Source organism: Canis lupus, chromosome 21, assembly GCF_048164855.1.
Source record: "Canis lupus baileyi chromosome 21, mCanLup2.hap1, whole genome shotgun sequence".
Taxonomy (NCBI): domain Eukaryota; kingdom Metazoa; phylum Chordata; class Mammalia; order Carnivora; family Canidae; genus Canis; species Canis lupus.
In genome coordinates this window covers 24,703,096-24,847,274 of record NC_132858.1, presented here as the reverse complement: position 1 = coordinate 24,847,274, position 144,179 = coordinate 24,703,096, and the positions used below count along the sequence as shown (strand labels likewise).

At 43.5% G+C, this 144,179-nt stretch overlaps 3 protein-coding genes and 2 long non-coding RNA genes across 12 annotated transcripts in view; 1 reads left to right on the top strand and 4 right to left on the bottom strand.

The window, feature by feature from the left end:
- The window catches only part of LOC140612923 (uncharacterized), a 13,009-nt gene extending 1,827 nt beyond the window's left edge, over positions 1-11,182 (bottom strand). Inside the window, exons 1-3 of the long non-coding RNA XR_012014047.1 lie at positions 9,187-11,182; positions 8,273-9,069; positions 1-7,333 (exon numbers count right to left, since the gene is read on the bottom strand). The exon at positions 1-7,333 is cut by the window's left edge and continues 1,827 nt beyond it. This is a non-coding gene — a long non-coding RNA (uncharacterized lncRNA). The remainder of the gene's footprint in view (positions 7,334-8,272; positions 9,070-9,186) is intronic.
- A 25,494-nt stretch (positions 11,183-36,676) lies between these two features.
- On the bottom strand, positions 36,677-48,687 carry LOC140613483 (uncharacterized). Its single transcript, XR_012014491.1, has 6 exons — positions 48,383-48,687; positions 47,040-47,143; positions 40,713-42,354; positions 40,423-40,613; positions 39,889-39,999; positions 36,677-37,092 (listed from the first exon to the last, which is right to left on the bottom strand). It is a non-coding gene; the product is annotated as an uncharacterized lncRNA (long non-coding RNA).
- A 3,554-nt stretch (positions 48,688-52,241) lies between these two features.
- On the bottom strand, positions 52,242-116,189 carry IFTAP (intraflagellar transport associated protein). Of its 8 annotated transcripts, XM_072791160.1 has the most exons (9): positions 116,030-116,150; positions 114,601-114,685; positions 102,176-102,278; positions 99,167-99,322; positions 78,863-79,020; positions 77,378-77,449; positions 75,914-75,980; positions 64,242-64,381; positions 52,242-54,544 (listed from the first exon to the last, which is right to left on the bottom strand). In XM_072791160.1, exons 4-9 carry the CDS (start codon positions 99,297-99,299, stop codon positions 54,380-54,382), a joined length of 735 nt encoding a protein of 244 aa, XP_072647261.1. In that variant the 5' UTR covers positions 99,300-99,322; positions 102,176-102,278; positions 114,601-114,685; positions 116,030-116,150; the 3' UTR covers positions 52,242-54,379. The 8 variants fall into 8 exon arrangements, with proteins under 8 accessions (XP_072647261.1, XP_072647259.1, XP_072647263.1 ...); XM_072791158.1 differs by lacking the exon at positions 114,601-114,685 and having other exon boundaries at positions 116,030-116,159; XM_072791162.1 differs by lacking the exons at positions 102,176-102,278; positions 116,030-116,150 and adding an exon at positions 115,455-115,606.
- RAG2 (recombination activating 2) lies at positions 115,975-119,518 on the top strand. The gene is made up of 2 exons (XM_072791156.1): positions 115,975-116,199; positions 116,483-119,518. The coding sequence occupies exon 2, from the start codon at positions 116,511-116,513 to the stop codon at positions 118,092-118,094; it is 1,584 nt and encodes a 527-aa protein (XP_072647257.1). The 5' UTR covers positions 115,975-116,199; positions 116,483-116,510; the 3' UTR covers positions 118,095-119,518.
- Positions 119,519-129,883: 10,365 nt separating this feature from the next.
- RAG1 (recombination activating 1) lies at positions 129,884-133,016 on the bottom strand. The gene has a single exon (XM_072791989.1). The coding sequence runs from the start codon at positions 133,014-133,016 to the stop codon at positions 129,885-129,887; it is 3,132 nt and encodes a 1,043-aa protein (XP_072648090.1). The 3' UTR covers position 129,884.
- Positions 133,017-144,179: the final 11,163 nt, after the last annotated feature.

The window sequence follows — 144,179 nt, the reverse complement described above, 5'->3', positions numbered from 1 at the left end:
CTGTGAGACCTCAGTCCTAAAGAGGCACCCACCTCCAGGCCTGAAGACAGAGACTGGATTTTGCACACGTGCATTGTCTGAGACTTCGGTGTCTACTCTGTTCTACGCTGTAATGTTCGATCTGTGATATATATGATCTTCTGAGTCTAGATCAGGGTCCTGTTCCAGCTACCTATTACCTCGTGACATACCAGCCCAAAACGAAATAGTAAAATAGCCACCATTTTATGAAGCTCACAATTTTGCAGGTTAGGACCTTGTGCACACAGACCTGGAATCGCTTTGGGGTGGCCTGAATAACTGGAGACGGCCGGGACGACTTGCCTGGGGCCACATGTCTGAGGTCACGGTTCTGGATTCCAGTTGAATTCCTAGGTTCTTTTCCACACTGTACAAGCTGGGGTTAAAAACCCAAAGACAGCTTCTTCACTCAGCTATTGGCACTTGGCAGGATGGCTGAAGGGTCAGGGCTCACTGGACAGCTCTCTCCCCAGGGCCTGTGTGGGCCTGGGCTTCTTCATTAAGGCCTGGGTGAGGCATCACGTCTACCGTATTGCATGGTCAACAGAGCCTCAGAACCAAGCCAGATTCAAGGGGAGATAGACACTTCCTCTCAATGGGCAAGAGAGTACAAGGATTTGTGGACAAACTTACTCCATCACAGCATCTTTCTTACATTGTACTTGCCTCACCACAACATGCCAACTAAATTGAAACTGCCCAACCTTAGCATTACAACCCCAGGGGCCAGCACAACACCCTCACTGAAGTTCTCCTGAATGAATGAATGAAAATTAAGAAGGCTTGCTTTATATTGTAGATACCCCAAGGGTTCTGAGAAAAAAAAAAAGACCAAGAAACATTATTTGAATGAAATCACTAACATTTTACCAAAGAAGGGGCCATAGAAATGTGTATTTATACTTCTACATGTATAATAGACACATTCTGTCCATATGAATACGGTGGTTTTGTAGCTGCCTGAGAAAACAAAAATAATTGTACTATAATAGAATAACTCATTGTTTATATAATGCTCACCATGTGCCCAACATTATCCTAAGCCCTTCACAAGAATTACCTCAGTACGGGAAGCAGAGCTCTGTTATGGGTTGAACTGTACTCCTTGCCCCCAAATTCACATGTTGAAGTCCTATTGAAGTCCTAATCCCAGAATGTGACCCTATCTGGAGATGGGTTCTTCAGAGAGGTAATGGAGTTAAGAGGAGGTCATCACGTGGGCCCTGATCCAATATGACCGGTGAAAAGGAAACTATGACATAGATGGATACAGAGGGAAGACCATGTGAAGACACAGGAAGAAGCCGCCCATCTACAAGCCACGGGAGAGACCTCAGAAGAAACCAACCCTGCCAACCCCTTGAGCTCAGACTTCTACCCTCCAGGTCTGTGAGAAAATAAATTTCCAGTGGTGAAACCACTCAGTCTGTGGCACTTCATTAAGGCAGCCCTACCAGACTAATCCAAGGTCCCAGAGGCAATGGGCAGTAATAGCACCCAGCAGGATGGGACCTTACTTCATTCTCTGCCAAATACCTTGGGAATTAAGGGAGAGTTGTGGTTCTTGCCTAAAAGCAGAAGAGGAGACCATGGCCTGCATAAGGAGATATGGTAAAAAGAATCTCATCTAAGCAGTCAGAGCAGAAGGAAACAAGAAACCACCCCCAAAATGTCAGAAGGCACCAAGTCCTGTGAGGATTAGAAGACTGGAGGGCTTGATTAAATGTGGAACAGGGAGGTTTCTTCCAGTATAGTGGGGAATGCTGCCAGTAAGACTTGCTTCTATGAATGAAGTAAGTTCACGGTTCCACCTCGGCGTAGGAAGTGCCAGAAAGCCAACATTGCCTTGATACGGGCTCAGGGATTGACCTCCTCCCCCGCCACCATCTGCCCCACAACTGACCACAGTAGGCAAGTGGTTCCACTCCAAAGGGAAGACGGAGGGCAGCTGACCCTGGAAAAGGAATAATGTATCAGTTTCCCGTGGCTGCTCTAAATTACAGCAAATTTGGTGGCTGAAAAACAGAATTGTATTCTCTCACTGGACTGGAGGCCAGAAGCCCTCGGTATCCCTGGGCTGAAATCAAGGTGTAGGACCTCTAGAGCCTCTGGAGAATCCGTCCCTTGACTCCTCGGCTAATGGTGGCTGCCGGCATCCTTGGATTTATGGCTGCATCACTCCAATCTCCGCCGCTCGTTCATATCGCCTCCTCTCCTTCTGTCTCTGGGTCAAATCTCTCCCTGCCTCCCCCTTACCGGGACACTTACGATGGCGTTTAAGACCTACCCAATAATCCAGGATGACCTCCCCATCTCAAAGTCCTTAACCTTATCACATCAGCAAAGACCCTTTTTCCATTTGTAATGTATTCTACAAATATCAACAACGACATATTGCATAACACAATCCATTTGTAACCACAAGACAACATTTACAAGTTCCCGTGGGAACCTGGTATCTTTGGGGGCCGGTATGCAGCCTACCCCAGGCATCCTCCACTTTTATCTGGCAAACAGCACTCCACCAGCCCCAGAAAAGCCATTGTTGAGGCTGGCTGGGATGCCCTTCATGAGAGCTACCTGACATATGTTTCTCTGTCTGCATATATTCTTGGCTGAACACCAAAATGCTAATTTTCCTAAGGATAAGATTCTAAATATCTTTCACTCATGTTACCTCTACCACCTTCTAATTGTTTACCTCTGGCAGGTAGGCTCTAGGATGCAGTTCACTGTGTGTATACCAAGTACACTCAGGTTTGCAAGGAGTTGCAACTTCTAATAAAGGTTTGCAGAGTTGCAACTTCTTCTCCTGTTCGAATTCTCTCCAGGGTGCTCCTGAACTACACAGAAACCCTAAAGTGAGAGTGACCGTGAGTCTGGCACTCTGAGGCCTGAAGCCGCAGGATGGAGAGGGCACCGCAGGTGTGACTTTTAGGGCATCAAGATGTGTCAGAGTGTGCTATGTCCATCGTACCAAAGCTAGCAACTGTGTTCTCAAGTAGCTGCCTCCCCGCGGGGACCAGCATGAGAGCTGTTCAGAAGAGGAACTTGCAGGAGAGAGGAAGAAGCCATTCTCAGGACACCGTGCACAGACTTGGTGACAGATACAGGCAGAGGTAACTGGCAACCTCCTCTTTCTCACGCTGGCCTCCTCCAATGAGAGCAGCCCCCAGCCAACCTCCAGAGGCAGCAGCTCCCCCCAGATTTTTCTATAGCCCTTCTTTGCGAGTTGACTTCAGCAGCCAACACACACAGGCTGTGCGAGGTCCTGCAGGCTGTGACCTGCTCACCTGTCTCCATCATGTTCCGTGAGTGCCTCTCTGGTTCCCCGACACCCCCTCCCCACTTTCACTTCCTCACTCCTCCCACACTGCATCAGCTCCAACTGCTGCGGTCAACCCCTGGTTCCCACAACACTTTTGGTGGCCCAACTGATGCACGGGAGATGGCTTTTCCCAAGCACAACTCAGCTTCTAAGGTGACGAACCAAGCATTATTTCCCAAAGTTTAGTCCAAGACCCTCCTACATCAGGAATACTTGAAATTTTAAACATTTATTTACTTATTTTAGAGAGAAAGAGAGCATGGTGGGAATGGGGCAGAGAGAGACAGGGAGAGAGGCACTCAAGCAGACCCTGTGCTGAGCATGGAGCCAGACATGGGGCTCGATCTCACGACCCTGAGATCACGACCTGAGCCAAAACCAAGAGTTGGATGCTTAACTGACTGCGCCACCCAGGTGCCCCTACCTGAAGAGTTTTTTAAAAATACAATTCTAGAAAGAAAGAAAGAAAGAAAGAAAGAAAGAAAGAAAGAAAGAAAGAAAGAAAGAAAGAAAGAAAGAAAGAAAAAACAAACAAGTTTTTGGGGTCCCTGGGTGGCTCAGTCAGCCTAACATCTGACTCTTGATTTCAGCTCAAGTCAAGATCTTAGGGTTGTGAAATTAAGCCCTGAGTCAGGCTGCAAGCTTAGGGTGAAGTCTGAGATTCTTTCTCTACCTCTAGCCTTCCCCCCTGTCTCTCTGTCTTTCTGTCTCTCTCTCTCTCCACCTCTCAAATAAATAAATCTTTATAAAAATACAAATTCCCCTTTAGACCTAAGATTCAAAATCTCAATAATGGGGCCCAGGATTCTGCATATGGACAAGTATACCAGGTGGCTCTTGGGCACCTACAAGTTAAAACAATTACATTATTGCTCAGATTAAAAACATTCGAGATCACTGAAAACAGTAGTTCAGTGTACATATACTAGCAGTATATGCAAAGAAACATTAATTTGTACTAAAATTTTAGATTGTCTTTTCACAACTTACAATATATTTCGCAAGGCATGTTATCGTCATTAATGAGAGGTCCCTGAATCTCCATCTTTTCATAGGGAGCTAAGGGACGGGTGTGGCCTGATGTGGTCCAGATAAGTGCAATAGTCTATCTCCTTATTCACTGAATTATCATTGGCCACTTGTCATGTGCTACAGCCTATACGAAGATCTGGAGATAATTAAGGGCATCTCTTGTCCTCGTACAGTGTATGCTCCAGTCTGGGAAATATAAATATGATAACATCTCACATGTATTGGGTGTGGACATTTACAGGCATGGTTTCACTAAGAACTCTTTATTTTTATTTTTTTAAGAACCCTTTAATAAGACAAATTCTTAGTAAAGTCATTCCCTAAGCAAAAAAAGTTGATGCTTACAAGCTGAAGCCCCAGTGTCAATAACCCAAGACTCCGCATCTCTGTGCCATACTGCATCCTGCAGAATAATGTAAGCTGGTCACGATTTACAGGCAACTTGGGTGTGAGGGCTGAAGAGTAAATCAGAATGGCAGAAACCATAAAGTGAGTAAGAACAATTTAAACCATAAAGTGATTTTGGAACAATCTTGAAATCATCCATATCTCTTCCGCTGCTTGGGATTTGGTAGTCAGAAGACAGAATTATTTCAATGCCTTACAAATCTGCAGATAAACGCCTGGCTCCTTTTATTTTTGGCAGAGATAGCTCTGTTAAGACATCCTGACAACCCTCCATGATCCCCTATGGTATGTAAAAGTTAGACAATTTGGATATTTGGAAATCTGATGCAGGCCTTGACTGCAGAAGGCCTCAGGCAGTAGGAATCTGGAGGAACTGTTTGCCTGTTATCTAAGTTTTGATATCAAAAGTCTTCCCTCCTATTAGAGAAGAAAGATTTCTCCTGGGGACAACATCCTTCTGTGATTGCTGTAAGCCTGGATCCAAAGCTCGAGACATTACACGGCTCTTTCCCCTGGAGGCTCCTGACATTCTGATAATGAAGATTGCCAGTTATTATGAAATGACTTTTTCTTTGTATTTCTGAGGTGACTCTGGAAACTCCAGTTGGCCATGACTATGAGGAGACTCTTGAGATTATAGGAATAATCATGAGGCGTTAACTAAGGTTTCCAATTCTGGGATCCAGGATCCAGTCACAGCTGCTACACTCCCTTGGAGCCACCTAAAACTCTCATACTGCCAAATTCCCAGGAGTGTCCTCAGAACCATGACACACCCCCTGGGCCCTCCCTATAGGGCTGAGCTTCTCTTCTCCCCCATTACCAAACCAAGTACCTTTGGGACAAATTATTTGGTACAAAAGACCCAGATTCTGTTTCCCTGCTAAACACCTTCATGTAAGGTTGGCTACACCATCCTGATCTCCACCTGGTTCCATCCTCTGAGACTTGGATCTTACCCTTCCTTGTAGATCTCCAGTGCTGGTCTTGTTCATTCTTTTTTTTTTTTTTTTTTTTTAATTGATGGCATCCTGGAATATTTTTTATCTAGACTGGTCTTCCCAGTATCAAACACTGTCTGAAACATGCCAAAGATGTCTACAGCCTTCCACCCTGAGCATTATCCTCACTCAGTGTGACCATGGTGGAGAGTCTGTAAGACTCCAGCATGGCAGCAGGCACATAGTCCCAGAATCAGTCCTTTTTCTCTGGTGGGTTCCTAATAATTCAGCTTCTTCTTTCTTTCCCATTTCATTCTCATATGCCTTTGCTGGAAATATATTAGTCCCTATTTGGTGGATGTGTGACATTTTAACTAACAGAATTCAAAGTAGGGCCATTGCTGTGAATGGAATTGTGCCCATCCCCCAATAAAGTCCATATGCTAAACTCCAATGTGACTCTATTTAGAGATAAGGCTTTTAGGAGGTTAAAGTTTAAACTTCCTAAGGTTTAAGGTTAAAATTCCTAAGATTTAAGGTTAAAATTCCTAAGGTTAAATAAGGCCATACGGTGGGATCCTAGTCCAATAAGATTGGTGGCCTTATAACAAGAAGACGTGTCTCTCTCTGTCTCTCCACGCACAGGAAAGGCCATGCGAGTGCACAGAGAGAGGGCAGCCAACTGCAAGCCAGGAAGACAGCTCTCACCAGAACTCAACCATCCTGGCACCCTGATCTCAGACTTCCAGCCTGCAGAAGTATGCAAAGTAAATTTCTGTGGTTTAAGCCACCCAATCATGATATTTTGTTACGGTAGCCCAAGCCGACCAAAACAGTCTTATTCTAAATCATAATAAATTAGGCTAGCAAAATACACCATGATGAGTGCTATGATGTAAGTCTAATGCAAATTATGCAATGTTGGACTAACTCGGCCCTCAGGGTAGATAATCTTTCCAGAAGAAATGAGGTCTAAAGCTGAATCCTCAAGGATGAGAGGGGTAGGAAGTGTCCTCAAAGGAGAAACGGCCATGTGCAAAACTCAGAAGATGACAAAGGCCGTGGCTTCACTGGGCCCTGCAAATACTTCAATATGGCAGAGGAGTAGACTAGAAAGAATTGAGTGGCCCAAAGTGGGACTGACAATGTCATCAGGGAGAGGTTGAGAAGGCCTTCCGGGCCATGTAAAGAAATCTGAAATTTATTTTGAAAGCAAAGAGAAACTACCTGAGGATTTTTAAACAAAGGACTAACAAAAGGAAGCATATTTTAGAAAGATCATGGGAATAAGCAACATGTCCATGTCAGGGATCCCTTCAACAACAGCAACCATACTAATTCAACTAATATTTATTAAGGACTTATTAGAAGCCAGGAACTTTTCTAGATACCAGGGATACAGAAGTGAACAAAAGATACAAAAATAAAATAATAAAAAATAATTTAAAAAAAAAAAAAAACCCTGCTCTTATAGTACCTGTATCCTAGTGTGAAGATACAATCCACAAAAATGTGTCAGATGGCAACTGCAGTCCTGGATGAGTGTAGGTTTGCAAGTTATACGCAGAAAAACTTGCTAGTAAAATGACATTTGACCAATGACCTAAAAGAAGTGAGGAATAGACCGGTAGAATCTGAAGTCCGACCACCCCAGGAAAAAAAAGAACAGCAAGGGCAAAGGTCCTGAGGTAGGGGCAGGCCTGTCCCAGAAATAGGGGACAGTGCGGCGGGGGGGAGGTGCAGAGCTGATGCCAGAGAGGCCTCTCCCGTGGCTTCTTGGGATATACCCAAAACCCTCAATTCTTGAGCGGCCAGAGAGCACTGCTATGGCCCAGGAAGAGGTGCACAGAATATAAACCCCGCCCCATCTCTCTGCCACACTTGGCACCACCTCAAAGAAGCTCTTCTTAGATCCAGAGTTTCTCTTGAACAGTTCTACTAGCTGCTGACCACCATCCCTCCACCAGTTTTCTCACAACAAACAGGTCAGTCTTCATCCCCGCTCCACTGACCAGAGGAATTCAAACCCAACCCAACGGGTCCAAAGGAGACTGGCACTAAACCATCGCTCCATTTCCCACGCTCCCCTTCCTGCCCCAGCCACAATTCCTCCCTCCTTCCCCACAGCCTGGAGCCCATCCATGTCTGGGAATACCAACAGGTACTCAGGACTAAGGGTGGAATCCTCTACACCAGTGGGTGTTCACACATCTCCCACCAGCTGGGCCAGGAGGTGAATTTTCTCTAAATCCTTAGTGACATAAGAAGGGGAAGAAGAAGAAGGAGAAGGAGAAGGAGAAGGAGAAGGAGAAGAAGAAGAAGAAGAAGAAGAAGAAGAAGAAGAAGAAGAGAAGGAGAAGGAGGAGAAGGAGAAGAAGAAGGAGAAGAAGAAGAAAGAAGAAGGAGGAGGAGGAGGAAGAGGAGGAGGAGGAGGAGGAAGAGAGAAATAGAATGAGTTTTCGTGAAATTAAACGTATTGCATTGAAATGGAGTGTGGGGACCCGTTTGGATCGGCTATTGCCACACACGCCAAGAATCTCACCTGTGAAGGACTCTGCTAAGGAGGCCACTGTCTTTCTTCTCAAAACTCCAGCTCTCCACACTGGGCCTTAGGATGCTGGGCTGGACACCACCAGTCGTGGCCGTGGGGCAGCTGGAAATGTAGTCCAGCTGTGTTGCAAGTGCACCGATCCCTGCAGCAGTGGCCTTCCTGCACTCCCTGCACTCGGTGTGAAAACTTCCCGTGAATTAGGGTGATAGTAGGGAGGCCCGGGTGGCTCAGTGGTCGAGTGTCTGCCTTCAGCTCAGAGTGTGACCCCGGGGTACTGGGTTCGAGTTCTGCATCGGGCTCTTTGCGTGCAGCCTGCTTCTCCCTCTGCCTGTGTGTCTGCCTCTCTCTGTGTGTCTCTCATGAATAAATAAATAAAATCTTAAAAAAAAAAAAAAGAATTAGGGCCGTAGTAGATGATAGGTTTTCACATCGACAGAATAAAATGTTACTGGTCTCCCAAGCCCCAGTGCTCAGCAGGTCCGTGAAATCCTAAGGCTTGAGAACCACCGTGCGGTGATAACACCTGCTCTCAGATGCCTTCTCTGTGCTCACACAGAGGATCTGTTCTCCAAAGTTTCCAAGTTTTACTTTCCTTCCTCCCGAACACAGTGATGCATGAAACTTCTCTCCCACTACGGGATGGAACATCTTGCATCATATGTCTTCCCTGATTTCTAATATCAGGGTTATGACTGTTCCTTAGTGAACTAGTATCTCAGAAGCTCACGATGAGTGTGGAAACTGAGACCGCGCAGGCCCAATTCGTTGAGCTCCCCAGAAGAAATTTTCTGTTTAAAAACAGCTGAAGAGGAATACAGAGTTTAGAACAGGCTCCAAGTTGGTTTTGTACTCGTTTCTACCTTTTGTTAAACTTGCTTTCCAACTGGTTAAGTTAGTGTACTTACACTTGGCTCGTTCATTAATCTTTGCAGACTATGGAATGTTTTGCATGAGTCTACCCATAATTCCTGTTGAATCCGTATCAGGTAAGACCACGGTAAAGATATGGGTCATCTGACCTTTACTAGGGGACACTGATTATGAGGCCCTCAGGATATCATCCTCTTGCCTGCAAAATGAAAACAAATTTCATCTCCAGCGCTATTTCAATTTTTTTTTTAAATAATTGAACCAGAAGTTTTCAGGGTAAACAGACAGAACCCTTAATTAATGCAGGAAGAATGTTTTAAACCCAAGCCAGGACTGTGGGAGGTAAAGAGGCAATTAATAGTCTGTCTCTCTTTCTTTCTGTCTCTCTCTCTCTCCCCCCGCCCTCTTTATATTCATAACAAAAACATTTAAAAGGAAAATCATTATGCCAGCAGGGTTTTTTAAAGACAACTACTGTTTTTTTTTCTTTTTCTGTAACTCTTGCACATCCAGGATGAGCTAGACTGTGACTGACTATTGCTGGAAAATCTGAAGTTGCAACCGCCTTGTGAACATCGAAACCAATGCATGCAAGACCTCCAGAACCCTACTCTTCTTCCATTTTCCCTCTCTTATTCAAGAACACATCAGCTGTGTTCTCCAAGTCACTGGAGCTAAAAATAAAAATAAAAATAAATTAGAATTGTTGGCAGCCTCTCGTGCACAATTTCAGTGCACATACCATTGCACACATGGCTTTGCACTGTGTGTATTTATTATGACCCTTGCCACTCCTCCCAGCTACTTAAGCACAGGCGCCCCCACCCCCTACTTGTTTTTGGATCTCTAGTGCTTAGTGTGGTGCTCACACAGAGTAAGCATCAAGTAAGTGAATTGTAGTTCTTCCTCTTCCCTAGCCTCATCAAGCTCCCAGAGACACGGACACGGCCTCCTCACTTGGTCACCAAGTCCTCCTCACTTTATCTCTGAAATGTCCCTTGCATCCATCTATCCTCCAGCTTCGGCACCCTGTCACCCTCCCCTGGACTATCCAAATTCTTCCATTGACTATTTTCTCTGACTCCAGGTTCACCCCCTTCTCCATCCACCTCCCATGAAAGTGCCAAGTTACCATTCTCAAACACAAGTCTAACCTAGTAATCCTTTTATCTAATGCCTTCAATTAGCACTTGGTATAGGGTCCAAACTTCTTAGCATAATTCTCAACACAGCGTCTCTGCCCAAGTTCATTTCCAGAGACTTGCCCCTGTGTGTCCTAAGCTCGAGCCGTTCCAAACAACTAACCATTTAATCAAGAAATACTCCTCCAGGGCTCTGTGTTTTGTTCTTTTTCCTTTTCCATTGAAATGCCTCATCTACCCTCCTCAGAAAGCTCTTACTCATCCATCAGCGCTTAGAGAGCCTTTTCTTCCACTAACCATTGTGCCTCTCTAAGGTAGGGACCATGTCTCATTTATTAGCATTCTCCTGGTGCCTAATAGTTTCTGACACCATTGCCATCAACAAATCTTTGTGATCCAACCAGTATCTAGGATTCTTTAGTATTCTGAAATCCTAATTGGTATCTTCACTTCTATAAAGACTGTATTCCCGCTCTTAAGGACAACTCCCCAAACGTGTTATTTTGGTACGAATTGGAAACCCTCCAGAACCTCTGCTAAAAGTCACAGGCATGATAGCATCCCTTTTTAAGTAGCTGAAGAAAGTGAATTTACTTACTCAAAAAAAAAAAAATAGTTGGTGTGATAAATCTGAGACAAAGTTAGCACATAGTCCTTTTTTGCTGAAGACGATTATGATAATCTCATCTTGACTAAATTTTCAAATCACTTCTGTATACATTATCTTACATGATAACATATTGACATAGCTGGATAATAGTCAAACTCATTAGCAAGGAGTCATTTGGACTTTGGCATCCAAATGATAAAATCCAGACCCAGCACCTCCTCCTACTAAAAATATCTGGCCTTGGGAACATTATTTAATCTCTTTAAGCCTCCTTAAAGCCATGTCTCTTCACCAGCAAAAATAGAGATAATGACAGTAAGAATAATTATTGTTTCTTCAAGGAAGTTTTTTGTTGTTGTTGTTTTTTGACAAAATTGCATTTATATAAAGTGTACAACTTGATGTTTTATTTTTTTTTGATGTTTTAATATACATATACACTGTGAAATAATCACCACAATCAAGCTAATTACCATGTCCATTACTTCACATGGTTACCGTGTGTGTGTGCGCGCGCGAGCGCTGAGAACACTTAAGGTCTAACTACTCAGCAAATTTCAAGTACACAACACAGTATTGTTGACTCTAGTCACCGTGCTACACATCACTTCTCCAGAATTTACTCATCTTGTATAACTGAAACTTACCCTTTGGCTGACATGTCCCCATTTCTCCCTACCCCCAACCCCAGATAATCATCATTCTCTCTGCTCCTAGGAATTTGACCTTTTTTGGTCAAAGGATTGTTTTTTAATTTGTAACTTTTTAAAATTGAGGTATAGTTGACACACAATGTCATATTAGTTTCAGATTTTAGGGGCTTTTAGATTATACAGGTAAGTGCGCTCAGCCAGTGTTTGTCTTTCTGTGTCTGGCCTATCTCACTTTGCATAATGTCCCCCAGGTTCATCCCTGGTGTCACAAAAGGTGGCTTTCCTTCTCTTTTAAGGCTGAATAATATCCCATTGTATATGTACCACATTTTCTTTATCCATTCATCCATCAGTGGACGCTTAGATTGTTCCCATGCCTTTGCCACCATGAACAATGCTGCAGTGAATGTGAGATTGCAAGTATCTCTTCAAGATCCTGATTTTATTGCCTTTGGGTGTATACCTGGAAGTGGGATTGGATTGCTGGATCAGATGGCCGTTCTGTTTTAAATATTTTGAGGAACTTCCATTCTGTTTCCATCCTGGCTGTACCAATCTACGTTCCCACCAACAGTGTTTAAGGGGTTCCTTTGCTCCACAACTTCACCAACACTTACCTTTTGTCTTTTTGAGACATGTGAAGTGGTATCTCATGTTTCTTACATGCAAACTCTATTTTAAGTGATTTCCACATAATTCATTTCACCCAATAAGAAGTGAAGTAAATACCACGAACGGCCTCTAGTTAGGAAACTGAGGCACAGCTAGTAAACGGTAAGGCCAGCATGGAGACCTCCACTCTTACCCACCATGGAAACTACCCAGACTTTGTGTGTGAAGTACTGAAAGAGGTCAAGCATATGCAGGCCTCCGTCCAAATCCTGGCACACAGTAAATCCTTAATAACCAATGGCTGTTTCTACTCCTATAACCATTAGCTAGGAGGACAACAGCAATCATTCAGTTGAACTATAATGTAATCTAATCACCTGCCTACACCAAGCACCAAAATAGAATTATCCACTTCTCCACAGCTTCAGTAGAAAAACAAAGTGGGGAGGGGAAGTAGCAACAAAATAAGAATATAGATATGAAGACCACTTACAAGTAAAAGGTACTCCAGAAATGAATGAGTGGAGGTGCCGTGACAGAGGTAGGAATTTTTGGAAGGGTGTCACATCCCTGGCACTTACTTGTCCTGTTCCAGGTATGGAGACTGCTTACTCTCCTCCTTAACTATCAGCTCAATCCTATGGAAAAGTGAAAAAGGCCCTAGATTGTGTTTTCCTGTGGACACAAATCATGTGATAATCTTGTCTGTGTCCTGAGGGAGCCAGCATGATACAGCCTTCCTCCCTCCAAGCTCCTGGGACCCCTCAACTGGACTCCCTCTGCAAATTTCAACCACCTTCCGTGTGTTACTCTGACCTACTTTCTTCCCTCCAGGTCACATGAATTCACTTCCTTTCCTCATGGTTTCACTAAAAGCCAATTAACAACTGTCACTTAAAATAACAGATTAATTACTTTTAATTGAAAGAAAACATGTTGCTATAAGCATATTATATATGTCAATAGAAGATCCCCTTTCAGAAGGGAGAAGAAATGGGTAGGAAATATCAGAAAGGGAGACAGAACATGGAAGACTCCTAACTCTGGGAAACGAACTAGGGGTGGTGGAAGGGGAGGAGGGCAGGGGGTGGGGGTGAATGGGTGATGGGCACTGAGGGGGGCACTTGACGGGATGAGCACTGGGTGTTATTCTGTATGTTGGTAAATTGAACACCAATAAAAAATAAATTTATTCAAAAAAATAAATAAATAAAAATTTAAAAATTAAAAAAAAAAAAGAAGATCTCCTTTCTGGAAAGCTCTATGGCATGCTGTCCAACAGAACTTTCCACAAGGATATTATCTTCACTGCCCAATATGACAGCCACTAGCCACATGTGCATGTTGGGCTTTTGAAACATGCCTACTGTAGCTAAAGAAAGAGTTTTTATTTCATTTACTTTTAGTAAATTTAAATAGTCAGGGGGCAGCCCGGGTGGCTCAGTGGTTTAGTGCTGCCTTCAGCCCAGGGCGTGATCCTGGAAACCCGGGATCGAGTCCCACTTCAGGCTTCCTGCATGGAGCCTGCTTCTCCCTCTGCCTGTGTCTCTGCCTCTCACTCTCTCTGTATCTCTCATGAATAAATAAATAAAATAGTTTTAAAAATAAAAATGAATACATTTAAATAGTCATATTTAGGAAGTGACTACCATGCTGAACAGAGCAACTGCATAGACGATTATCCACTTCTACTAATCAGTGTGGCGTGGGCACCACTCAAAATTCAGGATCTGACCTCCTAAGACCAAAAAGTCACCTCGGCAGAGGCTGGTCCTCTGAAAGCATAATTGACATATAGAGCCATAGCCCAAAACCAAATATTTCTAGAATTTGCTTTCAGAAGAACTAGGAAGTCCCCACTCTCAAATTGGCCCTGTGCCACTTTATCACTCTTCAGTTCAAGCATGTAAAACAATTACTCTTCTATCAGTTTTACAGAAAGATGAACATTTCAGTGTCAGGAAAAGTCCAGACTTGACTGCTGCAATCACAGCAAGTCCCGAAAGAAGAAATTAAAAATCAAGTATTGCTCAAGGAAAAGCAAAATAATTTGACTCTATTCTTTCTCCCTCACAGAAACATATCCCCAGCCATGCGTTGGCCCGGGAACTGGAGTGATTTGCTTGCCTATGAAGGTCAATTTGCTAAGGAAGAGAGGAGGGTGACAAGCGACACAAGGCATGTAAAAAGCAAATGCCAAGGCTCTGCGAAAAGGCAAGTGTGTGCAAAGGAATGTGGGCCTGGTATCTTGAGAACAATAGGAAGCCATGGGACTATCTGGAGCCGGGAGGAGACGGGATCCGTTCTGGGCTGTGGGTGGCTGATGCGAGACAGAGAGATCCAAGTGGGCCAAGGGGCTATGAGAGACCAGGGAGGAGCCCTTTGCCATTGTTATGGCCAGAAGGTGACAGAAATTGAAAAAAATAAACACATAGATAAGTAATAGAACTGAGGACTCTGGGCAGCAAAGCCAAAGAGAAGGGGACACAGTCAACAGCTCTTTGGGAGTAAAATCACCAGGCCTTCGTAACGATTGGCAAGGGGTGAAAAGGAAGCAGGTAGTGAGCAAGAGGTTCCCGGTTTTCGGTTTTCACAGCTGGAAGGAGGGAGAGGCTATTCCCCGCAGGAGACAGCAGAAAGGACAGGATTTGAGGGAGCACAGACATTTCATTTGGGGCAGGATCTTTGACATAATTGGGATGGCGAGGGGACAGTTGGACGGGGGACTTGAGAGCTCAAAGGAGTGGTTTGGTCAATATCACGGATTCCACTTTTTTAAGAAGTAAGCTGGTCGTTTGCTGAAATGTCTCATTTTTCAGCCTATAAAAAACGATGCCCGGAAATCGCATGAGTAGACCAAGGAGGACTCTCAGCGCCACCTCCATAGAACTTCCGGCTGCCTACCCTTCCAGAAAAATCTATTCTGGACTCAAAATCTGCACTCAAAATCTATTCTGGAAATGCTGTGAACCCGGTCAAGTCCTCACACACTCTGCCAAATGACCGTTGGCATTTGTCCTGGGCGATGTACTGCAAAGTCCACAGGACTCAGGCACGAGCTGAATGCTCCACTGCCCAGCTCCACCTCGTTCTTAAGCGGGAATGATTAGTATTACTGGAATTTACAACTTTTTAAGAGATGCTGAAAATGTGAGGGTTTTGTTCTTTTAATTAAATCTCAACTTTTAAAAGTTTCACTCGTCTATATATAGTTTTTTTTAGATCATCTGGGCAAAACAAAACCTGCCACAGTCTGCACTTGTCCCTTGGGCCACCAATCTGTGACTATCTCAGGGGTGGCACAGTTATAACATTCACATATTAATGCATTAATCGTTCCTAACTAATGGCCTTTTCTACGGAGTCTGAACATACCCTCAGAATCCATCTCAACACAATCCTCCAAGGGAGATGATGTTCCAAAATATTCAGAGCTGCATGAGGTAAAACTTATCCGCCAGGTGCATTCGAGCCGTAACCAATGCTGCTGCACAGAAACGTGGAGACATCACAAAACGCCCCCCCCCCCAAAGACCCTCTCCTCTCTTCCAGGGAAATTGCCCTGGGGCACGCACACACAAATGCCAGAATTCGTTTGGCGCCTGTTTCTATTAGCGCTTATCATGTTCCCTGGGCCTACAAACTCTGTGTTCCCATTTCTTTTGCAGCCTGTCTCTACTCATGACCTTTTCAACGCCACTGTAGCTCAGCTAAGTCAACATCTTTTTCTTTTTCTATTCACTCTTGGCCTTCGTCTCTCCTGGAAACTTTTTTTTTTTTTTTTTTTTGAAATCTCTACAGCATTTCCCTAAATACCTCGCCCTAATTAAAAGCAAGACCTGGACACTTTTCTCCGCATAATTCTCTAATGTGATGATCATTGATGGAAGAGCCTTTTCATACACTGACCTGGGAACTCAAGTGCAGTGAGAAGAATCTGCAAGACCTTGTACTTCCTGCAAAGCAACTCGCTTTGTTTTCACCTGCATTCCAATAAATGGAAGCAAGGGGTCCCATTCATTCCAATTAGTTAAAAAAATAATCATTTTCTCATGTAAAATTAAAGCTTAGCAGGTACTTCTCTTTGGGAAGACATGAGGCCGAATACTTTTAATTTAAGCCAAACAGGAGCATTAAGGAGATGTATTTCTCTTGAGCTGTACTCCTTCAGGGTCCTCGAATGCCAGTTATTGGCTTACGTTTTAGCCTCCGTAAAAGATCTTTTTGCGGCTGTCTTTAAGGATCGCCATTAAGAAAAGCAGCAGCAGTTAGTGCATTATTGAGTTTTCTCTGTCAGGGGAAGAGGGAGCAGGAGTTATAGTCTCACACCTTGGATTGCGGTTGTTATTGGCGCACTGGGGCCTCCATGACAAACTACCAACAGGCTGAGTGGCTTAAACAACAGAAGTTTGTCTTCTCACAATTCTGGAGTCTAGAGGTTCAAGATCAAAATATCAGGAGATCTGGATTCTCCTCTGGGTCTTTCCCTTCGGCTTGTAGATGGTTGCCTTCCCCCTGTGTCTTCACATGGGCTCCCTCTGACTACGTCTGTGTCCCGATCCCATCCACTTACAAGGACACCAGACATAGGGGAGCACGGCCTACCCAAATGATGTCATTTTAACCTAATTATCTCTTTAAGGACCCTGTCTCCAAATACTGTCACAGTGTGCTACACTGGGAATCGTAACCTCAACATACGAATTTGGAGGGGGCCGGGGGACCCAATTCAACCCATAACCGTGGTCCTGAGGATAATGTATATTCGAGCAGAGGGTGTTTAGCAGCCAAGTGATGGAAACTAATTCTCGTCTATAAATGCAAAGCAGCAGTAGCAGCAGCAAAAGAAAGAAAGGAAAAGCTCTAAGGCAGGAATGTACTCGTGACTCAACAAGGAACAGGAACCTAGAACTGAAAAACTCTCAGCTTCTCCCCTGTTACCCCCCCAGCTAATAGCTTCTTCTCTGTCCACAGACCTCCTTTTTCTTCTCATTTCCACAGGATAGAACATGGTCCGTAGGCTGCCGAGCTTACACAGGACAGGTCTTACCATGTATCCAGGTGGATTGGCCAGAAAAATACTCCAGCCCCGATTTCCAGGGGAGAGACTCTGAGTGTCCCCAGCTTGGGTCAGTGGTCTCCACGGTCCAATTACGACCCAGGGATGTGGTCACCTGTTTCAAACGTGGCTGTTCTGGGCTTGCCCCCTGTGAACTGGGGGGGATTTCTATAGCAAAGGGGATGGGTGAGGATGAGGATGCACAATCATGGACCTGTGACTAGGGGAGACGCTCTAAGCCTTGCCGCTGTGAGGGTAAGGCTGGTTTTCTGCATGTCCCACTCTTTTTTGTCAGATCCCACTGCCTATTGCTCCCCTGCTCACTAGCCCGAGCTAGATAGTTCTCCTCTTGGAGTGTAGACAATAGGTAACTATAGCAACTGGTTGTACAGGTAATTGCTATAAAATATTGCCCAGGGGTTAGAGAGCCACGGAGAAACTGATCCCTACATTCGACCAGGGCATTAGTTCACAGCCAAGGAGAGTTTCTTGTCTCCAGCACAATCAATGTTTTTTACCTTTCAAAAATAAAGAAAAGTGTGTGTGCCACACTTCTGCCTGAAAGCTCAGGCATTGAAGTAGACCCAGGAGATGCAACTTCAAACAAGACTCACCTTTTCATCTTCCAGGTCTGTGACTTGGTTAGGTCTCAGTTGCCTCTAATCTTCTTTGTTATCTTGGCTTCAGCTGCCCACCATTTCCAGGAACAGGCTGACGAGGAACGACCCAGGTTTAATAACACCTCCTGTAGATCTAAAAAGACAACATTCCTTCAAATGTGGTCGGTTCATCCCCAGAAGGACCAGCTAGCCTGTCAGGTGTCCCAGAACCTGGATGATCTCCCTCTCCGTGAACTGGCTCTCACCTGGAATTCACAGACACCTGGACAAAACCCTTCCCTCTCGTTCTCTCTTCTAAACTAGATGGAGAATTGAAACGACTCGCTTTGGAATTGTCGAGATAAAGAAACAGATGCAACCTAGGGTTGTAAGAGCTCAGCGCCTCTCTTACCAACAGTTTGGGAGACAGCTCGTTGAGGAGCCCACGGAGCCTGGGGCAAGGCTGCTGAGGCTCAAAGCCCTGATCTACCACTTTCTAGCTCTACCTTAGACAAGTGATTAACCCCTCTGAGCTTCACTTTCTTCACGGTTGTTGTGATCCTTAAGTGAGCTACTGTACCTAAGGGGTCTAGAGTTGTGCAATTTATTGCTATTACTATTACTACTTTGTAATATAAAATCTGGCCTGAAGGACTAACTAAGGTTGGTCTCTGACGAAACATAAGGACATTCCTCTCCGTTCCCCATTCAGGGCACTCTGCTCTCCTGCTTCCTTTTTTTTTAAATTATTATTGTTATTATTATTATTATTATTATTATTATTATTATTATTATTGCATCTTCCCCAGCACCCAAGCATCTGGGAGCCTCCTGCAATACCTGCCCAGAACCTACTCCCAAGGTAGCAGCACTCTCTGAGAGTACTGTCTGAGAGGCAGTTTCATTTTCTCTGAGAAATTTACTTTCACTATCTTCTATTTCCTTGTTTTGGAGGAGTTTTTCCTACTTTTTCTCCCATAGCATGCATGCATCGATAGCCAATGGAGTTATGCCAGTTGTACTAAGGAGGAGTGAGATGCCAAATCTCTTCAAGCTGTCTCTGCCCTCCATACTCCCTGCAGCTGAGTTTGGACCCCCTCATCCCTCACTGGACCATGACATCAGCCTTCCTAATTGGTCACACTACCAATACTTTAGCCAAACCACTGCCCATAGTGTTAGAGATGAGTTGGACAGGTAGGTAGTCAGGGCCAGGGTCCCTAACAAGAAAATATGGAGTCAGGATGGCTAAAATAAAACAGCACTGACATCCTATTTGCAGCTTAGACAGGACCACACTAGCATTCTGCTTTGCAGCCTTTGCAGAAATGACTTCTGCAAAATGTCCTAAAATAAAACCATTAACCACAAAACGTTTGCCAAACCATCATGGGCAAGGGTCAGGCCAGATGTCAGCAAAAAAAGGCCATCAGCACACAGACATTAATCTAACAGGTAGACAGATACATGACCAAAGCCCTGATTGGCAGGACTTGGCACACTATGGTTGCTTAAAAAAGCTCCACAGAAGAGCTCATAAAAACCCCTAAACCTACAAACTCCAAGGGCAACAACCCTCTGGGGCCCTCTCCCTCTCAGAGAGCTTTCTCAATAAATTTTGCTTTGCTGCCTCTTACTCCTCAGCTGGCCTCCCTCTTCATTCTTTGAAGCCATATGACCAAGAAATCCTGCAACAATAGTGCTGACATAGACTCTATTAATCACAAAATAACTATTTTTCCAGATTAAAAAAAAAAACATTTAAAGATCCCTATTACCTAAGAAGTATATTCCAAAATTCTTGGCACGGCCCAGAAGCCCGCTTCTAGTCCCAACCTACATTTTCAGTCTAGATTCCTACCATTCCACTTCGCCATCACCCTACACTCTAGTCACAGAAAATCAAGAGTCATTGTCATTCTGTGTATTATCTTTCTTCCAGCAGGAATATCTCAGCCTTCTACTCCTCCACCTAGCTAGCTCTTACCCACTTTTCCAGCTGCTATTCAGCAGACATCTCCTTTCAAAATCTTTGGGTCTCTCCGAAAATAATCAATTACGCCCTCCTCTATTCACTTAATACAATATATGTGACAAAGTGCCCTAAATATTAGTTTTCTAGACTCTCCCCTACCTTTTTAAAAAAACATTCTTTTAGTTAAAGATATATCTGCCCTACGACCCAGCAATTGCAGTGCTGGGGATTTACCCCAAAGATTCAGATGCAGTGAAACGCCGGGACACCTGCACCCCGATGTTCATAGGAGCAATGACCACAATAGCCAAAATGTGGAAGGAGCCTCGGTGTCCATCGAAAGATGAATGGATAAAGCAGCTGTGGTCTATGTATACAATGGAATATTCCTCAGCCATTAGAAATGACAAATACCCACCATTTGTTTCGACGTGGATGGAACTGGGGGGTATTATGCTGAGTGAAGTAAGTCAATCGGAGAAAGACAAATATTATATGGTCTCATTCATTTGGGGAATATAAAAAATAGTAAAAGGGAATAAAGGGGAAAGGAGAAAAAATGAGTGAGAAATATCAGAAAGGGAGACAGAACATGAGAGACTCCTAACTCTGGGAAGCGAACAAGGGGTGGTAGAAAGGGAGGTGGGCGGGGGTCAGGGGGACTGGGTGATGGGCACTGAGGGGGGCACTTGATGGGATGAGCACTGAGTGTTATTCTATATGTTGGCAAATTGAACACCAATAAAAAATAAATTTACAAAAACACTCTTTTGAAATATGACTGACATACAAAAAGTATAAAGAATTCCTACAAGTCAATAGCAAAAAACAAAGAGCCCACCTAAAAAAATGGGCAAAGGACCTGAATGGACATGTCTTCAAAGAAGACATGAGAGTGGCCAACAGGTCTATGAAAAGATACTCAACATCACTAACCATCAGGAAAATGCAAGATCAAAACCACAGTGAGCTATCACCTCACACCATCAGGGGCTGCCTGTCCCCAAAAATGGATATATGGATAACAAGAGATAACAAGTGTTGGTGAGGATGTAGAGAAAAAGGAACCCAGGTGCTGCGCTGGTGGAAATGTAAATTGGTACAGCCATTACTGAAACATTATGGGGCTCCCTCCCTTTTACTGTAAGCTCTTTGAGATCAGGATTCATGTGTTACCAATCTTAGTACTTTCCTCAGCATCGAGCTCAGAGGAGGATGTGAGCTGTTAGAAAGAGGTGATGAATGAATGAATGAATGAATGAATGAGGGAGGAGGAAGGTGCTATTCTTTACATCACTACAACCCTACCAACAGACTTCACTTTTGCATATGTTTCCCACCATTGGGATGGGTTATATGGATACGTCCATATTCCCTCATCCTTGGTACTCTGGGCCCAGTGATTACAGGATGGCTGAGTGAGAGCCTTCAAGTCTCTGACTAGGGACCAAGCCAACTGGCTCTACCCTTGAAGAGAATTCTAACCTTGGCCTCCTCATCAGCATCCCTCACTCCCCAGCAGAACCCAGGCCCTGGCGTGGAGTTAGCCTACAGCATAGTCTGGCAGTGGGGTTGAGAAATGTAAGGACAAATCTTCTCCAACTGGCAATAAAACTGAAAAAGCACGTGTGCTGCCTGTCAATGGTTGGAAGCCTCCCTTCCTCCCCGCCTGCCTACCTTCCTGCCTTCCTTCCTTTCGTAGACAATAGCAAGTGTGCTGGTATAAGCTTGAACATAACAAGTCTGGTGGTTGATTAAACTCTTCATCTTCACTCCCTTGCTAATCAACTACAAAAGCCTTCCATACACACACACCAACCTCAGAAAGGTTTTATCACTTAATTACTATAAAACAACCCCACAGGTTAATGCACGCTTGATCTCAAAGGAGTGGCAGCAACCATTATGTTATTAATATCAATTGCACAGCTAGAAACACGTAGAGAGAATTCAGGCCCAGAAATACGGCACAAAGTCTGATTTAATGGGATGTGCTGCTTGACCCACGTCAGCACTCCCCAAGATTCAACCTACCATTTTGCTATAATCTGAAATTCTGGAACCAGAAATGTATTCCTTTGAGGTTTTTTTTTTTTCCTGTTAAAATGTAAATACCATTTTCATTAGGTAGATTGCATTTCAAACCATGGTCAATCATTTACGCCTTAGATGAATCTAAATAAATTTAGCCAATTTTCTGCGGCACTGGTGTTCACGGAGGACTGAGAAAGAATCCCTGGAAGCAGTGACCTACATAGCTGGGTCATCTCAGGAGCCGTGCCGTCGTGTCAACACATCACATGTTGAAAACAAGGCTGAAGAGGAATGAGGGTCTGAGAGAGCAAGCCCTACTCGTTTCATGCACGTTCCTCCAAGATTGTATGTAGACAACTGTATGGAAATAGAGGTTGAGGGGTCTGACGATTATGTTATCCTACTCTGCAGGATTGAGTTCCTGAGATTTTTCTGCCTCTAATTTTGCATCACTAGCAACCAAAGAATGAGGCAGCATGAATTTCAGCTCAGTGTTTCACTGTATACGGTGTATACGTTTCTGACAAGCTCTGAGTCAATAATTTTTTGAAAGTCAAATCACAATATAAGTACTCCAGGAGAGAATTTGTAAGATCATCTGGAACAGTGAAAATGTCTTGACTGTTTTTGTATAAATGCCTGCTTTTTTTTTTTTTTTTTTTTTTTTTACATCAGTTTTGCTGGCTAAGAGGTACACTCGCGGTGGGCTCTGCATCTCCCTCTGGAAGGCAGACTATTTAGAGCCCTATGACAATTACTGATTTAATTTACAAAATTTGCCTGCTCAGGTGGCCAGCATCCTGCAGGAGAGTCTTGATGATCTCAACATGCCAGTGGTGGAATGCACAGGATAAATCCGGTCATCCCCAAACTGGTAAGAGATCTGCTCACCTGACCCACTGGTAGAGGAATGAGTAGTCAGACTCTTGGGAAACACAGAGGATGCCAGGAACTAGATAAGAGACTTCTTACAGCTACAGGCTCTTATCATAAGAACAACTGATAAAAAGGTATTGGAACAAAAGCCTCCGTTTCATTGAAATAGTTAATGGAGATTCAAGAATCACGGTGTTTACCGTGGTGTTGCATCAGGTTAGACACTCAAGTTTCTTCCAGGGTCAACAGCATTCTGTCGTGAAGAGAAAAGCACGCCTTGTATCTCATCAACATGACTAGCTTTGCACAAGACGATCCTTAAGAACATTTTCAATAATAAAAATAATTGGCTGAAGGCAGTTCCTGGGGGCAAAGTAAAGGATGGCCCCAGAGAACTTGGAAACAAGGGTGCCTGCTGACAGACAAACCAAAGTGATCGCTGAATAGGAGGAAGCAAAAAGTCAACCAGGCTTCCTCAGAAACGTAATCAATGATGTTGGCACATTGGGACCTCCCCTCGACCCCAAATAAGTATCCCTCAAAAGGAATCTGAATCCTTTTGCTTTGCATCTTCACTCAACCATCTACTGATTAATAACAAAGCTCGACACCCTGAACAGGAGCCACCCGGGCACACAACAGGAGTTTCCTCTTGTCAACACTCACATTGCCATTCGAGTTTATCCATTAATCTTATGTGAATGGACTCGTGAGTATTCGCTGCTTTAAATCTGATCAATTCTAAGTACACTGATAAAGCCCAGGTTCTGCAGTCCGTGGACATGTCCTATGACTCGATCCTTCCCTCTCCCACTGATCTTTATCCATTGTTTCACTGTTGTTTAAAAGGAAATTAGCCTTTCCTTTGGTGGTAAGACTCAGATACGGTATCTGTGCAATACCAAAAGAGCTAGTTGATCCCTTTTAATTGTGCAATTAAAAACCCATTCGAAATGGTTATTTAGTGGCACAGGCAGAGATACAAGACTAGACTTTGTGATTTTCAATAACACAAAAGCTCAAACTTTTTTAGTGACACAGACTTTTTTTTTTTTTTTTTCCTTTAAGAATCTGAGAAAAGCTACACGGGCCCTCTCTCCACTGAAATGTCCAATCACAAGAGTTAGAATTTGGGCTGGTCCACCAATCCCATCTACAGACTGCTACTTATGAAGCTCAGTCTTGGGGCACCTGGGTGGCTCAGTGGTTGAGCGTCTGCCTTTTGCTCAGGGCGTGATCCCCGGGGTCCTGGGATCAAGTCCCATATCAGGCTCCCTAAGGGGAGCCTTCTTCTTCCTCTGCCTGTGTCTCTGCTTCTCTGTCTCTCATGAATAAATAAATAAATCTTTAAAAAAGAAGAAGAAGAAGCAGCAGCAGCAGCAGCTTGGTCATATGCAAATCCTTCATTTTGTAGATGGGGAAGCTGAGGCTCAGTAAAGGGAAATGACTAACTCAAGTATTACACGACTAGTTATAGGCAGAAATAGAATGAGGTCTTTAACATCTTCAAATCAACATTCATAGGACCAATTATTTTTTTCACTTTCTAACAAGGCATGTTGACATCTAGTAGACACAGTCACGTGCAGAAAGTAATCAGCACATCCTGCTTGGGCACCAGCCCATCCTGGGGCCTGGAAAGGGACCTGGAAAGATCTCCTTACCCAGCCACCCCCCATTTTCTAAGCCATGGCATCTGTACTCATCCAATTCTTGAGCCTTCATTCATATATTTTTTTAAGATTTTATTTATTCTCTCCAACATTTGTGGTTTCCTGCCTTGTTAGTTTTCCCCATTCTCACTGGTGTGAGGTGGTATCTCATTGTGGTTTTGATTTGTATTTCCCTGATAGCAAGTGATGCAGAGCATTTTCTCATGTGCGTGTTGGCCATGTCTATGTCTTCCTCTGTGAGATTTCTGTCCATGTCTTTTGCCCATTTCATGATTGGATTGCTTGTTTCTTTGGTGTTGAGTGCTGGGGATTTACCCCAAAGATACAGATGCAGTGAAACGCCGGGACACTTGCACCCCGATGTTTCTAGCAGCAATGTCCACAATAGCCAAACTGTGGAAGGAGCCTCGGTGTCCATCGAAAGGTGAATGGATAAAGAAGATGTGGTCTATGTATACAATGGAATATTCCTCAGCCGTTAGAAACGACAAATACAAAAAAAAAAAAAAAGAAACGACAAATACCCACCATTTGCTTCGACGTAGATGGAACTGGAGGGTATTATGCTGAGTGAAATACATCAATTGGAGAAGGACAAACATTATATGGTCTCATTCATTTGGGGAATATAAATAATAGTGAAAGGGAATAAAGGGGAATGGAGAAAAAATGAGTGGGAAATGTCAGGGAGGCAGACAGAATATGAGAGACTCCTAACTCTGGGAAATGAACTAGGGGTGGTGGAAGGGGAGGAGGGCGGGGTTTGGGGGTGACTGGGTGACAGGCACTGAGGGGGCACTTGATGGGATGAGCACCAGGTGTTATTCTGTATGTTGGCAAATTGAACACCAATAAAAAATAAATTTATTATTAAAAAAAGATTTTATTTATTCATGAGAGAGAGAGAGTGTGTGTGTGAATGAGAGAGAGAGAAGCAGGCTCCAAGCAGGGAGCCCGACGTGGGACTCAATCCCAGGTCTCCAGGATCAGGCCCTGGGTTGAAGGCAGTGCTAAACCACCACTTGAGCCACCCAGGCTGCCCCATTCATATTTTTAAAAAAGGAAGCTGAAAGAGGGAAGCAGAGCTGCCCAAACCAATCTGGAGAAGAACCCGGGAATTATCAGGGCTTCCTCCAGCAACTTGAGCGATATTATGCAAACCTTTGGTTTGCCCAGTGACTTCAGTCAAACAAATGTGAGATCATGTAAAGAAAATAGCCCATTTTTCTGAACGAACTAGGCTGGTCAATGAAAACTGACCATGTAAAGGACCCAGGAAGGCTTCCCCTACAGCCATTCCTCTGTAAGGCATTAACTAATGTGTCTTTGAGGTTTTATATCTCATAAAGTGCTTTTCGGGTACAGGAAAAATAAAAGGGAAGGAAGGATCCGCAAATCCTTAACATTAAGGGCTTTGCTTCCAAAACAACTCTGAAATAGAGACCTCTTTTTTAACCCATGAAGAATCAGATTCTGAGCAGTTAGGTAATGCACGAGGCCACGGGGTCACTAGCAGATCCAAGATTCAAATCCCGATATCTGAGTAAAACCCCATTTTATAGATGACAGATTTAGGTACTGGAAGGTTAAGTCACTGCCCTCATTCATGCAGCTCCTGACTTTTGGAGTCTGTGTTTGAAAACTGACATCTTTATGTCTCACAGCACACCGTTAAATCCAGGGAGTCAATGTTTCTCAACATGGTGCGCGGAGCACCTAAATGAGAATCGCCCAGTTGCCCATTCTTTGAGAAACACAGGTCCTGAGTAGAGATTCTCAAAGCACTGGACAGCATCCGCCACACCTGGGAATTTGTCAGAACGGTACCCCCAGCTAGGGGCCCACCTCAGACCTACCGAATCAGAAGCTCTGGGGAGGGGGCACCCAGCACCGCTTTAAGGAGCCTTCCAGGGGATTTGAGAAGCCATGATCTAGTGGTATACTTTCCCTTCAGGGCCTCCATTTAAAGAAACTCATTTACATTTAAGTCTTTTCTAGAACAATTCTAACACCTGTACCCTCCCCTTAGGAGCCATCACAAGGTATTCAGTATTTATCCAAAGTCCCTCAAACTTTGCAGGATTCCAAACCCCATGGCATTTGATCGCACCACATAATTTCGCTTAGACCCTTTCCCCCGGACACACTCAGAAATCCGAGAACTCTGTATGTTGGCAAATTGAACACCAATAAAAAATAAATTTATTATTAAAAAAAAATTTTTTTAAAAAAACAAGAAATCCGAGAACTCAAGAACGGTTCGCAGAACTCAACTCCGACCATGTCCTCAGAGACTGCTTCCTACTAAAGAGGAAAAAGATTCCCAATAATATCATTTGCGTAGAAACATTTCACAACTCCAATTTTTTTTTCTTTTTCTTTCTTTTTTTTTTTTTTATGGAGGAGCTTATATTAGAAAATAGAGTTTCCTCCAAGAAAGCCAGCAGGGTAGGTTGTAAGGCTCTGTTACGGAGCTGAGCTTGGCAACATGATGTTGGTATGTGGGCCTTTCACAGTTTCCTTATTTCTTGGTGGGTGGTTTGTTTTATGACACTAAATGTTCTTCTCAAACAGGTGTTGGCTGGATAGAATAAAACTAATTAGTTTGATCTTGGGGAAAACCGAGCCTATATGCCTGGAATTCAGACTGTGTCTGCATTTGTTATTTGCTCGAATTACAAGAGTGTTCTAACAAGGGGTGAAAATGTATTACTTTTCCCGGAGTATGCTGTATTTTATCATGGAAAACACAATCAGTGGTACCAAATACAAGTATAATGTTCGCTGGTTAAACCAACACCGTCCTGCATCTCCCAATTTATTGCTTAGCAATTGGATTTACCTGGAGCCCGGCTGCGGGTGAAGGTCTCCCAAGGAACGATGCAACATTGCCACCGTGTGGTCCCCGCTAAGAATGGCTGGGGCAGCGGGACCGTCCAGCCCCAGGGCAGCAGATGCCCAGCGGATGCGCGGCTCCTGCCCTCCCTACACGCTTAACCTCTGCGTTTGCAGCTCAGAAATCAGCCGGAGGAGCAGGATGAGACTTCTTTCCAGATGGACACAAGGCATTGGTCAGAGGGTGCGGTGGTGCCGGGTTCTCGGCCTGCCCCCAGGAACCCCCACTGTGCCCTCTTGTTCCATACACTCTGTTCTCTCCCTCCCCTGCTCCTCTCTGGTTAGTAGCCCCTACAGCACTCACTCCAGCTTGATCCACCTCCGTGCCATTCCTGAATCTCAGCTGCTGCTTATTTAATTCCCTCCCTACCCCCAGCCCCCACCCCAGCCGCTCACACACACACACACACACACACACACACACACACACACACACACACAGCTCAAACCACAGGCCCCACAACTATTCTGATCCTCCAGGCTTCACCAAGTCCCCACCCAGTCGTTAGGAACCAAACCTCTCCCTGGTCTGTAAGAGGGAAAAGGGCGGCGGGGGGGGGGGGGGGGGGGGGGGGTTACTCAGGAAACATTAGCAGTCACCCCAAAGGTTCTTTGACATTTCTTACCTCTTCGTGAACCATGCGGGAGTTTCGACTTAGTATAAACCCCAAAGAATCTCACAAGCCTCCTCTAACTGGAGGAGGAAAAGAATGATTTTTTTTTCCCCAAATAAATCCAAGGGCCGTATTGGTAAGTGTATTTATCTGCACGAACAATTCCCAAGCCCTGCATCGGTGACGCTTCAGGATTGTCACACCCTCAGCATCACTCCTAATCGGCGGGTGGGAGGCCGGAGCGCGACCCCGGCCCGTACAGATCCTGTTGCGGGCACTGCGCACACCGACCGGCCCGGCTCTCAGGCTTCACTTAGGGAATTGTGGACGACGACATGTGTCCTACAAAGGACAAGCACCAAAGGCTACGGTTAGATCCCGCTGGGAGACTTCCTATCTCTCCCAGAGGAGGCAGCATAGGAGAGCAGAAGGGGCATGGCTTTCAATCCACTGGAGAACTGAACCCCAGCCTTCCCACCCTCGGGGCCTGGGCAAGTCACCAAACCCCAGAGGCCTGCATTTTCCTCTCCATAGAATCAGTACACGAATCTCTACCGTGCAGGGGATAGTAAGACGACTGAACGGGGTATTGCATGAAGGTATGCACAAGGTCTAGCTCGGGATCATGAACGGAGGCCTCCCCCCCCTCAACCAGCATATTGATGACATATGATGACATGAACTCTGATGACATATGATGACATAAACTCTGATGACATATGATGATATAGACTCTAATGACAAGAGTCTCTCTTTTTTTTTTTTAAGATTTATTTTATTTATTTGACACCGAGAGAGAGAGAGAGAGAGAGAGAGAGAGAGAGCACAGCAGGGGGAGCAGCAGGCAGGGGCAGAGGGAGAAGCAGGCTCCTGGAGAAGCAGGGAGCCCGACGACGTGGGGCTCGACTCCAGGACCCTGGGATCATGACCTGAGCTGAAGGCAGAGGCTTGACCGTGGTGCCCGGGCCCCCCGAGTCTCTTGACAACATTCTCTCACACAGAGAGTGGGTGTGTAAAGAACAAAGGCTGACTATCCACCCAAGAAAAATCTGGTCGTCCCGTATTTTCACAGCTTATCCCCATTTTATTAATCACCCTGTTGCATGCCACAGTCTGCCTAGGTCCTCATTGTGCTATTTCTAATTCTCAAAATACTTGGCTTTTTAAAATATTTTATTTATTTATTCATGAGAAGCACAGAGAGAGGTAGAGACCAGGCAGAGGGAGAAGCAGGCTCCATGCAGGGAGCCTGACGTGAGATTCGAACCTCCTGTCTGGAGATGAGTTGGCAGTGAACGGAGAGAGGTTTGGGCTGGGCCCCGGGAGAAGGCCGAGTAGGGACTGTTCTAGAATAAGCATGTTTGCTTGCTTGCTGGGATCTGCTTGCCAGCAGCTGTGGGCCAAGCTCACGGTTGTCCTGGGCTCCCAGGCCCTGCGAAGCAGAGGGGAAGCCTTTCTCGCACGTTCCCTCCACCCTGGGAGGCACCGCCTCCCGCCGACACCTTTATAAACAGAGGTCTGACTTGGGAGCTTACAGAGAAAGCTGGGAAATATTCATTCCCACAGTATTTTAAGAAACATAAAGCACACACTGTAGGAGGATCAATATTCACTTACACTATACTCGGATGTACAAAAACAAATAGCCTTTCTATTCCTCCGTAATTGATCCGGCTTCCCTCACAGGCCTGCGCCCAGCTGATGGCAGGAGGGGGGGAAAATGAAAAAAATGAAAAAAAAATGAAATGTTTGTCCAGTTTTGCAATTTAGCTTTTTGGGTATCACGTCCCTGCTTGGGTGACTTGGGCGATGTTCAGTGCTTCCGAGTCTGATGTCCTTTTCCTCCTAGGATGGGAGGATGGGAAGACCCACGTGGCTCATGTGACATCACGGGGACAGAGGGGCACAGCTGGGGGCCTCACGATGTGGACGGGCCTCTGGGGCAGAGGCCTCGGGCTGGGCTCACCCCTGGACTGAGGCATGACCCTGTGCCCTGGGCTTCCCGCGGGCGCCTCTGAAGTGCACGGTGGCCTAACGACCTACAGGCCAGCCTGACCTCAGTTCTGGCTGGCACGGTGGGCACACCCCTGACAGCTGGCCGGGGTGCCCTGACCCGGGGGCCTCAGCAGCCCTGGCTCCCCTGCCCACCGAAGAAGCAACCCCGTGGCCAAGCTCCCTAATCGGGCTCAGGGAGCCTTATCCTCTCTTGACAGAGGCCTCATCTTACTGCAGAATCAAAAATACTACTTTAAACACCAAACCCACCAAACCCACTTCTTCCCTTCGCATCCCTCTGGGAACCAGTCCACCAGGTTCGAAAGGGTGCCCCGGCAATCTAGGGAGAAGATTATGCATCGAGACATGACAAATTAAGTTAAAACAAATTTCAAAAATATCATCCTGTATTACTACCCCCCTCCCCCCAGCTCTTCAGTTAAATTCTCCAGATCTTTCATGAGCCCCAGCTACCTGTCTCGAGATTAGAACAACTGCAGGAAGTACTGGAGAAGCAGAAGGCTCGGTCCCAACCTCAAGGAAGCTTCAACCTCATAGCAAGAAAGCTTCTTGAATAGTAGTAAGAAGGGAAGATGGACTTGTCAGAAGGAGGGGTGAAGTCCATAGAAGCTCTAGCTGGCGGTTCAAAAGGAGACCCCTGCTTGCCCTTCCATTCCTGCTATTGTGAAGTTCTTTATGTTTTTGTTGTTGTTGTTGTTGTTCTTTATGTTTTTAATCTCTTTGCTGCTTGAAAGCAAAGCACTGAAGCAAAGAGAAAGCCAGCACCTGCTCTCAGCCTGTCTGCAGGCAACCCCCTGGGCGGGAGGCCGCAATTCCATTCCCTAGGGTAGAAGCAGGGTGGCCAGGGACACCTACCCCCTATCGGTTCTGCATATGCGATTTGTGCCCATAATTACTTTGCTTCCTTCACGGGTCAGGTAAGGCTTCACCAAGCCAACAGCCACTAATTAAATATTATGCAAAACGTCTCTTTCCCATGCAGTCTCCTATAGGTGAAGCAGGTAAGTCTTCCTTCAAGTGGTTCTTACCCGTCTACTCGAATTTCAGCAAGATCTCTTAAGAGAATGGTAGAGGTCGATTTTTTTTGTCATCTTTCATAAATAAAAGACTTAAAAGGACAGAAGGAAATGTTGCCAGTAGTTACTGTGGCTCGTGTGTGTGTGTGTGTTTTCCTTTGTGCCTTTTTTTACGATTAGCATCAACACGTAATTGGCCAAGTAGAGCATGAAAAGTCACATTCGAAAGTCAAAATATCTTCTACTGAATTTTCCATAGTTTTTTTTTTTTTTTGAGGATCATTTGGATTTCCACCCAAAGGTAAAAAAAAAAAAAAAAAAAAAAATCAAGAACAGGGGACCTGCCGACAGTGTCCCACAGACGGATGGATGGATGGATGGATGGATGGATGGATGGATGGATGGAGAGGAGGAAGAGAAGGCCACTGGTCAGTGACTTCCCCAGAAGGTTTTCTATCCCCCGACCCCAGTCACCACAGACTCCCCTGGTTTTCTTTATCCTCCTGCTCAATGACCTTCTCCAGCAAACAGACCCTATAATGGTCCCAGTGTCTGCGTCCCCACCCCACAAGGTCATGGTGTTAGGACGTGGGACATTGGGGAGGTGATTAGGATTCGATGTCGTCATGACGGTGGGGGCCTCATGAATGGATCAGTGCCCTTGTGGGAGTGATAAGACAGCCTGCTTCCTCTCCCCTGACCATGCGGACCCCACCCCACGAGGGCACCCCGGGAGGCTGGCAGGCTGCTCCCGAGAAGAGAGGCCTCTCCAGAAGCCGACCTTGCAGCAGCCTAACGTCTCCCAGTCTCCAGGACCCTGGGAAATAAGTCTGTGAGGTAGCTTCGCAGCAGCCCAACCTGAGAGGGGGCCACCTGCCCCTTTCTCAGGCTCCCCCGGGAAGCCACCCCTTTGGCGACAGCCTCCTCCAGTCCCAGCCCCTGCCTCGCAGGCTGCATGGAGCAATTTGGAAACGTCCTCATCCCAGGGGGCTGCCCTTCTCAGCAGGCCCCCGGGCCTGGTGTCTCCGGCCTGCCTTCCAGGTTCTTCCCGCGTGAACCTCAACACACTGCTTTAGGGAGCCTCCATTCCTGGGGGAGCCTTTGATCACCAACTTCTGTTTCTCAAATTTCTTTGAAAGATCAGAGACATGGGTCCCCTGGGGGGCTCAGGGGTTGAGCATCTGCCTGGGGCTCAGGGTGTGACCCCGGGGTCCTGGGATCGAGTCCCACATCGGGCTCCCCACATGGAGCCTGCTTAAAGAAAAGATCAGAGAGAGCTCTCTCCCTGGAGTTCACATCTGTAGTAAGTGGACTTTTTTCTTTCAGGAAAAGAATTCTGACTTTGTCAAGCTCCTCCTGCTTCTGCTCCTCCTCCCTCCGGTGGGTTAGGATCCCTTCAGGGCCCCCCACGATTTTCCCATCACTGGGCGTTTCTTGCAGAGCTGCTCCCACTCGCTTTTCCATTCCACGCTCTGGGTTCACGGGACCCCACGGGGAGCCGGGCTGCAGGCCGGGGCTGCAGGGCATCAGCGGGTCCCGTGCCCCCAGCGGTCTCGCCCCCGGGATCCCGCCCGCCAGCTGCAGGTGGCTGACTCCCCGGGAGGCTGCTCTGCACCCTGAATGCACCTCAGGGGCCACAGCCAGCTCCTCGGGGCTGTCCTTCGGGAAAGGCTCAAATTTGAGGTAGAAGAACCATTGCTCTTCTTGAAGGGGCAGACTCTTGAAAAGCCAATGTTCTAAACTCCTCTGGGTCCTGCGCCTAGAAGAGCAACGAAGCCTCTGAGGCTCCTCTCCTGGCGCCCAGGGGCCTGGCCGAGAAGGGGGCCGAGGAGCCCCAGCTCCTGGCCAGGCTGCTCTGGGGACTCGGGGAGCCCGAGGACTCCACCCCCACCCCCACCCCCTTGCTGCTCTTCCAGCCTCTGCTACTCTCTTGGCTTTTCCGGAACATCCTCAGGTGATTGCAGTTTGCAGCCAACCTTGCAAAGACTGAGCAGAATGGCTGTGGCCCCCGGAGGGACCCCGGTGAATTTGGGACAGGGCGTGTGTCAAAAGGACCCACACACTTGTCTCATTTCTCCTGAGGCTGGCATTTATGGCTTTAGTTACTGTAAGTATTTTGCGACTGGCCAGAGAACCAGGCACCTCTGCGCCCAGTAGAGCATGCGCTCTGCAGAGAAAAGCTCGGGAACGTTGGTCGTTGGTGTTCTTTAATGATGGTTTTGCTTTCGTTGTTAGATTCAAGCATCTTGGTCAAAGTTCACCTACCAACTTGGTGTCACATGTCTTCATTTCTTGCCAGTTGCGGAACATGCGCTAGCACAACAGGTGACTGTCTAATGCAACGTGCCGCCAACTAGAATTCAAGTAAAAGAAAATCCAAAAAAGAAGAAGAAAGAAAGAAAGAAAGAGAGAGAGAGAGAGAGAGAGAGAAAGAAAGAAAGAAAGAAAGAAAGAAAGAAAGAAAGAAAGAAAGAAAGAAAGAAAGAAAGAAAGAAAGAAAGAATCCTTTGCCATCCCCACATCCTTTTCACATGACCTGCTGTCAACAGTTCTCTGCGAAGATGCTCAGGCTTCAGGGACACCAGGAGCTCATGAAAACAGATGGCTCGGTCCATCCCAGAGTTGCTGGGTTAGTAGGTCTGGGCCGGTACCTGAGGATGTGCATTTGCAAAGTTCCTAGGTAATGCTGACACTCTTATTCTAAGAACTAATATGAATTAGAAATTAAAAAAAAAATCTCCTGGAGGTAAAGAAATTGGAAAAAGGCCTTCCCCCACCCCTTGTGTTCCTGGAGATTTTACCTTTAAAAACTAGTCACTGTAGGCTCTTCCTCTGCTTCTTTGAAATATATGTAAATCTTTTTAAAAGCTAAGCAAGGTTCTTGCCAATTTTGCCATCCAGAAATGTTTCCTCAAGGACCAAGAAGTCATTTCTTTGAAATGTAATCACTGGGATGCCTGGGTGGCTCAGCGGTTGGGCTTCTGTCTGCCTTCGGCTCAGGGGGTGACCAGGTCCAGGGATCCAGTCCCAGGTGGGGCTCCCTGCAGGGAGCCTGCTTCTCCCCCTGCCTGTGTCTCTGCCTCTCTCTGTGTGTCTCATGAATGGATAGATAGAATCTTTAAAAATAATAATAATAAATGAATTGTAATCATCAAGAACAATAGGTTTCCTGGAAGGGTAAGAGCTTAACTTCCTAGATCCATATTACAAACCTACCTCCCATTCATAAAGATATTAGAAATCTGCTTTTCCTTTGAATGAAGACGCCTAGCAAGCACGGATGGCCACGCCACTTATCAGGTGACCTTGGGATGAAGTGCGTGTGGCCCATAGTACTGTCCTGTCCTCCTACTTGAGGACCAGATATCATTTATCATGAGAACATGTATGTCAGGGCTGCATCTGCGCGGCTATATTGGAGAGTGAGTTTTCTTTCCATCTTCGTAATATCTTAGCAGATTGCCTGTGACTCACACCCCATTCTAGTTTAATACTTAATTAAAAAAGAAAACTCTATTTCTTTCTCTTTTATCTTTGTGGAGAGATTTCAGGGCTGCCAGGAAGGTTTGTTTCTCTGTGTGTGTGTGTGTGTGTGTGTGTGTGTGTGTGTGTGTGTTCTTTAAACACTCCAAACCCTCTATATTGAATACTTACCATGTTTGTGATTTTTAAAATATTTTAACATTATATCACAGAATTAATATAAAAATTAAATACATCCCAATGCTGTTTAGTTGTCTTAGACTAACAAACAAATAAGAATCAAAGATCAAGAAGGACGGATGGGACGCCTGGGTTGGCTCAGCGGTTGAGTGTCCGTTGGCCTTTGGCTTAGGGCATGATCCCGGGATCCGGGATCCAGGATCAAGTCCTGCATCGGGCTCCCTGCATGGAGCCTGCTTCTCCCTCTGCCTGTGTCTCTGCCTCTCTCTCTTTGTCTCTCATGAATAAATAAATAAAATCTTAAAAAATAAAAAAGAATGATGGATAATTCTGGGATACTCTGGATAATCTTCAACACAGACTGATTATTACAGACCTTGGTGTCTCCATCAGAAAAATGAGGATTCTGTAACTTGTATTAATCAACTACAGGTTTTAGAAGATGTCTAAACGTCTTCTCGAGATGTCCTAAAGTACAGTAAATATGTGCCTTAATCACATACAAACTATAGATGGGCCCTCCTGTCTATAAAGCTTTTCTTCTTTTGAAACTATGGCTATTCTGTTAAAGGAAGAAAAAAACAAAACAAAAAAAACACTGCAGGAATTATCCAGTGATCTACAAGTAGTCAAGATACAAAAAGTAAAGAAATGGGTCACTTTGACATTAGTATAAGCCACCACCCTCCCTCATCCCATTATCTATGTATTTTTATCAGCAAAATATTCAGAGATTTGCTCATTAGGAGTATTCAGGTTTTTAAAAATTACATAACGTATTTTAAATCCTAGAAATACTTTATTTAACATTCAAGGCATGTCACAGCGATGAATAATGGCCTCATAACAAAGATCAATAATACTTTCCATCACATTAAACCTTTTATCAACCCTAAATTCAAACATGGCCATGCTAAGATAACTATGAGCGAAAGGAACAATGGGCTATCCGGTACCTAAATCCCTACATTAAAAGTCATGGAGGGGCACCCGGGTGGCTCAGTCAGTTAAGTGTCCAACTCTTGATTTGGGCCCAGGTCATGACCTCAGGATCGTGAGATTGAGCCCGGTATGGGGCTCCATGCTGAGCATGGTGTCTGTTTAAGATTTTCTCTCTCCCTCTCCCCGCCCTCCGACCCTCCCAACTGCCCACCTGCTCAAGCAGGCTCTCTCTCAAAAAAAGAAAAAGTCATGGATATGCTATTTGACTTAAACATCATACAGACTTTACAAGGTATATTCTGTTATTTACTGAAATCGAGATTAACTTTAGCAATGTAGGATCTGCCCTAATCACACAAAAAAACCCAAATTTCTAAAATCCTAAGGCCTGAACAATAAGGGCCATAGATTTGAACATAGGGAAGAAAAAAAGAGAGGCAAGCCAAGAAACAGACTCTTAACTATAGAGAACAAACTGAGGGTGACCTGGGGGTGGGGGTGGGGGGTGGGGGCGGGGGCGGCACGTGCTTAAACAGGTGCTGGGGATTAAGGAGGGCGCTTGTCCTGATGAGCACTGAAGGTTGTACGGCAGTGATGAATCACGGGGCCCCTGGAGGGCTCAGCGGTTGAGCGTCTGCCTTCCACCCAGGTCCTGATCCCAAGGTCCTGGGATCGAGTCCCACATGGGCTCCCTATGGGGAGCCTGCTTCTCCCTCTGCCTGTGTCTCTGCCTCTCTCTCTGTGTGTCTCTCATGAATAAATACATAAAATCTTAAAAAAAAAAAAAAAGGAAGTGATGAATCACCAAATTCTACACCTGAAACTGATATTATACTGTATGTTAACTAACTGGAATTTAAATAAAAACTTGAAAATACAAGTAAAATAAAAAGACCACAGATTTGGAATCAAACATCTGATTTTTTTAAAAAGAGTTTATTTATTCGGGGGATTCCTGAGTGGCTCAGCAGTTTAGCACTGCCTTTGGCCCAGGGCGTGATCCTGGAGACCCAGGATCGAGTCCCAAGTCGGGCTCCCTGCAGGGAGCCTGCTTCTCCCCCTGCCTGTGTCTCTGCCTCTCTCTCATGAATAAATAAATAAAATATTTTTAAAAATTAAAATTTAAATTTAAAAAAAAGAGTTTATTTATTCATTCACGAGAGACACAGAAAGAGGCAGAGACACAGGCAGGGGGAGAAGCAGGCCCCCTGCAGGGAGCCCGACATGGGACTCGATCCCGGGACCCCAGGACCACACCCCGGGCTGAAGGCAGATGCCAAATGGCTAAGCCACCCAGGGATCCCCCAGATCTGATTTTAAAGGCAGGATTAACCATTAACCAACAGTGGGAAAACAGTGGGAACTTGGTCAGGACCCCCGTCCCCCCGCTGCAGAGTCTCCTCAGGCGAAAGTGAGTTAAAATCAGAGGCGATGCCCCCCTCAGCAAAGAGCAGCCACTAGCGCTGCTGGACAATTGCTCCATCGGGCTGTGTCCTCCAAGGGCACCAGGGGTCTTGGCTTCACGGTCACCTGCGGTCTCCGTTTACAACCTTGGTCATTTGCTGTTGGACAGAAAGAAAACAGAAGTCGCCAAAACACTCTCACAGATGCTCGTGGAATCCAAAGCCAGTAAAACTCAGCCCAGCTCCCAGATAAGGAACGAGTCCTTTGGTTTGGCCCTTTGGGAAATCCGAATTCTGGATCCACCACGCAGCCGAAAACAAAAGAAAAACTCAACTGCAGCTCACGCCTAGCAGAGAGACTTAGTGCTTTCTACCCAATGTATCGTTCTCCGGTCCAAACCAGCATCACGATAGCAGGTTTCAAATTAATGAAAAGACATTCCTTTCCATCCAAGGTACAATCAAGGCAATTTACTTCCAAACATAATCAAGAAATTACGTAAAGGAAGATTAACCATATGAGGAACTTTTCCATGTGTGAAGTTAATTGATTTTCATACATATATATATATATATATGTATGTATGTATATATATATATTTTTTTAATGTTTCCAATAACAATTCTGAGAGACTGGGTTTTCTAAAATATCTCAACTCAACTCTATCTCAAAGGGCACTTCTTCAACGGAGATCACACTTGGCCCCCAAAAGAGCTCACAGGCTCCGGGGGACACTGGGATGCTCAGTGAGTTTGTCACAGGCTGGAGCGGCTGCAGTCGGGGGCCCCGGGGCTCGTGGTCAGGATCCCCTCCCAATCCGTCAAGAGGGGCAGGAGGATCGATGACCACACACTCTCCCGGGCAGCTCGGAGCCGCGGAGCTGAACAGCCCAGTGGGGCGACACCCTTGGCAGCTCTTAGAACGAAGAGCAGCGACGGGGAGACTGCTGGCCGTGTCGGTTCCCCTCTGAGTCCCCGGGGCAGAAAACAACCAGACACCTGTTCACCTGCTATAAGCCGGAGGATGGGTGCCCTCCCCCGAGAGCCACTAAGAGCCTTTTGTAGACGACAGACACACTGCCATTGCAGTAGGGACTCACAAAGGGTTCCCTGGCCCCAAATCTCTAGCTAGCGTGTCCATGGCTCCAGAGTCACCCCAGCGAACCCCCGTCTTGCACAATGTGGCAGGATGGCAACACTATGGTGCCGTGGGCGGGCATCGTGCGCGCTTGCTTGCCCAGTATCTTCCCAGTTAGGATCCTTTCTATCGGAGCCTTCCCCGCACCTCCATGGAGTCTGTGTATTGGATGATCTTGCCAATCAAACTAAGAACATTTATTAACAATCCTTTGTTCCCTATTGGGTTTTATTATTATTAATAAAGGACAGAGGAAACCAACATCACTGCAGTGAGTTGATCTAACCCCCAACCAAAGTCTCGAAAGAGTGGGTCAGGGCCCAACCTCCAGAGCCAGAGCCCCTGGGTTAGGATCCCAGCTGTGCCACTTGCCAGCTGTGTGACTTTGGGCAAGCTGCACAACCTCTCTGTGCCTCGATTTTCTCATCTGTAAGCTGCTAGTAATAATAGCACCAGCCTATTAAAGTTATTCGACTAAGTGTGTTAACATAAAGGACTCGTAACACTAAAATATAGTGAATGCTAATGTGTGCTGGCTCTAATTTTTTTTTTTTAACAACTTTATTTCTAGAACTATCTCCAGGAAATATTCCTAGAAACTCGTGTTCCTGGGTGTTTGGTCCTAAGTGAAGGGCTTTCCATAACAGCCTTTTAAAAATTCAGCTTGGGGCGTGAGGGTGGCACAGTGGGTTAGGTGTCAGACCCTCGATTTTGGCTCAGGGTCGTGAGATCAGGGTTGTGAGATCAAGCCCAGTCTCAAATACATCCTAAAAAAAAATATTTTTTTAAATAAAAATTCACCTTGTTCTCATGTGCCTCTCACCACTGTAACTAATTATAGCTTTAGGAACTCTAGGTCTTTTAAAATAACCATTTCTTCATTCATGAGGATGAAGAAATGGGTACATCCTTCATTACTAGGATGTACCCAATGTACCCATTGTTTCTATTTCCCGTTTCATTTGAGATGATCTCTTGTGGGATAGAAGACAAGCCGTTGGAAGGGGGGGGGGCAGTCATCAAACAGCAGGAGAAGTCCGTTGGTTCTCTCAGTTTTCTGGGGGAAATGGGCCAAAATGCCCTAACTGGTAACCTATGTTACTAGGCCCAGAGGCAATGAAGTTTCCAGCGATCTTGGCATCAAGCAAGACCTCGGCCAATGGCAGGGGCGCGGTGTTCTGAGTGCTGAAATGGGTAACGACCCAGTGGGGGAGACCTGGGGCCACACAGGCCCCATACCAGCCGCCCCCGGGCCACCAGCGCTCGGGGACAGACTCGGTGCAGACACCCCCTGCCCCCATCAGCTTGCAATACGGGCTCTCTAATCTTTCTTATTTTTATTTTTTTTTCCTGGCTCTGTATTCTTAAGAAGCCACCCCGTGGCTTGATCTCCTCATTGGTAAAATAGAACACCCGTACCTACTTTATAGGGTTTTGTAAGGATTAAAGAAGTAAATGTACAGAAAACTCCTAAAACAGTGCCCAGATTGTTACAGAATCTAACGATTACGTTTCTTTAAAAAAAAAAAAAATACAGGTTCCTAGGCTTCTCCCCAATTCTAGTGAATCTGAATCTGCAAATCTCCGCCTGGGTGATTCTGACGTGGAGCAGCCTTGGGAACTGCGCATCGGCAACTTGATTATTATTTTATTTTATTTTATTTTATTTTATTTTTTGATTATTATTTTAAATGAAAACATCATCGGGTCCTCCCATTTCAAGCACCTCCAAGTGGGTCAAATTCACCCATTTCCAGCTGTAAGAGACAACAAGCCATGGGAATGGGGTGGGCAGCACAGAGACGGCAGTAACACACCGTGCTGCGTGTTTGAAAGTCGCCAAGAAGTTCTCATCAGGAGCAAACACTTGCACCTCTGGGTGGTGATGGATGTTTACCAGGCTCACCGTGGCGCTCACCTCACAATATCTACAAATATCAAATCATTATGTCATACACCCAAAACTAACGATATATGTCAATTATACCGCAATTAAAAAAAAAAGAAATGAGGCCTTTACAGGAAGAAGGGGAAAAAATATCTCCAAATGGCCCAGAAACAGAAATATGAGACCATTTGGGGGATCCAGACCAGAAGTTCTAAATGGGGGCCAACTTTGCCCATTCCTCCCCCCCCCCTCGAAGACCAGGGTCCTCCTGCCAGTTTCCGGAGGAGTTTCTGCCCCTCGTAAATGGGAGGGCAGCTCCACGGGCTCCCAGTGGGCAGAAGCCAGAGGTGCTGCTAAACATCCCGCAATGCGCAACACGGCCCCAAAACGTCGGCAGAGCGAAGATTTGAGAAACCCTGATCTGAAGCAATGCTTCTCAAACCTTCCTGTATATACAAATTACCTGGAGATCTCATTCAGGTACGTATTTTGACTCTGGAGATTTAGGGTGAGGCTTTAAGGGAGTCTGCTTTTCTAACAAGCATCGCCAGACACCTGGTTGGAATCATCTCAAACTCCACCCCGGACCTGTTGGCCTGCATCTCTACCGTGACAGTGTCTCTGGGGGGACAAGAGAGTTTGAGAGGCATTGCTCTAAAAAAAAAAAAAAAAAAAAAAATCCAATCAGATTCATACTAATCCGTAAAAGAGAAAGCGATTTTTTGGACATAGTGACAAAGAGTGAGACCGGACCTTAGTGTCTAGGCAGTTTCTCTGTCATTTAAATACGATGGAAAACGGTAGGCATTTCTGAGTCCCTGTGTTGGCTTATTCAGGCATTCAGAGGAGTCCAAGCCCCCCAGATTGTTGGGGTGTCCTGGAAAAACCAAAAGGGGAGGGAAGGAGAGAGAGAGAGATGCAGGGAAGGGAAAAAAGGGGAAAAAAGAAAGAAGGGAGGAAAGAGAAAATAAAGGAGAGAAGGAGGGAGGAAAAGAAAGAGAAGGAGGAAAGGTAGGGATAGAGGGAGGAAGAAAGAAAGGAGGAAGGAAAAAAAAACGAAACCTCAGGGTTTGGGAGATGCCCCACTCAAGGTTAAACAAGAAAGTTTCCTTTACTGCAGGACTTCTCAGAGCCTTTAACATCCTACGTGCCATTTGAAATTCAAAGGAGCACAGTTTTTTGTTTTTTCCTCTAGACTATCTCAAGGCCTTGAGGAGCCCCCCTTTGGAAATGCTGCTCCAAGGAAACCATTCCATCCACCTGAGCATGGAAAGGACCGCGCTGCCATCTTCCTGGGCCCCCAACTCCCAGGGCCTTTATACCCCTCCGGAGGCAGAGAGGCCCCGTAATAAAGACAGCAGCCACCGTTTCGACCAAACGCGGACGGGACACTGCGCTCGACGCCGACGCGCGTCTTCTCAGGTCACACAAGCACCCTGCCGGGCAGGATCACACTCGGTTGGTGCCCCCAGAAGAATAAGCCCCGGGACGCGGAGAAGAGCACTCGATGTGCCAAGCCTGGTGCACCTGGTGCTCGGCCAGCTGCCGTCCATGGGCTGTCCCGAGGCACAAGGTGCAAAGCCCACAGCCCCCAGCACCCCCCCCCGACTCCGATCCTGACTGCAGACACCCGGCCTCCGTGGAGGCCCGGCCTCCTCTTCGCCAGCCGACGGCCTTGCCTCTGTCCCCCATCAGCACCCAGTAACCCGTAGAGCCGGTGTGTGCTGTCACCCTAGAGTAATGGGGGCCCCTCACCCCCTCTCCCCGCCAGGTGCAGCACCTGGTGCCCGCCAGCAACCCTCCCTCAACTCCTGGGCACCGAGGAGTAACAGCCCCACCGAGACGAGGAAGGCCCGGCCCGGGGGCACACTGTCCCCACCAGCCGAGCCCCAATTCTGCTCTTCCTGACCCCGAACCTGCCCAGCTCTCAGCCCCGAAGACCCTGGAGCGAACCGTCAAGCACTCAGAGAACCCCCTGGAAGTGGGTGAAGGGGGGCCCAGATAGGGGGTGCAGGCCGCTTGCTTCCCCGGAGAGGCACCGGGGGGCTTCCTCGGCGAGTGTTTCCAGCAACGGGGGTGCCAACCGAGGAGGGCCGCTGTGACACGCAGGGGCGCCGCTCGGCCCGGACACCCGGTCGGGACTCCGGTTCACGTCCGAACGGGGGGCGACAAATGGGCGCACAGGCTCCAGGCTCGGGGGTGCGGCCGGTGAGGCGAGCGCCCCGAATCCCACCCTGGGAGCCACCCGGCTGGGTGGAGGCGGGCGAGGGCCCTGTCCTGCGCTTCGGGCCCGGCCTGCTTGTCCTCCGGACAGGGCCCGGGGGCGACAGGGGCCTCTCTGTGAGATGGACCACGCGGGCTCCCAGGGCCTTCTGGCTCCAAACTCCAGGTGTCTCTGCAACGGCAAAACCAACATCAAGCGGCCCCTTGGGCGGCCTGTCGCACGTGGAAGGCGACACCCACGAAGCTCGAGGCTTTCCCGCCCGTCGGATCCCAGCTCCCACTTCCCCGGATCGTGGGCTTCCCGGGTTCCCGGGCGTCTCTGGGGTCTGCGTGTCGGGTACCCACGGGGGTCACATGCGCGACCAGAGCCCCGACTCCCCGCGGGCCACTCGCGACCGCGACGAGCCAGAGGAGGAAGGAGCAGAAGCAGCCCGACCTGCCCCAGACGCCTCCACCCGCCTGTCACGCGGCCACCGGTACTGGCCACTTGGAAACACGGGGACGCTGTCACGTGGCCTCAGCCAGTGCTTCTTCAACGTATGGGGGGGCGGGGGGGCATTAGTTTGCCTGTTTAATTTCCCATCCAGCTCAGACGGGCGCTTTATAAAATAGAATAAAAGCAAATCACTGAAGAAAAACAAAAATGAGGTGCAGCCCGGGCGTCACAGCCGCTCCAGATCACGGGAAAGCTGCTCCACGTGGACTGTCCGTCCCCACGTATGGCTTGGCGTGCAGCCGGCGGCTCGCAGCCCCGCGGGGGGCACGGCCCGAACCCCCCAGCTCAACCCCAGACTCCGGTAGGCAAGGTGCGGGTGCTGTGCGCACCGGTGGGAGTTAGGGGACTCGCTTCAACCCTCAACCCCGGGAGCCGAGATGCACCAGGTTGGGGCCGGGCCTCGAAGTGAGGCTGGTGCTAGTAACCCACAGGCCTCAACTTGAGAAGAGGGGAGATCGCGGGTGGCTTGAGCCACATCACCTCCACGTCCAAGGCGATGATACTTCATGGGGACCGCGACCCGCTGCCGCCGTGCCTGGAAGTTCTAGACAAACCCCCACGGCCACCATCGCATTTCTCTCCATCCTGGCTCTGACCCCGCGACAGGATAAGAGAAACCCAAAAGGCAGAAACGGGACACTGGGCCTTGGGGCCTCCCGTCCACTCCCCCCACCCCCCCGGCTAACCACCCCTGTGCCCATCAGCTCTGCCTCCGGGGCACGGCCTGGTCCTTGCCCCGCCACCAAGGCCTCCCCGCCGGGTCACTGCAACGCCAGCCACTGAGCCGCTGTCCCCACTTCCCCTGCTGACCCCACCGCCACCATCGGGGAGGATTGGTCCCCCAAACCCTGAAGGACATCCGAGGCTGGCCAAGCAACCCCATGGCTTCCCATGGCGAGACCAAGACCCGGCTCCCCACCATGACCTCTGCGTCCCCGCCACCGGCCCCCCCGGCCGCCCCCTCCCCAACAACCTCTGCGTCCCCTCTTCCCACTCCGGCCATCAAGGCTGCCCCCGTTTCGGGGCCTTCGCCTGACCTTTGGCTCAGCCAGGAAGGTACGCGCCCGGGGCCCGGTGAGCGGGGCTCCGACTGCACCCCACACGCAGCCCGCCCAGCACCCACCAGGACGCGCGCCCTTTGCACCCAAATGCACCTGCCGCTGCACCCGAACCGGGGCTCCCTGTCGCCCCTGTCGGTGACGGGCACCCCGCCCTACTCGCCCACTCTCCTCCGAACGTGGGTGCCTCCAGGTGATAAGCACTCAATAAATATTTATGGACTGAGTTGCTACTCAGTGTGAAAAATAGCTAATTCAGTTTATTTAAAAAAAAAAAAAAAAAAGTGCAGTAAAAGGAGCCGAGGGGTCTGTTTGCTGGCTTCCTCGATGATCCTGATGGGAAGAGGGACAGAAACTGTAGTTCGTCGTGGGGCTGCTATGTGGGAGTTCTCGCTGCTTACGGGCTCCGTCCTGGGGTTTCATCCATGAGCCCCAGCCTCGCAGGCGACAACGGACCACAGTGAGCTCCGTGGGACAAGACCAAACAGCAGAGCGGAATCTACGCGAATCGCGTGGGCCTGCGGGCCGGCCGCCTCGCGGGACCCTGGCTCCCTTCCTCGTGCGCCTGAGCCGGGGCCCGAGCTGAGCCGGCCAGCCCCCCGTGCTCCGGGACACGGCCACCCAACCTGCCCCCCGAAGAACGCAGGGATCGAGGAGGCCCCTCAACGGCCACTCGTCAAGGACTCGAAGGCCCGAGTCCCCACGGCCTGGGACCACGATGGGCCTGCTGGCGGCCACCTGCACTTCTCTGAGAAGTCGGCCACCTATTTGCCACCTGCCGACTTCCCAGGAGCAGCTCCGTGTGCCCAAGCGGGGCACTGGTCCCCGAGGGGTGGCACTGCCTTCAACAGACAACCTTCAGAAGATGGGCAGCCCCGTCCGCCCACCTGCGCCAACCGTCAGCGGCCCACGAGAGGGGGTGCAGCGGTGGGAATGCCCCCGTTATCTCGGGCTTCCATCGCTGTGGCAGGGAGGAGCTGCTCTTGTGGGCTCAGAGGGAGGGACTTCAAGGGCTTCCTTGCCTTTCATGTCAGCCCCACGGTGAGCATGTGCCACCTGTCTCGCCGGGAAGCGGGCCAGGCCAAGGATGTGCCATCAGAACAGGCGTAGGGTGCGTAATGCAAATGGCATTTGCCATTGATGCTACGTGATCTAGAGGAGCCGTCCCTTCCCCCACAAGGACACAAGTGGAACTTGTGGAACACAAGTGGAACCCCACAAGTGGAACTCGGCTTCTGGAAACTCAGAAGGAAAGTCCTTTTACTTCTGCTCTTAGCTGCAAAAAAAAAAGTCAGGATTTGAAGCCCCGGGCCCAGCCGGGGCGGCACGAGTTGGCCGCTGGATCTCCCGGGAGGCTGCGTCGACCTGCCTTCCCGGGGCCACAGCTAGGCCCCGTGACGTTCTCGAGTGCGTATCCATTCTTTGCTCCTTCCCTCACGTCTCACCTAAGATGATGCTGGGACGGGCAGCAGACGCTCCAGTGATTCTTAGTGCTTTCCCAATATTTTCTATTTTGATCAAATTATTGTTCAAACTGGGATGACTGTCCAACTTGGGGGAGAATGAACACGTGAGTACACGTTTTGCAAAAGGTATTTTGTTTCTTCTTCTGAACCACTGTGGCAGCGTCAGGCTGGTTATGAACGTGACACGTAGCACACGTGAGTTGCACTTCAGCGTGAAGAGAAGAGATCACAGGTGGGGGTGCCATCGGTGCAAGACTCTGTGAACCCCGCAAATCGAAGACCGTGACCAGATAGGCTAGAAGAGACAGGTGCAGGCTGACAAGCACGGAAGCCGGGATGTCAGTGGAGGCGGGTTCCAGAAATACTATGTCCCGGACATAGGAGACGCACACGTGTCCTTAGTGTTTCTGCACCCAGAAGAAGCATCTCGAGTCCAACACCCCAGAGCTCACCTGCACCTCGCATCCATTCTTCTGTGTGTCTTCAGTTGCAACCCCTTCTCCAGAGCTCTGTGCACCTGCACACGAGCAGCCAGGTGTTCAGCTGTTTAAACACAAGCCAACGAGCAACACGCGCCTCTCTGTCGCGCTTCTACTCGGTGGCCTGGGGTAAGCAGAGACTGACGCCACAGGCCACACCACAGGCCACGCCACAGGCCAGAACCATGAAAAGGAAGAGGGTTGAATAAAGACAAATGCTGCGTGCTTCCTTTTTTCCCGAGAAAGGTTAACAAACTCAATTCCAGCAAAACGAAAAGGCAACACAGACTAATCTGTGGGATTTGTTGACCTGCAAAAGTAAGTCGGATTCACTGCAAAATGACATATATACGGGTGCATAGAAAATACACACAAAGACGCAGCAGTTGCAGGATGCGGACACTGCAGCCCAAGAATTTAAAGAGAGGCCAAAACTATTTTTTAGGGACTGAAGCTGATTTGGGAATCAACTGACCTTGATTTTCCCAAGCTAAGCCCTCCGTTAAGTCCAAGACACCAACCCTCCTAAGACCCCAGGACTTGGGGATGCCCAGGTGGCTCAGTGGTTGAGCATCTGGGCATGATTCTGGAGTCCCCGGATGGAGTCCCACATCCGGCTCCCTGCATAGAGACTGATTCTCCCTCTGCCTGTGTCTCTGCCTCTGTCTGTCTCCCATGAATAAATAAATGAAATCTTAAAAAAAAATAAAAAATAAGACCCCAGGACTTAGGAAATCACTTCTGCAAAGGCACCTGTTACCATGGTTTAAAATAAAAGGGCTCCAATTGAACACCAATAAAAATAAATTTATAAAAATAATAAAAATAATAAAATAAATAAATAAAATAAAATAATAAAATAATAAAATGGCCCCAATTGAATACCAATAAAAAATAAATTCACAAAAAATAAAAATAATAAAATAATAAAATAAAACAAAATAAAATAAAATAAATAAAATAAAATAAAATAAAAGGGCCCCAATTGAACACCAATAAAAAATAAATTCATAAAAAAATAAAAATAATAAAATAATAAAATAATAAAATAAAATAATAAAATAAAATAAATACAATAAAATAATAAAATAAAATAAATAAAATAAAATGGCCCCAACCTGTGTGAGAGATGCAAATCCTTCCCAGGTTTCCCCATCCTCGTGGGGGCAGGGACGGAGGGGGAAGGAGAGGAGAGTAATTAATGGGGTTTTGTTAAACAAATTACCTCGAGCGTCCTCTCCGCCCCTGGCACAGAAGCCGCCCTCTGAAAACGCTTCTCAATCCAAACTAAAATCGATGCTAATTTCTTCTGAGAATATGGGCCATATTAACACGATTCGGAGAGTCATTGGACTTACTGTTTTAATCCTAACGGGGATGTCAACAGTCTCCGTGCACGAAACGGAGATGCTCCGGGGGCGGGAGGCGAACCGGGACCTGCAGGTCTGGAAGGAGGCGCGTCCTGCCAGACGGGAAAGGCCTTAGCACCCGCGCCTGGGCCGCAGCCGTGGTCCCCGCCCCCCCAGGCCCGTCCCTGCGTCTCTCCGAGGTGGGTTCTCGTCGTCGTCGTCGCCGCCAACCTGCGCTGGGGCCTGGGGGGGCAGTGCACGGGGCGGTGCAGCGGGAGGCGACCCCAGGGACGGGATGAGCCAGGTGGGGGGAGACGTGGGGGCGGCCTGGGGGGGGGGGCTGGGGGAGGCCTGGAGGGGGGCGGCCTGGTGGGGGTTCTGCGAGGGCAGCCTGGAGGGGGGCGCCTAGGGGGCCTGGGGGGGCAGTGCACGGGGCGGCGCAGCGGGAGGCGACCCCAGGGACGGGATGAGCCAGGTGGGGGGAGACGTGGGGGCGGCCTGGGCGGGGGGGGCTGGGGGAGGCCTGGAGGGGGGCGGCCTGGTGGGGGTTCTGCGAGGGCAGCCTGGAGGGGGGCGCCTAGGGGGCCTGGGGGGGCAGTGCACGGGGCGGCGCAGCGGGAAGGCGGCCCCCAGGGATGGGACGCACCAGGTGGGGGGAGACGTGGGGGCGGCCTGGGGGGTCCTGGGGGAGGCCTGGAGGGGGGCGGCCTGGGGGGCAGTGCACAGGGCGGTGCAGCGGGAGGCGACTCCAGGGACGGGATGAGCCATTGAGGGAAGACGTGGGGGTGGCCTGGGGGGGGCCTGAGAGGGCGGCCTGGAGGGGTGGGCCTGGGAGGGCGGCCTGGAGGGGGGGCCTGGGGGGCCTGGGGGGGCAGTGCACGGGGCGGTATAGCGGGAGGTGACCCCAGGGACGGGATGAGCCAGGTGGGGGGAGACGTGGGGGCGGCCTGGGGGGGGGGCAGGTACAGGTGCTGCAGCACAGGTGCTGCAGACGCATGGACCACGGACTCCACGGGAACAGGATGACCAGGGGCCCCTCCCCGGGAGGGTGGCCGACGCCCAGGTATATGCCTTCCAGGAGAGTCGCGGGATCTGCCCCCAGGCACCTCCCCCTCCCCTCCTCCCCTCTCTCCTTCCCCCTCCTTCCCTTCCCTCTCCCTTTCTCCCTCCCTCCTCCCCTCCCTCCTCCCCACCCTCCTCCCCTCCCTCTGCAGCGAAGCAGCCCAAACAGGGATGCAGGCCGCACATGCTCAGGCCTGGGGCTTCCTACCGGCCGCAGGTATGCAGGCAGGTATCCAGGCCCCCCGACACCCCTGCCACGCAGCAAGCACCCGTGCGCACCCCATCTTCACCTTCTCGCTTCCCGAGCTCCTGTCCTGATGCAACTGGCACGGAGCAGGAGGTGTTTCCTTGGGGTTCCTCTTGGTTCTGTGGTTCACGGAAATGGTTTCACCGTTTTATGGATTTTAACATAAAGTTCAGAGCCGCCTGGGTGGCTCAGTCTGTTGAGCATCTGCCTTCCGCTCTGGTCATGACCTCGGGGTCCTGGGATCGAGTCCCACATGGGCCTCCCTGCTCAGCCGGAGTCAGCTTCTCCCTCTGCCTCTGCCCTTCCCCCTTGATCGTGCTCATGCTCTTCTGCATGTGCTCCGTCTCTCCTTCAAATTAACAAATAAAAATATTTTTCTTTTTTAAAGAGTTTTTTTAAAAGATTTCATTTATTTATTCCTGAGAGACACACAGAGAGAGGCAGAGACACAGGCAGAGGGAGAAGCAGGCTCCTCGTGGGGAGCCCCATGCAGACCCGATCCCAGGACCCTGGAATCACCACCTGAGCCAAAGGCAGATGCTCAACCACTGAGCCACCCAGGTGCCCCCATGAAATAAAAATCTTTAAAATATAAATAATATAAATAATAAAAATAATAAAAAATTCAAAAGAGAACAGAACATACCCATTGTGATTTTAAAATGTCGATGATAAAGTTGAAAAGAATCTCAGAAAAGAGAGCAAAAAGGAAAACAGGAGAGAAGAGAATACAAAATAGGACAGGAGGGACTGCATTAGAGTAGCAATCTAAGAAGTTCACCACCTGAAATGTGGACATTCTAGGAGGAAAGAAAAGAGGAAGAGAATTGAAGGAAGAGAATAATCAAAAAATCAAGATAATTTCTCAGAACCATGGACATAGTTTTCTAAATTCAAAGGCTACTGAGTGCCCAGGATCAAAGGAGGGAGATAGGCCTACGTCACTGAGCATCATCATACATTTTCAGAAATGGTCACGATGGCACCCAGTTCCAGAGAGAAAGCCATGAAGAGGCCCTTCCCAGCCCAGCCCTGCATCCCCCTCCCTCCGGGGCCGCCTCTGCCCAGGACAACATGGCCCAGGCCCCTCGCCACCCATCTCCCCTCCAATGTCAGACCGTGTCCCTCCTGTTTAAAACCTTCTGTGGCTTCCACTGCTCTCAGAATAAATACAAAGACAGAGGAATTGGACTCGAAGACACCTCGCAAGTTTGATGACTCTCATGAGCATCAACATTTCTAAATGAGGGGACAAAGGACTGTGCTTTACAGACAGCTACCGAAATGGAGCTTTTCCTCTTCTTGCCTCTCTCGTCGAGGCCTGTCTGCCTTTCCCTTCCCAATTTGGCTTCTGTCATCAGTCCACACTTCCCCATGCAGGTCGTTGGCAATATCAGAATCATGTGACTTGCTCCTTTATGGGATCTTTCATGAAAGAAGTCCTTACAAAATTTCAAAAGAGCACCTGAGAAGTGGGTGAAGTTCCCACGTGAACCAGGTTCTCAACTCTCCAGGGAAGTTACGGTGAGGAAAAGAGGTTGTGCGTGGAACACGGAATGGCTCAGTTCAAGTCATATTAGGCATCCCAAATTTGCACTGGCCGTTGGATTACCTGAGTCTGAGAAGTAAGAACTTGTATGTTCCCATATATGAGCTCATAAGGTGCACATAAACAGTGCTCAACATATGTCTAACCAAACTGATCTGATGAAATGGGCCTCCAGGGTCTTCCAACTGATAAGCTTACACTTTCAGGTTTGATTCATTTAGCAAATGTTTACTGAGCACCTACCTTACTCCAGGCCCTTCTCATCAATAAAAAGATGGAGTAAGTCCCTGGCCTCTTACAGCTTATGTCCTGCTGGGAGCATCTGATAGAAACAAGCAAGGGGATGCACAGTGACGGTGACGGGGTGGGAGGGTGGTCTGTGAGATAGGAATTCCTTTAGATAGGGTGGTCAGAGAGACACTGGAGAGCTACATTTCACCTGAGACCTGAGGAATGAGAGGATCCAGCCACACAAAGGCCAGGGGAGACCAGGCAGGAAGAAAAACAAGGGTAAACGCCTGGAGGTGGAAACAAGGTAGTCTCTTTAAAAATATTTTAAAACCAGCCACTGGTCATAACGTAACAAAAAATGAGGAAGACAGTGCAAGATGGGATCAGAGAGGTAAACAGGGACCATGGTATGGATTTCCTTTCACATCTGGAGAAATATTTTTCTAGAAAATTCTTAATAAGACAACAATAAGACAATAAAATGCTATTGTAGTCACTCACCACCAACTGCCAAGAAACAAACGAAATGAAAATTTTTTCAACTATCTTTTTCCATGTTAATTCAACTGTACAGTCACTGAACACCTAAGGGAAATTTCTTTTTCTAAACGAGGACACAGCTCTATCACATTCGTGGCAAAAGGAGAGAGTTCAGGATGAAGGAATCAAGGAAACTCAATAGCAGATCTGACTTTTTTCTCCTTGTGCTACTCCACACCTGGTGGATCGTGGAAGAGGACGATGGCTCGGCCTGCCACCACACTGCAGGCCTGACGGGAAATCGTCTCTCTCCGAGCTAGTTTGCGTTGCTGCTGCTGCTGCTGCATTATTTCAAGACACCTTTAAAATGTCCATGTTCTTCCTTCCCACTCCGGTACAGACATGCGGGTGTTTCTCCTTATCTTTTGCTCTCGATTACTCTTACACTACACCTTACGTGTATGCAGCTACCTAATTCAGGCGAGCGCCACCTATCAATATGTGGGCACTTGGTTAGGGCTTGCCAGCCAATGTGACACAAACTAGTGACATCGATTCAAGGGATCCATGAAGCTCAAAGTCATGGAGGAGCATTTGCTACTTAGGAGCAAGAGTAACGGAGACACAACTACTTCACACAAAGGCTTTAAGGAACCCATTTTCCAGTGTCACTTTTGCTGTAATGCGCAATCGCCCCAAATGATGCAGGAATCAAAGTGACAAAAGGAATAAAGCCAAAACCTAGTGCAGAAACTATACACAGAGAATGCTCTGCAGTAATATCCACCTGCCATTTAGACTGGCTGGTTAATAAAGTACTCCACTGAAATGTCATTCTTTTTAAACACTTAGAAAGATAGTTGCGGGTTTTTTTTTTTCTATTATAAAATGATTTAAGTCCATACAATTGTCTTTTTTTAAGATTTTTTAAATTTATTTATTCATAGACACACACAGAGAAAGAGAGGCAGAGACACAGGCAGAGGGAGAAGCAGGCTCCATGCAAGGAACCCAACGTGGGACTCGATCCCCGGTCTCCAGGATCACACCCCAGGCTGCAGGCAACTCTAAACTGCTGCACCACCGGGGCTGCCCCATACAACTGTCTTATAAATGAAGTCTTTTCTTTATTCAAATGCCAAAATGCTGCATATATGCTAAGTCAAGAGAGTCCCTGGTCTTATGTCACGACGTGTTGTCCTCAAGTCAGTGTGCAGAGAGACCATATGCTAAAATCTTGTCTTAACCTCACAAGTGCTCTCTCATTCCCACATCGTATTGATCAATAATCCTTGCTTGTTCTACTTCCAAATCTCTAATCAGATCCATGCCCTCCACCTCCACCTCCACTGCTTTAATTAAAGCTCTTATCATTTCCTGCACAAACTATTCCAACAGTCTCCAACCAAAACCTCCCACTGAGCTCCTGAGCGAGCTCAGATGTCACCCCCTCTATGAAGATTCCCCAGCTCTCCATTCGTGATTAAATAACTCCACTTACTTTGCCCCAGTAGCTTTCAGTGCTTACCACTCTTACAACACACACTGCGCCCCACTGCAGTGCTGGCAATACAAATATGCAAGCCATGTGAGTAATTTTCAAGGTTCTGGTAGCCTCGTTAAAAAGGTAAAAAGAAATCGGTGAATTTTAATAATAGATTTTATTTGACCAGATATGTCTATAATATTATCATATCAACATGAAATCAACACAAAAAAAATAATACAATTTTTTAGATTAATTCTTCAAAATCCAATTTGTTTCACATTTATAGCATATTTACATTAGGTGCTACGCTGTCATAAAAAATAATTGGTCTGCATTTACGTCTGTCATAAAAGTTACAGATGAAAAAAATAGATCCCCGTACCCACATCATTACAAATATACTTGTAAGTTTTAAAATAAATGCATCAAATATCAACTTATTAAAAAAAGACTTGGGCCCTTTCTTGCTTGCTTGGTCATTGGCACACAGTGGACTAGTTTCGGGTGTACACAGTAGGGATTTGACATTCATGCACGCTGCAAAATGGTTATGTCACCACAATGAGTCCAATTACCTACCACTTGTCACCTTACAAAGTTAACAGAATGTTTTCGACTATATGCCCCGTGCTGTGTATTATAGCAACTTTTTATTTCACATCAAAGTAAAATTAACATTTAAAAATCAGTCCCTTGGTCATACTAGCTACCTTTCAAGTGCTCAGAGCTGCACGCAGCTAGTGGCTATTCTAGTGGACAGAGCAGCTCTGCTGTCATTAGCGTAGGTATCTGCCTCCCGGACTAAACCAGACCGTGTCCAATTTACTCTCTCTTCCCCGTCACCTAGTTTAAGGTCTGGCATGAAAACGGTGCTTTATGAGGGTTTGATGACTGGATAAAGAAAAATAGATGTGGAAATCTCTTGACTCTATGACAACATCAACTCAAGAATGTCCTTTGTAAGGAATATAAGTGGCACACCCCAGCCCAGGGCCACATGACAACTCAGTAAGCCCACACACATTTGTTACCGAGTCCTTTAATAATGAAAATGGCTTCAGACACACTCTTCCCCATTCTTCTGCACCTTCCCCGTTCTTTTCTCCTTCCCTTAACACATTCACGGGTACTCTTCACAATTAGCACTTCGTGATATGCCTCCACATTCTCCAGTTACCTTCTCCACCTATGTCTTGCCGTCTTAAATTACATTTTGAGCTTCTGGAGGTAGACACCATTCCTTGTACTTTCTAACTATCATCACGCATGGCTTAGGGGCAATAATAAAGTACAAGAATTTAGCATATGACATATAATCAATTCTCAGATGCCCTCTTTTTCAGTGAAGCCTTTCCGGATCGATCCTAGAAGCCCAACCTCTCAGCACTCACATTCACACCGCTGTTTCTGGAGAGCTGGGACCAGGGAGCTCCCCACACCATCGGTTCCTCTCTACGTGCTACAGCGTGTTATACATGTGCAACGTCCTTCACCCCCAGGGAGGTGGGATGATGTTTCCGATCTTTGTAGCAATTACCTAGTCGCTGTGCTCACATCAAAACGGGCCCTTCTGTTCTGTGCACTGTGGGTACTCCAGGAAGGGAGCTGAGGCTGAAGCGGCACAAGCCAGGGTGTCCTGGGTACACTGAGCAGGGGGTGCCCTGGCGGGGTGGTGGGAGAGAGCCAGTGTGCGGGCCAGGAGGTCCCTGAGCTCTCTGAACAGAGAGCGCCCTGGTGGGATAGCCGAAACTAAAGTGGGGTGCCAGAGGGGAGGGGGGCTGAGGAGATGGACAAAACAGGTGCAGGAGAGTGGGAGATACAGGCTTCCAGTCACAGCAATGAAAGGCGCTACCTAGGGAATACAGTCAGTGACAGTGTAATAGCGTACCATGGGGACAGGTGGTAGCTACACTTGGGGTGAGTGTAGCGTAATGCATAGACTTGTCAAATAATTATGTTGTACACCTGAAACTAATGTAACATTGTGTGTCAACTATGCTTAAAGAAAAAAAAATTTAATGAAAAAAAAAGGACCCTCTGGAGGTGTGGCTCCTGTCCTCATGTGCCACCTCCATCCCCCACCCCTACCTGCTACAGGATTCAGCAACACCATGACAGAGGAGAGCCCCATAAATGTACAGATCTCTTTGCTCTCGTTAGTTAATAGCTCCGTCTCTCTTAGGAATGCACAAGTCAATTTCTACAAAGGGAATTATGGTAGGATTACCTTTTATTCCAATGTTGCTTGAATAACAACGAAATACACATTAACACAAAGATGTCTCCGTGAGTCAGTCGTGTGGTTCCTCTAAGCCTGTGCTGGCGATGTCCCTCTTTTGCTTGGAGAGCTCTGTGATCGCATCCATCTCTGCAGGAGTGAACTTGGGGGTTAGCATCACAGCATCATAATCAAATTCTTCATCAAGTGAGAAGGGCTGAACTTCATCTCCGAGTGTCTGTAAAAGGTAGCAGGAGAAAAATCCTACACTCATCATAAATGAAGAAAAAGTTGAAAACATAAACTCCCTATTAATATTTAATTCAACTTTTTTTAGACTTCAGCACTCTCTGCTGATGAAGCTGTTTTTAAGTAAAGTAATAAATTCAATTATTCAATTTGACCTAATTTAAGTCTCTTAATATGCCCCATTTGTACCATCCTGCATCTGAATGAATATCATTAATTAATTCCGCCCCCAGCAAGAATTGGAGTTTCTCTTGCACACATTCATTACATTTTTACCACTTGTAGTGTTAGGGTTGGAGGCATATGGAAAAACTAAGAGTTACCTTAAGATGTGAGAAAATATACCTTGAAGTTTTGATCAACCTTCAATACACCTTCACCCTTTACTAAAAAGGACCTGTACCAACAAAACAATTTTCAAAAATAAAAATACACTACACTTAATGTACTTACCACTTCAGATAGTACCTATAACTCCCCAGCCAATAATAATGGGAATTAAAACACTTACTATAGGGGCACCTGGTGGCTCAGTGGTTGAAGGTCTACCTTTGGCTCAGGTCATGATCCCAGGGTCCTGAGATCGAGTCCCACATCAGGCTCCCTGCAGGGGGCCCAAATCTCCCTCAGCCTATGTCTCTGCTTCTTATTCTGTGTCTCTCATGAACAAATAAATAAAATCTTAAAAAAAAACCCTAGAAATAAAAAAAATAAAAAAATAAACACTTAGTATCACCTCAAAAGTCCAGGATCCCTCTCTCATTCCAAGAATTTAAAAAATATTACGGAATTTATCTACAAGTCAGAGTAGCTGCAAAGCAACAAAATAATTCTGTATCTATTTATTATTCATCTGTGAGTTTTAAAGACTTCCTAAAGGCAAGTAGATATTTTCCAACAAACAAAAAGAGAATACCTTAAATCACATTGTATCACCCCTTAAAGAGCCTCTCCAAAAGCAAATGGTGTGTGATACAATGAAATTATCCAACACCTCTTATGTATGGAGATGCTAAAATTGAAAACTATGGTTTATAGAAGAATGAAAAAAAAATGCCCTGAAGCTATAATCAGTTTTAAATATTCTTGCATTCAAGATTATCTCATTGAGTGGATTTCGCAATGTTCTTAAAAATAGACGGTGTGGCTGAGAAACTACATGCTGTTACTAAAGGTGCACACACACAGCCATGCACCATCCTTTCTAAGTAAAACTAGCAAGAGAACAGACTTCAGACTTGTCCATTGCCTCTTTATTTGAAAGTGCCCGGGTGCCTCCCTGAGAAAGGTAACGATGGGAGCTGCCACTGAGTGAGCTCCCACCTCGTGTCAGCCCCGTACAAGGAATGGCCCGGGCATCAGCAGTAATCTTCAAACAGCCCATCTTCCGAAGCTCTGAAAAAGTTAAGTGACTTGCCCAAGGCTGTACAATTAGTAGGGGCGAGAAGCAAGATTGGAATCCAGGGCAATCGGCTTTAGGTAAAGCTACACCTTCTCAACAAAAACACCAGCAAAAGTCAGCCTTGGGCTTTGCACTAAGCCAAGGCAAAGCTCTTCTAAATAGGCTAAGCAGTTGCCCCAACTTCTCATAAGAATCGCATCCAAGGCTCCACCTAACACCGTGACCGTCTTTACGAGAGCGGCTGTACACAGGGAGCCAATCGGGCTGCGGAGTAACTGATCTGTCCATTGTGGTCACTTTCTGAGACTGAATTTATCACCATAGGGAAAGTGAGTGATGATGTTGTTAAGAAGAGCTCGAATGAGGAAACCCAAACAATGGCGCAATGTGTTCATTTCCTGAACAGAAGCATCTTTGCCATCTCCAACTCCACTTGGTAGTAAGCACTGCGGCTGGCAGGCTTGGCCACACCTCATCCTGAACTGATTCCAACAGATCCTGGGAGAGGACCAGAAGGAGCCCCACATCCAGTCTGACGGGATTCTTGCTGCCCTTTTATGCCTGGTTCCAGGCCTGGCAACCACTTGTCGACCGAGTCTGAGGCTGCAAGTACCTATGTGGGTCCATTGCACTAGGAATCTGAACCCCCCTCCCACCCCCAGGCCTCGAAAACCTTACCTACACCTTACCAGCCACTCTCACAATATGCAGTCCCTTTGCTTTCATCCACCTCCCTTGTGCTAAAACCCCAGTGATGCCAGACCATCCTCCTCACATTCCCTCTGCCTTCACATCCCCACCTCCCTCCCCTTTACTTGTCCACTCCCTAACCATGTGTTGAGGTGTTCAGCACGTATTAGACATGGGGAACACGAGGATGAAAACAGCAAAATCTGTGTCTACAAGGTTTTCTCACTTTAGGGAGAAGACAGAGTAAATGCACAATTTCCAGGTCATGTGCCATGCTCTCTAACAGAGAAATGCAAAAAGGGTTGCAGGAGCACAGAGGGGAAGGGCCGAAGCTTACCTTCCCCTCAGCTGAGCATTGCCACTCTCCAGAAAATCCTGCTTGCCTCCGCATGCATCACCCCACTCATGACCCACCTTGTATTAGCAACCCAGGCAGAGAACAGCTCGTGTGTTGGCCTTCTAGACTCTCTGAGAAGGGCTCACTCCCATGGCCAACTTAGCTCTACCTACGGCACAACCCATCACCTCCTTATTCTTCTCCCTTCCCTGAGGTCCCAACATACCTTGCAGCCATAACATCCAACATTATGGTACTAGAAGTTTATGGTTAAGTGGAAAAATCTTATTTTCCTTTAAGTTTTTTTTTTTTTTTGAGACACTTAAATTTTTCTCTGTTAAGGAGTATGATTCCCTTCATCAGTCATTCGGTATTAACCGAAACAATAAACAACGAATAAAGTTTTTAGCTGGTCAATAAATTTGATGCCGACACAAGAGTTATTCATTTATAATACGCTTAAAGTTATAAAAATATATCTGAAAATATAAATTTCTTCACTTGGAAAATGAGTTATTAAGGCAGCTATTGTTAGATTAACTCCCTGGACAATCATTTAAATGCTGAACCATAAAAGCAAGAAACCAAGAGTAGCAGTAATTTTATATTTGCAATGCCAACATGTGATGATACTCAAGACACTTTAAACCTTTTGGGGGCCAGTAATGTGGCCAGTAGGTCCCTGATTCAAAATGTCAAAGGAGCAGCTTCCAGGCATCATTCACTTACTTTCCATTCTTTCCACGAAAACTATGTTCCTTTTTTTTTAATTTTTTATTTTTTTTAAAGATTTTATTTATTTATTCATGAGATACACAGGGCGGGGGGGGCGGGGCAGAGACACAGGCAGAGGGAGAAGCAGGCTCCATGCAGGGAGCCCGATGGGGGACTCGATTCCGGGACTCCAGGATCACGTCCCGGGCCAAAGGCAGGCGCTAAACCACTGAGCCACCCAGGGATCCCCGAAAACTATGCTCCTGCAAAATTCTAGGCATTGTGCTAGGTGCGGAGGATGCAAAGATGAAGCCTTGTACCACATCACAGAGAAAGGAGACAGACATATAAACAAGTTCATATAGTAAAATATAGTAAGTACGAACCATATAGTTAGGGAGGGATGGGAACAGAGAAGAGATGCCTAACCCGGCACAGACTAAGGGGCTGGGGAAGGAATCAGAGAGGGCTTCGTGGGAGAGGCAATATCTAAGCAGAACCTTAAAGGATAGTAGTTAACAAGGTTGAGGGAAGGACAACTTTGCAGGTAAGGGGACTTCTAGTGAGCAGGCCAAGGAAAGAGACACCAAGTTTCACATGTGAGGATCTGCAAGCCAGTAAGTGTTAAGGTAGAGAGAAACAAGAGACGTAAGATGGTGCCAGACCACGACGGTTTCACACGCTGTTTATCCTAGACATGATGAAATCACTAAAGGATTTTTTTTTTTTTTTTGAAAGCAAGGTAGATACTTGGTCATCTATGCATTTCAGGTAAATTCCTTCCTTCATTCAAATTTTAGCTGAGCACCTACAATGAGACAGGTGCTGCTGGACAGGTGGCTTTGTACAAAACAGAAGATGCCCTGCCCTCTTGGAGATTACATCTAGATCGGTTACTTTGAAGAGTAAAAAGAGGGTAGACTAGTTGGGAGCCTGCTGGAGCAGCCCAGCAAGAGGTAATGAGAACAGGGAGCCGAGAGCAGAAATGTAAAAAATATCAGAAGGAGGGACGCCTGGGGGGCTCAGTGATTGAACGTCTGCCTTTGGCTCAGGGCGTGATCTCAAGGTCAAGGGATCGAGTCCCGAATGGGGTTCCCTGCAGGGAACCTGCTTTTCCCTCTGCCTGTGTCTCTGCCTCTCTCTCTGCCTCTCTCATGAATAAATAAATAAAATCTATTAAAAATAAATAAATAAAAATATCAGAAGGTAAAACTGGCAGCAATGGATGACCGATTTGGATACTGAAAGGCAAGAATGCATGAAGGGAAGCAGGTAAAGAAACAAGCTCAGTTTCGAACATGTTGATTTGAAGGTACCCAAAGGAATTCAGATAGAGATGACAACAGACACCTGAAAACAGGAAACTGAAGCACCCAACAAAGTCTGACGCTAGAGATACAGCTTTGGAGATACAAACAGAGAAGGCAGTAACCTAGAGATGAAAATGGATCCAAGTATGTACGTGGGAAGAGGTTTAGCACGCAACCCTGAGCAACACCCACTCATAAGGGATGGATGGAGGGAAACCCCCAAAGGAAGCAGGGAAAGCACAAACGGAAATGCACCAGGACTCTGAGGAGAGCAGTGAGGCGAGAAGCGGTGACCACGACGGTCAGGCATGGAAGAGTGACCCACTGAAATAAAGGCTGGAGGGGGCACCTGGGTGGCTCAGTCAGTTATGTGTCCCACTCTTGATCTTAGCTCGGGCAGGATCGAGCCCCACGTCAGCTTCCATGCTCAGCGTGGAACCTGCTTAAGATTCTCTCTCCTTGACTCCTAACTCTGGGAAACGAACAGGGGGTAGTGGAAGGGGAGGCGGGCAGGGAGGATGGGGTGACTGGGTGATGGGCACTGAGGGGGGCCCCTGTCGGGATGAGCACTGGGTGTTATACTATGTGTTGACAAATCAAACTCCTATAAAAAATATACAAAAAAAAAAAAAAAAAAGATTCTCTCTCCTTCTCCCTCTGCCCCTCCCTTCACTCCCCCACCTTATGCCCCCCAGTCCAACCCCGAGCCTCCAAAAGAAGACTGGAAAGAGTCCACTGGGATCGGGCAGTTACAGAGTAACTGGTACCTTTATTCTGAATACATCCAGGTAAGTGACTGGAGCCAAGGACATTCTGCAGTATAATGAATGAGGAATGAAGGGAAAGGAAGCAGAGTCAACCAGTAGAGTCAAGTCTAATATTTTCTGAAGTCTAGATAAGAAGAGAGGGAGGGGCAGCCCGGGTGGCTCAGCGGTTTAGCGCCGCCTTCGGCCCAGGGCCTGACCCTGGGGACCCGGGATCTAGTCCCATGTCGGGCTCCCTGCATGGAGCCTGCTTCTCCCTCTGCCTGTGTCTCTGCCTCTCTCTCTCTCTCTCTCTCTCTCTCTCTGTGTGTGTGTGTGTGTGTGTGTGTGTGTCTCATGAATAAATAAATAAAATCTTAAAAAAAAAAAAAAGGAAGATCGGGAGAAGAAAAGACAGTAGCCCAAGAGGGCCCGAGAAAGAGAAAGCTGCTTTTCCTTTCCTTTTGTTTTACTTCATTTCATTAAGGGTGGAAGAGACTTGAACCTGTTCACATGTTGAGGAGAATGAACCAATAGAGAAGAAAAGAGAGGATGACCCTGACCACGTTATTATACCAGAAAAACACTCTCGGTGGGTAATGAGGTTTTCCACTTATTTATTTGTTCATTCGACATTCATTGCATGTCTACCATATGCATAGCACTGAGCTTGGCACTAGTTCCCACTTTTTGGCTTTGTTTTTTAAACTTATTTTTATTTATTTATGATAGACATAGAGAGAGAGAAAGGCAGAGACACAGGCAGAGGAGAGGGAGAAGCAGGCTCCATGCCAGGAGCCTGACGCGGGACTCGATCCCGGGACTCCAGGATCGCGCCCTGGGCCAAAGGCAGGCGCGAAACCACTGAGCCACCCAGGGATCGCTGGCTTTTTAATTAAGTCAGCTGATGAGGACACACATTAGTGAATGCAGAGTCCTCCAAGACAAGGGGCGCATATGCAATCCAAACAGATGGACACTGCAATTCAGAAGACATCACTGTGATCTTCACAATGGCAGCTTTTAAAATACAGGAAAGTTGCAATCCTATGTATTTTGGCTCTTGGCTACAGCTGCACACGCTGGAAATTCTTTTCCTTCAGGTTAGGTTCATTTCAGGGTTCTAAGCTATATGACTCCAAGGTTTTGGGATTACAAACTGAAATTCTGATTTATTTCAAAGAGAAGAATCTGTGCAATGGAAAACCAAATCCCCTGATACTAAAAAGAAAACAACTGTGAATTAAGTTATTAACTTGTTATTTTTGCCTAAGGAGCAGAGAGAAATATGTGGATTTGAGGGGTCTCATTTCAAATCTAATTGAAATCTTTTCATAGCCTCTCAGGGAATAGAATTTGCACACTGTTAGAAAACGGCTAGTTTCCTTAAAATTGCTTATGTGACTTATTCAAAGAGAGACCTTGTTACCAGAGAAATCATTTTCATTCATAGTACCACACAGCCAAATTAAAGAAAACAGAACTAATGCTCAAATCAATAAGAGCAGCATTTAGCTGTAGGCTATCTTACAAAGTAATATAGTAAATAAACTGTCTTCACAGGTGAAAAAAAATTTAGAGTCCCGTTACTAATTGGAAAAACAGGAGATCTCCCACTGAAATACCACTAAAGTTCCTTCTATGATTTGGGGCTAGACGGGAGGACGGGAGGAGGCACACACACTTTTTCATCCTCCTCATGTGGATTCTCTTTGGTCTATAAAGCTGTCCGAAATCCATCAAGACAGAATAACTAAGGCAAGAAGTTATTCACAGATGGAAAATGGAAGATTCCTGGCAAATGTGTGACTCTAAGGGGGAGATGAAAATGTATAAAACCCAGTGATAAAATTAGAAAAAAAATTAAATTGGTCTAATCTGGATCAGGAAGTCACGGCCTCTTCTTGGGCAATTAAGAGGACGTCAACCAGGCCCACCAAGCTGCGCCGCACTTCACGCCCTCTGCGCCGACACAGTGCTCCAGTTCCTGCTTGGATTTACTTTTGGCAACGTGGTTGGAATGTATCTCGCTCAGAAGTATGACATACCAAACGTGGCTAAAAAACTCGAAGAAATGAAAAAGGACTTGGATGCCAAGAAGAAACCCCCTAGTTCATGAGGCGAATTCCAGCACTGCCTTCTGGGTTCACGGATTCTGCTGTTCTTGAGGGCCTCCTTACCATCTGAACCAAAAGCTTTTGTTTCAAATTCCAGCCTCAACCATTTTCATCTCCGCTAGATCCTGCCTTGCCTGAGAGCACAGATGGGGCCAGAAGTTAAGAACCACCCTTTCTACCTTCCTCACCTCGTCCCTTCTTCCTCCCAGCCACTGGAGATGGCCTGACTGGGATTATGGTGCTAAATTAGTAAACATGACCTTTTAAAAAAAAAAAAAAAAGAGGACGTCAAGACATCCAGGATACATTTTCGTCTTTGAGACTGGAGTCACAGAAAGCAACTACCATATCTAGCCCAAATTTGCCCCCTGGTAGGTCCTTACTATCAATCTGCTAGAAATTGATTATTATGATCTTTTACTGGCAGTGAGTGCTTTAAAATAAGATGGATGCTGTTAAAGCAAGGCACAGTTTGTACAGTATTAGGATTCTAGACAGTTCTGAAAAGTTTCTCTAACAGGTACTGGTCAGAAATAAAAATCCCAACCAAGACATTCTAAATATTCGAAAAACAGCAAAAGTTCTTCATCTATATTTCGTGAGCCTGCCAACACAAAGTTTGTTCTTATCGTTTTGATTCCAACATTTAAAAAAGGTTCACGTCCGCTGGGATGTTCCTTTTAAAGATACAATCGTATACAAGGTTTTAACCTGCATTTTTACTGGCTATTTGATGGATTCTAGGAATCACTCAGCTTTTTTAACCCATCAACTGAAACAATTTTATAACAATTCTTATAATGGCGCTAGGTGCCATGACCACTGGCTGGTCCAGCAATTTGTATGGCTACAACTGAAGTCAAGAGTGTGAGCAAGTCTTTAAAAGAAACTGATTCCTCCTAGAAATAACATTGCAATTTTAGTTTCTCAGTACTTGGAGAAAGCGATCTGAGATTCAAAAAGCACAACTGAAGAGTGGCTTTCGCTACCAGTTTATATGGTAACCAATTCAGCAGTGTGATATAAGCCTGCAAGCATCCTAGACATAGGTTTGTGATGTCACTAAACAAAAGTTCCATGAGAAAAAGACAATTTAAAATTGAAACGTATGGATTACCTCTGATGGAACGACTGCTTCCATGACAGAATAAGTGACCAGACCGGTAGTACCTGAATGATCAAATAATCAATCCCTAGCCATTATATTAGAAAGCAACTTCTTGTCCCCAATACGCTTTTATGTTGGGAGTAACCTGGGTGATAAAGGTCATTACCCAACACCACCAGCAGCCTTGGTCAGTGCAAGTTTGTGAAGGATATGTAGGGAGTTGCAAATGATGACAAGAGATGATGTCCTGGATGTGCACGTGGGACAGCACACACGTGGCCGAGATTTCATTCCCCCTGATTGTGAAGTGCTTGGTTAGATGACACTTCCCAGCGCCCCTGGTGGCTGGACGGGAACATGTGACTAAGTGGCTGCCAGTGGCTCTGAACAGAAATGAAGAGTCCTGAGTCCTAAGTGTTGAGAAAATACGCTGTTCCCATGCTCTTCTCTGCTGCCCCTCCAGGTAGGACGGTGACCTGATCTGGAACAGACCAAGGACAGTGTCCTAAGGCATAGTGGAGATCCAGAGAAAAGGAACCTGGACCCAATGACCCCAGAGAACAGAGCTACATGCTCATTTTAGAGGCTTTCCTTAGGGGCGCCTGGGTGGCTAAGCCAGTTAAGAATCCAACTTTGCCTCCGGTCCTGATCTCAGGGTCCTGGGATTGGGCCCCACGTGTGGCTCCCACTCAGTAGGAAGTCTGCTTCTCCCTCTCCTTCTGCCCCTCCTCCACCCCCTGCTCTTGTGTGCAAACTCTCTCACTCTCTCAAGTAAATAAATAAAATCTAAAAAAAAAAAAAAAAAAAAAGGCTTTCCATAGACTGTTATATGAGAGAAATAAAGTTCTATCTCCTTTCAGCTACTGACTTACTGTTGGGATTCTCTACAACAACAGCCTGGCCTTACCTTAACCCACACAAGATGTTTATAGGACCTTGGAAACAATAGTAAAAAGAAAATAGCCAGTCCAGACAAAAAGAGAGAATCTATTGCATAGTCCCCAGATAACACTGTCCTGTAGCATGGCACACATCATGACACAAAAATAGTTTCCCCATAAAAACATAATTGCCCTCCGTGCTTAAAAAGAAATCTACACAGGAGAGATAGAGGGCAGTCGGGGACTCAATTAAGCAACATGAATTCTGAATTTTCCCAAATCTAAGAAAAATAAAAAAGCACACGCATATAGCAGCATTTCCCTGAAAGGACAAGTTACAAAGTCAAAACAATTTCAAGACCAATTGAACTTCCTATGGAGTACCTCTTCTATTTGTTTGTCCAGTCCTCCCACAGCGGGTCCTGCCTTTACGCCAGGGGCGAGGGGCTGGGCCACAGAAGGAATGTAAGAAGGGACACGCGTGCACACATCCTCCTCCACTTCTCCTGGAAGCAGCAGCAAATCTGTCGGATACAAAATATCACATTGGATCCTTTCACCAAGTTCACAATTGACCAAAATCACCTAAAAGCCTACAATAGTCAAAAGAATGAAGTAAAAATGCTCAAGTAAAATAGGTTCATTTTCACAATGCCTGCCCTCATTTGGAGATTTACCCAAGAGATTCCCTTTTCCATAAAACAGAAGTCATCGGTACATTTATTTTTATCTTATTGCCTCAAGGTCACACTCCGTCCAAGAGGTCTGGGGGAAGGATCCTTAGGGACCCACTTGATCGTACCTCTCACCCCACACCCAATTTCTACCCCTGTAGGAAAATAAGGCAAGAAGATGCTACCTTTGCCTCATTTTCCCATATTTTCCTGAGGGATGGAGAGAAAGGAAATGCAGTGTTGACTTCATCCTGTAACACTATGGCACTATTTCAAAAAATTTATATATTAAAAAAAAAAAAAAAAAGAACAGTGATGCCAGAAGGAAAGGGCTTTCACTGAAACACTTTGTCACATGCAGAAATCATGCTCTGATTTTCGACGCTGCAAACAACAACTTGTTTCCAGCCTGTTTAGCACCATGACAAGAGTTCAATAACCTGTCTGGGTTTTCTGATCTAGCCATTGTAAGGGGATCTGTTGCCTTATTTCTGCATGTGTGACAGAACATGGAGGCATCACGGTCAGCCCTTCCACAGCTTTCTTTAAGGGAGGCAAAATAAAAATAAAAACAAATCGAAGCACGACAGGCTTCCTCGTCAATCCCAGCTTTTCAGGACCAGAAGGGCTGCAGGAGCTAGCCAGTAGCTTGCAGCTGGCTCAGGACGACACTGCCTGCTTCTCGATGATGATCCTAATGAAGACACTAATTAAGTTCTCAGTGGAAGTGATTAATTAACACCAGGCGTGCCTTGGCTGTTGCCAATGGCAGCATGTATGGGAGGTAATTAAGCAGGTATTGATATTCAAAAGCTGAAACTTATTTGAAATACCTCTCTCACCGCTGCAGATAACACCTTCACAAAACACATTAATTACAAAATTCGTAGGACTCCGGCAATAGAACCTAGTCAGCCTAGAAACTGAACCTGCGTGTGGATAGGGGTATTGGTGAAGAAGATATTTCTACTGTGATTAATTATTGGGACCTTAAAACATGACCTAATCAGCAAAAATAAAAACAACAGTCAAGCCTTATATGAGCTGACATTTTGTATGCATAGTTCAGCTAATCCTTCTGAGGGCACTAGCCCTTCGGTTTTGCAGGCCAGGAGCTCTAAGCAAGGAGAGCAACCTCATTCGAGAGGCCTGCAGCTAGGAAGGGTCAGAGCCAGGCAGCAGAGTCCATACTCTGCCCACGATGTCACATCATGAACTTCTTTTAAACAAGCAATTTCATTACATTTCATTCATGATTATGAATTATTTAAGATTATCAGATTATCACAACCGATCTCAGAGCCAAGGAGTGTCACTACATGACACTGGTTAGTCAGTATTAGGTACACTTAAACATTTGATACCCAGAAAAGTCCTATTTTTAAACTCAGGTTGATGGAAAGACTGTCTTTCTAATACATCTATTAATGAGCTCAAAGCCAACTCCCTTCACTGAGCTCCCTGGTATAAACACCTAGGAATGAGATAAGCCAGGTCAGGGGCTGGCCAACAACAAAGGAAGGAAGAGAAAGGTTCAGGCCTTTTCACCTGAAAACCAGGACCTACAAGTCCCACTGTCTGCCAGGGCAAACATCAGTTCAAATGTGGATCAATATCAATTCTGCTTTCAGAGCTGTTTAAAATCTGATTGACAATATTATGCATAGAAGAGGACAACTCCCTAATTCCTATGCTGGAAACTCTGCCTCCCGGATGTGTTTGCAGAGAAGGTAGGATTTTTAACAAAAGTGGTTTCTTTTATAAAGATTCTAGTGCCATGGAAACAATTCCCTCAAAACAGTAAGATTTGGTTTCCTCCACACTTCAAATTCTTGTCATTTGTTTCTTCAGTGAAATAACAAAATGCACAAATGCATATTCACTGATGCCTAACACGGCACCTGACACACAGCAAATCCTCAACAAATACTTGAGACAGGGAATGAATTCCCCACATCTCAACTTTTAAACTAAACCCTGAGAATCGAGGAAGGGCCTACCTACCAATAGGACATTGTAGATGTTGTAAACTATACGTAATTTTTACCCTCAAATACTACCTTTTGTTTCCAGGAGTGAGATTTTTACACACAAAAATCAACCCAAGAATAATCAAGAACAAAACTGAACGGGACAAAAATCTGTCCTGAAAAGGACAGATTTATAAAAGAGTGAAAATAATCCGTACCGGAATAGTCTGGTAAGGCGTATTTCATGAAGAAGGTTACCTTATCTTTCAGCCATTTTAAAATCATGGGTGGGTTATTTATACACTCGCATTCTCTCAGAGAGAAAAATGGTTGTATTCACTGATTTGGGAGGAATGGAATTTCTGAAGTTCTCTACAAAACTCCAAAACTGAAATGCTTTATGAAACTTAATCTGATCTTATTAATTGTTGTTTCTGAAAGAACCAAAGGCCTTGTTTTCACCTCAACTAAATACCACCATCTTGGCTGGTGTGCACTGCAGAGTCAAGGCATCTCTCAAAAGTGAATCTTCATGTTGGATGGCAAGCCTGGTTGAAAACATTCCAATCTTTTCTTTCCCAACTACATGACAAGAATTTCAACGTTTACAAACTATGTGTTTATGCCATTTGTCTTTCTGTAGTAAGTCAATAATCACAAGTCAAAAGCTATCATCTAATACAACATTAAAAAGTAAGCAATCTACCTGAGGTCTCATAATTTAGATAACAGTATTTAACCTGCGTGGCATATTTATAAAAATTAACCAATCTGTTCCTTTGTTGCCATGTAGAAATGGCCAAAATTTTCTGAAATTTTGGGCACTCAAAACCAAAAAGAATACAGATAAGAACTGCTCTAGTAATGCCTCTTCAGCACACAGTTTTCTGCTATGATAGTCTATCTCACTGGTTCTTGTTTTTTAGAAAATTTTGAAGACCCCAAAAGAGCTTTTGTTTATGTGGGTTATATCAATCAATATTCACCATATTAGAAATTAAAACTGACAATTCTGCAAATATTTGTTTATTGAACCACTAACAATAATACCATTATATATTAAAATAAATGTTTTTATGAAAAATCTCTTTTCTAAAAACAAAGAAAATAGTGGAGAAGAACGCACTGTTTTACATTTTTGAAATGTTGTAAATGTTTGCCTTAAGGAAAAAAAAAAAAAAGCTAGGTTTTATATTTGCCTCTGCCTTCAATTTTGCAATATGCTGTTTCAAGTGAAGCAAATGAAGAAAATCTAGTCTCACACAGAAATGTAGCTGGAAAAGAGAGGAGTACTTTAATAGCCTTTTTATATAATTGTGGATATTCTTCTTTGATGCTATACCAGACCTTGACAAATGATAAAGTTTTTAAAAATAGTTTCAGTGTGCAATCTGAAACCATTTCAGTGAATTTTTCATACTGTTACATTAAAATTCATTGATCTATCTTACACATTGAATGGACGTTTCTCCTATGTGTAATTTTGTAACATCATAAATTGGTCATTTGGAAAATACTGGTTCACTGTTTTATGTAGATCTCTCAAATTTTGACACATTTCATTATATGGCATAAAGATCACATTAGTTAACATCACCAATTTTATCAGAAAAGCCATTAAATATTGGGAAGCTGTCAAGCTCACAGTACTGGATACAAGTTTTCCAAAAATGAAGATTCACTTGATCCATTGCCAATTTTGTCATTGGCAATGAACACTGCCAGTATATTTCTCTTGAAGACAGGCTTCCTTCACTCATTTTTGAGAACTATAGTTTGTCTGTCATTCTTTCAAGTAAAAATGTTGTTCCACGAAAATAATGGAGGGGAGGGGGACTAGTTCAGTCTAGCACTCAATCACACAAGTGCTTTTCTGTGAGATAACCATTATATTTCAGAATGCAGCAGAAGTGCTTTATGCATACTTATGATTTCAGCAAACAAACATTTTTTTAAAAGTGTATTCAAGGATCAAGATTTAATAAAAATAGGGGACATCTGGGTGGCTCAGCAGTTTAGCACCTGCCTTCAGCCCAGGGCCTGATCCTGGAGTCTCGGGATGGAGTCCCATGTCGGGTTCCCTGCAGGGAGCCTGCTTCTCCCTCTGCCTGTGTCTCTGCCTCTTTATCTCTGTGTCTCTCATGAATGAATAAATAAAATTAAAGAAAAAAGATTTAATAAAAATAATTTTTACCACTCCATCAAGAACATTTTCAATGGAAAATAGTATTCACTTTATTTTTAAAAGCACTTCATTTGAGAGTGAGAGAGAGTGTACACAAGTTGGACAGGGGGGAAGAGGGAGAGGGAGAAGCAGACTCCTTGCTGAGCAGAGCCTGACACAGGACCCTAAGAGCCTGACCTGAGGTAAAGTCAAGATGTTTAACTGACTGAGCCAACCAGCATCCCCCTAGCATTCATTTTAATTACAAATTCATGACAATGAAGATTACGATGACTACTAAGTACGGTTTTGTGACACTACCTTGATTTGCACTAAGCTACCAGCATCTTCACCTACATTGCTTTTGCTACATCAGTGCAAATATCAACACTTTTGACCTTCAGACCTTAGGGTTTCCCTAGGATTTCCTAGACCACATCCCCAGGGATCTGCTGGTCTAGGTAATATCAGTCCAATCCCCCCACCAATAGCACTAGAAAAGCTGGATAGATTACCAAAAAAATCAACTATTTAAAGGCATTGGCGAACCACCAGGGCAGCCCAGGACTTGTGGAGACAAAATCCCAGAGACACGGAAAGTACTGAGACCTGAGTCCAACAGTCTAAGATCCTTTACAACTGATGGCATTTACTGATTTGCAAGGAGAAGCTGAGAAGCTGAAATGCAAAGATGAGAGAAGCTAAAAGGCTGAGAAGCTTAGCAGAATTACCAACAGAATCACAGCGCCATGAAGACAAATATTAGAGTTCAGGGCCTCCAAAGAAGGTAGTGCTATGATCTACCCTGAAGGGCTACACCACAGGGGTAAGTAAGAACTAGAAGTAGATCAGCCCCCACAAGGCCTTAAACTAGACTGGATGATGGTGATCATATAAGCTATTACTATATAAGTTATTACTAAGAATAACTGCTAGCAAATGTTAAAGAAAAGCTAATGATAGAAAAAGATAATGTCACTTAGACCCTACCTAATATTTTATATACAATGTTCAGCATTCAAACAAAAATTATCAGGTATACAAAGACATGAAATCAAAAGGAAAATGAATAATATATAAATGGACCCACAAGAGATCCCACCAGGTATTAGCATTATAAGGCATGGACTTTAATTTTTTTTTTAAGATTTTATTTATTTACTCATGAGAGACACAGAGAGAGAGAGGCAGAGACACAGGCAGAGGGAGAAGCAGGCTCCCTGCAGGGAGCTCGATGTGGGACTTGATCCCAGGACCCCAGGGTCACACCCTGAGCTGAAGGCAGATGCTCAACTGCTGAGCCACCCAGGCGTCCCAGATGTGAACTTTAAAATAACTACTTATGTGTTCCCCCAAAATACATTAAAAAGTGGAGAATTTCAGCACAGAACTGAAACCTATCAAAACAGATATTCCGGATCTCTTAAAAGCTAAAGTAACTGAGGGGTACCTGGGTGACTCAGTTAGGCATCTGACTCTTGATTTTGGCTCAGGTCATGATCTCAGCATCATGAGATTAAGCCTCACCTCAGGCTCTGTGCTTAGCAGGGCGTCTGCTTAGGATTCTCTCTCTCTCGTTCTCTCTCTCTCTCTTTCTCTCTCTCTCTTTCTCTTTCCCTCTGTCTCTTTCAGCCCCTCATTCTGTCTCTCAAAAAAAAAAAAAAAAGCTAAAATATTTGAAAGATTGATGATTGTAGAAGATAGACACAATTCAACAAAGGATTAGTAAATTAGAATATACGTGATAGAAAATATTTTTTTTTAATATTTTATTTATTTAAGAGAAAGAACATGTAAAGGTAGGGGGAGGAGCGAGCTGGGGCTCAATACCAGGACCCCAGGGTCATGACCTGAGCCAAAGGCAGATGGTTAACAGACTGAGCACCCAGGAGCCCCAATGGTAGAAAATATTCTAACTGAAGCAAGAAAGGAAATTTTTAAAAGGATAGAAAAGAACATAATAGATAGATATATGGGACATAGTGAAAAAGTCAAGGCATGAGTAATATTTGAAGAGACAAGAGCTAAGAATTTCCCAATATTTACAAGAATCCCTACAAACCCCAAACAAAATAAATTCAAATAAAACAATACCAAGGCATAGTGAAATTAATGGAAAAACAAAAGAGAGAATTATAAAAGCAGCCAAATGAGGGGAAAACATATTATCTTCGAAGGAACAACAACCGGTTTAACATCCGGTTTCCAACAGTTTTCTACAATTAACACCAGAAAAGAATAAAATATCATCTGTAAAATACTGAAAGAAAATAATTACAAATCTAGAATTCTCAACCCAGCAGAAATAGTGGGAGATGAAATAATACAGTAATGCTGATTAATCCAAAGTAGGCAAAAAATAGGTGAGGGGAGGCATAAAACTGGCAAGACAAGTAGAAAACAAAATTATAAGATACTAGGTTTAAAGCCAAATGTATCAGCAACTACAATAAGTGTAAATGAACTAAATACCCCCAATAAAAGACAAAATTTAGAATGTAGGTGTATAGATGCATATATACAAACCATATGCTGCTTTCAAGAGACACATTAACAAACACCTACTTTGAGAAAAAAGTCGCAGAATAAATAAAAATGGAAACATGAAAAGAGGAAAAACTGAGGGGCATGAAGGACTTACTTCTTTGGGTGGGGATGGCATTTGACAGTGATAATAAATCGTATCCCTCCATCTTTAAATACAGAAACGAAAGAGAAATATAAACAGAAGTCAGAAAGATGGGGATAAAACATGAGCTTTCCAACTAATAGAGCTGAATTTGAAAATAGAGCTTGTCCTGCAGCCACGATTGGGCTTTTTACGTATCAACCTTTCCTACAAGTCTAGACCTTGGGATCCCACCTGACAGAAAGTGCACACAGCTGACATGGATCCATCTGGTGTAAGTAGAACTGCTTCACATCACGAGGGCCGTTATAGTCAGGCCTCAGAGAGTCATGCCTCTGGATGTCTGTCTAGAGATGGTTCCTAGCCTCAACTGCACAGGAGAATCACCTGAGAAGCTTTAAAACGGACACACACCAGACCACGGAAAAAGAATCTGGGAAGGCAGGATTCAATTATCTAATTTCTTTTTTAGGCGACTTCATTGTATCTCTAAAGTTAAGGTAGGTATGGCCCCATCTCAAGTGTGTCTACTATGAGAAAGATGGTACAGATATAGATGGGAAGACATACATTTCCAAACAGCATGAAGCCAAAAGAACAAAGAGGTTGATCCATATATATACATAGTTTGTTTTCCCAATCTCTCTAAGTAGATAAAGCCTTACATTTCCCTTGGGGAGAAACAAAGGATTTGGAAGGGCAGAAGTATATTCCCAATTCTGTTCCCTTCTCAGGAATGGAGTAGAAGTGTCCTTGTATAATCACGAGGATCGGGCAACAAGTTTGTCCTTGTGGCTGACATGGCTTTCGAGCTGGGCTTTCATAGATAGCACACATAAAAATTGGAGGAAGAGGGATAAAGGAACATTCTGAAGCAAGGATTTTTCTTTCTCAATGTTTTTAGTGATCTTCTGGGCCATGAAAGAATGATTGATTGATTGATTGATTGATTGATTGATTTGTAGATTCCACACCCAGCATGGAGCCCAACGCGGGGCCTGAGCTCACAACCCTGAGATCAAGACCTGAGCTGAAATCAAGAGTTGGATTCTTAGCCAACTGAGCCACCTAGGTATCCCCGAAAGAATGAATTTCGACAGTACTAAGTATAAAATAAACAAAATGCCTAAACTAGAAGTTGGCTGAAATAGATCTTTCTGAGCTCAGGACCTTCACATGTGTCATTCTCTATGCTGTTCCTATGTTCTTCTACCCTCCCCTCACCTCGACCCCACCCCTCTCATTTAGTTACCGCCACTCATCCTTTAGATCTCAGGTTCTCAAAGAAATTTCTCTGATCCCACAAATTTAAGTTCCCTTGCTATATGTTCTCATGAGATCTAGAACAATTTCTAATCCTGTATTTGTGATTCTCTGGTTAATGTCTGGGTAATGAATTCAATGAGGACAGAAGCTGGATCTGTTTATCCTTCATTGGATTCCAGGCTCCAGTCATAGCTGTTCCATGTCTGTTGAATAAGAGTCCCAGGACAAAAGCTGCTTAAAATTGCAGATAAGGAAATTTTTTTTTTTTTTTTAAGGTGACTGATGCCTTCGTTAGAATTGGGAGCACTGGACAGCTTGAAAATGAAAATCCAATAGGGTTGCCAATCTCTGAGCAGGGGTCAGTTGCCTGTTCTCACCCAACACAATCGGCCATAGCATAACCACACTGGCCACCAGTCAAGAGCCCTGCATAAGGCAGTATGATTCTGAGAATAAGACCTTGGGAGACTCTTCGGTCAACTGCACTCAGCCAGAGCACAGGCTCAGCCAGCTGAGGGGGTAAAAAATGAATAAAGATGACCAGGAGATCCTTCCTGCTCTAAGGCCTCAGCATAATAACTAATACCTATTCCAAATAATCATTTTTTCTGGAAAGGAGTCTGGGGCAGGACAGTAATCACCAGGTTAACTACCTTACCTCCAATTCAAAGGAGGAAAAAGTGGTTAACTTGATGTCCAATAACCACAGGGTACCAAGGTTTGTGGCAAATGTTGCCCTCAGACAACTGCTCGATTCAGCTGCCCTGGATTGGCTGCTCTGAAAAACTGTCTCTGCCGGGGCTGCCAAAATGATAAGGCGAATCTTGGGAAAGAATCATGCTTCTGAATCTTGAAGAATATTTATGAAAGCAAATAAGGTGAACAAATAAAATCAGTGATAGAAAACAAATACGCGACTCTCTTCCCTGTTGCCCTGGGCAAATCTGTTGCTTAAACAGTAACAACGGGATCTAATCAGTAAACCTCTCAGCTGCCAAAATTATACAAGCAACTTGCCTATTTAAAATGTCACATTCCCCATCTGATATAAATATCTGCCGTCTGCTCACATTCCTGAAGTGTAATACAAATTAGGCCCAAACTAAAATTCACCTTGGCACAACTGTTTAATTTTTTTTTTCCTTACAAATGACCCAGATCTTGCATTATAAAAATTGTGAAGCCCTGGTGGTACTCTTCAGTAATTGGAATAGATCATTGAAGCCTGGGTTGCTGTTCAGCCCAGCCTGTCCACATTATTTTACACATGCGATGGGCTTGACTAGCTCATTCAAGTCTACCAAGACCTGGTTCAGCCTTAGCAACCTCTTATACACAAATGCAACACTATTTGTTGCCCAATTTCTGGAAAAATCATAGTAGTGAGATGTTTTTATGCTATTTTTTTTAACTAAAGAAACAGATTTGGTAAGAACACACACACACAACTTGAAAAAATGTTTAAAAAGACAATGTGAGGGGATCCCTGAGTGGCTCAGCGGTTTAGCGCCTGCCTTCAGCCCAGGGCGTGATCCTGGAGTTCAGAGATCGAGTCCCACGTCGGGCTCCCTGCATGAAGCCTGCTTCTCCCTCTACCTGTGTCTCTGCCTCTCTCTCTCTCTCTCTCTCTCTCTGTCTCTCATGAATAAATAAATACAATCTTAAAAAAAATAAAATACAAATAAAAAAACAATGTGAAAATAATGGAAAAAGTAAAAAGGCTAATTTGAAAGACTGAATATAATCATAATTAAATCTGTTGCCTAGTAAGTTTATGCCAGTATACAGACTTTCTTGCTAATGGCAGGAAGCAAGAAATGTAAGCCATGAAAAAAATGCCCAACCCATACACTTTTGTGCCTTCCTATAAAATTAAATTTATATTGCAAATGTACTACATACAGACCAGAATCACTTGTCTCCAAGTGTCTTCCAAAGACAACTCTATCAGAATCCCCTGGGGTAGTGGTAAAAAAACGCAGATCACTAGCTGTCACCAAAGACTTTCTGAATTAGACTCTCTCTTGTAAAAAAACAGGACCCAGGAATCTGCATTTTTGACATCTCTTCCCCTAAAATACTGTGCTTGCTCTACAAACCTGGCTTCCTGATAAGTCCTTAGCTATCCCTTCTGATCCAATTGGACCCTCTAAGCTGCTCACATAGAGAAATTCAGAGCTGCCTGGGGTTTTAAAGTTAAGAGAACCTCTCCCTGGAGCATGTGATTCCTTTAGATCTCTGATCTCATTTGAACCAAGTAAGTAAGGAAAAAATCTGCAAAGTCTACTGGTTAATAGAGTGCATGAGACACAATCCCTTCAATGGAGTAGTAGTGTGATGTTTGGAAGACGAATAAAAATGTTAACTGCTTCTAATTAACAAAGCCTCTCAAATTTGGGCAACCAGAGAAGCCACAGCAGGGTCTTTCATACAACCAGTTTATAGTGTTGCCACTCCCAAACTGACAACACCCAGCACTGTAACTTGTGTGTGATTATAATAAATAAAATAACTTTCCCCAACAATAATCACCATCATCCATGTTTATGACTACCTAAAAGATTGTAAACAACAATTCAATACCAGCAACCCCTGGGGGGAAACAGCCCCTTTCCAAACATTCAACATTAACTTTGAGATATTCTTGCATATTAAATTAGGAATGAGAATCTTCAAAACAAACAATTCTAATTTTGGATATATTTCAAAGGTCTTTTGAGCGACAAAGGATACCTATGTTTACACAGTAACGTTAAGCAGGAAAGGAAAAAAGGCCTCATCTGCATAAACATCAGATGAGACTAGCATTAAACCTCTCCCAGTCCAGCCCAACTGTGAACATGCTCTGAAGAAACATTTACAATATGTATTTAGTCTTTAGTGTTTGGCTTATATATTTAATAAATATTTATAGAAGTAAAGATTTTTATTTTATGATGAATTCTGCTATTTTTATGATCAACTGATATATCACTCAAAAATAATTCAATTTACATGGTGCTTCTAAAAAAAAAAAAAACAAGAGTTTGACTCAAATGACTCTACTTGAGAAAATTATCCAAAATTCAAACACGGGGTGGGGGCGGGGGGGGCAATGGTAAGGAGGGGGCACCTTTATTTCATTTTAGACCAAAGACTTCACAACCTTCAACAGGCTTTGACCTTTCAGCTGAAATCTTTGTTACTGAAAAAGAAATTGCAGGACTGTAAGCCTTCCCTAAGTCAAGGAAGGTCCAAGTAGGGCTTACCAAAAAGAAAAAAAGAAAAAAAAAGAAGAAGAAGAAGAAGCTGTCTTAAGTCTTATTTGTAGTTTCTAGAAAGAGGTCAAGCAGTATAAAGAGGAAACAGCATACCCTTGCTCATTTGGGGTTGAATCTCTTCATCCACATCCAAATCTTCTAAATCTAGGAAATTGTCTACCTAGGAGAAAGGATTAACATCATTTTATACATATTAGACCTAATGAAAAAATACAATTAAGAATCAATGAATCCACTTCCACAGCATTCAAAGCAAGCAACTGAATCCACTTTTCTTAGTAACTTTTGAGTCCCAGCTAAAGGTCTTTGCATTCACTGTGCTTTCCCAGAGACATCTGAAAGAAGCAGTAAATTGGAAGTTGGCCTAGATTTCATGGGCACCATAGTAAGATCTCTATACTGAAAGGGAAAGAACCGTCTCAGGGGTTTTTGAAAAGGGACTTTGTTCCCAGATTCTCTCCCAAGACATAAACCACCACCAAGACAGGCCAAAACAATCTGTTTTTTGTTTTTGTTTTATGGCTTTTGCTTCTCAAGCAAATGGTGGTGGTGGGTCTGGCTGTTACCATAATGGGCTTTTCACTCTAAAGAGTCAGAGAGAAGGAACTAAAGAAAGCAGAAGAGAAAGGTTCATTCGAAACAAAATCATCTGGCCCCAGGTAAATCACAAGAGAGGTGAGCAGGGCCAAAAATCAAGTGTTCTCTCTTTCCGAGCAAATAAAACCGAAAATTACTTCAGAGGTAAAAAGCAGAGCAAATGACCTTTACAGACACAATAGCAGCATTTCAATGAAAGACTATTCTGCGTGGAATACCGCTCTCCACAGGAAGCTGACAATGAGGCATTTCAGATTAACAAAATGGTAACATTTCAGACACGAACTAATTCATCTCAGGTGAATATCAAGGAGTGTAAATAAGAAAATGATTTCACCACTGGTGCAAAGGAGACTTAGTGGAGCCTCTTACGCTCATGGCCTAAAACATGTTCATAACAAAATACCGTAAAATTACAAATTTACATCTCATAAGTGGAATTCAAAACATAGCCTGGGTCTTCCGTCCCCTAGCTCTACATCCCAGACCACGGCTCTTACGTAGGAATTAAAAATGGTAGCTTCCATGGTTTGTAAGTACATAGCTGCAGTTCTTTCCTGGCATCCAAGTGACAGCAAAAATTTATCTTCTCCACGATGGTTTCAGTACTAAAACTGTTATGCTGTCATTTCTCTTAATGGTGTATGTTCAGGGTGACTAGAGTCATGTTTCTCTGTTGAAGCACCCATTCCATTTGCTAAGCTTTGAGGAATAAGGATCTGGAACCCAGCCAGCCAAGCATAGTTTCAGATATTTAAACATCAATTAAAAAAAAAAAAAAACATATATATATATGTATATGTGTATATATATATATATATATATATATATATATAGGGACAAAATCTACTGAATTCTCCAATTTTGTATGAGACACAGCAAATGAGTCCTTTGGGATTTTTGTGCTGTTTTTACTTTTTTGTATTTTTTGCCATGGAAGAAAATTGAATCATGCCTTACCTTCACCTTTCCCGCCCGATTCAGATCACCTTGAAAGGAACTGCCAACTTTTTGGCCTTCATCTATCACTATCTGAAAAAAACAGTGAGGACATCTTGATGAGAAAATGAAACAACCAAAAATAAAGGAGCTGATCTTGTAGCCCTTCAGGCAATAAAACTCCCCTTCCGGTTTTTGTTAATTAGCTATGCATGATGGACCAGATCCACTAAGCCATAGTAGTGGTCAGGGAATAGTTTTCAGGAGGTCTGACTTTTACTTGTGCCTCTAGACTCATCCACAGTGTAACCTAGAGTAAATTACTTAACCTCAGTTTTCTCATGTGTAAAATAGGAACACTCCCCACCTCATTACCCCACCTCCCATCCCATCCCAATGAACCTCTCAAGGACAAACCAGAGAATGCTAATACAACATTTTCAGGTTATTAGGAAACAATATCATTGAACAATTCTTTGCCTCTCCACATGTTGGTTAAACACTCAATAGAAAATATAATTCCAATTGCCAGTGATTACCAGTAGAAAGTGAATCTTCTAGGGGGGAAAAAGAAAAAAGTTCTGGTCCCATAATCATCTCATTGGAAGCAAGTTCTAGAATTAAAGAATCTGTAGGCCTCTGCTGTATATAAACACTCTTCTAACACAGAGACTTTTGTTCCCTCATTTGAAACCACAATCTCATATACAATTTTGTTCACGATAGCACAAAGAAAACATGATGAGCTAGAAAGTAGAAACACAAATGTAAAAAAGGAGAACAGCTTCTACTAGGAGTCCTTAAGAGTTAAAAACCATAGCTAAGGAGAATAAGAATATCGTCTATTAAGTCTTAAAGATTAGGAAGAAAGCATCCAATATTTATGGACTAAATCTTGGAAAAAATAAGAAAATAGTTTTTACTTTAAGAGATGAATCTAGAGCAGATAAAAGAAACTCCCATTTTACACAGAAAACTATAAAAAGGAACTCTTTTGTCCCAAATAGAGGACAAGCTAAAATATGTAAATAATTGCAAGAACTTTTAGATGGTAGTTCCTTAAGCAAACTTAAAAACGGGGACAACCAAGTTACCATCATAAACATTAGCTGCTGAAATCATAAAGTGTAATGATGATTTTTAGGGCACCTGAGTGGCCTGAAAGTGCTCAACTGTTGGTTTCAGCTCAGGTCATGATCTCATGGGTTGTAGGACTGGGCTCCATGTCGTCAGGATCCCTGCTCAGTGGGAGATCCTCTACCTTTGCCCCTCACCCAACTCTCACATTCACACACACTTTCTCTCAATAAATAAGTGAATCTTTAAAAAATGAAAAAGAAATGTAATGATGATTTTTAATAGAGTATCCCAATGGCACTTCTTCTAGAATCAGGAGTCTGAGTTACTGATCCAATAACTGTCCAATGTTTCCTATGGTCTACAGTTTCTTTTTTTAATTCATAAAGAATGCTTTTTCCTGTTTCTCTAAGTGTCCTATGGTATTACCTGTTCCTCTTCTGAACATTGTGATGAAACCCGAAGAAACATGGCTTTATTTCTAGGATGATGAACATTTGGTTCATTTTCACAAGCCAATTTTACTGAAGGACATATATTTTCTGAAGACTCGGTTCCACATGCTCCTCTTTTGGTCACATTTTTCTCTGAAATGATAAGCTACATATTAGAAAATATATACCACACCCAGTCTAGTTTATTTTGTGTTTCCTGAGAGTCTTTCTTCCAAACAACAACAAAATGCTTTTCAGAATCTACAAGCTGAATGCTTGAGATACTAAGCACTCTAAACTCTACAAAATTATTACTAAAAATGCACAGAAAGATAACACTATTTCACTTACTTTTCAATAATACTTATTAAGTGCTTACTACATACACAGCACTGTTCTCACCCATTATTAAAAAGTCAATAAAGTAAAAAAAAAAAAAAAAAAGTCAATAAAGTACAGTATTTATTTCAAAACTTAAACATTATCTATCTCATTTTTTTCTAAATTTGAAGGGAGGTTTTCCTTATATGGAAGCAAAGTGATTTTGGAAAATTTCTAAGAGAAAAAAATTAAAATTAGAAGATCACTCATAATCCTAAAAACAGAAAAGTTGTAACAATTTTTTCAATGACTTTCTCATATCTTATCTGTGCATTCATATACTACTAAAAAGCAATGTTTAACTACTCTTGACTATTTAAATCTATAAACAACTAATACCTTTGTACTAAATCTATACACATGCATTATTATTTTCTTAGGCTAAGGGAAGTCTAAGATTAATCTTAAATTAAGAGATTGAGAAAATTATAATATGATGCCATTAACAGAAATACGGGAGATAAATTCGGATGAGAGATAATGAATGAAGGTCTGATCATTTTCATTTGGGTTGCTGGTAGAAATTGTGAGGGAAATGTCCCAGAAGGAGCTGCAAATGTAGGTTAAAACGTGGGAGAGAGATCACAGCTATAGGTAAATATCTGGTAAAAATTATATTGGGATAATGGTTTAAGCCATAAAATCGTTTTGTATATTAGAATTAATAATTAGGGTTAACATTTATTGAGTGTCAGATACTCTTTTATGAGCATCTCATAAATCTCATTTAAGGCCCCCACAACCCTAAAGGTAGGGACCATTGGTATCCCCATTTTACAGATGAGGAAACCAAGGCCTACAGAGAGAGAGAGTAATTTGTTCAAAGTTATACAGCTGGTAAATAGCACAGTGGGGATTTGAACCCAGGCCTTTGACTCAGAATCCACACTCCCAACCACAGTGCTATGTCACCTAGAGTAATACAGCAAATGAAGGCAAAGAGTCCTTGGAGAACAGAAGAATGAAGCAGAAAAAAAAAAAAAAATCCCAGAAAAGAGACAAAGAAGAAAAGTTTACAATAGCACAGGAAAAACCAAGGGTGCACAGTACATTCCAAAACCAGAACTGGCTTGCTGCGAATGACAATAGGAAATACAGGAATCTAAACAGTAATTGATAGAAAAGCGATAAAGAGACTCAAAAGAGGCTAAGTGGCAGAAATCAAGCTATAAGCAGACTGGGGAACCCTGTCCATCCCCTGATGGTTCTCTACCATCAAAGGGCTCCAGAGCCACAAGGACTATCTGATGTGTGAACTTTGTAGGCAGGTTACGAAACAGCCTAACCAGCCTAGTGGCCATGCTTGTTTCTCTTGAGCTATTAATTTCCCGGCATCAGAATCAGTAAGACTCTTGTTCACAGCCTGGTGCAAGTCCAGAGTCCTTTGTCTGCTTCCTTCTAGCCCGTCATTGGCAGAATTAAGACCTGTAGGGTTATCAATAGGACATTACCACAGGAACATTGCTGGAGCACAGAGATACACTAACCAAGTCTATAACAGAGTATTAGTACTCAAGAAGCTGGGGGCACCCGGGTGGCTCAGTCGGTTAAGCATCTGCTTCAGCTCAGGTCCTGATCCAGGAGTCTGGGGATCAAGCCCCACATGGGGCTCCCTGCTCAGAGAGGGAGTCTACTTCTACCTCCCCCTCTGCAGCATCCCCTGCTTGTGCTGGTTTGCATGCTCTCATTCTCTCTCTCTGTCAAATAAATAAATAAAATCTTCAAAAAGAAAAAAAAAAAACTCCACAAGGCAGAGAGGGAAAATGTAAATACAGACTGCATCAATTTCTCTTTAAAAGGGTTGTATTCATAAATAACACAAGCTCAGGCCTGCTGTCCCTACTGACCTCTACACCAGCATCCATGACTCCTAGCTAGCTTCCACTGGGAGCGTAGAAACTCTGATGTGAAGCACCAGCCTTGGCAGCTGGCAGGGAGGGGTAGGGAGGGGCAGGAGGAGGTAGTTGGGAGGGTTGCCAAGAACACTGCCCGAGTAACCAACCAGCACTACAGAAGATCAGATAAGTGAGATAGAGATGGTCCTAGGACTTATCCTCCTAGACTTCTTCCCCTTTTACAGCTGCTGAGAGGTCCTAAATCAGTCCTAAGGCAAAGCTATGCAATGGTAGCAGGGTGGAGCAAGATACGGTGGAAATGCTTGGAAACAGGAGGAATTACCTGGGGAATGAAATGGTTCCTCAAACTCCATCAGAGTTACAGGCAAGACTTCCTGTGGCTACCTGCATTCCTCAGTGCACTGTTCTAACAGGAGGGGGTACAGTTTCCCTTCTCCCTGCTTATCCTTTAAGGCTAGCACAACCTAAATCTAGTCTTGACTAAGAAAATACTACGTCCCAGCAACTATTGTAATAGTCTATTGACTTCACTACCTGAAAAGCACACTGAAGTCTGGGAAGAACAGATGCTCTGTAAGGACAGAGTTCTATTTATTCTCATACTCACTCAGTGTACGCCTCTGCCATTTTCAACAAAACACCCAGGTTATTTGACAGAGAACCAGATGAAACTCCTTTAAACCAAAAAGCAATAGGTGACAAAGTCCCAGCTTCTGATGCTGATGTTGAGCTACTGTTGGGGTCTCAGATCTAACGAAATATCTTGCTCGTCCTTTTAAAACTTCCTTCCGTAAACACAAAGCTTTCATTTAAAAAAAAAAAAAAAATACCAGAAGACTCAGAAAAGAACTTGTTCTCTCTCTGATGGGCCTACGGTTTAAGCCTCTTTCCTGAACCTTGAAAGTAGTTTCCGGAGAATATATACTCTATCACTCCAAAGACCCAGAAGTGCTTCTCATAAAGGCTTTTATCATTTTTTGAAAAAACAGCAAATAATAAATCTCTTGGCAGAATAAGATAGGGGAAAAAAAAGTTCTTTTTTCAATATGATAATGTCAAAATGGCAGATGCTGGCGCAGCCCAGAATCCAAAGTGGCCTGAAGCCTGATCAGAGGGCCAGCTGCTGCCTCCCAGAGTTATCCTGGTGGCAATCCAAACGTGCCACCCAAGTGTCCGTCTCATCTCCTTCTGTTGCTGTGTTCCATCAGAGAGTCCTTTTCCCCCTTTCATCTTATCCTCAATGTTTCTTTCTTTGAAATAAGTGTCAGACATAATACACTTTAGAAATCTAGCAGCAATATTTCAGAGCACAAGTAGGTTATCGAGACCTGAAAGAGAGTTTCTTTGGGCATTTCTGAGTCAAAACTTCAATACGGATGAAACAAAGGCTCTTTTTTTTTTTCTTAAAGGTTTCATTATTCTGAAGCAACGGAATTTCAATTTTCTTTTGATACCAAACAGACAAGCTTCCAACAGATCTCCCTTACAAGGCCACCAACTATATCTACTGTGTCTAATTTCAGGCCAAGGAAAAAGATTGCACTCCTTGAAGAGGTGGAAACCACAGATGCCTTGATAAATTAAACACTAATCACATATTGATTGCATATCTTCCAGATGAAAGTGATCACTTTTAGAGAATCTAATTTTGAAAAAAAGAAAAAAGAAGAAAAAAAAAAAAAACCTTAAAAAAAATTTCAAATGTATTCATACAAAAGCCAGACTAGACTAAACCCCATATGATGATGCTGAGAAGCATCACCACACTTGCAGGAGAGTTTTCACAGATCAACACGACCAACATCAGAATTCATGACCAAATCCTGACGGCAACCTCGAGTGTCAGTACTTCTGCGCCATGGTCAACGGCAATATAAATCAAGAGCATGTTCCCAGTCACGAAGAGGTATTGACTATGTTGCTAGAAGGAAAGAAAAATTCATGAGGGGAAATTCTGTGCAACAGTGGGTAGTTGCAAAAAGCCCTCTGCAAAGAGAATAGGGGATAAGCAATCATGCTTATAACAAGGTTGGGTATTTTGAAAGTTAGGGGGTGATTTTCACATTATATTCCTAGCCTAGAGCAATGTTTCTCTGGACAATAATATTTGCTCTTGATTTGTCCAGCCAAACTACTTCACTCCACTGCTTCCTGATCACATGCTCCTTGGTATCTGGCCTCCCCTGGAGCGATAGTCGTTAGGATTAAATAAGCAATTTAAAAACCAATCAATCATAAATCAGAATAAATCCAAAGAAGCTAAATTCGGCAGACAAATGTTTTGTCTAAATTCCCTTTGCAGTGCTCTGAATTCCAACTGTTTTATGTTCTTCATTTGAAAGGGCATAGGGAGGAGAGGATTACCTCAGCCTGGCCAGTCAGGAATAATTGTGCTTTCCCCGAGGCTGGATGATAATTGACTCATTATTCACAGTCATAGCTCTCAAGCTGCCAAGACACAAATGCACAACCCTGGCCTGGAAAAACGTGTGTCAAAGCCCAAGATGAGGGACACAACAGCAGTAAGTTGAAATTTTTGAAACATCCAGTTTGAGGTACTTACAGGGAGAAAAATGTGAAGAGAGCGCAAAGGAGCTGAAAGTTGATTTACAGGAAGAAAATCTGAGTGGCAGTTGAGTTACGCAATCCATTCCATCTGAAAAGTTATATTCTGGGCATCAACTATATGCAAGCTGACAAAGTCGGGCAAGACCCAGTCTCTGCCCTTACTGAGTTTGCAAACGAAGAAGTTATGCCAGGTATGCCGACCACCGAAAGAGAACACAAGTATGGCAGGCAACGTGAGGGAGTACAAAGTAAGAGAATGCTAGAAATCGCAATACATTTGAGAGAATCACATAGGCGTGGAGCATCCGAGCCGGGCTTTGAAAGACAGCGACGATTTCAACAGACAGGCGAGCCCTGCTGAGGTTATCCCACAGAGGAAAAATTGCATGAGCAAAGCCCCCATGGTGGGAGAGCACGGGGCCTATGGAAGAGTCCCAAAGTATTCCAGGAAGATGGGAGCACACACCCAGGGACACCTGGAAGGGCTGATATTTGGAAGGCCTGACAAAACCTCGGTAGTTTACCTAGGCCCTTGGGAGTCACAATCAGAGCTGTGCTCTAATACATGAAATGGGTAGAATGGGGCGGACTAGATCAGACACTGGAGCTAGCAGTACAGGTAGTAATCCGGGCAAGAACAAAAGGGAACCTCAGCAAAGGATTTAAGAAAGGAAAAAAGAGCTCACAAAGGGAGTTCTTTTTTTTTTTTTTGTCTCTAAAACAGAAAGGAAGATATTATCTCCAAGTGGTTATATTTCTTCCCTCTAGATAACTCAGAATATTCACCTTATCTTCCCACTGCGATCTGTACTGTTCTTTTAATTTGGCACACCTTAAGTGACTTTTTTTTTTTCAACAATCTCTGTGATGATGGTAGTAGATAATACAGCACGCTTGCAACCTGTGAAATGGATTACATGTTGGTGCAAAGAGGCAACACATGTCACCCCGTAAGATAAGCTCACCTTCCCGATGGATTTAGCCAAGGCTACAGAAGGGAGGGGGCCCACAGTAGCAGCAGATACAGCGCATTTGAGCACAACTTCCCTTAGCTCCCAGAGTCCTTAACCGGGTGACTGCTGCTGTTGACAGTCTACACAAGGTAGGATCTTGTTGCATCCAAGAAGTTCCTTTCTCTTCGTATCGCAATCCTTACCTACCTAAAACTTTCTAGTCTATGTACACAGTTTATTTTCTTAGTAAGAAATATTTCAAACAGGCTTTCCTCGTTCTTGAGACAAATTCAGAGTCACAAGGCCATATGCTCATCCAGTGAAGAACGTACGGTAAAAAAAATCTAAATATCGGTGATTAGTAGCTCTACCTCTTGGTTACTGAGGCACCATTTACAAAATTCACTTATTTTACATGTACAATTCAATGATTTTTAGTAAACACAGAGTTGTGTGACCATCGCCACAATTAAGTCTTTAGGTCATTTCCATCGCTCCAAAAAGATCTCTGGTGCTCGTCTGCAGTCACTCCCTATTCCTATGTCCAACTACAGGTGACCACTCATCTACTTTTTATAGCTACAGATTTGCTTTCTCTAGACATTCCATATGAATGTGATCTCACAATAGTCTTTGTGCCTGACTTCTTCACTCCACATAACATCTTTGAGGCTCATCTGTGTTGTAGCATGTGGCAGTACTTCGCTCCTTTTTATCCACTGTCTGGATGCAGCCCATTTTGTTTTTTCCATTCACCAGTGAATGGACATGTGAATGGCTTCCACATTTTGTACCCCCTTGATTCTGATGTTGAGTTTGATCCAAGGACCACCACTGCTAACACAACTCAGTGCCACAACAGGATGAAACCAAAACAAAAGACAAGGACAGAGTGCCAGCTTCCCTCCACACCCAGACAATGGGAAGAATGCACATACTCGCTGAAGCTAAAATTCTCTGATCGTCTTCTCTCCTTACATGGTCACAGCCTTAGCAGGAGGCCACTCTACTATGTGGTCCTGTTTTCTTCAAATTTGTCTGAAATTACCTGAAACTACCTTTCTTATTGTTCATTGTCTAGCTCTTCCCACTCAAGTGTAAGCTTAAGGAAAGGAGGGACCTCTCTGTCAGGAAATTACTTACTCCCAGTTCCTGAAAGGGAAAATATCCCTTCTCCACACCAAAGGGCATGTTAACATTTAAGACTGAAGGTACAGTGATGCTCGACCCTTCAACCAGTGAGTTCACCTTTGCTGAGCTGGAAGACTCAAGGAGGAGTTAAGAAAGTCATAAGACACGGCCTCTGCCTGTGAGAAACATAGAATTTATTCGCTTAAAACTCTTACTCAAAGGCACAACATTTTGCGTATCTTTCAGCCAGCATTTCCACATCTAAGAATTTATGCAAAAGAAATAATTATGTGGGTAAAGATTTCACTACAAAGCTAAAAATGTCTAATCTATTCCCTTGAAAAATTTTTACTTAATCAAGGCCTTAGATTTTGCATCTCTTTGAATTTCATGTGTAAAAATTTACCCAAAGGCCATAAATAAGAAGAGTACAAAGATGTAGCTATTGGAAAAATAAATATATAAATAAGGCCAAAGGCATTGCTAGGACATACAAGGCTACCCATAGGCATGACTTGTCTGCCCCACACCTGCACACCCTCTGACCTCAGCTCCCCCCTCACCCTTGCCCGTGCCACTCTGGCCACAATGACCTCCTCCCTGCTCCTCGACCATGCTGGGCGCTGCTGTCACCAGGCCTCCACATGGGTTGTTCCCTTGGCCTCAAATCCTTTTCTTTCGAGAATCCACAGGCTTTACTCCACCAGCTCCTACTAATCTTCATTCAAAGGAGGCCTAATCAGATCACTCTACATAATAATGCAACCATATAACCCCCCGCCAGCACTCATGATCCCCCAAATCCTGCTCTGTATATTTTTTTTCTTCTTTCCCAGAGCAGTTACTATCTTCTAACACAAACATTTTTATTTCTTATGTTTACCGTCTGTGGCTTTCTCTCCCTTCTAGGATGCAAAGTGCCTGAAGGTAATGACCTTTGTCTCTTTTGGCCACTTATGTGAGCAGTACTTGGCACACAGTAGGTGTTCAATAGACATTTACTGAATGAATGAGGATGTGCAATATAGCATCACTTGTAATAGCCAAAAATTGGAAATAACTGAATGTCCAACAAAAAAGAGAATGGTTAAATAAATTATGGCATATCCACATAATTGAATACTATGCAGTCTTTAATAATTCTGTTAAATAATCATATTTATTAATTGGGAAGTTCATCATATATTATGTGAAAAAGCAAGTTACAAAAAGTATGTATAGTATGATATCACTTTTATAAAATGTTTATAATAAATTTGCAGAATATATAAGTGGATGAAAATATCCAGTTGACCCTGTACTATAATTTAGCTACTATTAATATAAATAAATAAATATAAATATGTATGTGTGGTTTTTGCATATATAATTATTTAAACCTCATAATACATCTGTGAGTTAGAGGTTATTATATCCATTTTACGGATGATAACACTGAAACTCAGAGATTTTTTTTTTTTTAAGATTTCATTTATTTATTCATGAGAGACACAGAGAGAGAGAGGCAAAGACACAGGCAGAGGGAGAAGCAGGCTCTGTGCAGGGATCCCAATGTGGGATTTGATCCCGGGTCTCCAGGATCACACCCTGGGCTGAAGGCAGGAGCTAAACCCCTGAGCCACCCAAGGATCCCCTGAAACTCAGAGATTTTAAAAACTTTCCTAAGACCACCTCGTTAGGAAGCAGCAGAGCTCAGATTCAAATCCTCGTTGTCTCTAAGTCCCATGTTCTTAACTAATATTTGTATCTATACACAAACTAAAACAGAACAATTCAGCAAGGAGGTGTACACCCATGGTTTATCTCTAACACACAGGATTACAGTTTTATTAATTAGTTAATTGGATATAGCCTTACCTGTATGAAACAGACACCTCACATAACCATGGCTTAAATGGGATGGAAGTTTATTTCTCTCTCATGCGCTAATACAGATGCAGATAAGCCATGATAATACGGTTATTCTGTTTCACAGAATCATGCCAGAACCCAGACTCCCTCTTTTCTGCTCTCTTATCCCTAGGGCACCACCCCTTCTCTAACATGGTCCAGGATGGTACATGACCACACCCTTGCTCCAGGCAAGATGATTTAAAAGAGAGAGAGAGAGAGAGGAAAGCATGTACCTCTGTTCCCTTCTGTTATTAGGAAGGCATGGTTTAAGATACTGTATCAGGGAGGCACCAAAATAAAGCAGCTCAAACAAGAATTTCATTTCTCTCTCAAGTAACAGTTTAGGGCAAGTGGGCAAGCTCTGTTCCATGAGATGGTCCAGGGATCCAGGCTGGCAGGCTGCTCTGCCATCTTTGGCACATGGCTTTCATCTCTGTATCTACTAAGGATTGCTCCCACAACTGCCTATTTCCAGCCAGGGGAAAAGGATTCAAAGAGTCTAGGGCATGTTTCTTAAAGATAGCACCCCGAAGTTACATGTATCCATTCCCTCACTTCTTATTGGCACAAACTTAGGCAAACAGCTCTACCCAGCTGCAAGGACGCTGGGAAATGTCATCTTTATTCTGAGGGACCAAGGAGCAGCTAAAAATGTTACTGCTGTAGAAAGAGTAAATTTTGGGGGATCTTTGGGTGGTGCAGCAGTTTGGCGCCTGCCTTTGGCCCAGGGCGCGATCCTGGAGACTCGGGATCGAATCCCACGTCGGGCTTCTGGTGCATGGAGCCTGCTTCTCTCTCTGCCTGTGTCTCTGCCCCCCCCCCCCCCGTGACTATCATGAATAAATAAATAAAATCTTTAAAAAAACAAAAAAAAGAAAGAGTAAATTTTCTGGTTTTCCTGTCTGTGTGTGAGTGTGTGTTCATGCCTCTGTTATTTTGTAACTTTCCCACCACGAACAAAAAATAAACTTATCTGTAGAGGTGAAAAGCATTTGATCTAACCAAGTGTCTTCTAATCTCCAATCTAGGGAGATAAGCTATATGTATCTCCTTTCTTCTTAAAAAGTCTTTCCTAGAGATACTAAGAAAAAAAAAAAAACACATCTACATACACATTTCATTTACATTTTTTATATTATAGACCCCAGATTCTTTTAATATTCAACTTTGATGTCCCTCTTTTACATCAAGGTTACCTAGTCATAAAATTTTACACTTGAATAAGTCTTTAAAAGTACCCTCATGTATGAAATACACAGCAAAAAAAGGTACCAAACACACTAAAATTATTAGAGGCACATTTCCTAGAAGTATAGGCAACAAGAGGCCTCTATGTCCATGTTGTCTCCCAAGGCTCTTGCCCATGCACTTGCTAATGGCGAAATGCTCATAAAGAACACACCTCTTCTGGTAATGACACAAGTAGCCAGATTTCCCTGTGATAGAGTAACTCTAGCCTGTACACACATGCTCTATCATCCTTTGCACTTGGGACAGAATGTATGCTGAACCAAAGGGTCACCCTAAAATTCTGTAAGCGAGTATAACCTAGCATCTGTATCAGCAAGATTACAGTAAAATTATTCCTGTAACCCATCATTCTTTTTTACTGTCAAAGTTCCCTTTAAATAATATAAAATGGTGACATTAAACAAGACTATGACTAAAGTAAAACTATGGTTCTTGCCCTATGGATGGGGGGTGTAGACAATTTCATGAAAGCTGTGGACCTTATCCTTAGGAAAAATGCAACATATACAAAAGCATTTTGTGGAATACATACATCTCCCCGTATCTCTCCTTGATCTCATCGAGGGCATATTTCCAAAAGTTGGTCCAGGAGTCAAGGCTCTTGGTCTGTACACTAGCATTGCTGAGCCACAATCTGGGGACTGATTCCCCAAGAATCCACGTTTTAATAAGCATCTCCCAGGTGATACTTAAGGTAAGATGCCCAAGTAGAGATTCCTTGGAGTAGAACGTAATAATAGAGAATTAAAAAGAGAGGGAGGTCCAGGTTCCTTGTTATGGAATGGAGTACGTCACAGGGATGAAAGGTAACAGCACAAGACTATAGTCAATGGAATTTTAATAGGGTTGTATGGTGACAGATGGTAGCTACACACATGGTGAGCACACTACAAAGTACACAGTTGTTGAATCACAGTGTTGTATACCTGAAACTAATGTAACACTGTGTGTCAATTACACTTCAATTAAAAAGAAATGTAGTATCTGATATCTTTGTCAAAGTATCTAAATACCTTTGCATAAGGTTCTGTGCAAACATACTACGTAGTCTATCCACCAGAGGCCAGTGTAGGATTGTTCCCTCAACTGTGTGGTCTTACACGATACAGTAGACCCCACATTCCACAATATATACCATACAGACTTGGTTTTCTGACTCCATCAAGGAACAGGACTTGGACAGCTAACACTATAAACAAATATTTTACCTATTTTATATTGTAGATTCAAGATTTCTTTAATATTTAACCTCGATGTTTCTCTTTTAAATCATAAATCATCCCTATAAATGAAACGACACTGGAGTACATCTTTAAAACCTACCGGGTACCTTCACGTATATGTCACCTGATTCACATCCCAACCATATGAGACACACGGAACAGGAAAAATTATCCCTGATTTACAGATTCAGGGAGATCAAGCGGCAGGCCTGCAGTGACAAAGAATTAATACATGCCTAGACCAGGTCTTCTGAATCCTATGCTCCAACAGAACCCTTTCCATTACACTGGCCCTGCCCGCAACAAAATGAGAAATATAAGGGCAGTCCACTAAACTCTTCATAAAACTAAATCCCAGCAACCTAAGAAATTTTCCTTCACCCTGAGATCAGGCTCTTCCTCTGCTGCCTGCACAGCGGTGCATCGACCTAGACACCTCTTTTATTCACACTGGTTGGAGAAAGGCAGGGCAAGTAATTTTTTCTCTCTCCTTTACAAATAAATGCTTTTTAGGGGTTTTCAAGCTTTATGAGGCAGAACAGCAACTTCTGCACAAATCTGTCACAATCTAGGGCTCATTCATTGGCATACAGCATTAGGGCAATGCAAGAACACATTTAAATTGTTACAGGTCTTTCACACTCCCTCATTTTTTGAGGGTACTGCAGCATGTCCCTCATAATTTTTTTTTTTAAAGCTTGAAGTCAGAAAAGGAGAAAAAGCAGTCTGAAAACAATCATTCTGATTGTTCTTTTTTAAACTCATAGCGAGTATTTATTCTAATCTACAACTGAGTCCCCCAGACCAAAGGCAATATTCTGGATATTATTTTATCAGCACTATGCAAAGAGTGGTTAGTATTACTTTACCAATTGACCTCTAAGCATTCAGTCTGTTTGACTGCTAGTGTGCCTTCACACATCTAGAGCATTTGAAACACGGAGCACACAGAAATAAGTAAGAATGACATCTCAGACTAGAGGACTCTGTCTCATTCATTTTCTATTCCCAGATTTTAGCTCGATGCCTAAAATATAGCACAGGAACACAGTCGAAACTGAAACGACCTCAACATTTGTAAGAACTGCATGGATACTTGAACTGAGGGCTAAGCTTAACACCCAGAAATTAGATGACTGGCTACAAGTCACAAAAAGCATAACTGATGGAGAAGAAAGGGGAAATGCGGCACTCGATCCAAAATCCCTTTTTTCTAATCAGCAATCCATACACACAAAACCAAATGCAAAGGTAGACTTATGGTAGGCTTAGCCCAGAAACACATGAAGATAGTATGATTCTTCTCCGTGCTTCGAGGACAATGAGCTACCTGGCACCACTTTAATCTATCTGATTTGGAGGAATTCAAGTGAGGGGGTGGGGAGATAGTAACAACCTCAGACTAGACAGACTGTGGTTTGATTTTCATACAAAGATGAGTTGGATTGCAATAAAGTTTCCTGTTTGAATCCTTTTGGGTTTAGCTGACCATTTCAAAGAAAATATTATTGTTCCACAGCTGAAAGATTCCAGATTTGAAAGCCACTCACATTTGAATACAGACCCGCTCAACTGAATCAAAGAACACAGTCTTACAACCACCTTGGTTTCAAGTTAAGGAATTTATTCTTTCTCTTCAAGTATAACAATACGTTGAACAGTGATTAGTAAAAAATATAATGTCTCAAGTGAAAGACAAACACATCCAAAACAACTGCGCATTCATTTAGTATTGTTTCCATCAGCTACTTACAGGCTGACTGTGACCATCTTAAAAGTTTATTTGGCCACTAGCAGTTTTCTGCTCCTATTTTGTAAAAGTTCAAGATTCCATTTGCCTAAGAAAATTCACCTCTCTCATTCATATGCACACACAATATATATATATAATATATACATGTTGAAAACATACAAAGAAAATTATTCTTTATTTGTACACCAACCAAACTAAAAAGCTATGATATTTTATTTCACTGAGAAAACACACTGGAAATTTATTGCAACAAAATACTATGCATTAAAAACACTGCCAAAAATAAAGTTAATGGTTATAATTCAAAATGTTGTAAATACTTAAACACATTTTCTCTCCTTTATCCAATTACACCTGAACTACAGGAGACACAAAACAAATGATCATCTATGGACCAAACATTCATGTGTAGAATATGAATTGTAACAAATGCAGCTGAAGATTTACGCTAATACATCTAAAACAAAATAGCTTAATAAGCTCAAAATGTATCATGATTCGCAGGGGGCGGAAATCTCCTTCCAGCACTGAACTGGTGGTTTTCTGTGTTTCCTAATTTGTCAATCTGTTCCCTAAATGTAGTGATTTAGTGATGACAAAAGAAATAGAGAAACAATGAAAATTGCTTAATTATAGTTTACAGATGTTCCCCCAGAAAAAGAATAGGTTAATGCTGCTGGTGCTGTTTCTTCCACAGGGCTCTGCTATAAACTCACTTTGTGCAACACTTTTTCCTCCTTCGGCCTTCTTGGTATATTTGGTACTGTGTTTTGACAAAGAAGTCATATCCATATGGCTACTGATATAAAAACCAATATAAATCAATATAAAACCATGAACTTTTTTCTTCTTTCTTTTCAGCCAATACCAAAAAGTAAAAAATTAATGAAAAGCTTTGACAGGGCTTCCTTATTCTCTCCCTTGGGATGCCAGGCTAATTAGTGGGGTTTTCCTCATATGATGCCTTCTACAACTTTCTCTTGAGGTTAACATGGCAATGACCTATGTCTTAAGTCAAAGTAAGTTTACTGCTATTTGCCGTTTTCCACTGTGCACTTCACTGTTAAACTCACATTTGCAAAAGTGCCTCCCAAGCTGCTTTTTTTTTTTCCTCAGTGTGACTAACGGAAAAAAGAAAAAAAAGAGAGAGAAACAGAAAGACACTGCAAATGGCCTGTGAAGTAAAAACACCACTCACTATTCAGTAGGGAATTAAAGTGAGTGATAACAACTGCACAGAAAACGTGGCATGAGTGCCACCTGGAAGCAGAAAGCCGGGCAGTTCGTTTCCAGCTTCCTCTGGCAGGCAATCTGCCAGTTGCAAGGGTATCAAAACAATGTTAAGCCCGCTGGTCTCTGTCTAATTCTCGACTGAAAACAACTGCAAAAGGCTACACAGCAAGGATTATTTGTTGTTGTTGTGTTTTCTTTTTATGAGAGAAAGCTGTTTTTATGCTCCACTGAAATTCCTTGCCTGCTCTGAGATTGGTAAGAGGGCCAGCTGCTTTCTATATTTTTCTCTGCGGTATTTTTCTACAGCAGATTTTAAATGCATCCTTCAGACTGGGAAGAGGCTCTTTGCACCCCTATGGAAGTTTAAAGATGCGTTTTTCTAACGTTCCAATTCAATAGAGCTTTGGGGACCAAAATGATATGTCAGCTTTGGAGGTGTGTTGTTTTATGCGCTGTCACCACTTTCATTTTTAATTACATTTTTTAGAAGTTGTCACGTATGAGAAGTGATATTCCTTTGGCTGAACTGACAACTCATAACTTATCAGGCCGGAAGTATAAAAGCAAATCCCAGCCCAGGATTGTAAGCTCTTGACAGAACAGACGCTCAATAAGGAAAGAAACAAAAGCCTCCTGAAATGAGAACTGCACACCTTTGAACAAGTCACTCGGCGTCTGTGGGCCTTGGCCTCTCCCAGGAAAGACACTTGTGACTCATCTTTGACTCCTTCTTCTCCCTCATCTGGTGTCATTCACCTGCTGCCAAGTGCTGTGAGAATCTCATCAGCCTTCCCTGCTCTACGTGTCCCCCTCCACTGCCCTGCTCCACATCTCCACAGACGTGCTTCGGCTCAGGGTCCTTGCTGGTCTCCCTGACTCCAATTGTTTCTCTCCTTTTCTTCCTCTGCCTTTCAAAATCACTTGCCATGTCTGCTTCTCTGTGTGGGGAACTGCATTATCAGAACTGTCGTCTAAACCAGTGGTTCTCAAGACTAGTGGTACATCCAGCCATATTATCAGTTAAGAGCCCTGTGAACCTAAAAATTCCTAGACCCCTCACTATAGAGCCTCTTGTTTATTAAGCCCAGGATAGTGTCTGGATATCTTTAGTCTCATATGAGTTTGGTATTATAAAAGGTTTTTGGGGGGCACCTGGGTGGCTCAAGGGTTGAGTGTCTGCCTTCGGGTTAGGTCATGATCCTGGCGTCCCAGGATCGAATCCTGCATCGGGCTCCCTGCAGGGAGCCTGCTTCTCCCTCTGCCTCTGTCTCTGCCTCTGTCTCTGTGTCTCTCATGAATAAATAAAATCTTTTAAAAATAATAAAAATAAAAATAAATAAAACTTAAACTAAGTGAAATTTAAAACTCAGTAGGCAGCACTAGCCACATTTCAAGTACCCAACTGCCTGCCACATGTGATTACAGCCTCTGTTGTATTGGACAATGCAGACCTAATGATCACATCATATGGTAACTGTACATTCCTGAAATTTGCAATGGTGATAGAGCATTGGCATAGCTTCTTAAAGAACTAAACGTGAATAAAATTAAAAGGATGGATTAAGCTCTCTTATGGTTACATAAGATTACTAAAAACTAAGAAAAATTGAAACCCCTTTAGATGCTTTGTAACTCTTAAGAGTTTGGAACAATGAAAGGCCAGACCAACACCAGTCTGTAAAGCCACAGGCACTGGCCATTTGTCCTGAATATTCTACCTTAGAGGGAATTTAACTAAAATATTAACAGGTATCAATGGAGAAGGGAGGCTGAATTGATGGGATATTTTTCAAAGATATGTTGAAAGAATAATAAAATGCTTAAAAGCACAAAGTATTGCAAGCAAAATGAGAATGGCATAAAGAAAACTAGAAACGAAATCACACATCAAAATCAGAAACAAGATCTTTGATCTAGACATAAGGAAACAGGTTAAAGTAGATAAATACAGCAGTGCCTAGGAAGCTGTTATGTGGTAATACAGAAACTGGTAGGATCACTGGGGAATGGAGCCTGTGCGTTTTAAGATTGAGAGAATGAAAAACAAAGACTTATTTAACAATCATAAAAATCACAGTAGATTCATTTCAATTTCCAAACTATTTTAAGTTAAACAGTTGGTAAAGTGCATAACTTGAGAGAAAATTGATCATGTCGCCTGAAGAACAAAATCAGAACAATAAATGTGTGTGTGTGTGTGTGAGAGAGAGAGAGAGAGAGAGAGATTGAGAACTGGATGTAACTACTGTAACCCCATCCCACCCCAAGGTTTCTACTATATGTAACAAAATGGACTTGAAAAGATTGAATGTCCATTTCTAAGTCATTGGCTTCTTAAATATAGAATTTCGGTGTGACTGCAATATGAGAAGTCACTAACACTAAAAAATGGGAGTAGACGTCTCCCAAATCAGATCATGGGGTAATCCTGGTGTGGAAAGAAATTAGAAATGACTCTCACCCTTACTAAAACAAGGTTACGTCTCCACCTCCGCCATACCTTAAAAAATATACACATTAATACTAAGACAAATGGAAATGTGATCCAAAGGACAATCAACAATGGAGGCATTTTTTAACATCTTTAATTTGGCTCTCAGCTGTCAAAATTTCCTGCACTCTATTTTATTTATGTCTTAGGACCCAAGGCAAGTTTTGGTTCAGTGGTTACCGCAGACTCACCGTGGGCATCCTCTTCAATGGGTAGATTTTACTGCCCTCCCCACCCAAGGGCTGGACAGCCCTCCTCTGAGCTGTCAGAAAACTCCATGCCTTTCTCCATGATGATACTCATTATCATTCACTAGCGTAATGTTTTATTTACTTATCTATCTTTCTTCCTGGACTATGAGTGCTTGAAAACACAAACTATATCTTATTTCTGGATCCTCAGCACCTAAAACAATATCTAGATTGTTAAGATACACTGAATGAATGAATGAACGCATTAGCAGAAAATTAAATATACATTTTCACATCTGTGTTTTTATAACATAAGCAAATGATAGAAATATGTCAGACGAGGAAAAAGCACATTTTTCCCTAAGATGGGAAGTTGAGAAAGACCTGTAAATTAATCACATTCACAAAGAAACGGAGATGCCAAAGATTGAAACTTGGCCTCTTATCTTTACCCACAGTAATATCAACAATATAATAACATCTTCAGCAATAATGAGTAAAACTAAAATCTGCACACTGATTTTCCTAATACAAATTTTACAACTCGGTCTTACTCTCTTGAACTGATGATACTACTGAGAATTCAATTATAACTACCTGTTTAAAACAAATAATTAATGTGTCTCTTTAGACATTTTGATAGAACATTGTATCTATTACCAAGTATGTACCACTATTTAAAACACCAGAGTTGCTTTTAAAAAAAAAAAAAAAAAAAAAGCAAAAACAAATCCTCAAAACATGGTCAACATCAGCGTACTGGAGAAAGGATTTTGCTACAATATTTACAGTTTCCAACAATTTTTAACAGTCTGTAGCAGCTATGCGAACTTCTTTCAATCAGGCTATAGTTTAATTTTTTCATGGAAATATTTTTAATAGGATTACTGACCCTTTTAACACTCTTGGAAAGAAAATGAATCCTATAAGCATTCTGGCATATAACTATTATAAAAATAAATAGAACAGTCAATCAAGGGAAATTGTAATAGATTCTAGAAACCAAACTTAGTCAAGAAATGTACACGACTATGCGAGGTGATAACCACTTACGGAGGGAAGATTCTACACATCAGCAAAACAACGGAGCACAGCAAGACAAATGAAGGGCTGGAAAGAAGGGGGAAAGTTTGAAGAAACAGCTTTCATGTTTTCCTTAAAACAGAACTAACCACATTCACTTCGCTCAATCCCGCGGGCTATCACTCGACTCCTAGGCTGTCCCTAATTGCTGTTTGGCTTTTCGGAAGGTACTTAAATGTTTCAGGGGAGACAAGGATGCTTACTGATTTAAGACACATTTTTGCACTCACAATTCTTTATGCTTTAGGAGGAATTTTTTCAGGTCATTAGTTTATAATGTGAACTGGCGCCTAGAGATATTTTGAAAGGAGAAAAAAAAAAAAAAGGAGTGTGCTTGGAAATGCAGTTTATGTGACTTGCGTCATCATTTATTTCAGCTCAGTTTGAGACCCAAAACTGAGCTTGAAATGAAGTCACCACATCCGCAACAGTTTCTTTCTCAGCACGCAATGACCTTACAGAAATCTGAAAACAGTATATATCCCTTACCCTCAAAACAAAAACATTACAACCTCTTCAAAGTATCCAAGTGTCGGCAAGAAGTTCTTACCTTTTCAGAGCATGAAAATAAAGTCAGCTTTACAAGTAATTTCCAAAATAATTTGGATTATCAAATACCATTGGCATTCAAAACGTATTAATCCTGCTAGCTTTAGCCTTGTTTCCACAACCCCAACCCACCATTCACACTGCCCTGTTTGGGAGAAAGAAAAACCATCTTCCCAAAACGAGTTCATACACCAGAAGTTGATTTGGCCATTAATCTAGATTCATTTGATCAACATCTCATGTCAAAATAGATCATTCACAGCCCCAAAGTAAACTAGACATTCCCTAATTTTTCCATTAAGTGTAAATAAAAACATAGTCCACAGTTTAAATGTGTAAACAAGACAAATATCGATATTCCAACTATCTTACTGAAGAAACAGGGTAGAATCACTTTTCCTTTTCTTCACTGTAAATATCCTTCTTGCACATTTGTTAAGGACACAGGAATCATGACTTAAAATCACGAAGTCAAGTATCTTGAAAGGGTCATCACCCCCCACCCCCACCCCCGAGATTATGAAACTCCCTGTTCTCAATCGGGTACACATTAGAATCACCACAGGAATTTTTTAAAAATACAGATTCCTGGGCCCCAGCTAAGATTCAGAGGGGCTCTAGGATCACCATGCTCTAAAAGCCCCCCCAGGTGAGCCCAAAGTGTAGGAAGGTGGAGAACCAAGCATGGATCCATGCGGATCAATAACCCACAAAGGACCAAGTGGACAGCAAGCCAGCAGCAGGCCAGGCAGGCCGTCTGAAGCAGAACCCAGAACAAACATTACAGGCTCAAACGCCTACAGGAACCACTTGGATGAATGAAGCAGGCAAGATATATACAGACGTTTTTTAGAATGTATGAGTGCCAGGGGGTGTGACAGTGCCAGAGAGGTGGAGGGGGGGGGGGCACGGTGCAAGGGTTCCCAAGCTCTAGCTGCTATTGTCATTGAGGAAACAAAAGGTAACAGGTCTTCCCTCTTCATCAGAAAAAACAAACAAACAAAAACCTACAAGTCAAGATTTTCATGTAAAATGTCCCAACTTTTAAAAGTTGGCTCAATTGAAAAAAAAACATAAGACACATAATGAAACACAACATGGGCCTGGCCTTTAGGTTTCAGTTCATCACTTCTCCTCTAAAGAGTTGTTTCCATTCTATAGAAACCCTAGGCGCCATCACCATCACAATGACAACACAGTACCCAGCATTCATTCAGTATTTAGGTGTTAGCCACTATGCTCAGTTTTACTTGGATTACCTTACTTAACCTTTATCAACTTTTAAGGTACTATTATTACCTCCTTTAGTCAAACCCTTCCCCCAAACTCACATACCCATTTGGATGCCAGGATCCAAATGAATAGTGTGACTCCATAGTCTATCCTATACTATATTTCTTAAAAGCTTTAAATACACCTTAAAAAACCCCTACTCTTTGCAGGTACAAAAATAATTGTAATAATTGTAAATAACTGCTTCTTCAAAAATAAAGCAATTCTACAAAATGATTTCTCAGGTCCTTTTTAATTCTCAAATGTGATGGCCCTGATACAACTCTTGGTTGTATAAAAATGTTGGTATTGACATGCATCGGACTCGCACGCCTGATATGAATCACCTGATCAAAGGAAAGGAATGAACGACGCTTATTAAATAGTCTTTTTGAAAAGGCAGGAAAGACTTTAAATTATAATAAAATTATTTCTCCCTACTGCTGTAGAAAGTTTACTTCTCCATTTTACCTTTTGAAAGATGAGTAAAAGTGCTCAGAAATTCTTCATATGTTTGTTCATGGCAATTAACAAACTTATCCAAGACTTCTTCAATTAATCGATCTTCATCCATGACCTCCAATTCTGATATTTGGGCAGGCATTCCTAGTCATGAGGCCACTTTATCTAGGAGACAAAGAAAAACATCGGCTAGAGAGAGCCTCCCTGAAAATACAGAAATTCAAAGTCTTTCAAGGTGAGACGGACTTCAAAGGGTATGTGAACCACCCACCCAATGACAACAATAACAGCTAATATTTATTAGCTACTTATTTAGCACGTTATTATGTATCAAGGGCTGTTCTGGGCATGTTAATGTTAACTCCATAACAATCCGAGCTCAGGCTGCCAGAGCCAGTAGGTAGAAGTAACTGGTTCTAAAGCCGGATTCTAGAATCCATGACCTTACACAATTTACCATATTTCACTCTATCCACTGTGCGACACTCTGCCCCTACCATGTACTATCCTACGATTGCTGCCAAACGATTGACTTGTCTGCGCTCTAACACACCCCAGGACTAAGAGCTCTGAGCATTCCAAAGAAACCTCTGGAAAGCTCTATTCAAGGCTTCTTTTAAATCTCTCTCCCTGTACATTTCCCCAACTGGTCCCTGAGCCCCTGAGATCATATTGAATCATTTCAATCCTTCTTATACATGACATCTTTCCAAATATTTGAACAGGCCTATTCTGCTCCTTCTCAATTTTATTTCATTCACCTTAGTTTCTTTTTTCAAAACACAGCTCAGAATTCGGTTTCTCTCTAAAGGCTGGAGCCTTCCATCTCCTATCACCACAGAGAGCTCATCATAATTTCTCCGTGCTGCCTCTGCACTGGGTCCACGTTACACACCGATCATATTGTAGCTGTGTACATTCCTGTGTCCTATGAGACAGGAAGCCCATGAAAGGCGGGGCCCATGTCCTTTCATCTTTGGATCCCAAAATGTTTAACAGCCCAGGATGTGGCATACGGCTGGCAGCCAATCGATACGAAGCTAAAATTACTCATCTGAGCGAGTACGGTAGTAAAATACTGCTAGATGCTGGCAAAACTCTCAACTAAACTTGCCCAATTATTTCACCTGCGCCTTACATGACATGGCTTTAAGTGCTTCCACCCTCCTGCTCAATCTACCTGGAGAAGATTTCACACTGCTGGCATCCCTTTAAAATATGCCATCCAGAAATGAAGCCAAGGCTCCAGATATGGTCTGGATCCAGTGAGTTCCAAATACTGCACTCCTGCTATGTAGCTGAAGTGCAGGCACATTGCTGGTAGCCTCTTCACATTGTCACTTCATTTAGCCTACTGCTAAATGCCTGTCAGCTAAGACACAATGCCTCAATCCTTGAAGTCTGAACTTTGTTTTTCCCTTGTGATCTTTCATCTTGTTAAATTCCATTCATTCTGTACGAAATATCATTCCTGCATAGCTTTGAGAAATTCACTATCTACAGAAAGCAGAAGAGTAATCACTGCCTAAGTAGTCAGAATAATTTGTGGGGGATAATAAAAAGAAGCAGGTTCTCCAGTAGCCTACAGCAGGAAGAGAAAGCACCAAGCTTCTTTCCATTTTTCCAAAACAAGAGTAAAATTTTGTTATCTGTTATTAACTTTGTTTGGTATTTACCAAAGGTTCGGAAAGACACAAAAATGTTTTCATAAGATGATGCCCAACCTCATTTGGGGGCAAGACCTGATCTGAATTGACAGGGAAGTACTTATAGCTTTTATTTATTCTACTCAGTGTGAATACTCATACGTTCCCCTGAAGAAATATTAACGGGCTTGCTCTTGAGGTACTTTCCCAGACCCCACTGGAGATTTTGTGTCATACATGGCATTATCCCGGGTTACCTTTCTAAACTCCAAAAAAATCTGAATTCTGAAACACATCTGACCCTAAGGGTTTGTAATAAGGAACTGTTAATCTACACACACCTCACAGGATCGCTACGAGGATCAAATGGGCACATGCGGCCCCACAGAAGTGTTAGCTGCGATGACGGTAACAGATCAGCCTTAGTTATTCCGTCCTTTGCCTACACAAAGACCTGCTTTGACTGTGACCCCTCGGACTCTGAAGGCACTGATGTCACCTAAAGATAAACAAGATAACCCCTCATGCTTTACACCCCCAGATAAAACACAGTGTTGGAGAAGACCAAGAACCACAGGAAATAAAATAGAACTAAAATGAGTATTTTAAATGTAGCTGTATATGAACTCAAAATGAGGGAAACTGTTTCAAATTATTTGTACCTGAAAATTAAATATAGGAAGAAGCATCAGTTAGGGTTTATGCAAATTTACCTGTAACACTGCCAGGCTTCAGCAAGCCAAAGTTTAATAAATTATGCTGCAGTTGCTAGATAAAAAAAAATAATAAATTTGAAGGTGGCTATTATTTCACTGTCAGTAGGGCATGTACTTAATTACTAGAATGTTAATGTCAATCTGCTTTTCCCGAATTGGACCCCAGCAAAATTCCAACTCTGGATGACATCAACCTCTTCCTTAAACCATCTTGGGTAATCTACTTTGGCGAGCAAATACCAAACAGAAGCAGCCAGGTTGTGTTACATTGCTGTAAATGTCTCCTTGTGGATGCTTTAAAAGTGATAATAGAAATTCTTTCAAACTTCCTTTCCAATTCTCAAAGTGGTATATTTTGAGGTTTTAGCCTTCACACGTCGTAGTTTTACCAAAGGGAAATAATTAACAGTCTTTGACAGCAAGGATTCAACCTCCTTCGAGGTTTAATTTTATTCATGTGGTGATCACAATACAGAAGAGGTAGTGTTTCTATTGACTTTTTATGAAGACTTCTGGAAAATCCAGTTTCATAAACTGTCATTATTTAAAGAGTTTAACAAATACCCACCTTCAAATTCAGAACTTTCCTTATCTACAAAAATACATAACCTAATGCTAAAAGTCCCCAGGGACTGACGGAGCAGATAATCATTTACCAGTCAAGCGGTTTATGCAAATCCTAGTGGTTTTCTAGAAGGAAGCGATGCTTTTTCAGTTGCCATTCACATATGTTTGTGTTTTTTATCATGAAGTATTTTTCTAAATAAAAAAAAAAGAAGAGAGAGAGAGACACTTGCCCATAACAAGGTTCTTTGTTTTGGTTTGGTTTTTAAGTTTTAAGGCTTACAGCAGCACCCGGCTAGCTCCATCAGTAGAGCATGAGACTCTTAAGGCTTAGAGCCCCACATAAAATACCCAGAACATGTTATGATGATAAGTGTATGTATAGAAAATATTGGCCAGTAAATCCCACACAACACTTTGAATATCACAGTTTCTAGGAGGGGACACAGGGAGGGAGTGTCTTCCTCTGCCTGGACTACTAAATTTCACAGAAAGACCACAGGCTTGGTTCTCTTCCTCTCCAGTCACTGAGAGGTGGAGAGAAAAATCACATAATCTTCCTGGGGTCCTGTTTTCTACTACCAAATAATGAAACTAACAATCACTCAAGCCAGTTGGTGTTCTGTGCTCTCTGAAAGGACGTTTTTATGAAATATTGCATGTGGAACTATCACCACTGGTTTAGCACATCTTGGCTGTTTATCTTCAGATCTCTGCCTAACACAACCTACCTAAACACAATACAGTTTCAGAGGCAAAGAGTGGTTAAGTCTTTGGAAACAAGGCGCCATGAGGTAGTCTCCTCCTAATGTGTTTAACCTGCTTTTTAACAGCACAGAGAGTTGTGTGTTGGCAAAAAAAGGGGTTGTCTTTTTTAAGCTGTGAGGTTTACTGCTGATATTCTAAAATAATAAATAATAACACATTTTTAAAGAGTTGTGCAGAGGCTGTCAAAATCCACTTTCTCAAACTTTCATAGTTCTGCTCAACAAGAATCTCCTGCTATGCTGGCTGGTAAGATGGAATATTATCAAAAGAATTCACCTTGCCTACGGAAATGAAGCCATCGATCTTGGTATCTCACAGGTTGGGTCTTCGTTTATATTTTGGAAAATGGGCAAATTTCTAAAATACCAAATTATACGTCAAGTATACAGATTTATATATGTGATAGAAGACACCTGGTTTCCTCTCCCTTGACTGAACTACACCTATTTGCATCCTCTAATATTTTTCGTGTCTTTTAGATCATATTAAAGAGAGAGAAAGAAATCCAATGACTGGAAGTGTCACAGATTCTCAGGGTTGACAGAAACCTGAAGGTCATTGGTCATCTAGTCCAGTGATAAAGAATAAATGAATAAATCTGGGAAGGAAACTTTAGGTAGGGTTTTTACCAAGTAATGACTATTGATGAGGAGCAGTATTGTGGTTCTCATATCGAAAGTAGTAAATGACATGCTTCTCATTATGAATTTTAAGGCATCCATGAAGTCAGCAGGAAATTAAGGGGAAGGCAGCAATCCCACCCAGATGGGTATACCTAGACCTCCAACTACACTTTGTACCCCAATAACATACAAAACACCTTGAGGTGAAGCAAGGCAAAGCATGTGTGTTATGCACGTGTATGTGTGCACAGTAACTCCTCTACTGTGTTTTATCAGGGTAAGATAAAAAACAATTCTAGCATCAAAGAGTATGCTGCACTTCAAGTTCTGTTTCTCCTAACAAACCTTTCCTAACACTTGAAGTTACAGAATTCTTCATTATCACCAAAATGTTGAGAGCATATAGACCTCTATATAAAGACTTCCCCAGGATGCCTGAGTGGCTCAGTTGGTTAAGTGTCCAACTCTTGACTTTGGCTCAGGTCATGATCTCAGGGTTGTGAGACTGAGCCCTGCATCGGGCTCCGTGATGGGCATGAAGCCTGCTTAGGATTCTCTCTCTCCTATTCCCTCCACCCCTCCACACCCCCTTTCTTCCCCAGCTCTCTCTCCCTCCCTCTCTAGGAAAAAAAAAAACACTTCCTTTAGGTATACTTCTGCAGTGAATTTTAAAGGACGTATTTGGGAGTTGGGAAAAGCTTGGGGATTACTACTGACTTCAAAGCTTCAGAAAGAAGAAGCAGTCATCCATGCAAAGGTCTTAGTATAGAAGCCATCCATGTCTCTGCTATATTTTTTTTGGTTGACAAAAATCTCACCATGAGGAAAAGAGAAAAAGAAGACACCCATATTAAAAACTGCATCTAATAAAAAATGTGGGCTAAGTACCTGCTTACCATAAACACAGATACCACAAAAGCTGCCTGAACAGAAACAGATCTAGTTCCTCTCCTAAAGATGATTATAATCTACACATTCTATACAAGACTCCATTTTTGGAACAAGAATGGCTCTGATGACTCATATGGTTATTATTTTTAAATTAGAGCAATATGGAATGGAGTGGAAGTATTTTTAAATGAAGGCTGTAACAGGAGTAAGAACAATAAAAACATATCAACTCAAAATAGTGAATTTTATAAAAGAAGTACAAAAAAATATAAACAATCTTTAGGACATAGGACTAGGCCAAGAGTTCTTAGACTTGACACCAAAAGCATGATCTAGAAGAAAAAGTGATAAACCACATCAAAATTCAAAACTTTGTTCTGTGAAAGATCTTACTAAGATGAAAAGACAAATCACAGGCTGGGAGAAAATGTTTATAAATTACACATACAACACAGAACCAGCACATAAAACATATAAAAAAAAACTCTTAAAACCCACTATTAAAGAAAAATCCAATTTAAAAAAAAAAAAAAAAACTAAAGGCATGCACAGACATTTCACCAAAGACGATATATAAATGACATATAATCTCATAAAAAGATATTTACTATCATTAGCCATTAAAGAAATATAACTTAGGGATGCCTGGGTGGCTCAGTGGTTGAGTGTCTGCCTTCCGCTCAGAGTGTGATCCTGGAGTCCTGGGATCAAGCCCCACATCAGGCTCCCTGCATGGAGCCTACTTCTCCCTCTGCCTGTGTCTCTGCCTCTCTCTGTGTGTCTCTCATGAATAAATAAAACCTTAAAAAAAAAAAAAAAGAAAGAAATCTAAATTAAAACCACAATGAGCTATCACTACATACTCCTCGGAATGGGTGAGAAGAATCATCAGAAAAATTGTGAGAACACAAAATGCTGGCAAGGAGGCAGAACTGGCTAACTCATTCACTGCTATGATTCAGTCACTCTGGACAATGGTTGGCATTTCTTTCCAAAACTGAAAACGGACTTACCATACAAACTAACAATTGCACTCTTGGGTGCAATCCCAGAGAAATAAAGTCTTATTCCCATGCAAGCACTTGTATGTGAATGTTCATAGCAGCTTTATTCATTAACAGCCAAAAAGGGGACAACTACTCAAAAGTCCTTTAATAGGTGAATAGTAAAGCAAACCATGGTACATTCATACCATGGAATACTATTCAGCAATAAAAAGGAACAAACTATCAATTTATGCAACAGTTTGGATGAATCTCAAAGAAATTGTGCTTAGTGAAGAAAGCCAATCACAAAAGGCTACACTGCATGATTCCACTTATGTAACATTCATGAAACAACATAATTATGGAGCTGGAGAACAGACTACTTGGGAATTGGGCTGGAGAAGGGGATGGATGCGAATATAAATAGGGTAGCATGAGTCCTGTAGCCGTGGTGCAGCTGAGTATCTTGACTATGGCGGTGGTTATACAAGGCTACACATGTGATACAGTTGAACTACACACACACACACACACACACACACATAAAATTAGTGTATATATAACTGGTAAAATCTGAATATATTCTATGGATTGCACCAATATCAGTTTCCAGATTTTTATATTATACTACAGATATACAAGATGCTAACACTGCAAAAAGCTGAAACAAGGCGTGCATAAAATCTCTGTACATTTTTTTTGCAACATTATGTGAATTTATACTGTGATCTGTAATTATTTCAGAGTTAAAAGTTTGGAAGGAGGGGAAGAAGGGCAGAAAAAAAAAAAGGCTAAGCCAATTAAGGCAAAAAAAAAAGATTAAGGAAAAGAAAATCATCACTAAAAGTTTACCAAGAATGTTCGAACTCGTGTATGTTGATTGTTTTCCCCCTGTAGAAAGCTCTGGGGGGATGGGAATAACACTAATCTATAAAATTACATGTTTAAGCAGAAACTTTCCTCTTGAAAAATTTGCTTCCCTTTCCTGCTCATCCATCCAAGCTACTGTAATGAGGTTTCTTGAGGCTATCATTCATTAAGCCTTGCTGTTCATCAGCAGATTGTATAAAATCAATTTTATTTACCCAAAATATACTCTTCCTTCAAGCTGTTTAAGTCAATCCAGAAATGTCTGCATTGACTCACTGAGGCAGGTCAACTGAGTATTGGACTATTTTCAATTACACAGTTATCAATTCCATTAAACAAGGAAAAATGCAGTTATCTATTCAAACTTCCTCTACCCTAAAAACAAAAACAAAAAAACTTCCTCTCCTCACTCACTCCCTATTGTTTTGTTAAAAAGCAGATTATCAGTGGACATGGAATGTGAAGGATATACCATAAGACAAATTTCAGAAAATCTACTGTTTTGGATATCAGAAAGACTTCTTTTTCACTACCACTTTTGTTTATTCCCTTTCTTAAAAAAAGATCAAGTTATGGTTAATCACCAAGTAAATACCCTACCTTCATCCCCTAATAAAGCTCCTACATGTACATGAGCTCTAGACTAGCACATTTATCAAGAAAAATGTCCACTACACGTATTTCAACCACATTCAAAACTGATCTCCTATCTTCAGAAATGTAATCAATGACATCGGTGAGTTATGAATGATAACAGTAAATCTTTCACTGAACACTTTTTTCAAGGACCCTGGTAAAGCTGCAAATCCAGCAGAGGCAGTACAGGGTCTGAGTCAAGTTTATAGCTCTATAATCATGCAATAATATTCAATCATTTCAACTGAGCTAAAACTGTAATCCCACTTTCACGTGGGATGCAATGTCCCATTAATGCTTATGCTTTCTCTACTGCATAACAATTGTAACACGAAAGGCATCCACTCTTAATTAAAGTTATCCCTTCTCTCCAGCTTCCTGAGCCTGTCACAGCACTTTTACAATACCAGAAAGCTTGCTTTAAAGCAAAAGCCACACAGCTAGTTAGGAGCAGGTGTAGACAAACCCAACTAAATCAACTCTGCTTGCAGAAATTCATTTCTAAGTGTTCCAAATGCCAGACCTTGCTAATAAAATCGACCTTTTCATTTGACATTCTCTTAAAAGAAGATTTTAGAGATGCATTTCCCAACTATTTTTTATTCTAAATTCCCATGACTGTAGAATAAGTGTGCCTCAGTACTTTCCCAGCTCCCAACTAATCTCAGCATTTTACTCACAATTTTGCCTCAGTGAACACAACATAACACACATCAACAAGGCTTCTACATCCAAAGATAGTAACTAAGAAACACAAAATCACTCCTTCTCTAAAAATAAAATTTTTTGAAGTGAATTTTTTCTAGTACAACACCTCTGAAATTTTTCTCCGCTTTATTTTACAGCGAAGAGTCCACCTTAAATCACAGAACAATGAAACACAGGAAAAATACCAGTCATTCCAGTCAGGAGGCCATATTTAATTAATAGCCCTAAATAAAAAGTGACAAGTCACTTGTCATGTTCTTGACAATCCATCATGCTAACTGTAGATTGCTTCCTCCTGTATATTTCCTTTTCCTTCCTCTTTTCTCTTCTTTGCCAGTTTCAGTTGTGGCTCCTAGTATGGGATTTACTCAACAACAAGTCAAGTATCTCCTTTTCCTATGCTATTTATATTAATTTCCTTAAAAATCAGCCACTTATTTCAAAAGTAAATATTGTCTATTCTGATCAGGGCGCTACAAAAAGTTGTTCCTGACCTTATCCCTAACACTTATTAATTCATTGCGCAACAGCGTAATTTGTTTCTCCATTTATAAAACGGGGATGGAAATGCTTGAGGGGCTCTCTGCACTTCTCGAAAAACAGTTATGGATTCACACAAGAGTGCTTCTCCCCTGCCTTTCAACCCACCCTGTATACACCCCTGCAGCTGTGTTACTCTTGTCACGTGGGTTAACTTTTCTGACCTTAAGTTGTTTGAATGTAAAGCTAAAGGGACTGGATTTGAAGCTGTCTTCCATCGCTGGCATTCTGTTTTTCTCCAATTATGCTTCCTAATTGTTCAATTACTATGTCAGAACAGCCTGTTACTTTTATCTCCCTGCTGTGAAATAAAAATTATTTTCTTCTGTAATTGCACTGACTTGCATTCTTTAATTAGCCACTGTTTTTTGGATGTAAGGTGAGAGAAATCAATATATTTCAGAAGTTTGAATTTGATTCTGCCTCAAAGTGTAAGAATGGGCTGAGTAAGCCTTCAGAAACGATAAATACCCACCATTTGCTTCGATGTGGATGGAACTGGAGGGTATTATGCTGAGTGAAGTAAGTCAATCGAAGAAGGACAATCATTATAGGGTCTCACTCACACGGGGAATATAAAAAATAGCGAAAGGGAGGAAATAGAGGAAAGGAGAGAAAATGAGTGGGAAAAATCAGAGAGGGTGACAAAGCATGAGAGTCTCCTAACTCTGGGAAACAGGAGGTAGAGGAAGGGGAGGTGGGCAGGCCCTGAGGGGGGCACTTGACGGATGAGCCCTGGGGGTCATGTTGGCAAATCGAACGCCAATAAAAAAATATACAAAAAAGAAAAAAAAAGAATGGGCGGAGTAACCTATAATTATGATTTGATAATTATGATAATGATAATTATGATTTCTTGGTGAACTTGTAAGACTTTTTAAGGGTGAGGGTAAGCGGATGCCTGGGTGGCTCAGCAGTCGCACGTCTACCTTTGGGTCAGGGCGTGATCCCAGGGTCCCAGGATAGAGTCCCACATCGGGCTTCCTGCAGGGAGCCTACTTCTCCCTCTGCCTGTGTCTCTGCCTCTCTCTGTCTTTCATGAATAAATAAATAAAATCTTAAAAAAAAAAAAAATAAGGGTGACGGTAAGAAGAATGTAAGGTTGCTTTGTCCAATACCATGTATGTTCCTTAAAGGCAAACTTGTGTCTGTGATGATTTTTCTAATTCTCCACATGCCTCTATACATAGTAGATGATCAGTAAATACTGTTTATTATTTCACATTTAGTTTCTATGCTGAGCACTTTAGTAGACTGGGATCTTGCTGCAAGCTCAATGCCCTCCTAATGGTGTGGCAAAAGCTGAGGGTTTTAAAACCCATATCCAAATGTGTGGTTAATTTCCAGCTGCTTCAAGAAACAACTAACCCATTCAGCAACTACTTGTTTGTTTTTTGATGTTAGTAAAATACAAAGGTGAAAATACTTGCCTAAACCTACCCATGGTTTCTCTGCTATATTTCTTATGTGTATTTAATGTGGAGATAACCAATGTGTCAACTTCATGAGAGCTGTCATTTCATGATGCTGGAATTTCAAGTACTATAATCATTATATGACACCATAAACAGGTCAGGGAAATAATCCAATACTCTTTTGCAGACAAAGAAAAAAAAAACATCATGGAAGTTACCAGAAGAGATGATGATGCTTTTTTGAAGGATGGACCAACACTTCAAATGATGAAAACCAAACAACTGAGCTACTCATCGGTTTTTAAAAAGTCAGCTCTAAAAATATATCCTAAAATTTTGCTAGGAATTAAAAGTCACTTGTAGATACATATTTACAGCATCATCATCATCAGACAAGATTTACTGAGTATACTCTTCTTTTTTTTTTTTAATTTTTTTTAAGATTTTTATTTTATTTATTTATTCATAGAGTCAGAGAGAGAGATGCAGAGACACAGGCAGAGACACAGGCAGAGGGAGAAGCAGGCATCATACAGAGAGCCTGATGTGGGATTCGATCCAGGGTCTCCAGGATCACGCCCTGGGCTGCAGGCGGCGCTAAACCGCTGCGCCACCGGGGCTGCCCCTGAGTATACTCTTCTATACCATGCACTTTATACTCATTAATTCTTACAATAGGGCAGGTATCATCTCTGTTTTAGAGATAAGGAAACCGAAGCTCAGAAGGATCATTTAGCAAGCAAGTGGCAGACCTGAGACTCAAATTCAGACCTGTCTACCTTTGATCATGTATTCTATCACCTAAGCCACATGGAAACTGATTAAATGACCAACAATGGTAGATGGCCAGATAAATTAATTATATATACTTAATGGAATTTTAGGAAGTTATCAAAAATGATAAAGGTGGAAGTAAAATATACATTTCATAGCATATATGAAATGTTATATTAAAAAGATAAAAAAAATTTAATTCATTCTCATTATAACCAGGTAAAATATGTATATATTTGGATAAAACTGTAATAGAGCACAAATCAATAAAAAAAATTCTATGATTAGGTGATGGGCTAATGAGTGGTATATATTTTTCCTGATGTAACTGTTTTGTTTTGTTTTGTTTTTTAAGATTTTATTTATTTATTCATGAGAGACACAGAAAGAGGCAGAGACACAAGCAGAGGGAGAAGCAGGCTCCATGGAGGTTGCCCGATGCAGGACTCGATCCTGGGACCCCAGGATCACACCCTGAGCCAAAAGCAGGTGCTAAACCACTGAGCAACCCTGGGATTCCTGATGTAACTGTCTTTAATGAATTGTTTTAAAATTAAATCAGCTACAGTAATCAAAACAGTATGCTATTAATGAAAGAATAGACAAACATATCAACAGAACACAACGGAGAGCACTGAAATAGATCCATATAAATACAATCAACTGATCTTTAACAAAGGAGCAAAGGCAATACAGTATAGCATAGTCTTTTCCACAAAGATTCTGGAACAACCGGATTTCTTCAGGTAAGAAATGAATCTAGCCACAGATTTTATACCCCTCGTGAGAATTAACTCAAATGGACCACAGACCTAAACAAAAAAATGCAAAACTAAAAAGTTCATAGTTCATGGGTATGGCAACATGGATACAATACCAAAGGCACAATCCACAAAAGAAATAATTGGTAAGATGGGCCTATTAAAATTAAAAACTTCTGCTCTGCAAAGACACTGACAAGGGAATAAAAAGAAAAGCCACAGACTGGGAGAGAATATTTGCCAGAGACACATCTGATAAAGGACTGTTATCCAAAATATGCAAAGAACTTCTAAAATTCAACAATAAGAAAACAAACAACCTGATTAAAAAATGAGCTAAAGACTACACAGACACTTGATCAAAGATGATAGACAGATGACCAAAAAAGAAAAGCACATGAAGAGATGCTCCACATCATATGTCATCAGGGAAATAGAAATAGAAAATAAGACAAGGAGACAGCATGCTACCCAGCTGTTAGAATGACCAGAATCCAGAACATGGACACCACCAAATGCTGGCGAGGATACGCAGCAACAGGAACTCTCATTCGTTGCTACGGGCACCGAGCACTTTACAGACATTATCTGACTTAATCTTTTTGCAACAATCTTTTGAGGTGACTACTTCTAGCATCCCCACTTCAGAGACAGAGAAACAGAGGCTTAGAGTTTAGGATGACTCCACTGGCAAACGGCAGAGCTGGCGAAGAAAACCAGGTCAGTTTGACTCCAAAGCCCGTTTTCTTAATCATTCTGCTGAACAATATTACACAGCAGCTCCCGATACAAAGTTGGTAGGAGGCCTCCAATAATTACAATGACTTCTGAGCTCTGCATTAAAGAAAATGAGACTGTTGAAGAACAATTCAAGATCAAAATGACTGGCACTTGTGTTAGTGGTATCTGCCTTAGGAAAAGTAATGTTTCATTTGATTTGAACAGTATTATTTAAGTCACAGGAATTATATTCATTTTCTTCTACATTTTTTCTAAAATGTTTTTAATAAAGATAAGAATCAGGTGTTTCAGCCAGATGGTTCTTGTGGGGCTTGGTGTTTTGTTTTGTTTTGTTTTGTCTTTACAAATAGTGGATTGTATTTCTATTGTTCACCAGTTAGGAAATAGTTAAATCTTGAGAGTATACCCAGGTGGATATCTCCCTCAACCATCTAAAGAAAAAAAAAAAAAAAAACGGTCACAGTCGGTTACTCCCGTTAGATCAGTGTTCACTGCAACATCTGTAGGCACATATACACGCTCTCTTTACTGTGCGCCTTCTGCCTGCCACGGTCAGAGTGGGCAGTCAGTGAACCTTACCCAAGTGCTGACATTTACTACCTGGTTTAGCGGCAAAGATTCAGAGAGGGGTGAGCATCCCCTCTGGCCTTCAGGTAGGTCCAATACCTTCGTTTCTACCAAAGCTAAAAGATGGGCACCCACGTTTGTCAACGTTAAGGGAAGGATGATGCCCCACTTCAGGAGCATGTTAGTTACAGATGGATTGGGTGTCCAGATGGGGAAGGGATGCCGTAAAATTTGGAAACTATGGAGCTTTCTGGTATCAGGCTGCTGCAAGGATTTAATTCCTGTGGCATCAGAGCCCATGTGTTAATCTCAGTACGTAAATACTTCTCTGGCATTAAGTGTCAGGAAAAAGACCTAATCCTAGCTTCGGTGCCAGCAAAAAAATCAAATAATGTATGCCTCGAACCTGATTAGCTGTGCAAGATAGTGTTAATTCATGCACAAAATGACTGCAGCTACATGAGGTTACCTGCTATTTTGGAGCAATCAGGAAAACATGGGCAACACTGATCAGTAAGATTTAATGCCTCAGAGTACAGTACCTTTCTTTGGAAGGAAGAAAGAGTTAGTTCAGACACAAGAAACTACAAACCCAGACCCCACACCATTAGTCCTTCTTTTGATTCTCAACTATGCCCTAGCTTCACAGTGAATAAATGAAAACCTCCCTGCTGAGGAATGTTAGCATGGGGTTGGGAAAATTGTATAAATTTATTGGTCCTCTATTTCTGTCTGTTAAAAAGAATCTTTAATGTGTTGACTTTGAAACTTCCTTCAGCTGGAGAACAGTGTCTTCTTTTTCAAAAGCTGCCCTTTCTTATCCAGCCTATTTAAAGAAAGTAGATTATTTTAGTTCTAGTATAACCTTCTAAAAACTCTTAAAAACCAAGATGCAACTAATATAGTCATATTAAAACCATGGAAAATATATAATTATGTACGGCCAGTGAAAACATTTCATAAAGCAAATTTCAAAAACTAAAAATACATATGGCAAAATAATGTAAAGATGCTTTCAATGTTCCTGTTTATTCTTTAAATTCTAAGTCACCTGGTCATGGTTTAAAATGGGTATTCTAAAAATTAAACGCACAAATCCTTGAACTGTGTTACAAGAGGAGAGAAAATTCATCCTAACAGTAATAAAACTCACGACTGTTTTTAGGGCCCTGAAATCATGAGGTGTACTGAGAGCGGGGCATCCAAGGGAGAACAGGTCAGGAATCTTCAGGGACCCAAAAACTAAACTACAAAAAGTGGGTAGTATTCCTTATGTCTTGCCTAAGAAAATGTGTCTGTTAATCTACAGTAATCATGTTTTTCACTCATGAGAAGCGGAATTCCCTAAAATGAACCCAGTGGGCTATAATGAAAACTTTATAAAAAAAAAAAAAAAAAAAAAAAAAAAACCCTCGCTGTTTAAAAGCAAGTGTTCCTGGTGTATGCTCGCTCATCCCTTGAGATCTGGAATCCATTACCCCGGCATGGCTTGCTTTATATCCCAATAACAGTCTTCAGAGGTGTTTAACACGAACAGGTTTGGCTTCAGGGCTCCCTCCACCCAAAAGTGGACAACTCTCTGACAATCATCAACATACCATGCTGAGTGCAACCACTTATGGTTTTTGTTTACTGAATCGAGAGTCAGCAACATTTCCTTTTAATTCTAATGCAGAGCATTTTCTTAGTCCACAAAAGCTTTGTCTTCCGCATACTTGGATAGGCCACGCATAAAGAAAATGCCCGTGTTATTTCATTAGTAGGGCAAGTTGCTGAACCTACAAATACCGGGGCCTGAAGAAGAGGCAGGCTTTCTTTCGTGACTTCAGTAATAATCCTTCTCATTCACCATGTCCTCGTTTGGCTTAATGACTCTCAAGAGGATCATTAAACTAGCACACCTTGAGGACTTTCCCAGCTACACTAAGCAGAGAACATTGAGTTCTCCATCAACTACGTCTGATCTACAAAAGTGCTTCAAAGCCAAAAAGCCCCACCAACATCTCATCAGACTGACCACAGATTCTAAATGGTCCAAGGAAGTTCTGCGGGGAGAATAAAAACATAGGATCAGATGACATTTATTAAATGCTTGTAATGCGCCGAGCAGCACTGTGCTTCGTGACTTAACATGTGTTAACCCACTTATCCTTCAAAACAACCCAACAAACAGGTCCTACTGCTCCTCCCATTTTACAGGAAAGAAAGAACAGAGAGGGAAAAAAAAAATGACTTGCCCAAGATTGTTACACCATCTTGGCAGCTAAGTATCAGAGCCCAGGTTTGGACTCAGACGTCAAAGTCTGCATACTTAATGAAGGGCTAGAGAAAGGGGAACAGAAGAATAAATGAATTATTTCCTGTTATTTAACTCAGGCTCACTACCAGCATCTCCCTTGTATGTGCTTATCCAATTCTCGTCGGTCTAAAAAGTTAATGGTTTTACACCCACTGACCGGATCCCTTCTCACCATCTCCAACGTTACAAACACCACCTGCCGTGACTGGCAGGTACCTGGGCACTAACAATCTTTACTGTTGAGAAGTCCAGGCATGATCATAAAGACGACCAGCATGCCAGGCCCCATTCTATGAGCCTTACTCACTGATTTAATAAATGCTGTATTGATTTTTACCAATCATGACTTACGTCCACCAAGGAGGTGGGTAATCATCTCATCTGCAGATGGGGAAATCCGAGACAGAGAGGGGTGTTAAATGCCGAGTTCATAGAATTAGCAGGTGGGTCTGAATCCAGACTCTGAAGGCCTGAGAGCCACCTGCAGAGACTCTGCTTCGAGCTGTTTTTGGAGCAGGGTAACAATTTCAACAGTCAGGAATCTGTTCTCTTGCGGTGCCTTTGACCTCACTCTGCAAACTGCACGTGCGTTATCAAGGCTCCTGGCCCCTCTCTCTGTCTAAGGTGACCTCACTCTGCAAACTGCACGTGCGTTATCAAGGCTCCTGGCCCCTCTGTCTAAGGTGACCTCACTCTGCAAACTACACGTGCGTTATCAAGGCTCCTGGCCTCTCTCTCTCTCTCTCTCTAAGGTGAGTGCTAATAATGTAAATAAAAGCCTATCAAGCTTACTCCATCAATGCCTTTTTGAAAATACTGTGACACTAGCAGGAAGCCTCCTGAATGGTCCTGGGGGCCTGCCTTGCGACGGGTGTTAAAGAATCATTTCCAATGTCCCGGGCTGCAAAGAGCTGTGGAGTAGGTCAAGCCACGAACCAGCTTTCCTAAAGAGAGAAGGGGAGGGAGGGAGGGAGGGGGAGGCAAGGGGAAGACGAGAGACCAGAGGAGAAGGGGCGGGGGGAGTCCTCGCGGCTCGCCCTAAGGTCAGGCGAGCAGGGGATCCTTGGCTTCTGTGAAGCGGTCACGGCTTTGGGGACCTCGGGGCCCCCGGTGCACGCTCCCCCAACTCCCCCCCGCCCGGTCCCGGCATCCTAGGGACGCCCGGGGGTGCAGCTGCGTCCAGTCTGCAACGACGCCCCAGCCACGGCGTCCCTCCAGGCTGCCGTTGCCAGGCAACCGCCCCGGGGCCCCCGGCAGCGGGGCTCCCCACCGGCCACCCGTCGGCGAGGCCCCGGAAGCCGCCGGCTCCCCCCGCTGCCGCGGCCCGCCCGAGTCCCGCGTGCGGGGTGCGCGTCAGCCACTCTCACCTCCCGTCCCCTAGTTTCCCGCCTGGGCTCGCATCTCTAATCACTTCGCACTCGGAGCGTCTCTATTCGGGGACGCATCCTAGGAGTCTCCTCTCCTGGGGCAGCGCAAACCCTCGCCGGGAGAACGGATTCCTGGGAAATGTAGTTCTTCCTGCCGGCAAGCGGGCAAGGTGAGGGGGGGGAAGGGACTACAATTCCCAGAAACCCAAGGGAGGATGGTCCAGGTCTAAAACAGGTCCCAGTTGCTTGGATGCCTACTGAGAAGGAAGGTTCTGGGGCTCTTTGCTTACCTGACTGCCTGGGGTTTGCTAATTCAGCTAATTACAAGCTTGTAGAAGAACTTTTTTTTTTTTTTGACTTTTTAAACATGAGATGATCTAAGCATAGTGATTTTTATATGACTAGATACAATAAGTCTTTTTTTTTTTTTTTTTTTTTTTACAATTCTTCCAGATAAAAGATCTACCCAGGATTGGAAAATATGTCATTACAGATGGTAACAGTCAGTAATAACGTGGCCTTAATTCAACCAGGCTTCTCACTGATGAATTTTGATGGACAAGTTTTCTTCTTTGGCCAGAAAGGGTGGCCAAAGAGGTCTTGCCCCACTGGAGTTTTCCACTTTGATGTAAAGCATAACCATCTCAAACTGAAGCCTGCAGTTTTCTCCAAAGATTCCTGCTACCTTCCTCCTCTTCGTTACCCGGCCACTTGCATATTCAGAGGCAGCTTAGAATCTGGAAAGCATGAGTACATCATCCATGGAGGGAAAACACCAAACAATGAGCTTTCAGATAAGATTTATGTCATGTCTGTTGTTGGCAAGAACAACAAAAAGGTGACCTTTCGCTGCACCGAGAAAGACCTGGAAGGAGATGTTCCTGAAGCCAGATATGGTCATTCCATTGACATGGTGTATAGTCAAGGGAGAAGCATGGGAGTTCTCTTTGGAGGACGGTCTTACATTCCTGCTGCCCAAAGAACCACGGAAAAATGGAATAGCGTAGCTGACTGTCTGCCCCATGTCTTCTTGGTGGATTTTGAATTTGGGTGCTCTACATCATACCTACTTCCAGAACTTCAGGATGGGCTATCTTTTCATGTCTCCATTGCCAGAAATGATACCATTTATATCTTAGGAGGACATTCACTTGCCAATAACATCCGCCCTGCCAACCTATACAGAATAAAAGTTGATCTCCCCCTGGGTAGCCCCGCTGTGAGTTGCACAGTTTTGCCAGGAGGGATCTCCGTCTCCAGTGCAATCCTGACTCAAACAAAGAGTGATGAATTTGTTATCGTTGGTGGCTATCAGCTTGAAAATCAAAAGAGGTTGGTCTGCAACACGGTGTCTTTCGAGGGCGATAAGATAGAAATTCATGAGATGGAGACTCCAGATTGGACCCCAGATATTAAGCACAGCAAGATCTGGTTTGGGAGCAGCATGGGAAATGGAACTGTCTTCCTTGGAATACCAGGAGACAATAAACAGGCTACTTCAGAAGCTTTCTATTTCTATATGTTGAAATGTGCTGAAGATGATGCGAATGAAGATCAGAAAACACTCGCAAATAGTCAGACATCAACGGAAGATCCAGGGGACTCCACTCCCTTTGAAGACTCAGAAGAGTTTTGTTTCAGCGCAGAAGCAAATAGTTTTGATGGTGATGATGCATTTGACACCTATAATGAAGACGATGAGGAAGATGAGTCGGAGACAGGCTACTGGATTACATGCTGCCCTACTTGCGATGTGGATGTCAACACTTGGGTACCATTTTATTCAACGGAGCTCAACAAACCTGCCATGATCTACTGCTCTCATGGAGATGGGCACTGGGTCCATGCCCAGTGCATGGATCTAGCAGAACACACGCTCATCCATCTGTCGGAAGGAAGCAACAAGTATTACTGCAATGAGCATGTGAAGATAGCAAGAGCACTGCAAACCCCCAAAAGAGCCCCACCCTTAAAAAAGCCTCCACTGAAATCCCTCCACAAAAAAGGTCCTGGGAAAATTTTGACCCCCGCCAAGAAATCCTTTCTTAGAAGGCTATTTGATTAGTTTCACAAAAGCCTTTCAAATTCAAGTGCATCAATGTTTTAGACCTATTTTAAAGAGTCATGACAATGATGAAAAGTATGTTTCTATTTTGGCTTATTGAAAACATCTATGTGTTCTTTTAGTCTTATCAATTAAGTGCCTGGGGAAAGCGTTCGTAATACAATGCTAAAAAATACTTGAAAATCTCTTGCTCGAAGATATCTTAAATGAGAATTTCTGACCTGAATTTTTTTTTTCGTTCAAGGAATCTTAAATACAGAAGCAGTAATAATAAGATAAGCTTATATCCCCTCTTATGATTTTTGGTAACAAGCTATAACGTAGTAAAGACAAAATCAAACCAATAAAGAAACTAACTCCCAAAGGAATTGAATGAATTATTTTGTACAATACAACAACCTGGTGGTTGGCCAAAAATTGAAACCAAGAACACTTGTATCCCACGCTAGTGCTCTTTATATACCTCTAACTCTAAACTGGCCTCTTGATTATGCCTGTGAACAGAAAAAGTTCCATATCAATTCTGAAACTGTAATTCTCCATTGAGGTGAAAGAAGAGAAAATGAATCTACATCAAGTTTGTTATACTTACCAAGTTACCTGCATAAACTTTCTTCAGAGGATCCCCTCACCATCTGGTGCACAAATGACCAACCAAGGAAAGTCACTTGAACCAATTCTTTGAGAGATTTAATGAAAACTGAAGTCCACTGCTACTTAACATTCTGGGGAAAGAGTATAAGAGAGCACACTAAGAGAGGACCACCAATGAAATCGTAAAAGAATAATAATATTATTTCCCCCAAGTAAAAAAAGTTTAAAGAATTTTCTAAAGTTAATTTTAAAATATTTTAAATGGGGAAAAATAAATTTGTGTGTGTATGAGTCTAGCTGATATGTGGAATTTGCTGCCAATGAAATTTATAAAATCAGTGAGTCTGCTGAAGTCCAATTAAATACTTCCTAGAAAGAAGGTTAAAAAGACTGTTTTGAGCCATTAAGACATCAACTGATAATAGAAATTATCAATATAGAAATAGAAATTATCAATATAGAGATAGATAATTAGAAATTATCTTAGAAAGAAATGTTTTTCCTTTGGGGTATTTTTCTAGCAAAGCATCTCACCTTATCCTAAAAGGCTTAAGCCATAGCTTATTATTCATCAGTTTTCCCTGAGAGTCCACAGTGTGTGAAGTAATATTACCACATTTAGGGAAAACATGACCATATGGGAGATAAACCCCTGGAACACAAGTTCATCTGCACTAGTTCCATGGCTTAGGCGCTAAAAGTAACTTGGATAAATTAAATCATGTTCAGTTTATTTCAGTAATGTTGCGTAACGGATATTCCTTTTGTTTTTGTTTTTTTTATATTCCTTTTGAACTATTTACCATTGTTTTGATTTTTTGTTGTTTTTGTCACCGATGTAAAATTAATAAAACATTAAAATGTTTTCCGTTGATAGTGATTTCTTCCAATTATTGTCCCAATTAGGGACAAAATTTTATTATTTAATTTTCTCAGGATCCCTCTACTTTGATTTCTTTCTCTTTTTTTCCTGTTAATAGGAAGTGACATAAGTTAAAACTGAAATATCCTTCATAGAATTCAAAAGGGTTATTTCTTCAAGAAGTAGCTACATTTCCTTATCTTGACTGGCCTATAGTGACTGAGTGGCTAAAGAATTATTACTGTATTTATTTTGTAGTCAATAGGTTCAGATATGATAATCTAAATGATTTAATTCTGAACTCACTGGGTTCTATAGTTAAACTCAGATCCCACCAGCATAGCTACTTTGGGGGGTATATATGTGTGTTATATGAGTGTGTGTTACAAAAGCAAGTACTTTGGTTTTGCTTACCATATATTTGAGTAAAAATAGGTCTTTTGAAGTCACCTCACCAGGGAGTCCATCGGATGTGAGATTAAAGATAATGAGACTTGTGTTCTAATAAGCATATGCAAATGTTCAAATGAACCACATTAGGAGAGTACTCACTCCAATGATATACCGCTTCTGCTTAAAACATTTCCTTTTTTTTTCTAAGATTTTATTTATTTCTTTGAGAGATAGAGAGAGCAAGGGTGAGCAGAAGGGGCTGAGGAGGAGGGAGAAAGAATCTGGAGCAGATTCCACACTGAGTTCGGAGCCCAGTGCAGGGCTTGATCCCAGGACCTCCATGAGATCATAACCAGAGCCAAAACCAAGAGTTCAGCCAATTTGAACTTAACCAACTGAGCTGCCCAGGCGCCCCATGCTTAAAGCATTTCTAGGACTCACATTTCAGTCACCTTCAAGGCCTATGGTTCAGTCCTTTGGCAAAACTTAACAACTCCCCCTCTCCCACCATTAGAGATGGGGTTGGTTTCTGGAAACAGACAAACATCATCCAAAGCTTAGTACGATATGATTCTCAGTGTTACATTACCACTTCAGGTTAAAAAAAAAAGGAAGTCTGAGTACAAGCTACAATATGGACCTTCTAAGATGGTTCATAAATGGGTTCTAAAGAGAAGTCTGGAAACTGTTTATCAGAATAATATCAATAAATAAGTATATGGCTTTCCTAAGTGATCATTTAAAGGACTGCACCCATTTCCAAGTACAAGTAAACTTAATGTGTCAGGAGGAAGGGAAGTGTAAAGAAAAGGAATAGTCTAAAGATCCTGGGGTGAGATGAAGTTTATCACTTCTGGAAAACTGAAAGGTCAATCTGGGTAAAACAGAGCAAACAAGAGGAATGGGGAGTGGCATGAGCCTGAAAAGGTAAGCAGGAGCTGGCACCCTGAGATTTTCACCTGTAAAACAAAGTCACATACAACTTCATTCATACCATTCCCCTCCACCTCCTGTTACATCACTCCTTTCACACTTTGTGCTCAATCTCCAGAAATGCTAAACTGATAACATTCTCAGTACTCAGGGCTTTTGAGCAAACCCACCCCTTCTGCTGGGCATACTTTTCCTCTGTGCTTCCTAACTCCTGCTAATATCCTAGTCCATCTGGCCCATTCCTATCCACTCTAAATCTCAGCTCAGATACCTGATCCCCCAGGAAGACTGCTCTGAACCCCATCACCTCCTCAATGGCTATAGCACTTACAAATCTTCACTTACACACTCACAAGTACAAGAAATGAAACTATCTGTATGTTTGTATAACTCACATTGTATCATGCATCCTCTTTTACTGTGTGTTGGAAATTTAATTTCAATAAATTTAGGGTCCTCCCTCTTCTCACCCAACTTTTTATCCAAGTTCCAGGGGGAAACATAATGCTGAATTGCCAGAAGTAGGAGTGAGTGGGGGTGAAGCATCTGGTTCTTAAGGTCATCATCCCTTCTCACTAGCTCCTGCTACAACACCCACACTCCCAAGGGGCCTGAGGTTATCAGCTTAATGATAACCTCTGAGTTGTATCTCAGCCTTAAACACAAGTTATCATTAGATCTAGCTCTCTCTCAGATGCTTTTGGGTCCCTAGTGGGATCACATGATGAGGAGGAGGTCATTCTGTCCCTTCCTCTCCCAGCATGGCCACAGTTCCCTCTGTAAGACCACCTGGGACTTAGTCTGTTTCTGTATCACTCTGGGGCATTTCATAGTAAATTTAGATCGAATAGGCAGCCATTCTAATCCACAGTGACAAGAATTCCAAATTATGTATACGCCACGAAATTTCATGCTAGCATAGAATATTGTTTTTTGATTTGGAAGTTACCATAAATGATATCACATTTTCCCAAACCTAGTTCTGTCAGAAAACATCTAACAAATCACATTTATTTCTAACAGAACTAATACATTATTCCATCTCTAGATATCAATCCAGTAAATGTACATTCATTTAAATTATAATTTTTAGAATAAGAAGGAAAATTTGTATCTTTGGGGTAAATCCCCAAGGAACTGGAGGGTATTATGCTGAGTGAAGTAAGTCAGTCGGAGAAGGACAAACATTATATGTTCTCATTCATTTGGGGAATATAAATAATAGTGAAAGGGAATATAAGGGAAGGGAGAAGAAATGTGTGGGAAATATCAGAAAGGGAGACAGAACGTAAAGACTGCTAACTCTGGGAAATGAACTAGGGGTGGTAGAAGGGGAGGAGGGCGGGGGGTGGGAGTGAATGGGTGACGGGCACTGGGTGTTATTCTGTATGTTAGTAAATTGAACACCAATAAAAAATAAATTAAAAAAAAAAAAGAAGGAAAAGTAGTCAATAACATTCTTTTTAAAAGGCTGATGAGTATGTATAGGTTAAGGATAAAGATCCCTTGGCTTACTTCCTCTATTAGTGGGCCTCTTCAAGGTACCCATCAGTAAATATTTATTGAAAATCCAAGATCTGGGGCACCTGGGTGGCTCAGTGGTTGAGCATCTGTCTGCCTTTGGCTCAGGTTGTGATCCCAGGGTCCTGGGATCGAGTCCTGCATCAGGCTCCCACATGGAGCCTGCTTCTCCCTCCACCTATGTCTCTGCCTCTCTGTGTCTCCCATGAATAAATAAGTAAAATCTTAAATAAAAAAAAGAAAAGAAAATCCAAGATCCACAATAAAAATTATATGATCTGAAAAAGAACTAAAGAATTGCCCCATCTTTAAGGAACTTACTGCCCTGCTGTAGAATGGGGTAAGGGTCAGGACAGGAGAGTTACAGAAAGTGAAATAATACACTTGAAGTAGTGCGTGATAAATTTTAAATTGTGTAGTGCAAACTATCCCTGCAATAACAGTTTACTTTTCTTATTTTAACCTGGAATAAATTGGATAAATTAAGAAATTGAACTAAAATATCCTGTAACAGCCCAGGTCTCCTTCATTATACTGACATTTGCTTAAAAGATGTGTCTAAGACAACCATAAAATGTAGAAAAGATAGCTTGAAGTGCTGAGCAAAATGTATAGTGATAACTCAAAAGAGGAAGGGTTTGGATGTGTATGTAAAAGATGACCAAACCACCAGTCTTGTACCATTAAAAAATATGAACGTGGCGTCATAGAAAGATATTTGGTCTTTGTCCCTTGTTCTGGCATAGAGCTCCTAAAACTCTTGGAATTTCTTGAGTGATAAGGGTGATAGGAGAGTCTTTTGTTTTTTGTTTTTGTTTTTTTAAGAGTTTATTTGAGAGAGAGAGCGTGGAACGAGGGGAGGAGCAGAGGGACAGGGGGAAGGAGACTCCCTGCTGAGCTGGGAGCCCACCTCCAGGCTCCATCCCATGACCCTGAGATCACAGCTGAGCCACCCAGATGCCCTGAGAGTCTTTTGTGCTGATGAGGCCACCCTTGACAGCCCTAGATGGCTTCAGGAAGGGGGCTGTTCACCGCAGACACCAAGCCTTTATGAGAAGCTTCAAAGTTTCAGCCTCACCCCCAACCACACTCCCCAACTTCTGCCATTGATTCAATAAATCGTGCCTACATGATGAAACCTCCACGAAAGCCCCTAAACAACATGGTTTGGAGAGCTTCTGGAGTGGGAAGATAGAACGCCCCAGTTCCATGGGGACAGCAGCTCAGGACTCAAGGCATCTCCAGACCTTTTCACTTAGTTGTTCATTTGCATCCCCTATAACAAACCAGTAAAAGGTAAGGAAAGTGGCTTCCTAATTTCTGCGAGCCATTCCTATGAACTACCAAACCTGGGAAAGAGGGTTGGGGGGGACCTTCAGATTTGTAGCTGACTAGGCAGACGTGTGGGCAGCCCAAGCACCTTCTCATTTGTGTCTCGTGTTAGGGTGGGGAGCAGTCTTAGGGGACTTAGCTGTTCATTAACTTGATAGTTAATGTCAGAATTGAATTGACTTTTAGGACATCCAGAGGGTATTAGAGGATTGGAGAATTGATCTCCGTGGGGGAAAACTTACCAAGGAACTTCTTAAAGACAAAAATGGAAAGATGCCTAATTGAATGCTATGTATTTATTTCAACTTTGATCAGACCTCAGGAGCTCAAGCTCAACCTCTTGGCCTGCAAGGAGCTCAGTATGGATTTTGTAAAGGCAGAGATACATTGTCACTATTGGGGGGGGGGGGGTGGAGATTATATAGTAGCTAAGGAGCAAAGGAACTTCCCAAGAGAAAGAGGAAAACTGTCATAGGAAGAAATGCTAAATCCATGAGAAGACGATGCTACGGCCAAACCTCCCTTGGTGTCCTCCTGCCTAGGGTTGGCCACAGTTGTCTGAGGGAGTGAGACGTGTGCATTAGCAGGCATGTATACTGGACATCAAAAAGGTTTGAAATTGCTACTCTGTCATTTAAATATATATGAGTGACCCTTCTCAGTCTTGAACAAATCCCCTCACATTTGTACCTTCTGAAAGCATTTCACTCGTGTCCCACCCCTGGCTTGGCATGGATGACATCCATCGCCTGCTTAAAACTCTTCGAAGATCTCCATTTGCACTGTGGTAGGGCTCAAAGTCTTTACCCAGCCCACCGTGCCCTGCAAAATGAGGCCTCTGCTTGATTTTCCAGACACACACGACCCCTTCCCCGCCTTCGCTCAGTCTGATCCTGCCAGAGGGACCTTCTTTCTGTTCCTAGACTCTACCAACTGCTCTCCACCTCAGGGTCTTCCCACCGGCTAAGTATGCTCCAGGTCTATACCCCTCACTCCTTCTACCCATCTCTCCTCAAGGGTTACTTCTTCCTAGATGCTTTCTCCGATCTCCCAGCTTAAATTCCATTATCCTACTGTCCTCAGATTGTACTCAGTACTTCTTCATAACACCGACTAGGGTGCGTCATGATGCATCTATCAGGCTTACCTTGGTTTTAATGTTCGCTTCCACCCAGCTCTTCGGTGAGCAGAGACTGTGTTGTTCACCACTGTATGTCTAGTGCCAAGCACACATGTAGAAGGCATCTTGTACATATGTACTTAAAATATGAGTGAAGCGGCACCCAGGTGGCTCAGTGAGTTAAGCATCCGACTCTTGATTTAGGCTGAGATTGAGCCCCGAATCCAGCTCCACACACTGGGCATGGAGCCTGCTTGAGATTCTCTCTCTCCCTCTCTCTGCCCCTTTTCCCCTACCCCCTCCCCCTCCACTCACATACTCTCTATTGCTCTTACCCTCTCAAAAAATAAAAATAAAATAAAGGCTGAAATAGTTAGAAAGAGTATCAGGAGTGACATAGAATTTAGCCAGGCTTTCAAGGGTGAAGAGATGCTTCCTTCTCAAATGCAGGGGTAATATTCAAATACGTGGTCAAAGGGTGGAAACTTTCAGTGATGAGTAAGTTCTGAGGATCTAAAGAACAGCACAGTGACTACCGTTAATAATACTGTCTTTGTACACTTAAAATTGAGAGTAGATCTTAAACACCCTCACCCCATCAAAATAAAAGGTCATGATGGGAGATGATGGATATGTTCATGAGATTATGGCAAATACCCTACAATATATATCGAATCAGCATGTCATGCACGTGATACACAATTCTGTTTGTCAATTATGGCTCAATGAAGCTGGAAAAAGACAAAACAAGGCAAGGATAGCAGGGTTTAAAAAAGCAAGCAATCCAAGAAAATGGGGCGGGAGCAGTCCCTGAAGGCTCCCCGAGGTGCTGGTATGAACCTGTGACTTGCTGGACGGTGAGTTCCTGGAGGATGGAGCTGGCTGCCAGAGGAGAAAGGGTACTGGGGCCTTCGGGACACAGGCTGTTTGCCTACAAGTACAGACATATTTTAGTATTTTACAAACTGGTACGGTTGCACAGAAGTGCCAGACTGAATCTCCGTCCTGAGCAGAAGAGAGCTGGGAGGTCTCCAGCGAAGGGGGTGCTGAGCTGCTTCACACTTCATGGCTACAAGGAGACCACCCAGTCATGTGAGGGTAGGATGGGCAGAGCTCTGCCCTTTACAGGCTGAGCTAAGCTTCAGCGACCACGTGCACAACGCGGAGGTAATCGCAGTACCCCCCAGAAAGGATCCAGTGAGAAAACCACGTGTCCTTCCTTCCACCCTGTTTGCTAAGAGGCAGATGTTGTTTTAGTAGTAGTAATAGTATCATCACCATCATCATCGCCATCAGGAGTGCACTGGCCAGTGCTGCCACAGTCCATGTGATCGTGGACAAGTCAACCACTCTGACCAAACTTTTGAGTATATGAAAACATGAATTTTCTGGGGAACAAGCCCACATTCTTAACAGGTTCTCAAAGAGTCCAAAACCATCGATTTTTCCAATTCTACATCTTCGAAAGGCTTACTCTTCACTTCAAATATCCAGAAATGAACGGTCTCGGCCGAGATTAGGGTAAATTATACCTATTAATCACTATCCTGTTGCCCTTTATTCTAAAGGCCACCAAATTTATTTTGTATTTCCTCTAAAAAATATGCGTTACCTCATTCTTTCAAATGTTGCACTCAGTAGTCTTGACTATAAACCACAATACACGCTCTTTCCAAATTTTAAACGTTTATTTCAAATGCTTAAAACAAAGTTAACAATAATCACAATACTTATAAGGAGTAAAAACATTAAAATATAAAAGTAAGTATTGAAACACATACTTTGTCTAATTTGAAGACATTTGCCACGGAAACACAGGCGACCTGCATCAAATAACTTCCACTGCTTTCTGGCGCCTGAACTTTCCCTAACACACAAAAAAGAAGGCTCTTGGGAGCCGCTAAACAAACTTTATGATTATTTGTTAAGAAAATAAAGCAAAGTGCAGTTCTGCACAAAAATCTTACCAAAAATGATGGCTGAGGTATATTTATGTAGATTACTATAGTTAAAGAGGAAAAAAAATCAAACAAAATATCCACTCTTACTTAAAACCTCCTTACATTAAAAGAATGGCCTGTCTCTCATACAAAAACCGGAGACATATACACAGCTGCAATCAAAAATCACTTGCATCCACATGTTGCTTTGTCCCTCCCAAACACCGCTGGTGCTGACAAATCCTGCCTCCTGGCTGTGCGGAATTTGAATTCTGTTTGATGTAATGCGAGACCTACATACTCAACCCACAAAATCTTTATCTTCATTTATATTTCGTGAAAACACATTGAGGCAAACCTCAATTCCAGCTCACCTGGAAAGAAAAGACATCTTTTCTCCTGCTCTTGCTTCACAGGGCATGTTTATTAATCCCAAAGCACTTTCTTGACCTCACCCCGACCATTCAACAAGTATTCATCAGTTGTTATCTCTGGTCCCGGTACTATCCCCCACCTCCGCCCCCATGGGTTGACAGGAAAACTTGTAGAATCTGGTTTCATGGGAGGAAAATGCATTGCCCTTCTGAAGCCCCAGTCTATACCCCCCCTCAAAAATGCTCCATTCAGTGTGGTGAATTTTTCTTGAGTAAGTGACTTACAATGGGCATTGTCAAAACTAAAATGCAATAATAAAACCAGGTCTTGGGTATTGCAATCTCAACCATGAGGGCTAAATCCACAATAGGCAGCATTTCTATATATTGAAATTCCTGCAGCCAGATGTTCCTGGGGTTCATCAAAATGTGATCTGATTAAGAGATTATTGGGAAGGTTGTGCTATAAATCATGCTGTTAGTCACATGCATTCCTACAATGCTAGAAAAGGAGAATTTAATATTGGAATGCATTTACAGTGCCACCAATCAAGGAACAGGGTGGAAATGAGGGGAAAAAATCTACAAATAACCAGCACCAGCATGCTTCAGGAAATGAATGATTACATGAATTTAGCTGTTTATTAGTGCAGAGGCATGCTGTAAGAATTAAATGAGAGGAAGAGAAGGGGTGGCTCAGAAGGCCGTTAATTTGCAAAATACAAAACTCGACATTTTCAAGAAAAAAATACAATTAAAATGTGTATATATTTTTGACAACTAAATTACAAATGTCTTTGTAATTTATATATATGCTGTATATGAAAAGCAAGGAACACTGCTGTATTTTTTAATGGAAATTGTGGGGCTCAATCCCTGTATAAGCACCAAATGCATATCATTTAGGATAATGTCACTGACACACGTTTGACAACTAAATTACACAGCTCTTTGATATACTGTGTATGAACAGTGGCAATTATGGCCAATAAAATCAAAGAAAGAAAAAAAAACTAATTAACACTAACATATCATTATGACTCACTAGCATATAAAATCCCATGCCTGCTCTAAATTGCCAGCAATTGGCAATTCCCAAATTCCTAAGGATGAAGACAATAGTCTCCAAATAACTGGAGCCACCAGAGATTATAGGGGGCTCCTGGGAGCTTTACCATAACTTTCTTCTATCAAAGCACAATAATGACTTATAAAACCCAGCCATCCCTGCTCCCAAGAATTATAAACTGCAGTGATTAGTTTGGGATCCTAAGCAAATTATGACACTGCCTTATTGAAGAAAAAAAAAAAAAAGGATGGTGGTTAATTATTTTGGTAGAAAGAACATGGAATTTGGAGACAAAAGGCCTGGTTTGCATCCAGATTAGGCATTTATCATCACTGTAACTTTGGGCTGATGATTTAACCCTCCATCAAGCAGGAATAGTAACAACGTCTACCCTCACAGAGTTGTTGTGAGGAGAAATGAGGCAAAATGAATGTGAAAATATTCAAAAGTGGGGGGAAACCCACTCTACAAATGTTAACCCTTCCCCTGCGCTATGAACAGGCTTCATCTAAACTTAGCAAGTAAGAAGAGTACAAAAGTATCCAGCTACAAAAATCCGAACACACTGAAATTAGACTGATCTTAATAGAAAGAGTAACACATTGCAGAGGAAAAGACTCCAAGAAATCTGGATTTAGCAAAATTGACCCAGGTTTCATCTGGAGAAAATCGGGCAGAAATTTTCAGTAAGACATTAAACCTGTTTTTACACAGTGAGTAAAAATCTTAAAAGCCACTGTGGCTTCGAGATCCTATAGAAAAGCGCTGGAGATGCTAAATTAATTGAAATTAAAAAAGTAAAAATAAGAAGCATACTTGGCTACCGACAGCTAAGTAAAAATGTATTACCAGAAGATTCAACAAATAACTGTAGAAAACAGTTTTTTATTCTTCCAACTTCATTATTGAAAACTTCATGGTAGCAGGTGACTTCCTAAACTCTTACAGTCACTCAATGCTGACATCACTGAAACCCAGAAGGGGGCAGATTTTCCAAAATTTTCCTGGATGTAAGGTATTTCTGCATAAATGTCCCAAGTGAGAAAACGCATTGAGAGCACTCTGTGAAGGTCATCATGCCATCCAAGTGTGTAAGATGTTATTGGTAGAGAAATCCAATAGAAGTTTTTAAAGATTTCTGGATCTTGCAGAATAAGCCCAGATCTGTGAAATTTGTAAAATAAGGAATTCTACAGAAATGGCATTAAAAAAAAAAAAAAAAACACGCATATCTCAATACAAAGTTATGCTAAATCGAAGGGGTGGGGAACGGATCCCACAAGACAAATTCCTTTCCCGGCTTCCCTGGCTGTTCTTTGATAACCCTGACTTTGATTTTCTGTGTCACTCAGTCACACGCACGCTCTTCCTTGTTCGTGTCTGGTCCCCTGCAGTTACTCCTCTTCTGAGTTATTGAGCTTTCAAATAACTGATTTCTCCTGTTGCTCTTCTGAACTCCCTACACGGTTCGGGCAATCAGTTCATCAGTTATCCATTCCTGACATGGATTCAGCACGGCTGGCCTCTCCTATGGACCACTGCTTGGGTGGCAAAGCCCCCCCGCCCACAGGAGTGAAGGGTGTGAGAAGGCCCCAGTGCAACCCAGGGGAAAACTGGTTTGCAAAAAACCAACTCAAAAGCATCTGCCTTCCTTAAAATTCCATCGAATCTTGAGTTTCCAGAGAGTCCTCTAGGCCTAATGGATCGCCTAAGCCTGCCTGTGAGTTGAAGGGAGGGCCGGACTTTTTATACCCATTGTGAGCATTCATAAACCTCTGCAGGTATTTGGAGGTGTACAGCCAGTGGTGTTTCAGGACGTCTTCCATCTCGTAGCACTTGGACTGCCTGGCGTTCATTTTCCGGAAGCGCCTGAACAGTTTGTTGCCAGACTCGTTGCCCTCGCTCGCCCAGGCCCCGATGGAACCATCTCTCTCGATAATTTCGGGGACGTGGGCCAGGGTTTTGTGGAAGTAGTTGGTGATTTTGCCCTCATATCTATACTTGAACTTGGTAGACAGGAGCTCGGCGAAACGCTGGGAGTTGAAGCTGTACTGGCACAGGGATTCTGGGCACTCTTTCGCGGGACACGAAGATCGCCATACGGGCTTCATCTTCAGGTAAAGGTCCATGAGCTCCCTCAGGGCTTCGTGCCTCTCCTCAGAGGGGATCAGTTCACAGACTGCTTCAACCGTCTCTTTGGTCATGAGCTTCCTGGCGAAGTTGCCGTTCATCCTCATGATGGGCTTCAGGTTCATCTTCTTGCGGAGATGCTTGTCCAGCGTGGCCTGCCACCTTCTCCGCTCCTCCTTGGAGGCACCGGCCTTGCTGTAGGCCTGGCCTATCTCGAGCTGGAAGATCTTGTAGAACTCGGCCGCGTTGCCGATGTCGCAGTGGAGCGCATCGATGGAAGGCACCGTCTCAATGAAGGGCTTGGAGGAGACGCCCTTGACCCGGTCCCTCAGCTCGTCCACGGACTCGTGGTAGGGGTTGGAGCGCCAGACCTCATAGCGCTCCAGGTTCTCCGAGTGGCTCCTGGTGATGGAGTGCAGGACGAGGTTCTGAGAGGCTTCCAGGCGGGTGGCGTCGCAGAGGGTGCAGATGTAGACCGAGCCCGAGGCCTCGAGGCCTTCGACCTCCCGGACCAGCTTCTCGTCGTATCCGGTGCCCCTGAAGATGAACCTGAAGGTCCGCAGCGCGCCCCCCATCTCCAGCAGGAGGCAGCTGCTCTTCATGGCCTCCCTCTCGGCGACCAGCGGGCTCAGGATGGCCGTCAGGGTCTCGTGGTCGGCCTCGTCCGCCAGCATGAGACACAGCGGCTTGCAGCACAGCTCCGAGTTCGGTTTGCCCTCCTCGAACACCTGCACGCTTTCCGAGCCCTGGGCCACGGTGATCCTCATGACCGTGAACGAGAACCGCACGGCCTTCTCGGGGACGGCCGGGCCGCCGCCGTGCTTCTCGCTCACGTCCCCCATGCCGTCGCAGGACTCCTTGACCACCACGGTGAACGGGCCCCCGAGGTGGTCGTCCAGGCCCCGGGCCCTCACGCCTTCCAGGAGGTCCTCCTGCATGTCCATCAGAGCGGACACCAGGGCCGCATCGTAGCGGAACCGCTTGGCGATGGTGCCCACGGGGTAGTCGTCCACGCAGGAGGACAGGCCCGACAGGCCGTCGATGATGCCAACGTGGGCGCTGGAGGACACGTTCTGCAGAGGCGGCTGCCACTCGAAGGCGTGGTGGCCGGGCAGGAGGGCCTTCTCGGCGGCCCGCAGGGCGTGCAGCGGCTGAAAGATCTGCCTCCCGGTGATGGCCTTCACGGTCCGGTACATCTTGTGGTACTGGCTGCAGCTGAGGAAGGTGTTGACCCGGATGGCCAGGCAGACGGCCGGCTGCAGGCCGGGGCCGCGGCCCTGCAGGACGGCCTCCAGCTCGTCGGCCTGCCGGTGCTCGTTCCTGGCCCGCAGCACCAGCAGGAACAGGGCCAGGCACACGGACTTCACGTCGCCCCCCTCCTCCCGGTCGGCGAAGGCCTTGACCTGCAGCTTGAGCTCCCGCAGGCGGTGCTTCTGAGCCCTCCGGGTCAGCGACAGCAGGGGCTGGCGCGGCCGCCCCCCCTTGTTGATGTGCACAAAAGTCTGGTCCGAGTCCTTGTGGCCCGCCACGTGCTGGTTGTACCTCTCCAAGCTGACCTCCTCGTCGCACCCTTTGGCCGGACATCTCACCATCAGGGAGTTCAGGATGCTCAGAAAGGACCTCCCCGGGCTCTCCAGGTCAGTAGGGAAGCAGGGATACCGGCAGCAGGGACAGTAGCTGCCCGTGGCTTTGAGGCGGCGGAGAATGCAGACCCTGCAAAACACGTGCTTGCACGTGGTCTCCACGGGGTCCGCCAGGATGTGCTCACAGATCCGGCAGGAGATGGACTTCACGAAGTGGGCCGGGAAGTCCACCGCCAGGAGCTCGGTACCAAGGTGCACGTTCCCGCAGTCGGAGGCCTTCCCGGTCGCCCCGCTATCGCGGAGCCCGGCCCGGGCTCTTCTCCGGTGCCCACGGGCCCTGCCCGCCCGCTCAAGCACGGTTCTGAGCCTTTTGCTGAGCTGTGCACTTGGCTGAGGACTCTTCCTCTTGAGTCCCTGGCGGGCAGCACGGCAGAGGTCACAGGAGGGCGCGTGGGGGAGCCACTCCGGGGCTGCCTTCCTCGGGAAGCAAACCCCGCGTGGGGCGCTGCTAAACCTCCTGTACATGACCTTCCAGCACTTGTGGCAGAAGTTGGTGGGGTGGACGGAGTCAACGTCTGCTTTCACATCGATCCGGAAAACCTTGGCAATGAGGTCTGGCCAGGATGTGGCCCTCCTTTCCTTCTTCCGTAGAAGGACTTGGGTTTTGCCATCCACGGGCCCGTGGACCGGATACCTCCTATTACGCCTGTCGTTTTTCAAAGAATTCCCACAGATACGGCAAAGGTGTCGAAGGTTGGCTTGGTGGATCGCTTTGTCTCTTGTTTTCCCATCATCGTGGGGTTCCTTCAGAAACTTAGGGTGAGCTTTCAATGCTGGTGGACTCAGGGCTGCCTCCTGACCATCAGCCTTGTCCGGGACTGCTGGAGATTGCTCCAGAGAGGGTTTCCCCTCGGAGGAAACTTTCTTTTCTATTTGAGCTTCTTCAGGTGCCTTTTCAAGAGACCGCACCCTGAACAGTTTAAATTTCCATTCTGAAAATTTAATATGTGGGTGCTGGATCTCATCTGGGGCAGAAGTGAGTCCCAGGGTGGGTGGCAAAGAGACAGCCATGCTGCCTGAGATACCTGAGAACAATGAAAACAAGTCAGATTAAGACAAAAAAAAAAAAAAAATCAATATCCCACTGATGCATCTCGGGAGGAATACAAATTAAAACATTCAATTATTCATTCATTTGTTGATCCTCCAAAAAGTTACTTACGAAACCTCCTATTTTTTTTTAAGATTTTATTTATTCATGAGAGACACAGGCAGAGGGAGAAGCAGACTCCATGCAAAGAGCCCGGTGTGGGACTCGATCCTGGGACCCTGGGATCACGTCCTGAGCCGAAGGCAGACGCTCAACCGCTGAGGCCCCCAGGTGTCCCTAAACCTCCTATTTTAATAGACTATGTTAGGTGCAGAGCATACAGCAGAGAACAGTCATTCCTTGCTTTGCCAGTGCACGAGGTCATCTATACCAAATGCACCACTACGCTTCGATTTACGTATATATGTACCATCTTATTTTCTTTCCACCAAAACCTGAAGGTCTTTGAGGACAGAATCTTCGAGTGATTCATCTCTATCTCTCCAACATTCCTTGTACGCATTAAGGCTGAACAGTCTTTTGTTGAATAAATACAAGGAAAAACTGGCTAGTAAAAGGAAAAGTCATATTTTCTGCATTGTATTAGCCTCATTGTACTAGCTGGACAATATATTTCCAGCTTTTTAAAGCAGTCTCCTGGGAGATTGGTTGTTTATGTCTTCCAAACGGGTCATAAAGGGATGCTAGAGCTACAAACTCAAAGAAACTAATTACTCACTACTTGAAAGGATGAAGTGAATTTTGAGGCTTTATGAATGCTAACTAATAATAAGTATCATGGATAGTAATTATGCTTACAATTTTAATTAGTGAACACTGCTGTAAATTATAAGGCTGTGTCTTACATTAGAAACAAAACAAAACAAAAAAACCCCACAGAACTCTCTAAACCTGCAACAAACCATAGTGTGCTCATAACAAAGATCCTAAAGGACTTTTAAGGTGAAAAATTCAAGGAGTTTCAGGTAAAAATCATCCAGGCCCTCCCGGAAGTCATTACTGGACAACGAGGTTTGGGGGGAAGGAGGTGCCGTGGCTAATCCTGACTGCTGCTACCGAAGTTTCTTTTTAAGTCATCCCTTTAAACTACTGAAGTTTGTTCTATCTTGTATGCTCTAGACTGCAGGGACTGATGTTCTTAATGAAAACTAAAAGCCAATTTCCAAGACATGGTTAAAAAGGAAATCCTGTGAAATTGTTCTATAGGCAGGACTGTGTGAGATCTAAACAACTGCAGTCTCAAAGTTCTCATTAACCTCAAAAGTATTTCACCTGCAGCCCAGCAAACACCTTAACATTGCTTAGGGTTCAGTTATGTTCCTCAATTCTGTCCTGTGTCAGGTGTGAAGGCCTTCTGGGTCTCCTCCCCCATTGGCTAGAACTCCTTCCCAAAGGCCTTTTCATCCCATTAGACTTGTCCTACCCAGGCTTTTTCTAACATGCTTGTTCTCTGGATTTCCAAAATAATATTTTGAGTTTTTATTTAAAAAAAAAAAAACTGCGTCACCATCTCTGGAGCTAAATAATGGACTTTCTCAATGAGGAAGTCAACCGCAAGGCATGTTGGAGGGGTCTCTAGAACTATCTCCCCTCCCTCCCCATTCCTCTCCTGACTCCCACTGGCTGGAAACGTTATGTCAAAATCTGCCAAAATACATTTATTTAAATACTCCCAAAGAAAGCATATCGTCACCAACCGATTATTAGCCATTGACATCCAAATCAAATGTATTTGTTGTTGTTTTCAACTCAACTGCTAAAACTTTATCCAAACTAGAAGAAGGGGGTAGAAGGGATATTATTCTTCTTGCCTTGAGAGGAATATACACTGAGATGCTGATCGTGGTTATCTGTGGAAGCTATAGATGTTTTATTTTAAAAAAATATATTTTTATCTTTAAGTAATCTCTACACCATGTGGGGCTTGAACTCACAACCCTGAGAGCAAGAGTCACACATTCCGCCCGCTGAGCCAGCCAGACACTCCCACTATTGATGTTTTATTTTTTTAATCCTTACCTATGATTTCTACTTTTTCTGAAATAAACATGTATTACTTTTAGAAGAAGATAGAATTTTTAATAACTAGATCTAAGGAGGTATGTTTTATCTATCTGGCTAACAAAGATTTAAAATATTATTACTCAGCATTAATGAAAGTATGGGGAAATGCAAGTATCTTCATACATTCTTAGGAGGAGTATAAATTGGTATAATATCTCTAGTGAACAATTTAGCACTGTTTTTTAAAAGTTTAAGTATATCTTATCTTTGGTGCAATAAATTTGCTTTTAGGAAGTTATTCCATAGAAACATTCTCACAGGCTATTTCTCGTGTGGGAATAAACATTCCACAGGTTATTCCCACAGTGAATATTACATGGAGAGAGGCCGAGACGCAGAAAGAGATTTGTTTAAAAAAAATTGTTACTTTAAAAAAATAGGAAACAGCATAAATAATCACCAATAGAGCATTATTAAATAAACTAAGATCCAGATATTCCATGGAAAACAATACAGACATTTAACATTTCTATATGCATTAATACATATCTGCAATATCCATATGCAATGATACGGAAAGATACATGACAAAGCAGAGAACAGGACAACAATAGCTAGTAGGATTCCCTTTATACACATTTGATCACACCCCTGGAAGTACAGTCGTGCTGGGAGGATATGCACTAAAATCTTAACAATGTTTACTCTCCAAAAATAGAATTACACGAAAGAAAGAAAGAAAGAAAGAAAGAAAGAAAGAAAGAAAGAAAGAAAGAAAAGAAAAGAGAAAAGAAAGAAAAGAAAAAAGAAAAGAAAAGAAAAGAAGAAAAGAAAAGAAAAGAAAAGAAAAAAGGAAAGGAAAGGAAAGAAAAGAAAAGAAAGAAAAGAAAAAAGAAAAGAAAAGAAAAGAAAAGAAAAGAAAAGAAAAGAAAAGAGAAAAAAGGGGCCTTTGGGTGGCTCAGTCAGTTAAGCATCTACCTTCGGCTTGGGTCATGATCCCAGGGTCCTGGGGTCAAGTCCCATGGCGGGCTCCCTGCTCAGGGGAGGAACAGTGAGCCTGCTTGTGCTCTCACTTACTCTTTCTCACTATCTCTCTCTCTCTCTCTCTCAAAAAAAAAAAATAATAATAATAATAATAATAAATAAAATCTTAAAAAATAGAACTGACACTGGTAATATAGTCTCTTTAATTTTCTATTTTATTCATTCTTACATCATTTTAATTTTTCACAACAAACATGTATTTTTTTAAATGTTGTGATCAATTTACTTTAGGGAAAAAAATGTTTTAAAGACTAGATTTATAGGTACATACCCATTGTCACTTTTCTTTATTTCTTCCTAAATACACCCTTCCCAACCCCCAAGAAATTTTAAGACCTGGCTAAGCCTCAAATCTGACCAGCATCCTTATCTTTCTTTTCTGGTAAATGTGTAGAAAGGGAACCAAAATATGGGCCTATACAGATCACGAAGCTGGGATTATGTAAGCGTTATCCTGTGGTCATTGTTTGACACTCAGGAATCTTACAAACGCTTGATCTCTCTTCTAAGGAAAGGTCCCAGCCTCAGACCAGCCTGGGGTGCTGGCTCAGCCCCGTTCCCAGGAGGCACTGCCGTCTCCGTGGGGCCATCACCTGCCATCACAGCTGTGGGGTCTTTGTCAACACAGGGCACAGATTCATTTGGACAAACTAGGCTGCGGTGGCCTGGCTGGCCCTGGGCAGAAGCTACACCTTGGTGACTGTATGATTAGTTAGGTCAGGAGGCGGGGTCGCAGCAGCACCACCACCTCCCACTCCCAGCCCAGCCCCCGCCCTACACACACCTACATCCTAGCATTTGTCCCACAATCCCCCCACTTCACATCTTTGACTTGGTCTATATACAATGTTCCAAATGACCACTGCGTGCCCAAGGGTGACCCCCTGGCTGTCACACCTACCCCGCTCACGTATTCACTCATCCACTCTACAAATATTATTCTCTACTGTTTGCCAAACACCACCTCCAAAAATTGACAGCATCAGCCGCCTTTCTAGAAGCCTCAGCCATCCACAAAATGACCTTAAGATTTTTTTTCCTTCCCCCCAGGCAACTTCTTGCTTGAACTACTTCAGGAAGAGAAGGGCACTGTCACAACCCCCGGTCAGGAATCCCAGTTCAAGAACATAATCTCTGCATAGGTCTCTACAGTGTCAATTCTCAAAATTATTATCTATTAGGGGCACCTGGGCAACTCAGCCGGTTAAGTGTCTGCCTTGGACTCAAGTCATGATCCCTGCTAAGTGGGGGTCTGCTTCTCCCTCTCCCTCTGCACTCTCTCTCTCTCAAGTAAGTAAATAAAGTATTTTTAAAAATTATTATGTGTGGGCAGCCCTGGTGGTGCAGCGGTTTAGCGCCGCCTGCAGCCCAGGGCGTGATCCTGGAGTCCAGGGATACGTCAGGGTCCCCGCATGGAGCCTGCTTCTCCCTCTGCCTGTGTCTCTGTGTGTGTCTCTATGGATAAACAAAATAAAAAAATCTTCAAAAAAATTATTATGTGTTAGAATTATAGGGGAGTTTATGTTTAAAAAAAATAATGCAGACCATCAGGTTCCAGAAATTCCGATTCAGTTTGTCTAGGAAAGAGTCCAGAAATTGCAGGTGTTAAGCATTTCGGTTGATCCTGCTACGAGTAGCCCACGGGTCATGCGTTGAGAGAAGCTGGTCTCCCACTCAATCCAACCTGGTTCAGGAAATTGCTGGCAATACCTGGGAATACCTGGGAAACTACATTTCCTCCCACCCTAGAATTCCGTTAGCTGATTACTTATCATGCCTAGACAAGCACAGCATCTCTTTTCCAAGAGCCACACCTTTCCTTCTGATAATTCATTTACGGATTCATTCAAGAAGCACTCCTTACAGGTCTCCCCTGCCCCCAACATTCATTTACAGCCATCTGGGTATCGGCATCTTCTCTATGAACCTACGCTGTCTTCTTAAACTTAGCTTCTTAGTCCTCTCCGATTTTTATACATGGGAAAGAAAAATCAAATTGTTATCAGCTTCCCTTCATCCCTCCCCTTGTCCCCTGCAAGGAAAAAAAGCCCAAGTCCTCCTAATTAGAAACATAAAAATGTAATAAATATTGTGGCTCAGGGCATGAAAGTGACGAGTGTTACCTTGCTCAGCAGGCCGCCTGGCCAAAGTGCTGGGATGGCTGTAATTCGGTTGATATTACTTGATACCAAAGAGAAGGCAAAGTATGTTCTCCTCCCCCTCTTTGTTCTCTTGTACCCCAGAGCAGGTGCTGCATTATTTATCAGCTTCCACTGTCCTTCCTCGCCTCCCCCACCACAGAGGGCTAACCACACATGCTAGCAGCCAATCACAGGCCAGGAGCCCCCAGCTCCAGCTGACACCTGGCTCTTCAGGAAGCTTGGCCGGGGGGACCTGAGTGTCACGGGTGTGTGCTGGAGCATTGCCAGGGCTGCTAGCTCCCTCCCCAAGACTGTTTGGGTTGGAAATGAGCTTGTCAACATAAGCTCTGGCTTCTGCCAAAAGATTCTAGAGCTCTGTGCCTCAGTTTCCAACGTCTGTAAGATAGAAACACTAATGGTGTATACCTCAGGGTCTGTGAGCTTGTACGGTGAGAGTTATCATGGGAAAATACTTGGGACAGTGTCTGCCCTTAGTAGATACCCATCAAATACTAACTCTATGAGGATTTTTATTATTATTTTGAAATAGTATCCGTGCCCATTCCAGAATCCTGCTGCCCGGTCAATTCTGAGTCAGGGAAGGTTGTGTTCCTGGTAACAACATTGAGTTCAAAACACAAGTCATGTGTTTTGAAGTCAACAGACCTGGATTTGAATCTTGCCTCAGGTCTTTGATACTTTAGTTAAACCGGGAGCCATAATCTCCTAATCTACAGCTTGGATTGATCATTTCGGTCCCAGGCTTCTAAGTGCTTTACACATTATTTCATTGTCCCAACAATCTACACATTTGACACTATTATCTCTAAAGAGGAGCAGTAGAAGTTGAGAGCAATGGAGAACCTACCCGTGGTCACACAGCCACTGACTGGTGAATGTGGGGTCCTTAAGCACTGCACCCCACTGTAAAAGCATATTGAAAGCCAGTTTGTAGTAGTAGTGAGAGGATGACTCACATACTTCTATATACTTAGTACCATCTCTGTTTCAAACCCTTTTCATAGTTCTTAGACTGGCCTGATTCCCCAAAGTACCTGTCTAGCTAATATGTGAGGGGATTCTCTGACATCTGATTCTTAGCAAAAACTGTCAAAAAGGCAGGTGCAAGGATTTCTCTGTGCTGTCCTGGCCTCATAAGACACTCCTCATATAGCTCCACTATGTTGCACTTGGGCCTACCTAACTGTACAACAGTCCTGGGGAAACAGCTTCTACTAAGATAAAGACAGAACAGAAGCCATTGCAATAATATTTGGAGAGATGGCCTGTGGCTTCTAGATCCTTCTAGGTGTGTTTGTGCCCAAGGCGATAGACCCATTACCTGAGGTTCCCATGATACTGTGAGACTGGGCAGTCGGGAGCTGAGAGTCTCCTAAAGACGGTGTCCACATTCAAATAAACAGGATGGAGGGCCTCCAAGATGGGTGGGCTTTGTGGCCTTGAAGTCCCCTTCATTCAGTGGGAAGAGGTAGAGAGGAGGCACAGCATGGCTGACATGGAAGACGATGTCCTTCCCATCCGTCCACCCTCCCCTACCCCAAAACCCCACATCTTCGCGGGACTCGCAGAAAGAGAAAGGGCCAGATGTTCTTGCCTCACCTTGAAGGAAATATCTCACGGAATTAGAAAAAGCAGCGAGTCCCAGCTTCCAAGGATCAGGTACTCTTCAGCTCTAAAGACTCACCTAGAAGTTAAGTGAAACTAAGGTGACCAATCATCCCACTTTCCTGGAAAGTGAGTTTCCCTGAGTTTAGACCTCAAAGTCCAAGCAAACAGGGTCAGTTGGTCACCCTTCAAGCCCAAACCAGAGTTGGAAAATTTCTCTAAGGTCAAAAATTCATAAACGGAATTCTTTTCAATTTCTCTTAGGGAAGTTAGATGCTCACAGAAATTCCTCAAAGAGTATACACCAGGCCAGAGGGGACAGCGACATGAGGGTCAGACCAGCTAGCCAGAGTTTTATCTTTCTTCTTCTTTTTGAACCATATTTACCATAGATTTTTATATCATCTAATTTTTTATCAGTCATGTGTTACCTTAAAAATAGGAAAAAAAATCCATGAGATTTACAGATAAGTAAAAGTACTTTAGTGAATTTTAAATGAGGCAAAATAAAATATTGATAGACTTCTAATTTTTTTTTTTAATGAAAGTCTAGATTTGTATATATCAGATTCTTCAAGGGCAGGATTTCCAATATTTCTTTGTTCTTACCCTGGGTCTTTTTCCCATCCATGTCAAAAATGTGTCACTGTCACCTGTCCTCTGCTGAGAATTAAGACCTCCATCGAATCATCAGGACAAATAAGCTGAGCCATGAATTCTTGTCCCTTTTCCTGGCCACTAAAATTCTACCCACTATTCTTGCTCCAGATCTTTCCCACGTGACGAACCCCACCTGGAGCAAACTTGGACTTCCATCATAAAATAGCAAAATCAGAGCTGCCTAGGATGCCACGTTGTTCCAAGCAAATTAAAAATAAAACACTGCTGACAGATCTTGGCCAAATTTAGCAGGAGGAAAAGAATGAAAAGGCCAAACTAGTGTTTGGACGATTCGATGCCAGTTTCCAGCCTTGAGCACAGCACTCCCAGCTGAGTGATTAGCTGTGGTTAATCCTGGAAGTGTCCACAGTCCCTGGCATGGCCTGGCTCCCTCGGGGCATGTGTGCCTGGCAGGCTTGTCGCCCTCTTTCCCCTGCCTCTCCATCCGCGCCCCCAACTCTCCTTGACAAGTTGCCTACCCTTATTCCCCTTGGTTCTCCGCAGGCCCTTTTAAGAGAACTTTTCAAATTCAATTTCTTCCCAGACAGCCACAAGCTCCAGCTGCTATCAGTCAAAATCTACTCCTGCAGCCGTGGTCCGAGTGTGTGAATGTGGCATTCTGCGCTCTTATCATAATCCAGCAGATGCTATTTACTGACATCGTGATTACATATATAAGCTTGTATCTATCTATCTCCAGCTTGCAAAACTCTTGCCTCCTGACATCACCGACTCGAATGCCAGAGCTAAAAGGGAACTTAGAGGTTATCTGACCCAATGAACACATCTCATAGGTGAGAAATAGTCCCCAAAGGGCAGTGTCCTGCTCAATGTCACAGGAGGGAATTAGTAGCAGAAATAGCCTTACAAATCAGGTCTCTAGCATCCCGGGACAATATTCTTTCCACTACACTGGGAACAGAGCATCCCTCCTTCTCCCACCCCCATGCCATCTGGCTTCCCTTAGCCTGGAAAGGAACTTGAGTTGGCAAAGAAGCAGAACCTTAATAGGTCACTGCTAGATTAGAGCCCTCGGTGATCATGCAAACTTGCCACAGCACTGGTAGCGGAGAGCCAGCATCTCTACATGCTTTTTCCTCCCCCACTTCCCCAGTCTTGAAATTGCTTTCTAATTAACTCAATGTGGATTATCCCTGTTAGTAAATTTTCTAATGTGTTATTAATTGCTCTAAACGTCAGCTGCAGCTCATTCTCCACAAATTCAGGAGTGCCGCAGCGGGCTTTCTGATGTGAGCGAGGCTGTTTCTAAACAACTACTGCCATCGTGTGGTCCAAAAAGTCTATCAGAAAAACCCATTCAGGAGACTCCAAAGTCTCATGAAGTTGAGTCCATGAACTGATTTCAGGAGTCATTAAGTTTGGTTCCCTTCCCTCCGCCTCTTATCCCAACTTCTATCTTCCCTAACCTTCCCCTCCACCATCACCTACCTCTGTAGGAATCCTCCATAATTCCTATAGACTAAGAAACAATGCCAAAAGCTTAGGCAATCAAAGCAACATGCTCAAGACCCCACCCCTAGTTAACTGCAGTCTTCCACTGAAGAGTCCAACATGAGACTCACTACTGGTAACTGGCCCCAGAAAATCTGTAATAAATACCTTCTCCTCGATCCTCAAACAAGTGAAGACATGAGAGAAGTCCTCATGAAGGTGTCTGAGGAACTGAGAAGTGATGTCCAGTGTTTAGGACTCTACTAGACATCCTTTCTAATTTGGTGACATCCGTTCCATCTTCAAACTCCAAATATGGGAAGCCGTTTCTTTCTTCCTTGTGTTTTTTAGTTGTATAGGGTCTAAGAATGAGCTCAAAAGTGTAGGATGAATTTTATAACAATTTCTTAAAGCTAGAATTCAAGTTTGAGGAATGAGCTTTCTCAGCCTCGAGGAAACATAATAGCCTGAAATGAGTAATTGCAGGACAGCAAAAGACAATTTTAGAAAAAGCCATACTTGGCAACTGTCCCAAGCCCTATAATTTGGGGGTTTCTAAAATCTCACAATTTTTGGAGGGTGATAAAAAGATACTTTGAAACAAAGGAACTTTAACTGCAATTTAATTTAACTGTGTTTCTGTCCATAGTTACTATGTGGCTTGATTTTCTATATAATGAGAAAAATTGCAACGTTTTTGACAAATGTTAACTAAAAACTATATTCTTTTCAACTTATGAATAGAGGTTCTGGAGAGAGATGGAAAGTAGAATTAATTCCTAATTTTTTTGTGCAAAAATCTGCCATTGAATTGTCTGTGATGTTTCTCCAAAAAAATAGTTTATTATTTATTGTGTGATTTAAATGTTTATCTTGTTATAAATTTTTTCCTGGGACATCCCTCCCACTCAAACAGAAAGCACAATTTCCAAATGCAAATAGAATCCCACTTGGCCATTATCATTACAGAAAAGAGAAATGTTTATATCTTTATTTCCACATCTAGGGATGGATATTAGTAGTAATAATTAACTTCATTATATAAGTTTCTATAAAGACCAATCTGGATTCTACACTTTCTTGTCTTCATGACAATCTTAAAAAATAACTGCTTTGTGACAGGAAGGTTGGTGGGGGGCAGAGCATGGCTAGCTGAGTTGAGTTTTAGTTGAGATTTGCTATCCTTTGTACTTCTAGAAAAAAAAAAAATCATTCTCCTCCAACCTTCCTTAACATTTCCAATCTTTTTAATGCCCCTAACCTCTGCCCCTCCAAAAATTCACCAACCATAAAAAAAACCATGATTATCTTTCACTAGCACATATTACATATATTATACCAAAAAAAAAAAAAAAATGTTCTCAGCAACATGACATCATGAAGAATTCTCAGAACTTCTCATTCTTTTTTGAGGTTTCTCCTGTTCTCATCACCCGCAAACCATTATGTAGAGGCTACATGTGAGATACCAGGAATCAACTCCACATTCAGTGGCCTTTTAGCAACCTGGACTCATGACTCCCTTTCTCCAACAAAACTATTGTTCCTTGTTAACAATCAGTAACAGTACAGTGCAATGTTAAAATAAGTTAAGGTTTATGTCGATTGATCTGAAGGTGGGTGTCATGGGTTGAATTGTGTCTCCCAAAATTCACATGATGAAATCCTAACCCCCAGCACCTCAAAATGTGACTGTATTTAGAAATAGAGCCTTTGGGGATCCCTGGGTGGCTCAGTGGTTTGGTGCCTGCCTTTGGCCCAGGGCGTGATCCTGGAGGCCTGGGATCGAGTCCCGCGTCAGGCTCCCGGCATGGAGCCTGCTTCTCCCTCCTCCTGTGTCTCTGCCTCTCTCTCTCTTTCTCTGTGTCTATCATGAATAATAAATAAACAAATAAATCTTAAAAAAAAAAAAAAGAAAAGAAAAGAAATAGAGCCTTTAAAGAGACAATAAAGACAAAATGAAGTCATTTGGGTAGCCCCTAATCCAACTGATGTCCTTTCAAGAAGGAATTAGGACACATCTAGGGATGCATAAGCACAGAAGGCCAGGTGAGGACATAAAGAAAAGGTAGCCAACTACAAGTCAAAGAAACCAAACCTGAGCTGTCTTGACCTCTGACCTATAGCCTCCAGACCTGTGAGAAAATAAATTCCTATTGCTTAAACCACCCACTCTGTGGTATTTGGTTATGGTAG

Bases quoted from the DNA above. Each gene is read 5' to 3' on its own strand.
- IFTAP (XM_072791157.1), bottom strand. From the start codon at position 99,299: ATGCCTGCCCAAATATCAGAATTGGAGGTCATGGATGAAGATCGATTA. The intron at 77,450-78,862 runs GTAATACCATAG...TGTTTTTTTCAG, and splicing joins AATGTTCAGAAGAGGAACAG to ATAGTGATAGATGAAGGCCA. The intron at 64,382-75,913 runs GTATGCTGTTTC...TGTATCCGACAG, and splicing joins TCAACCCCAAATGAGCAAGG to ATTTGCTGCTGCTTCCAGGA.
- RAG2 (XM_072791156.1), top strand. From the start codon at position 116,511: ATGTCATTACAGATGGTAACAGTCAGTAATAACGTGGCCTTAATTCAA.
- RAG1 (XM_072791989.1), bottom strand. From the start codon at position 133,016: ATGGCTGTCTCTTTGCCACCCACCCTGGGACTCACTTCTGCCCCAGAT.